Source organism: Aphelocoma coerulescens, chromosome 20 (genome assembly GCF_041296385.1).
Source record: "Aphelocoma coerulescens isolate FSJ_1873_10779 chromosome 20, UR_Acoe_1.0, whole genome shotgun sequence".
Classification (NCBI taxonomy): domain Eukaryota; kingdom Metazoa; phylum Chordata; class Aves; order Passeriformes; family Corvidae; genus Aphelocoma; species Aphelocoma coerulescens.
The window spans coordinates 1,395,037-1,510,965 of NC_091033.1; the positions used below are offsets into that span (position 1 = coordinate 1,395,037).

General features: G+C 49.0%; 4 protein-coding genes across 9 annotated transcripts; 2 read left to right on the forward strand and 2 right to left on the reverse strand.

The window, feature by feature from the left end:
* The first annotated feature begins 1,137 nt into the window (after positions 1–1,137).
* Positions 1,138–26,402, forward strand: RBL1 (RB transcriptional corepressor like 1). Of its 5 annotated transcripts, none has more exons than XM_069034072.1 (22): positions 1,138–1,289; positions 1,413–1,546; positions 2,455–2,655; positions 3,992–4,056; positions 4,148–4,276; positions 4,368–4,528; positions 5,251–5,300; positions 6,927–7,110; positions 8,498–8,664; positions 10,541–10,653; positions 11,197–11,300; positions 11,488–11,625; positions 13,201–13,365; positions 13,532–13,667; positions 15,313–15,579; positions 17,651–17,829; positions 19,625–19,801; positions 21,202–21,273; positions 21,459–21,540; positions 23,257–23,423; positions 23,833–23,997; positions 24,237–26,402. In XM_069034072.1, the coding sequence occupies exons 1-22, from the start codon at positions 1,158–1,160 to the stop codon at positions 24,405–24,407; spliced, it is 3,159 nt and encodes a 1,052-aa protein (XP_068890173.1). In that variant the 5' UTR covers positions 1,138–1,157; the 3' UTR covers positions 24,408–26,402. The 5 variants fall into 5 exon arrangements, with proteins under 5 accessions (XP_068890173.1, XP_068890174.1, XP_068890175.1 ...); XM_069034073.1 differs by having other exon boundaries at positions 17,705–17,829; XM_069034075.1 differs by lacking the exon at positions 1,138–1,289 and adding an exon at positions 1,700–1,926 and having other exon boundaries at positions 1,459–1,546.
* Positions 26,403–31,828: 5,426 nt separating this feature from the next.
* On the forward strand, positions 31,829–61,604 carry SAMHD1 (SAM and HD domain containing deoxynucleoside triphosphate triphosphohydrolase 1). The gene is given in 17 exon segments (XM_069034077.1): positions 31,829–33,503; positions 33,505–33,893; positions 33,968–34,034; positions 39,424–39,496; positions 40,836–40,996; positions 42,643–42,758; positions 44,691–44,761; positions 45,531–45,686; positions 48,184–48,284; positions 48,383–48,491; positions 49,046–49,137; positions 50,457–50,572; positions 53,967–54,106; positions 56,767–56,856; positions 58,011–58,115; positions 58,432–58,569; positions 59,707–61,604. Coding segments are annotated over 17 exon segments (2,142 nt in total). The 5' UTR covers positions 31,829–33,408; the 3' UTR covers positions 59,830–61,604.
* Positions 61,605–64,644: 3,040 nt separating this feature from the next.
* TLDC2 (TBC/LysM-associated domain containing 2) lies at positions 64,645–68,538 on the reverse strand. Its single transcript, XM_069034458.1, is given in 7 exon segments — positions 64,645–65,303; positions 65,871–65,944; positions 66,517–66,612; positions 66,759–66,911; positions 67,369–67,524; positions 68,306–68,386; positions 68,388–68,538. Coding segments are annotated over 7 exon segments (732 nt in total). The 5' UTR covers positions 68,424–68,538; the 3' UTR covers positions 64,645–65,167.
* A 2,189-nt stretch (positions 68,539–70,727) lies between these two features.
* Positions 70,728–90,017, reverse strand: PIGU (phosphatidylinositol glycan anchor biosynthesis class U). Of its 2 annotated transcripts, XM_069034247.1 has the most exons (12): positions 89,660–90,017; positions 87,919–87,983; positions 86,580–86,639; positions 85,575–85,637; positions 84,207–84,316; positions 82,491–82,591; positions 80,441–80,538; positions 78,465–78,619; positions 77,816–77,959; positions 76,917–77,041; positions 75,001–75,143; positions 70,728–72,274 (listed from the first exon to the last, which is right to left on the reverse strand). In XM_069034247.1, exons 1-12 carry the CDS (start codon positions 89,787–89,789, stop codon positions 72,161–72,163), a joined length of 1,308 nt encoding a protein of 435 aa, XP_068890348.1. In that variant the 5' UTR covers positions 89,790–90,017; the 3' UTR covers positions 70,728–72,160. The 2 variants fall into 2 exon arrangements, with proteins under 2 accessions (XP_068890348.1, XP_068890349.1); XM_069034248.1 differs by lacking the exon at positions 87,919–87,983 and having other exon boundaries at positions 89,660–89,736.
* Between the last annotated feature and the right edge of the window lie 25,912 nt (positions 90,018–115,929).

Below are 115,929 nucleotides of genomic sequence, written 5' to 3' on the forward strand. Positions count from 1 at the left end.
TTGGCTCACCCAGAGGAAGGAACACCTCTGGTCTGGAAGGAATAAATAAGCCTGTGGGACTCATAGCCTCATTACCCCAAATGAAACACATTTCCAGGCTGCTCATGACAGGCAGTTTTCAATGCTCTTATGGCAAATCTTTTTTTCCAAATAGATTTAGATGTTGGAATAAGGCTGGTTTTTATGGAAAGCAACATTTTGGAAAGCACAGAGCTGATTAGATTCTCGGTGAGGGACCGCTCCACCAGCCTGTGGATCCCGCGAACTGATCCCTGCGCTTTGCAAAAGGGCATTTTCAAGAAGACCAACCCCGGGATCTGTGAGTGGCGCCGGAGCTCGGGGCAGGGCAGGGTCTGCCGAGCGAGTGGGTGCGCCGGGGCTGGGTCCCTACGGCGGCTCCTGAACGCGCCCTGAGCATCCTCGCATCGCCGCGGGTACCGGGGAGCGGGATCCGCCGCGCCCGCTCCGGGCGTGCTCCGTGTGCTCTCCGTCCAACGCCCCCCCAGCAGCAGGGAGGCGGTTCAAGTATCCTCCAGTGATGGGCGGGTTCAGGGCCCTGTTACCTATCCCCGAACCAGCGCTGCGGACGCTGCGTGACTCGAGCCCCTTCCAGAGGTGCAGGAGCCGCTCCCCTGCCCACGGGGGCGGGCGGTGTCCCCATGGCCACGGCTCTCGACGGACACACAGTGCTCCCGAGGGGCGCCGTCCGTCGGTGCTGGTTCCTGCCAGCGCGCCCGGCCGGGCCCAGTGGAACCGGCACCTGGAAACGCCCTGAGCGCCCGCCACGACCGGATCGAGTGACGGGGAGCGCGGCCGCGGCCCGGAGCGGGGGCGGCTCCCCCGGCCCTGCAGGGGAGCGGTGCGCGGGGCCCGGAGGCCGCCGAGAAGACGCTGCACCCACGCGTGTCCCAGAGCACTGCGGGACGGCGGCCGAGGAAAAGCCGCTCCTGCCGTGACCTACCGCAGCCGTGCGCTGGGATCGGCCGCGAGCACCCGCCAGCACCGAGCGCCCGCCGGCAGACGGGAGACCCCGAGCGACCCCGGTGCCACCGCCCGGCCGCGACCGCCGCCCCCCGCGCGCGGCCCCGCCGCTGTCCCCGCCCCCGCACCGGAAGCGGCTCCGCCCTTCCGGCGGTTTTGGCGGGCGCTCCGCCGCCATGTCCCGCCCGGGGGCCGCCGATCCCGGCGCCGCCGTGGAGCGGCTCTGCCGGGAGCTCAACCTGGACGCGGCGAGCGCGGCCGAGGCGCTGCGGGACTTCACGGCGCTGCGGGGTACCTACAGCCTGGAGGTGAGCGGGGCCGGGCGGGCGGGGGCGGAGGCGGGCGCGGTCCCGCCCGGTCGAGCCCGCGGGGCGCGGGGCTGCCCGGTGACCGCGGCCCCCCCCCGGTGACCGGCGCGCCCGTGCCCGCAGGGCGAAGCGCTGCACTGGTTGGCCTGCGCGCTGTACGTCGCCTGCCGCCGGAGCCGCGTGCCCACCGTGGGGAGCAGCCCGATGGAGGGGAACGGCGTCTCCCTGACCCGCATCCTGCGCTCCGCACGCCTCAGGTGAGCGCCCCGCCCGCCGGGCCGGCTCCTGCCGGGGCCGAGCGCTCCGCGCCGGGAATGCTCTGCCAGAGCCGCTAACCCGGGTGCCGCTCCTTCGCTCGCAGCGCTGCCAGCCGCGGCGGGGTAAAAGCAGTAAATCCGCTGTTATTACAGATGGAAATTAGATGCAAATACGTAATTTCCAACTTCAAGCCTTTGGGAAAGCACCTATGTCGGACCAGCAGCTGTTCCACCCACGCCAGTTGTTTCTTCCTGTAGTTAATTTGACCACAAACACCTCGGCGCGTGCCATCCCGGTACAACGTGTGTCCGACTCAGGATTCAGGCCAAATCCCGCCGGAGTGCTGGCAGCTGCTGGTTTTTCTGGGAACACAGCACTGGTGAGCACAGAACTCACCTTCTGCACGGCCCCGGCAGCAGCTCCGTGTCGCTGTGGCTCTGACCTGGGAACACGGAGCTCGGAATGTTGCTCATTCCATTTAAAGATCCGCTCCCCGCTGAGCTGACAGAGGAGTTGTCAGTTATTCACACCTCCAGCTGACAGGTTTTTGTGCAGGTAACTTTGACAGGCATTGACTCTTGGCTTGTTTTATTGCCTGTCCTGCCACCACACTCAGAGCTGCGCCTGCACTTTACTTTCCACTGCTGCCCTGCTCTACACAGCCATGCTGGCAGCCTCCACATCAAATTAGTTTTCTCATGCCTTAAAGAGGGTCGAGAAACCCCAGAGTAATAAAAGGCAAGAGGCTTATCAAAGTAAGTTTGGGAGTCTTATCAAAATAAATTGTAAACCTATGTAGTAATCATGTCAGTCATTAATGGAGTAAATATGTTGCATTTTGGCTTTTAAAAAATTTAGAATGTAAGTTGGTTAAAGTTCAAAGCAGATTTTTCTTTTTTCTTTTAAGTTTAATTCAGTTTTTTAGCAAAATGAAGAAGTGGATGGACATGTCAAACCTACCCCAGGAATTCCGAGAGCGAGTTGAGAGGCTGGAGAGAAATTTTGAAGTGTCAACTGTGATTTTCAAAAAGTTTGAACCAATATTTTTTGATATATTTCAAAACCCTTATGAAGAAACTTCCAAACCACATCGAAGCAGGAAGCAGAGGTATTTTTTAGATTTGATGTGACTTTTCCCTGGAAAAAGTTATACCCCATATAAGTTTATGAAAATTAATTGCCAAAGGGCTGTGGTCTCTTTGATTCTGAAATACAGCCAATGCAGAGCCACCCCTGGCCCCGGTGGGTGCAGCTCAGGTCAGCTGGGCTTCACATCCAGCTCCTGTAACACAGGAACTGTCTCACAGTGAGAATGTCAGGGTGTGGTGGGGAGAGGTACCATGAGGTGGGTTAGCTCCAAGGTATGGGGAGATCAACACTTTAAACGTTTGGCAGAAATAACTCAAGTAGCACAGGAGTGTTTTGTCTTGGCACAGTGCTGGCAGGGGGTTGGTATCATGCCATGATCCCTCTGCTCAGGGGCTGTCACATCCCCGCGACCTCCGCACTGCCAGGTGTTTGCCGTGGTGGCCAGATGAGTGGAAACACCAAATGGGAGGAAGTTACAGATGATGTGCTCATTTTTATGGCAAATTTGGGAGTGGGTGGTGTCATCTTCCACGCACACATGGAACGTCTGCCTTTCTGAAAGGAGCTTGTCCGTGTTCCCTGCAGAATATGTGGCTGTGACAGCTTTGTAGTGAGAATGTAACCTTGAGGATGAGGGAGCCGAGCTGTGGCTGTGCAAGGTGTTTTTGTCAGTTCATGTGGGTTCTCTGGATGTGAGGGGGGGATAGTTGTTGTGGTACAATGCTCCAGTGTAGCTCCACATCTAGAGGCAGAATGCAGTGGGAGGTGTTCTGTCTGGTGCTCTGTTCATGTTCCTTTCTCCAGGCGGTGGTGGTTGGTGCCACTGCAGCTTTGGCTGCTCTGTGGGCTGTCACGTCTTCCTTGTTCTTCCATGTCCATGGGCTTGGATAGTTCTGCTCCAAACAGGAGTCAGCAGCTGATCTGTAGTACGAGCTATAATTGCCTGTTCTGAAGGGATGGCTGATGCTTTAGTAAAATATTTAGGAGAAACCATCACTGGAATATGTGGTGGTGGAATATATGGAGCCCTTGTCACCTCCCCACCTGTGGCTGCAGGAGGGTTCTGTGGGAGGTGACACCAGCAGAATAGCGTGGCAGGGTCAGAGGCAGCCTTTGGCTTGGGAGCAGGGTCGAGAAGTTGTGGATGTGTGCAGGACACTCTTGGAGCCAGGTCGGGCACTGTCTGTTGGGCAGTGAAAGCTGAACTCAGGACATGTAGCTTAGACTGGGCCTTAGTGTGGAATTAAGACAGCAGCTCCAGCTGTTGCTTTGAGCTGGGAAATTTGTACTGTAGAACAAAGTTTGGCTTCTTGGAACTGAAGAGTAATTTCTCCCCCCATTTTTCTCGTTGACAGGCGGGTGCCATGCAGCGTCAAAGATCTCTTCAACTTCTGCTGGACTCTCTTTGTGTACACTAAGGGTAGGCTGGTTGCTTTGCCTGCATGGTTTGTATACATTCCCAGCTGTGAACTTCTGTTGTGTTGCTTGACGTGATGTGCTGTCTCTTAAAGGTAATTTCCGTATGATTGGAGATGATTTAGTAAATTCCTATCATTTACTTCTGTGCTGCTTGGACCTGATTTTTGCCAATGCCCTTCTGTGTCCAAACAGAAGAGATTTGCTAAATCCGTCATTTAAAGGTATGGTGGGGACAGATTATTTACAATCAACTGTGCTTTGTTCTCTTGGCTCATTTGAAATGAGGTTGAACGTTGGTTGTCTTGTTCCCAGGCTTACCAGTGGAATTCCACACTCTGGAGATCAAAGCCTCCGAGGACCCTCCCTGCATCATTGCCATGCTCTGCGAGCTGCACGACGGGCTCCTCGTGGAAGCCAAAGGCATAAAGGAGCACTACTTCAAGCCATACATTGCAAAGCTGTTTGATAGGAAGGTACAGCTCATGAGTTTTATGAGCACGTGGTGGTGCTCCGTGATGGTCTCGAGACTGTTTAAGTCCTGCAGGTTCCACAGGGGAGAGCAAAGGAAATGAGCAAAGGAACTCAGGCTGGCTCAGGTTTTCTTTGTATTTTAGCAGGAGCAGAATTCCCTCATGGTTGTAATGCTGGGTGCTGTAAGGCCTCCTCTGTTTCGGCTTTTTATGTTGGTGAAGAATCTTTGCTTTCCTGTCTTGGCAATGTGAAACTGAATCATGAAGGATGGTGTTTTCTTCAGGCAAAATAAGTGATCTCCTTGTGAAATAATTGTATGGGATGTCTGTCATGGGAGTGTGGGTCCTGCTGCTGGTCTTGAAGTTGAGCAAAGTGCTTTGGAAGGAGAGACTGAGGTTGCAGACCTGTCTAGTTCTGACCCTGGAAATGTTTTCCATGCTCTGTGGAAGCTTCTTTGTAGTTGCCCATCGAGCCAGTCCCTAACCCAGCAGTGAACAGATGTTACACTGCAGGGCTGGCTCTGAGCAGTGGATTTGTCTGGAACTTGGATCCAGTTGGGCTTTGTACTCTGTCTTGGTAATGGCACTGTAGCCCTTTGGTCTAGGCAAAAAAGAGTCCAGTTATGCACCTAAATCTCATTTCTTTTTGACTGAAACCATCATGCCCTCACACTTGGAACAGTTTTTATTTTATTATCTAAGATATTTCTGCTTTTTATTCTTAGATCTTAAAAGGAGATTGTCTGTTGAATCTTTGCAATTTTATAGAAAATAGGTAAGTTACAACTTTTGTCTTAATCATAGGGCTTGGTTCATGTCAAAGCACAGGCCTTTGTGTACTAAAGCTCAGTTTTCCTGTTCTTTTGTCTTGCCATACCTAATGGGTTTTGATTATTTGACCATCAGAGTTTCCCTCTGGCTGAAGCACTTTCTGGATCTGAGGTGTGGCCGATGTCAGGGGTTCAGCCTGCAGAGATTCTTTCTTGATGTCACTTTTTTTGGTGCTTGCTCTGATTTTCTGGAACTGTAACCTTTGAATAATGTAATGCAAATCAAAACCTTGGCTCTGAAGGTCACAGATGTGTTTCTGTACACATGCCCAAGTAGGGAAATGTCTCAATTTATTTATCAATCTCTATTTGAGTGTGTAAATCTGGATGCAGCAGATGGGCTCAAAAGAAAAGGAAGCAACAATTGCAAAAAAGAGGTGAACAATTTCTGTCAGAGGCAAGTGTAGTTGTTTCAGAAATTTTTTGAATTCACCTCTGAAAGCTACTTTAAAGGCAACCTATAAAAAATCCTTGTGGGGTTTTTTTTTGCCTTTTGCAAAAATACGTATTAATTTGTTTTTGCCTTTTGTTTGTGAGCTTTTAACTTACTGGTTTGCTTTGAGAATTTTGAGCAAAGACTCAATTTATTTTAACAATGCAGATAGCACCTCGATTTAGTTATAAACTCATGTTTCTTTGATCACTGAACATTGAATTTCTCTTAGTATTTCTTCTACTTAAAAATTAATAGTATTGCTTCAGTAAGAGTGTCATAGGGAATGATACAGTAGTCCCTGTTCTTTTGCAAGTAGTCTGACATCTAAAAGATACTTGTAAGCATCTCTGGGGTTTTTTTTTGTCCAACTTCCCACTGACCTTTACTTTTTCCTAAAAGACATGGGGAAGCTGAACCTGATCCAGTCAGGTTTCCTGTGGGATCACAGAGTTGCTTGTGTCATGAATTCATTGTTATATTCCATTATTTTATGTACTGGAACTGCATTCCTGGCCTAACTGCAGGCAGGATTTATTGACACAAGCCATTTCTGATTTTCATCCAGAAGTTACATTCTACTTCCCAAGTACATGTTTAAAGCTTTGCAGCCTTGGTGGGATTAAGCATCCCTTTTTTCCAGTGGGGTTTGCTGGAATAAAGGAAATGAAGGATTTGTTTGGTCTCATGTGCCAGTGGTGATTTTAGAAATGGAACCCAGGCAGGTAACTCCTCTGTTTCCCCTCCTCTGCACAGAAAATTATGTGCTACAGTGGCAAACCTGGAAATCCAGCAGAGTGAGCTGGGTGCAGTTCTCATTGGTTGCTCCATGTGTGCACAGATTTAACCTCTGACCAGCTGAGCACTTCCAGACTGGTTTATTCACAACTGGTGTGAAAACAAAGTTGTTTTTTCCCTCTTCTTACTGAGATCCAAATGCTGGTGGAAGTGTGATCCCTGCAGTGATCCTGGAGAGGTTTTGGGTCCAAGGGCAGGCAGGGATGACCAGGGGCAGGTTGCTCAGGGAGGTGGAAACAGCACTGCTGTCCAGAGCATGGAACTCTGACCCTGTGTTGCTTTGGGGTTTTACCTGCACTCCTCGGGCACCTTTGGTATCAAACCTGGGTTTCTCTTTTAGCAAAGCACTGAATAAAGAGTATGAAGAGTATGTTCTGACAGTGGGTGACTTTGATGAGAGAGTTTTCCTGGGAGCTGATGCTGAAGAAGAAATTGGCACTCGAAAATTCCCTGCAGATGTACCAGGAGAGAAAACGGCAGCAAGAGCTCACGTGGAATGTCATCTGCAGCAGCATTTTGAAAAGGTGATTTATTTAACATGGCAAGCTCACTTGAAGTTCTCCTTCAAGTTTTCCCATCCTTATACACTCTTTGAATCCTCGAGGTTACTTGGAAGATGGTGGATATGGTGCTGTCTTGCTAAGGTATCTGCTTTACTGTAGAATTTATAAAATAACTCTTCCTTAAACAGAATGAGAGCACTTTCATGTGTATAGTCTGGTTTTGTCCAAGAAAAATCAGTATGTAGTTAACACCCAAATATGTAGGTCTTAGTTTTTTTCAAGCTTCATTTATACCCCATAATCATAGCACTGAACCTTGACACTGAATTCATTTGTTCTCCCACTGTTTCCTTTCTTAGGAAAGGAAAAGTCAACTTTCCTACTCTTCTATGGAAAAAAAGATTCATGCATAAATCTCAACAAAGTCTCTCTTCATTACAAAAAGTAGCCTATAAACAGAGTTAATGTTTCACTGTGTTTAAAAATGAAAAATGTATTTAATGAAGTTGGCATGCAGGAAAACAGTTCCTTGATTACTTTTTAATCTTGGATAAGGGGAAAAATAATACTGGCTGTGTGAAAGAACCATATGCTGTTTGATTTATATGTCAATTAAAAAATAATTCTTACTCTAAGATGCTGGTGCTAGTGTAAATGAATCATATGTCTTAGCTTTTTCTCCTAAGTATTGGTGTATTTCATATTCAGGCAAATTAAGGACAGGGGTTTGGCATGGGTTTTATTAATTCTGAGCTTCAGTTTCTGTAGTATAATAATATTACTGTTTATGCATAATGACTGCAGGCTTAACCTTTTCTCATTATTTGCCTTGTATCTTCAGAATGTTGTCAGTTCAGATAATTAAATCCAAAAACTTTATTATGTCACTTCCAGAGAGCAGGATACAAATAGGTAAGTGCAGTCTGCTCAGTGCCACGTCATCCTTTGGATGAAGGGAGGCCCATTTCCCAAGGAATATTTCCTGTGAACCTCTCCTGTGCAGCTGTGCCACCCACTCCTTGTGTCACCCAGCTAATGCAGTCAGGGACTGAGAATGGAAGTGTGTACTTCCTCTTCCTTACCCTTTATTTTCAATGTTCAAATGAGCTTAAAAATCTACAGGTTTTAGGATTTTAGCTCTTAATTTACTGTATTTTAGTTGTAAAAACCCTTTGAGTTAGTTTTTGGCTGCTTGAAGATTTGTTATATTTTATATTTATGGAGTCCTGGGAGAACTTTGGCTCATTTTCAATCACTTTTGAGCTCACAGGTTTGATGAAGCTTTCACGTGGTTGTACTAGTGGTCATTTTAATCTTTGAAGGAATTTTGCAGGAGATGCTCATTTGGAAGGTTATTGAATCAGTTTTGTTGGCTGATTTCTCTTTATTATTTTTCTCTGTCTGACAGAAAAGGTCATTTGCACCTTCAACTCCACTGACTGGCAGAAGATACCTGCGAGAAAAGGAAGCAGTCATCACTCCCGTGGCTTCAGCCACACAGAGCGTGAGCCGTTTGCAGAGCATGGTGGCTGGGTTGAAAAATGCACCAAGTGAACAACTTACAGCTATTTTTGAGTGAGTATGACCACTTCAGCTGCTCTCATTGACACAGAAACTCATCTTTTGGCTTTTTTTTCCTTCGGAGCAGAATAATTTGGTCTGTGTTTCTGTATTATTGTTGAAGGATCTTCTGTTTTCTCAATGATCTCATCTAGAGAAGGATGGCTGTACACACACCCCCATCTGACTTGTCATCACCATTGTATTAATGGAGCTTCAGCTTTTGCTGATGTTAATTTGTCTGTTTGTCTGCTTGCAAGCCAAATGCCTTTTTTGTTTGTTTACATTTTAAACAAGTACTTCTCAATTAAAAGATGTGGTAACCACGTTGGCAGGGGTTTTGGAGGAGGGTGGAAATGTTCAGGTGAACAAGCTGCAGTCTTCACTCCCAGCTGGGAAGTTAAAACTAAAAGCAGCCTACAGGCTCCACATTTCTCCTTCACACTACTTCAGGGTGTGTTGGTGTAACCCCGTGGCACAAGGATGAGCCTCACAGTGACCCTGGTCACTGTCAGTGCTGACCTTGAATAGCAGCAGCTGTGTTTCCCACTGGGGATGTTCTGGTGGCTGTTCCCTGAGCATAGCTCATAAAAAACAGCAGTTGAATAGTAAATACCTGTAAAGATGCTGGGTGTTTTCCTAATATCTTTCCAAGTTAAGGTCCTGCTGTGTTATCGTGTAAGGTCTCCAGGTGTATTTTTATAAATCAGAATGGACATTTAATGTTAGCACTTAGTATTTCAAGTGCAGAAGCAATGTTTTTTTAAAGTAACCATCATAAACAAGTGAAAAATACTACTTGCAGTTCTCATCTTTGGAGTGATGTATATTTGAGTTTTCCTAGCACTAATTCTTAAAAGTTTACAACTGCTCAGCAGGATTTGTTTTGAATATTTCTTTGATTGTTTTTGTAAGGACTGATACTATTTATGCTATACAGTTAGGACATTAATGTGTCTGTAATCTCTAATAAAACATGTGTTTGTTCCAAATAGTAAACCAGTCTGTCAAGAGAGAGGTAAATATTAAATTGGGAACAAGAATTGAGTAAGCCTTTGGTAAGAGCTGTGATGAGTACTTTGCTCATCTTGGATACAAGCTGAGCAAGCACTGGGGTATATATAGTGTGTCCCTGGAAGAAGTGGAGGAGCTGTAGTTTGGTCTGTGTAATATTCTATGCTTTTCAGTATTTTCTTTTTCAAATTAAAATTCTGTGGAAAAAGCTTTGAAGTTAATTAGAAGGCTTTGTTCAAATTGTTCAAAGAGAAACCTTAGCTGATTTTAGTTCTGGCTTTTCGGAGTAGTTTAGTGTCTTAATTTGACACCAGCTACAGGCCACTGTCCTCTAAAACAGAGTTGCTGGAAAATTCAGAAGCATTCAGAAAGAGCATCTCCAGCCAGAGATACTCTGGCCCTTTTTTATGACAGGGACAATGTGGAGTTCATCAGTTCTCTCAGTCTTGGTAGGAAATGGGAAGATGCTGCTGCCTCTTCCCTCTAAGCTTTTCTGCACTCCCTCAAACTGAGCCTGGCCTGCGTGGTCTCATGGGTGCCTTTGGTTGGTTGGGTGCCTATTGTGGCATCCTTACCACTGCCTTGCTCCTGGCAGGTTCATCTTTCTCCTCACTGTGCTGCTGTCATTGTTGCTTTCTCCCGTGTTTGTTCCAAGATCTGCATATCCTCCCTGGCCCTGTTAGGAAGAGAGGACACAATACTTGTGTATGTTTTATATTTTCCTCTGTCTGTGTAATACAGGTTATTGCTGATGAGGAATGCTCAGTATAATTGGCTTTTCATTTTATTTTGGTTTTATGGTTGTTGTTGTTTCTTCATATTTATTTTTTTTAACTGGATATTAATTTATACAAACAAGGCTTTCTTTGCCTTTCAGGTCTTGTGCCCGCAGCCCCATGGAAAGCATCATGAGCAGAGTGAAGGAAATTGGTGAGACCTTTTGTTGCAGGTACACTCAGTCAACAGATGAACAGCCAGGATCTCATATAGGTATGGAGTGAAAGGCATGGGGTGTTTCAAAAGGCTAAACCAGGGCAAACAGAATGCATACCTCTACTGTTCTCTGTATTTAATGTAGTGGAGCTGGTTTTATCCCAGGATACACCCAAACAGAAAACTGCTGCTGTCAAACAGTACACTGTAAAGAATAAAAATTTACGGAAGAGTAAACCCAAGGCTGCAGTTCAAACTGGGATAACCAAGAAGTCATGGAAAAGCAACTCTTAACAAGTGTAAACTTGCGTTCTCGTTAGCTTTAAAATTTAAAGGAAAATGAAAGCAAATAGGTAAATTATTATGGCAAAATTACATCACAAGAAATATTACAATAAATAATCCTTTAAAATATTTATGGAATTTCATGCTGTGCTTCAGACTAGTGGATTTCTGAACTTTTTTTTTTGTTTGTTTGCAAAGTCTGTACATACACAGATGCACTATTATTTTGTATGAGGACAGGTGCTGGTCAGTTTAGTCTTAACACCTTTTGTACCAGTGGCATTGGACTTCATCTCCATTGGTTTTAAATTTCAGATTTTGCTGTAAACAGATTAAAACTGGCAGAGATCTTGTACTATAAAATCTTGGAGACCATAATGGTGCAAGAAACACGGAGACTGCATGGGAAGGATCTGACTGTAAGTAAAGAACCAGTGAAAGAGTACTCTACTTCTGGTCTCCTCAACTTCCCTGTAAAAAAGAGGTTGTGGATGGGAGAAGAAGCCAACTTCTTTCCAACAATAAGCTGTGTAGTGTTAGTGCCACAAAGTTCCAGCTGCTGTTTCCCAAACCTGAGGCCAGTGCCATTTGCTGTGATCTCTCCAGGCTCTCCTGGAACAGGATCTCTTTCACCGCTCCCTCCTGGCATGCTGCTTGGAGATTGTGCTCTTCGCTTACAGCTCCCCTCGCACCTTTCCCTGGATCATTGAAGTTCTTGACCTCAGGCCATTCTATTTCTATAAGGTAAATAAACATTGGCTCAGGATAGGATCTGTATTAAAAATGGCACATTACTGCATGGAGAGTCGTAGAGGATGATGCTCTTCCTCCCTAGGGAAAGAGGTAAAACAAGGACTGATATTAACTGTGCATTAGACCTATTCTAAATTCTGGCTGTCCTGAAATGTATTACTTGGAAGGTGTAATGCCACAGCTGAAGCTGAAATATAAAGCAAGAAACCCCATTTTGTAAACGGTACTGATCTGTAACATACTGCTGATGGACTTTTACTAGGCTAGAGCATTCAAGCATATATTTTGTTGATATTTGTATTTATTGACTGCAATGTAGTCCTGAAATAGCAGATACAGCTCTGAAATGTTGCCTTTGGCTGCTACTACTTATCACAGGCTTGCTTTTGCTAAGTTTGGGGGTTTTTCTTTATGTAACAGAACGCAGAGTATCTTTTCCAGGGTGTTCTCTGGTTTTGCTCTTTATTTAACCACATTTCCCCCACCTCCAGTGTAACTTATTTTTTGACTACTTCAATCCTTTTATCCCCTATCCATATGCCTCCAGTTTTTGCTGGAGTCCTAGCAGCTTACTGGGTTTAGTCCTGAGTAAATCTGTTTAGATGACAGCAACCAAAAAATGGAAGCCTTTGGAAAAGCTGGTTCATAGTCTGTCCTTCCTTTTTCCTTTAGTCCTCAGCTGTAGGGCAGTACTGGAGCTGTAACAAATCTGTCAATATTGCTGTGGCTGTTGGTAGCCTCCATCAAAACTGGTGCACATGCAACTTTGTGCAGCAGATTTATGTTTGATTTGAATTTTCTCAGCTGTTCAGTATCTATTCTTGCAGCACGGTTACTTGGACAAAAGTTGCCCTCTCAAAGGCCTCACACAAGAGAGACTTGTGATATTTGTAACTTTGTTCTCTGGGTGTAGTTTCTGTAGCAGGAATAACTAAATGTATCAGTAGATCTTCCAGGGAAGTTTTATGGCATTTCCATCTCTGAAGCTTTAGAAAAACAGGCTGAATGCTCCTCTGGTAGGAATAACCCAGAGTGGCTCTTGTGCTGGAGTGTGATACTGCAGGGGATCGGTCAACTCTGTTCAACCCCCATTTGTCCATGTTTAAGGGTTCTGAGTGCTTCTTAAATTAAACTTTAAGCAGTGGTTTTCAGCTCCTCATGTTATGAGCTGCTTGTTTGAGAGGAAGGAGAGCTGGAATGCTGGGGCTGGCACGTTCCCTGCTGAGCAGCTGTACCTGTTCACATCTCCCAGGTCAGTGCTGCGTGTGCCCAGTGCTTTCACTTGTGCGCAGTTAGCAGTGGTGAGAGAGGGGCCTAAAAACCCCTGGAGTGGATTGTTCTGCACTGATGGCATATCTGCTGTCCTCTTCCAGCTCCTGGGTTGCTTTGGGAAAGGGGGTTAAAAAAATGAGGGACCAGAAGAGGGTTGGGGAAGATGAAGATGTGAGGAGGAGGCTGGAGCACTCTGTGTTGATATTTTGAACAGGAGCCTGAAATAAATAACAGCTGGATGGTGTTAAACATGAGTGATGTGACATTGCTCTGTGTGTGTGTCATTGCCATCAGGTTATTGAAGTGCTGATTCGGTCTGAGGAAGGACTTTCCAGAGACATGGTGAAGCACCTCAATAGCATTGAGGAACAGATTCTGGAGAGTCTGGCCTGGACTCGGAACTCGGCACTCTGGAATGCACTTGAGGCCTCAGAAAACAAAGTCCCAACCTGTGAAGAAGTATGTGAGCTGTATTCCTGTTACTAGGAAATTCATGTTCTTTTTCTCACTTGTTGTTTTATACAGAAAACTGTTGAAATGAGCCCATTACTGCAGAAAATCTTCTATTAATTGTCACAAAGAAGGGAAACTAATTTATCTTACACTGACATTTCTTATTTCCCAGGTAATATTTCCCTGTAATTTTGAAGCCAGCAATGGAGGAAGTGGGCTTGGGCACTTGCCTATGATGCCATTATCTCCCATAATTCATCCTCGAGTGAAAGAGGTTCGAACAGATCTTGGTGGGAGTTTAAGACGAGGTAAGTTCAAGGCTTCTGATACTACTTGAATCTGTGAATTTGGGGAGAGGGGTTTTAAACTTCTTTGTAATTGCAAAAAGCAACCTTGAATCTGAATCGAGTGTTCGGAATTGTGAAGTCTCTTATTTGATCATGGGAAGGTCTAGATGCACCCAGTCAAACCAGTGCTGTGACTCACTGGCAGCAAACAGTGGTGATGGTGCTTCCCTTCTGGACTGGAGCAGATTTTGCTGCTGGTTTGATGCCAGGGTGACCTTACTCTGAGGTGGGTTGTCATCTAATCACTTACTGTCCATTGATGTTTGGATTTTTCCAGGCTTTTTTTTTTTTTTTTTTTTTTGCTTTCTGTTTGTTTATTCTCAGTGGGTTTGACTAGATTTTAGGTGACTTTTTTTTTTAATGGAATGATAAAACTACATTTATTCCTGCTTCCTACAGAACTGTTTTTGTGCAGGGGTGGAGGACAATGCTTTGCCTGCAGTGTTCTGTCCTCTGAAGAACTGCTCTTTGCAGATTCCTGGATCTCACACAGAACTGTCTCCTGACAGTGGGGGTGCAGAAGCAGTGCCAGCTCTGCTGTTTCCTTTGCATGCTTCTCTAGTTAGGACTTGCTGCTTTCATTGTATCCCAGGCACTGGTCTGTATGTTCTTGCAGGTGCACCATGGACTGATGGGTTGTGCAATGTTGTCTCTTTTGGTGTTTTTCTGGCAACAAACAAGACTGTTTGGTGTTTTTTAAAGTACTTCTTAGGAAGGAGATGTACAAACAGTTGCTGTAAGTGTTAGGGTTCCCTGTTTGATGGAAAAGGAACCAGACTGGTGATGGTGAAGGCTGTGTGAGACACAGCCTTGTATATGAGGATCTGGTACTAGAGGCTTCTCCTAAGTTCAGTTGGAGAGTGGTGGGGATAGGAAATGTTTATTTGTCTTTGGTACCAAGAGAACCATCTTGGCAGAGTTAGAAGTAAGGCCTCCAATCAGTCTTACCTGGCCAGTTATCCAGACAGTTTCTGATTCATGGGAAATAGGAAACTGTTGTCTCTGGTATTGTCACAGACTGCAGCAGAAATGCAAAAAGCCTATGAACAGAAGCCTGTACATTAGTGCTCTGTACTTCAGGCTTACTACTGGAGTAAATGTTTGAAACCAACAGAAAAGCCTGAGAGGAACTGAGGGTGTGTGAGGGTGGGGTCAACTGACTGAGGTCGGTTTAGAGAGAGTTTGAAAGCCAGAGCACAGGGAAGACATCATGTCCAAGGGATGTGGGCAGGGGTCCTGTAGAGAAAAGTGTCCACAGGAGTAACGCTTGCAAATATTACTAATTGCTAAGCTGACTGGAGTGAGTACCTGTGATCCTGCGTGTTCCTCAGTTCCTGTGGATCAGAGTGGCTGCTCAGCTTCCATGTGATACTTGATGGCAGAACTGCGCCGTGTGGGGTGACCCCAAAATAAAAGGAGTCAGTCAGACTGTAGAGCTTGTTCTTATCACTTCAGAACAGTAAACTCTGAGAGCAGCCCTGAGCAACAAGTGATCTCTGGTGGTGTAGTTGGAAGGTATCCTTTCTCCTTCTCTGCAGAAGTATTCCCATTAAGCTGCTGTTGTTAAGGTTTTGTTGGATTTATTTTTTCTTCCTTGACATGCCAGATATGCAGCCATTGTCTCCAATCTCCGTTCACGAGCGCTACAGTTCTCCTACAGCTGGAAGTGCTAAGAGAAGGCTCTTTGGAGATGACAGCCCCAAAGAAATGCAGATGGAAAAAATCGTAACGAAAGGAACTAAGCTGACAATTGCTCCAGCATCAAGCATTGGTACTGAAAACACATCAGCGTCTCCTGGCCAGACAGTGTTGACCATAACAACTGCTACAGGACCAGGAAAAGCAGGACAGAAGGTCACTATCCCACTGCATGGTAAGAATTACTGGTGTTTTTCTTCCCTACTAGATGTTTTCCTTGCTCTTAAGATATGCTTAGACCAACCATGCATCTTGAACATGTATTGCTTTTTCTTTTTAAAAAAACAGTTACTTTGTCAACAACAACTATCTTGGTTTGAAGGACAGGTGTCTGCCAAGGAAGGTGGGAACCTCCCTTGGAATGGAAAATGTGACCCCCTTCCCTCTGAATTATTATCACCTTGAAATTAAGGGGCTTTCAGGCAGAGCTACGGCAAAAGGAATAACAGCTCTTTACTGGTGTGTGTGTGGGTGCCAAGGCACACAAACAGCAGCGCCGGCAGCACCAACGAGCAGCAGCAGAGCCCAGGGCCGGCCTCTCCCGGCCGCGGGCCCTTTCCCCTCGGTGCAGCTCCGCTCGCGGCCGCCAGGGGCGCTGGTGGCTCCCGGCCGGGCAGGGCGGCTGCGGGGATTCCCCCGCGCCTGCAGGGGGCGCTGTGGCGCCAGCTCGGCCGCCTCTGCACGCGGCAATGGCGGCCGGGCCGGCGGGAGGGATGGAAAAGGGGCTTCCTTGGCAAAGCCCCAGGGGCAGCCGGGCCCCTCGGGTGCCGCTCGGGAGCCGGAATGGAGCGCAGCAGGAACCTCGGAGCGGCGGCTGCCACAGCAGAGGTGGGCGCACCCGGAGTAATGAACGAGATGTATCGGAAGCTCCGCAGCTGTAGCAGGAGCCGCGGGGCTCCCGGCGGGCAGGGGGTGCGTGGCTACAGTGTAACAAAAAACCATCCTGGAGCAGCAGCAGAGATGCAGCGGGGCCGGGCAGCGGCAGCCGGGCTCCCCCTCCGCAGCTGCCGTACGCAGGCAGGGAGATGTGCTCTCCAGGAATGGGGAGGGGGTCGAGGTCGGGGTCTTTTCCCCTGAGGCACCCGAACAGATGGCAAGGGTCCTTTCTGGTGAGGCAGGGTGCCAGTAAGGGGACAGTTCAATGGCTGCTCTCACGAACAGAGGCTCACCCAATGGCAGGAGAAGCAGTACAGGGCTGGGCTCTGGCGGCGGCAGTGAATTCTCCCCCAGTACACAGCAGCTCGACCGTCTTCCTCCGAAGCCAGCAGCAAGAGAGGGCAAGGAGCTGAGCTTAGCCCCTCACCACCCAGCCAAAATCTCACGGTACCTTTCCCCCAATCTTCGCAACTTCTTTTCTCTCTCTTAAGTATTGGTCATTATTTTCTCTTCATATGGGAGAAAATTCCCTGAGAGAAAGAAAACAAAAGGAGCAATCCTAACCTCCAGCAACAACAAAAAAGCTTACGTTTATATTGATGTCATCTCCTTGGAGACATCTGATCCCTGGCAAGCACACTGAGGATTTCTCCTCTTGAAGAAAAGTTAATGGAGTTTGTGCTCCTTCCAGTTATACCTCACACATTAAGCAGTATTTTGGTTCTCAGCTCCAATAATGATTTACTGCAATTTGTCTTAATTTGGTCTGTTATAATCTCAAAAGGCTCTGGAACTTCTGGATAAGGGTTACATGTTAACATTAGCAAAATACTTTGTGACTTCTGTTTTGTTGAAGTTGAGTGATGCTTGAATATTTCTGAAAAGGATGCATGAGCAATGAGTTTATAGCCATTTCTTAATTTAACAATCTGGTCTACAGTTAAAGATGAAAAGAAATCTCTGCACGTCTCATGTTTAAGGAGATTTTCAGCCAGGGAATTTGATTACTGAGGAAACTAATGAGGACTGTGTAGGATATACTGTCAGGTTTGCAGAAGAAGAAGAAGAATGCCTACCTTCCCCCAAAAGAGTGGAAAACCAAGTACAGAAATTGTGATTTCTTGTAAACTTTGTGCTTTCAGATGACCTTTAGAAAGACCATTCACATTCAGAGTCACCTTTAAAACCTTACCAGAAATGTAATTTTTACCATTTCTGAAGACTCTGAGGGACAGAGTCTTTTTAGACTGTAATATAGAGGATGAAATGTCTTTAGTATCAGATGTTCATAAATGAGTTTGATTTGCTGTTTGGCTCTGCAGCATGAGGAGAGCAACCAGTTTATTTCTGGGTGTGTGTGTCCTCTCCAGGTATTGCAAATGACATGGGTGGGATCACCTTGATCCCCATTTCCATTAATTTAGGCCAGCCATGTAAAGTGGATGCCCAGGCTCCCTGCCACCCTCCTGGGAACCAAGCACAAGAAGTACAGCTGCCAGCAGCCAGCAAACCGAAGAGAACAGGCTCCTTGGCACTGTTCTACAGGAAGGTGAGTGTCCTTACTCAGAAGTGGTGCTGTACTTCTGCCTTCCCTGTCCAGCTCCCATTACCTTTCAGTCTTCATGTGCCTTTCCCTTGGCACTTGTAGTTCTTATATACCTTGAAGAAGAAGGGAAAAGATGTTGAGTGTTGCAGAGAGTCCAGTTTTCCTCTTTCCACCCATGAGATTTTTTTTTCTTTTTAATTAGGAGCTTCTATAAATAAATATCAATGGCATACTGGTAGATTTTACTTTTCTTGGCTGTTTTCATGTCCCCCCATTTGCATGGGTTAGACATACCTCACATGAGATGATTCTCCTGTGTCTTGCTCATTCAAAGCTGCATTGCTGTGGATCTGGCATCTGGAGATTCTCTTTTGCCACTTTTAAGTCTGCCCAGCAGTGCTGGTCTTGCTGGGCTGGGGGCTTAGAAAGCAGTGATGAATAACACAGTAGCTAAAGGTTTCTAGAAAGAATGAGTTTGAAGTATTGCAGGATTTAAAGGTTGAGAACTGGGTGTGCTTCAGAGAAGCTTCAGATGACTTCTAGTTGCTTTTGTTTTCAGTGTGAATTGTGTGAGGGGTCTTTGGAGGAGGCGGGATAACTTGGTCTGGATGACTGCAAAGAATAGATCCCTAAACTAATCTCTCTCAAAAATATTAGATTTTTTTTGCTGTTATTTTCTTACTAGAGAAGTCATTTCCAGAGGTTTTCCCCTTTGAGGGTATCTGTATTACAATACTACTTAGGAAATTCTACAATGAACAATCTTTAAGGTACCTCTTAATACAAAAAATAATTTCTGGAAACGCTTGTAAGTCACCTCCTTTGTCTGAACTACTGGTTCTTTAGTTTTGCCAGTACAGGCTGTTTCTCTGAGAAAGGATTAAGAACTGATCAGCCACCTGCCAGTAGAGAACGTTGTATTTTGGAAGTTTTACTCTCAGCTGGGGAGTACTTCAGGTGTAGCCATGTCTTTGACTAACCATGTCATAGGTAGCATATTCCTCTTAGTTATGAGGTAGAACTAAAACCTTGACTTTTTAAATTTTGACCTTCCATTTACAGTGATCATCATACTCACAATTACAGTTCTTCCCTACTCTCTTTACTTGCTTCTGTTGAGTCGAGAAAGTGAAAATGACACTACCCCTTCCTGCTTTCCAGCATAAAGAAAGTGCCTAAATAGTTAGTGAGGGATATGGTATAGAAGCTACAGGAATAATGTTTTTTGGTGGATTTTCTGTAAGGATTAGAGATTCAACAACTGGAAAAGTGGACAATGTAGTCCTTGAATCCCAGAATTCCAGAATGGTTTTGGTTGGAAGGGACCTGAAAGATCAAATTATTCCACCCCCTGCCATGGTCTGGGACACCTTCCATTAGACCAAGCCCCATCCAGTTTAGCCTTGGACACTTGCAGGCATGGGGCAGCCACAGCTTCTCTGGGTACCCTGTGCCAGGGCCTTACTGCCTTCACAGGGAAGGATTGCCTCCCAATGTCCCATCTAACCCTGCCCTCTGGCAGTGGGAAGCCATTGGCACTCCAAGTCCTTGTTCCAAGTCCCTCTCCAGCTCTTCTAGAGCCCCTTTAGGCGGTGGAAGAGGCTCTAAGGCCTCTCTGGAGCCTTCTCCAGGCTGAACAACCCCCACTCTCCCAGACCTCTTTCGTGGGAGAGGTGTTCCTTTCCTCTAATTATCTTTGTGACCCTTAGAGGACAGTTCTGCTTTGAGGTCTTTTATTTCTGCAGGCCTGGATAAGCTTGTTTGGCTTCACTCTTTCCTGTGTGTCCTTTCCTTCCAGGTGTATCATCTGGCAAGTGTGCGCTTGCGCGATCTGTGCTTAAAGCTGGATGTTTCCAATGACTTGCGCAGGAAGATATGGACGTGCTTTGAGTTCACGTTGGTTCATTGTGCTGATCTTATGAAAGACAGACATTTGGACCAGCTCCTCCTCTGTGCTTTTTATATCATGGCGAAGGTAACACGCAGTTTTAAGAAATTAATGGAATTTTATGTTCAATTGAAAGCATCAGGTGTGTTCAGCATTTACAGTCTGACTGATTCATTCATGTTATATTACTGGAGGGAAGGGGAAAGTCCTTCAAAGAAGTGGATGAAGTATGGTTTTTCCCTTGTTTTGCATATCTTAGCTCACTGGCTTGTTGATGGAAATTCTTGACAGAGTTTTTCTTCTCTTCTCGAGTGCATTCACAGTAAGCACTGGTTGACACAGGCAAAGCACTGTGTGGTCCTATTGCCCTGTATTTGTTTTCTGTCCCATTTGTCATCTTGACAATCTGTATAACCTGAACTAAAAACTCCATTACAGTTAAAGAATTAGGCAGGTGCAGAAATTTGCAGGAGTAACTGGATTTAGGAAGGTTTCTATTCCCCAAAAATTCTCTTAGCTTTTGATGATTCAGGCTGAGGAATTGAGGTGGTTGCCTGTTACTTGTACTTAATTTCTTATTCCATTTGCCAGCTTTAATTTAAGGTGGTGTTAAACTGGACTATGAAACTGGACTATTGGTTTGACTCAAATTTGAGCTGATGATTACAGTGTCCATCAAGCCTAATTCAGACACAAAGGTTTTGAGGGTGAAATTAATCCATTGAGGCTGGATTACTTTTTCTTGAGGGCAGACAAATGAAGAGGAGCACTATGTGTAGAGGGACACTGATGTTTAAATTGTGACTACCTGTGCTCTTAACTGCAGCACGGGTTAGGCTCACCTGATGTCAATGCTGATAGCAAAGCACTGAATAGTCAGTGCTCTGTATTTTATCATGTAATTTGTCATTTTTTTGAGGTTTTTTATAACACAGGCTTTTGAATGCTGTCTCCAGTGCAGTGTGAGACCTGACAGCTTAGCCAGAGACATTGATGCATTGTCTTCTGGCTCCTACTACAAAATTTGTTGTTTGTCTCCTCTTAAAATTACAAATGTATGGCTGGAAACAAAGCGCTTTAACAAATGAGCTATTTTGAAATAAAAAAGCAAGGTGAAATTGCATGTGTGTACGTACCTGCCTAATGTCTGGTTCAGGATTTCCCCACTTTCTGTTTAGAAAAGTTAAGGGACCCAGTTTCCAAATTCACAAAACACATTTTTGACTTTATAATATTTCCTTTCTTTAATTTTAAGTGTCACTGGAGGAAGGGTCTGGAAAGCATCATAAGCAACAAAAGGCTTTAGTAGCTAAGAAACAAGGAATTCCTGAACAAGAAAAATCCTTGTTGTTTTCATACTATCATCACCAGAGATAAATTTTAAAATTATGTATTCATAGTAACATTCATCAAAAAGCTGCATACTGGACCTGAGCAGCCCAGCCTTCATGCTGGTGCTTGGTCTTCAACAGCCTTTTGTTTTCCAGGTAACCAAAGAGGAAAGAACTTTTCAGGACATAATGAAAAGTTACAGAAATCAGCCACAAGCACACAGCCATGTAAGTCAAGAGCATTGCATTTACTTTCTGTAAAGCTCATGGGTGGCTTTTGAAGTGTTTGTGCTCACAAGAGGAAAGTCAAATCCTCTGCAGTGTAATACTCGTTCCTATTCAGTTTGATTTCATCTAGTCTCCTGACTTCCTTGCTTTCCTTGACAAGAGTGTTTTTCCCTGATGTCTTGTAGGTTTATAGGAGTGTCTTGTTGAGAAATACTTCTGGTGATGTCCCATTGGACAAAAATGGAAACCCAGATATGGAGATGACAGGTGAGTACAGCAAAGGAATCTGCTCTTTTCAATAACATACTTGGGGGCTTTTAAAGAACTGAACTGTCAAGTATTAAGAAATTGAGCAAGTTCTACAGTTTTAAGTATATTAAACAAAAATAAATGTATTATTGAAAAAGAAGCCATCTTGTCAGTTGCTCTCCTCTGTATTAGATATGGAAAATACACTTCCTAGTTGGAAAGAATGTTTAATTTCATTTACTTAGATTTGGTTGCTCAGGGTTGAAGTATTTTCTTAGTATGTCAGTGATACTGTAGTTCTTCCTGGAGAGCAACACTTAAAACAAAGAAGAATGAAGATAAACAGTACCTGGAATATTATGGTGGGATTTTTTTAATATCACCTATTCTGAAGACTTAGGGAGAACTTGTTTCAGAAAATAAAAATGCTAACTCTCCAGGACCACCATTTTCTTATATTCATGTTTCTTTTAAATAGGTAATGTTTTCTTTGCTTTGGGTTAGAGAAGAAAAGGGATGAGAGTAGTATTTGAGAAAAATGTGAGAACTGTGCCATGGCTGTTTTGAGTGACAAGTCAGGAAAGTGAGAGATCACGAGCCCGTGTATGAACCCATGAGCAGAGCAGATCATACATGAACCCATGAGCAGATCTGCAGCCAGGACACACGTGGAATTTAGTTCATTCTTTGTGGTAAATTCCCAGTGGGTGGGATTCATCTGCCTTAATGAGTATTAGAGCCATTTTAAAGGCCTGTTGAGGATTCTGCCAGGGTCCAGGAAAGTGCTGATCTCATCTGAATTCTGTCTAACACCTCTACGGTTACTGGATGTCTTGGAGTATCTGAAGTGACACTGGGCTCTGGTATTTTGTCAGACAAATGTACTTGGTTACAAAGTTCTTCAGTGGCTTTTCCTACCAGACTTTCTTCAGTTTATGGACTCGTGTCTCCTTTATTAACTCCTGCTCTTTTGACACCAGTTCACAGGAGCTGTGCTTGTGTTGTGAGAGAAGGAAGGCAAACGGACAAAAGAGTCACTTATGGGTGTCAGCTAGAGCTTTTGATGTTTGTCTCAGTGCACTGATGGCCAGAGACTTTATTGTGTGCTGCTCTGTTTTACTTGGCAGACAGCAAGTTTGGAGGAGACATAGAAGGTTGTATGCAGTAGCACTTCAGCTTAATTAGGGGAGAGCAAACATGAACAGAAATACACTTGCTGTGTGGCTGCAGCTTTTCCCACTTAACAGAATATTCCTGAACAAATGGTGTCATGACTTCCTTGGTGCAGATCTGAGTTGAGCACCAAATTGTTCTTTGCTAGCTGATCAGTAGAGACTTTCACAGAAGCCAAAAGCTGGGAGCTGTCAGACTGCTTAAAACTTAGTATTAAGAGCAAGTAATGGCTTTATACCACTTCCCAAAATAAGCATGGAAAAAGGGGTCAGCTGTGCTACAGTTTCTTGCTACAGCTATTTCTGAATTTGGAATAAAGGTTGATACTGGCCTTTTTAGCCATAACCCACAAGCCTGCTCACAGTGATTGGTAGCTCCTCCTGATGTTCATAACCACCTGCAGCACACTCTGCTCCTGGCTCAAGCACATTTCTTGAATTCCTCTCATTGACTGGTCAATTTATGGACAAGTTCTTGCCAGCTGGACATCGTAAGTTCAACTCTGAAGTGCCCGGTTTGCCAATGCTGTAGTTTTGAAATCTGAAGCTCTCTTATTGTTAGACTCACCTGTGAAAGCTGGCAGCTCCTCGGGACGATCCGCAGCAGAGAACTCGAGTGAGTCAGAAACAGAGGAGAGAGGAGATCTTATTAAATTCTATAATGCAGTCTACGTAGGAAGAGTAAAGTCATTTGCACTGAAGTATGATACCACAAACCAGGATCATGTGGTAAGTATTTTGGAATTAATAACTCACAGAGTCGTCTTTCCTGACAGTTAAACGTATGTCAATAACTTTGTCTTGTCACTTGGTGTGGGTCATGTCAGATAGCTGCAGGTAAGGGTATGAACATTTGCTTTAACAGCCTTTCAAGAGGACAAATGCAGATGCTGCTCAGTTTGCAAACCCAGTTCCAGCTTCTTTACATTGATGCAACACCTATTTGCTCAAATGCCTGTGGACTGTGTGTGTAAGGCGTCTGGAAAATCACTTCTGTTGTTTGATCGATACTTGATCTGTTGTTTCACTGTAACAAGACAAAATATTCTAAAGAAGATCTGGAAGTGTATTAATCTTTTCTGTGAAGTTCCTGCTCTCAGGTGTGTTCAGTTGAGCTGCTGTGCGTCCTCTCTTGCAGATGGAAGCGCCGCCGCTGTCGCCGTTCCCCAGCATCCGGCAGCAGCCGGTGTCTCCCCGGCGCATCTCCCAGCAGCACTCTGTGTACGTGTCGCCTCACAAGAACGGCGCCTGCCTCACACCTCGAACTGCTCTGCTCTACAAATTCAATGGCAGCCCTTCCAAGGTAGACTGAAAAACAAGGCTGAAACCAGTCAGTTTGAGAAAGGGTTAGTCTTCTAATTAGGATGTGGTCTAATGCAGTTCTGATGTGTTACAATGAATAGTCTCTCACTTTGAGGTGAAAGGTAGAATTCTGTATGTAGACTCCATCACTCAGAGGTGCGGGATAACCTGTTGTTCTCTGATATTTCAGACATAGAGCAAGTTTGAAATAGAATAACTGTATTTTTGTATTGATCGCAGAGTTTGAAGGACATCAACAATATGATAAAACAAGGTGAACACAGGAGTAAGAAGCGAGCAATAACAATTGACAGTGACACTGAATCCCCCACGAAGCGACTCTGCCAGGACAACGATGATGTTCTACTAAAACGTCTGCAGGATGTTGTCAGTGAAAGAGCAAATCACTAAAAAACTTCTGTTTTCTGTGAGATCTCTAAGTTATGGAGATGGATACAGCTGTTGTGCTATTTATTTCTTGGTTTTGTATATAGACTGCTGCCAAGTTCCTTTAACACTGAACTTTCACCTGACTTCCACAGGATGCAAAAAGTAAGAGTTATGCAGGAAATGCCAGTGATCTTCATTCCCAAAGGCCACACTGAGCTGTTTTAGCAAGAGTGTTCTGTGAAAGCCGTATTGGATGTTCTCAAGCCTCACTTGGAGCATTGTGAGTTCTGAGTGTAACTCAGCTTCTAATACTGGTTTTATGGTTGGAGTAAGAGCAATAACAAAATTAATGAAATGAGTAATGTTTCCTCAGGCTTTTGGTATTTGGAGAAGAAACTTTCAAAGTGCCTTATTTGAAAATAATATGGAATTTTATGCATTATTTTACTGTGGATTAACTGGAGGGAGAAGAAATTAATTATTTAGCTTCAGGAAGTTTCAGAGCAGTTTTGAACTGTCAGAACTTCTGTTAAAGTGTAGATTGTGACATGAATCTGGCAGCTTTTGCAGTAACAAAGGCAATAATCTAAAAATACGAATAGTGGTGACTTAGGTTGGACTCTGGTAAAGCACTGAGATGCAGTTCTGTGAGCCTGAATTCCCTTTCTCTTGAGCCAGTGGGTGTTCCATGTTGGAAGCCACAGAGCAGCCTGCCCTAAATGCTGTTCATATGCATGGCAGCTCACTCATGAGGAAATACAGTTACAGCTGAAATCAGCAGCTGGGGCTTGGCCATCTCAAAGCTGTTCAAATGCACAAATTCATTAAACAAATTGTATCTCTGTTTTATATTTTCCTGAAGACCTTTAGCCTCTTGTGTAGTATCTACACTGAATGTAAGCCCATCACATAAGGAGATGTGTATGTATGAGGGTTTATAGCTGTTGAAGGCTTGGATTCACTGGAAAAGTGTAAATTCCAGCATCCAATTCTTGTGACTGAGTTTTTAACGCTGAGGATTTGGTAGGGTCTATTTTACCAAAATGGAGAAAAGTCAAGGTTTACTCATTACTGTAAATCAGTAGTTTGATCTTATTTTGTAATTGTATTTAAAGTTAGAGCAATAGAGAAACTTCTCAGCACTGTAATTTTTGGTTTCTGTGTAACTGAACAGAAAAAAAACCAACAACAATTACATAGGACTTGTTTGAGGGGCTCTGTTCCCTCCATTGGCTGGATGGGTTAGTACGTGCTGTGAGATCCACATCTCCAGGGGAGAACACTGCCATGATTTTGGGCAGCCTCAGCTAATGAATCTAGCCAGCAGTGGTGAAGGAGAAATTGATTACTAAGTGTAGGTGTGCAGGGACACTACTCAGCAAGGAGTAGAAAGTTTACAGACTTGTTTTTGTTTCATTAACTACTTGAATATTTGATTTTTTTAAAAACATTTTTACTTTCAAAAAAAGGTGCTTTCCCTTGGAGAGCTGCAGTATGAGGAAATGGCCATGCATTGGAGGAGGTTTAATGTAGATTCTTAATTTCCTTTAATTTTATTCAAGTTTTAATGTTTGTCTTCAGATTTTGAGATAAAAAGTGAAGGATTGCAGTGTTTCTGGATAGGAAATGCATGGTCAGGCATGATGGCATCAGTCTTTCCATAGAATTTTATGATGAGAGTTGAATTGACATGGTTTTGGTTTTAATTCAGTATCATGTGCAGACCTCCTGGCATCTCTGCTCCTCACACTGTCACTGCCTTCTCTGATGGTAGACAACTGATGGAGCCAAAATCCTGATTAACTGTTGTTAGGTATAGTGTTTCTTCATTAGCAAAATGAATGTACTACAACTGGATGCAGTTCAGGATTTTTCACCTTTTTAGGTGATCTAAATACTATTTTGGGCTTCTTTGAACAGCTACAACAATAGCTTACACGGAAATTTTGTAACGGTTTCAAAGTGCCTTCACATGTAAATCTGTATTTTATAATAAACAACTGAAAAGTATTTTAACCTGTGTTGCTGTATCTCCTGTTGTTTTGCTGTGCTAATTTATTAAACAATGCCTTCTTATCTGCATTTTCTGTAATGTCAAAGACCATCATTTTTATGCTCCCTCAGATTTCTTTGGGGTTTTTTTCTGTTTAAATTCATGATATTTCATGTGTTTTGTCTGAAGTTTCCTCCAGAGGTTTCTTTACTGTTTGTACTTCAGTGTGGTGTGGATTCTGGGAGAAGGTGAGTAATATATTACATGAAGTCACCAAAAAAACACTGAAAGGGAGAGAACCCTGCAGTGACAGGTGATGTGCCCCCAGAGGCAGGCGTGACTCCAGCAGAGCTGAGCTATGGGCTCCTAGTTAATTCCTGAGCACTGCGGGTGTGAACTCCAGGTGCTGCTTCTGGCTGGTTTTGTCACTCCATGTAAGCATAAAGCTGGCATGAACTCAGCTTTTTAAATAACTCTTGTTCATCTGCTCTATGAGGAAAAAAAAGGCCAATTTGTGCAGATTCTGCTGTAATGACTTCTTTATTGCCAGAGCTTTTGTTTTAAAAGACTAATCTGTAGTTTGTAGAATCATGGAATATCCTAAGTTGGGAGGAACCCACAAGAATCATCGAAGTCCAACTCCTTGCCCTGCACAGGACACCCCAACAGTCATAGCATCATAGAATGGCTTGGTTTGGAGAGGACCTTTAATATCATCTAGTTCCCCACCCTGTCCCTGGGAGCATTGTCCAAGTGCTCATGGAGCTCTGGCAGCCTTGGGCTCATAGCCATTCTCTGAGGAGCCTGTTCAGTGCCCAGCCACCCTCTGGGGGAAGAACCTTTCCCTGACACCCAGCCTGACCCTCCCCTGGCACAGCTCTGTTCCCTCAGGTCCTGTCCTTGGTCACAGGGAGCAGAGGTCAGAGCTGCCCCTCAGGAGGAAGCTGCAGACCTGATGAGGTCTGACCTTAGTCTCCTTCAGGCTGAGCAAACCAAGGGACCTCATGGCCCCTCTGTGCCCTTCACCATCTTTGTAGCCCTCCTCCACACGTGCTCTTTTAATAGCTTTATATCCACACCTGGCAGCACCCCAAACTGTCCCCAGGACTTGGGGTGAGGCCACCCCAGTGCAGAGCAGAGCAGGACAGTCACCCCCTCGCTCAGCCGGCAATGCTGGGCCTGATGTCCCCCAGGACAGGGCTGGCCCTTGGGGCTGCCAGGGCACTGCTGGCTCCTGTTCCACTTGCCCTCAGCCCAAACTCCCAGGTCCCTTTTCATGGTGCTGCTCTCCAGCCTCTTGTTCCCCAGTCTGTCTGGACATCCAGGGTTGTCCAGTCCCAGGCATAGAAGCCAGCACTATTCTTTGTTAAACTTCACGTGATCAGTGATTGCCCATTTCTCTGTGTTCCTCCCTGATGTACTTAGGCCTGAGCAGCAGGCCTCAGCCAGAATTGACTTACAAGATGAATTTTGGGCATTATGTGACCAACACCATCAGTATTATTTAGCTAAATATAGATGACTGAGATGCTTACGCTAGCTCTGTATAACCTTGTGTAGTTGCCTGCAAGAAATGTATCATTTTAAGAAATTTTCCCAACTGACATGAAGAGAGGCTTGTTGGTAGAATATTTTAGGATAAACCCTCCCAGCTGAGGCCTGGGCTCTAGTCAAGCCCTGGCCCCTGCTGATCAGGACGTGTGCCATCAGATCCAGGTGTTTCTGCGCTAAAAATATAATCAGGTCACTTGGACTTGCTGATTTGGGCCTATAAAAGCTGGACCCACTTTCAAGGTGAATTTGGAGACCTCACCTGGGAGTGGACACACCGTGTAGGATTTCCCCAATTGCCAGGAAGGGTTCTCCAGGTCCTTGCTGCAAACGGGGCTCCCCAGTCACTGTGGATCTGGATGATAGTGAAGTATTCAGGCAGTTGGTGATGTATCTTTCTCAACTGCTATCCTATCTCTCATATAGCAATTATTAGGTGCATTACCTTGCTTACTTTTGCTTGTTGCAAAAGCCAAACATAAGCCAAGCATGTAGTTTTATTGAATGTATTATTTTACTTTTGTGTTACCTTAATATTCATAGTAAAATAAGACCATTCTTTCCACTGGTGTCTGTGTCCTTTAAATAGCCCCTGCCAATTGGCAGAACACTCCCATGCCACAGACCTTGCTCACTCTGACCATACTTTCTTGTTTTGCCTTAGCTCCAGAGGAAGATCCCTGCTTGGCCAAGCTGGCCTCCCACCTCACCTCTTGACTTCCAGTATGTGGGAATTGCCTGTTCCTGTGCCCTTAGCACATGGTGCTTAAAAAATGACCAGCACTGATGGACCCCAGCACCTTCAAAAACATTTCCCCAGGGAACCCTACTGACTTAATTCCCTGAGCGGCCTGAACTCTGCTCTCCTCATGGCCAGGGTAGAAATTTTGCTGACACTTCTCCTCCTGTCATCAGAGATTTTAAACTTGATTGCTTTGTGGTCACTGTGGCCAAGATGGCCACCAATTGCCACTCCCCTTATGAGACCCTCTCTGGTAACAACAAATCACAGGGGGCACCTTTCTTGGTTGGCTCCCTTGGTACCTCTACCATGAAGTTGTTACCCAAGTGTTTTAGGAATTTTCTGGACTGGTTTGTAGCAGCTGTGTGGTGTTCCCAGTTAAACTTGCCAGATGTTAAGTCAGACAAGGATAAGGGTGATTGATTTACAAATGTTCCTTAGTGTTATGGTCCTGGCTAGGTGGCCCATGGTAGACACCAGCTTTGTCCCTTAATCTTACCCAAGGATTAGCTACCAGGCAAGAGGATGTTGAGGGTTGTAGCTGTGAAAACCTGCCTGGCTTTTGGATTTTATCTTTGTAAACTTCCTTCTGAAGGTAAGCCTCCCAGCAAGGGGGCAGCATTGTGGGCAACCTGAACTCAAATTAGGCTCTTGTATTCCAGACTTGCAAACCATCCTGACTTCTGGCGGGGAGGGGTTTCACCAGTTCTTCAAATGAAAATATCACCTTCTTAATGCTCCTTGAAGTGGATTCAGAGCTTCCATGTTTACTACAGTTCAGCTAGAGAGCCAAAGTTAAAAGGTTATTAACCCCCTTGCAGAGAATACCATAAAGTTGCTAGCTCTTTACATACAAGCACTATGTTAATAATAGGCTGCCACATCCCAAATGTTGTACTAAGATGTGGCCTCAAGAAAAATTTGTGGTTAGACTGCAATTAAACAACTCAGGGAATCGAAACTGATTTTCTCCTTGGTTTCCCGTTAGGAATCACTCTTCTTGTGTTGCTGGTTTGTGACTCATAGGGGGTTTTTGTTGTTATTTGATGCCTGGGAAGTGGTAGGAATTGAAACCGGGGACACAATACAAAGCCAAGCAGAAACTCTAAGTGTGTAAGCAGTGCTGGAATCTCAGATGTGAGAAGCTGAATGTGTCTTAAGGCCAAAGACGCTGAGTAAATAGAGATTACTCAGTTTGATTGCTTTGATTACAGTAATCAAAGTTTGCAATAAGCACATAACTCATCTCCCAAGTAGTAGTTCTTGAAAAACTGGTGTCAGATGAACACAATGCCAGACTCCTAAAACTTTTTAACTTCCTTGAGTGACCAGAAGTACACTGGAGGACAGATGCATCAGATGCAGGTTACACTTGTAGTTCCCAGCCTGCCTGCAGCCTGGGCTCATGCTGCCCTGCTCCATCTGAGCCACAAGGCCGGGCAGAGCTGATGGGGCACAGGGCTCATGTGGTGCCTCATCCTGAAGGTTTGTACACCCAAGCAATGGGGAACATTTGGTTTAAGGGAGCCCAGTTTCCCCTGCACGTGTACATGACTGCAGTGCTCCTGTGACCCGATGCCGCCTCTCACAAGGCACCAGGAACTTGGGCTGCAGCAGCTTTACTGCAAGCACCTTCTCTGCCTTCACTTACATATCATCCATCATGGTTCCCAGCCATAGCAAAACAGCTCTGAAAGGGTTTAGTCACACAAATTTCAGCTAGTTAATGTGTAAATATGGGGCTCAAGCAGCTGAGGTTGTGGAACAAACTGGGGCTGAGTCACAGCTGGCATTGCTGTGAACTTTTCAGTTCCTTGGTAGCAAGTTTGTAGCACTGCTTCACGGAGTCCACCAACAGGGAGTCCAGTGGTAGGTGCCCCATCCCTGGAAGTGTTCAAGACCAGGTTGGATGGGGCTTTGAGCAACCTGGTCTGGAGGAGGGCTCTCCTACCCATGGCAAGGGCAGTTGGAACAAGATGAAGTTTTAAGTCCCTTCCAATCTTAGCCATAAACACTAGGAAAGTGCTACAAGAAACATGTAAAGTGAAAAAAATAGAGCCCCTACAAAGGAATAATTCCTCTTCAGCCTGAATTTGACCATGTGCCTTGAGTTTTGTTTGCCATTGCAAGGGGACTCGCATAACTTTGGGTTTATGCGCCACATTGCTTCAGCAGAGATAACTGGGTTTCCTGTGTGTGCAGCAGCAGGCAGGGATGGGGGGGCACTCAGGCCACCTCTATTGCACACAAACAAGTGCAAAAATAACTTTTTCCTCCTTTCCCCTTTTTCATGTGTTTTGTTTGATTATGAGGGAATTTGTGCCACTCAGAACAACACCCTAGTGCAGTAATTTTCTTTCTTTTACTTCCTGCTACCCAAGAGTGAAATTAGTAATCCCTGTTCTCTTGCTGTGCCATGTGTTCATCTCATGCTACAAAATCAGCAGGTTTTTGATTGCATCCAAGACAGATGTACTGTTCCTTCAGGATATTCCTCCCCTGCTGTTTTATTTAGGCCACAAATGCAATGAGCTCCTTCTTAAATTTTTTTTATAAGCTCTCCAGATGTATTGGGCCTGTGGATGAAGGATGTGTGTCCTTCAACTCCTTCCCCTCCTCAAAAAGCTTCTTTAGGTAGAGCTATATATAGGGCAGTTTTTGACTCTGCTAGAAGTAAAAAATGGACCAGTGATCAATTATTCCTTAAAAGGCCAAGCACCAGTGACATTTGTGTGTCACTTGTGTACAACAAAGCAAAAGGAGAAGATGGAAGATTATTTTGTATGGTTGCATTCCTTAATGGATCTGGCCTGGTTTTGCCTCCTCACATTTCTTCCGAGAATAAAGTTTCCTCTAAAAGGGTGGGGCTCAGCCAGTTTCGTTTCAGTGCTAATGGATATCTCCAAGACACCCAGAGGGGATGGAGAGAGACTCTCAGCAAGAGAAAATCAGACAGCAAGCATTACGTGTACTTTGCTAACAAAAGCAAAGAAGTGAGAAAGCAGAATGTTTGTTTACAAGAGGAAATTACTGTAGCATGACAGTAGAACATGTGATCTTTGCCCCTCAGAAACAGAGACATCAAGAAAAAAATACAGGACTTCTTATTATTAAGATGATGGGAGGTTTTTTGGGTTATTTTTTTCTTCCCTCTACACATCTGAAGGGGAGAAGAAAGTGGGGAGGAGGATGCAGCAATTCCAGACATGCATTGCGTTGTCTTGTGGCTGGCTGCCAGGTCACTCAGCCACACTCTCACGTCCCCTCCTCAGCAGAGTGGGGAGAAAATACCACAAAACAGCTTTGAGATAAATACAGGGAGATCACTCACCAGCCATGGGCAAAAGACAGGAATTGAGGAAGATAAATTGATGTCCAATTGAAAATTGAGTAGGATAATGAGACACAAAACCAAAACTAAAACCACCTTCTCCCCACTCAGCCCTTCTGTCTAGGCTCAACTTCATGCTTGACTATCCTCCCTCCTCTCTCTTCAAGAGTTGCTGGGGAATGAGGAGGGAGGTTGGTGTCAGTTTGCAATGCTCTGTCCCTGCTGCCCCTTCCATCTCATGCTCTGCCCCTGCTCCAGCATGGGATCTCCCCATGGGTGAAGTTCCTGCTGAGAGCCTGCTCCAGTGTGGGCTCTCCATGGGCCGCAGCTTCCTCAAGGGCATGTCCAATTGCTCCAGTGTGGGGTCCTCCATGGGCTGCAGGGTGGCTCTGCCTCATCGTGGCCTACACCATGGGCTGCAGGGGAATCTCTGCCTGGAGCACCTCCTGCCCCTCCTTCTTCCCTGGCCTTGGTGCCTGCAGGGCTGTGGCTTGCACATCTTCTGGCTCCTGCCTCCCAGCTACAGCTGTGCTACAGTGATTTGGCTTGGAGGCCCCCCTGGAGCCAGCTCTGCCCAACACAGGAAAAGCTTCTGGTGTCGACATACAGAGGCCACCACTGCCCCCCTTGTTCCCCAAACCTGGCTTTGTAAAACCAGCATACGTGTGCATCCTGCTGAGGGATAATGTGTAACCTTCCCCCTGGGAGCCCATGCAGCATTGCAGTGAGCCCAGCATGTGCTGGGCATAACTGCTGGGTCATGCAGGGAGCTTGGAGGTGTCCAGGGATCTGGATCTCTGGGGTGTCCCTGTTGGTGCTTGTGATGGCAGTGCAGCAACAGGCTTATCCTAAGGAGGAGTGCCTGGCACAGCCTCAGTCCATGAGGTTGCTGGGAGCAGTGAGTGGGCTCTCCCAGAAGCTGGTGAGAGTATCTCATCCATCGGGCACTGTGTGCAGCTGCACGTGGGGCAGGCACAGCTCTGAGAAGGCTGTCGGGGTGGATCAAGGCAGGGGGGATTTTGCCAGACTTGGTCTGTGAGGTCTGTAATGGGGAGCCAGTTTTAGGCCCCTTCCAGTGCCTTTGTGGCACTCAGAGGCCTTGGGCAGCTGAGCTGTTTTCATGGGTATTGGGATGTTACATGCGAACGAGGTATGTAAAAACCAGCCCATGTGTCTCTGCCTGGGATGACTGTGGTGTCCATCACCATGGCTGGGAGCAACGGGGCACCTGGCAGCTGTGGTGTGGCTGTTCCCATGGCCCGTGATGTCTTGGGAAGGAGGTCTTGAACGAGTTCCGATTTCGGTGCATTCAGCAGTGTCGTTTGAAGGCAGCAGTGCTGTGGCGTCACTTCTTGTGGAAGCACCATGTGGCAGCTCGTGTTTGTGATGATGGCTGGGATTTGGGATGATGACCGGGCAGTGCCGGTGCAGGGTTCCAGGTATCTCACGTGAATCCCCCAGAGCAGGGCCGCCGCCAGCCCAACCGGGTCGCCGCGGCGAACAGCCACCGGCGGGCCCCAGACGCGACCCTGCCGCCCTGCGGGGTGAGGCGGGCTCTGGGGGCGAGCTGGGGCTTCTCCCCGGGGCCGGGGCTCCTCCCCGGGCCCCTCTGCGGGCCGGCCGCGGTGCCGAGGGGCGGCTGAGGGGCCGCGCGGGGCGGTGACGTCACTGCGCGCCGGACCCCCCGGCCGGTGGCGCCTGCGCGGTGGCCGTGCGGCATGGGGAGCCCGGCGGGCGTTCCCGCCAAGCGCGCGCGGTGCGAGGGGCCCCGCGGCCCCGCCGCCCCGGGCAGCGACCGCAGCGACCCGCGGCTGTGGGACACGGAGCGGCTCTGCCAGCACCTCTCCCGCTGCGGCGTGGGCGATCCCAGCCTGCTGCGCCGCTTCCGAGGTACGGCGGGCCGGGGCCGGGGCCGGGGCCATGCGGCCTCGCCGCTGGCTCTGACACTTCTCTTGCTCCCGCAGAGAGCGGGATCACCGGGAGGATGCTGCTGGACCTGCCGGCCTGCGCCCCCGAGGTCACCCGTGTCTGGTGAGCGCCGCCCGCGGGAAAAGGGGGGAGGCCGTGCCGGGGGCCGAGGCCCGGGAGCTGCGGCGGGCGGGCCGTGCCCGCAGGGAGCGGCTGCACACACACGTGGCCCGGCTCAGCGCGGCTGCGGCCCGGGGCCGCCCCAAACGCGTCGAGCGGAGGTTGTGCGGGGGCGAACGCGAGGGAACGGGCTCGGTGGGGCTGATCCCGGACCCTCGGAGCAGTTCCCGTTCCCTGCTGATCCCAGCACATCCACGGCGCAGACGCTCGCTTCTCAAGTAACCATGAGAAGCAAAAAAACTCGATCCATTAGAAAAGGTTTAATGAAAATACCCTGGGTAGCCCAGTGAGCTTTTGAGTATTGCTGGGAACACAAGAGTGAACTCCAGGCGTTCTGACGAGAACTTACTTTTCTGCCTGAAGTTGCTGCTGCTCCAGCTCCAGGAACGACAGCGGCCCCGATGTTTTACAGAGCAGGAGGTGCTGCTCAGGAGAGGCCGGGTGTCACCCATCTCCCTGGGAGAAATCCTGGGCGTTGACGGGTCAGCCTTGCAGCAGCTGCTGGGACTTGGCTTTCTGTTGTGCCTACAGCAGCGTGGGCTGCTGTGGAAAAAGAAGTGTTGTTGTGTGTCCTGGCAGAATAGGGGCCTGTGGGTGAGTAGCCGAGTCCTTGCTGCAGTGAGCCCCCACTGCCCTGGTCAGTCCAGAGCAGGCAGTCCGGCTGTTAGTGGTCACCTGCCGCAAACACAGGGATGCTGGATGCTGTTCTAAAGTGTGTAAAAGATTGTTCCCAGCAGTGAGGGAATGACTGATCCCAAAACCCTTGTAATCTTTCTGGTGGTGAATATGCTTTCTTGCTCTTCTGTAACAGCAAAGGGTATGAATCTGTCCAGCTATCCTGTTTGTTGGAAAGGCCCCCATGCCCCTTCTGTGCCCCGCTGGGGAGCCTCTCTTGCTCCCCTCTACTGGGATGTCAGCCCGCTGTCTCACTGCATACTTCCTGGTGGTTTTTAATCTTTTGATGTCTTTTCTTTATTCCTTTGTTAACCTTGTTTATACTGCTTCCTCCAAATTTGTCTCAAAACCCACCTGTTGGCTCCAGCTGATGTTGTGGTTGGAGGCCCTGAGGTAGGCTGGGGTGTGTAATCTGGCAGGTGCACACAAGTGCGGAGCTGTGCTTTCTGCTGGGGGCTAGAGTGCTTTGGTGTTGGCTCCTTGGGTGAAAACTCATCAGCGCTCATGCCGTGCTGGGGGTGAAGGGTGCTTTCCCTGCTTTATTGAGACAGCATGCAAAAGAGGAGTGGGAAGGGGCGGGTGTCTGGGTGTGGATATCAGAAGAGGATGAAGAGCTGGTGTGACGCAGCAGGACGAGGCAGAAGTGCTCGGCTTTGGACGAGGTAAGACGTGTGCAGGAGTCATTAAGGTATTTTTGGTTTTCTCTTTTTGTAGAAGAGGGGTTTAACTGCAGCTGTTTGAAGTGTGCAGATAGAAAATGCTGTGATGTCGTGGAAGGCAGCTGAAGGCTTTGTTTATTGCTGAAGTACCAGGTAATTGCCTGACTGAAATGACGAGCTGGTGTCTAGTTTTATTTAGGACTTGCCAGGAGGCTGGTTGCTTCTAGCAGGGAAGGAGCATCAGGTATCCAGGCCACGCTGGACATGTGCAGCCGGTCTGAGGAGTCAGAGACTGTCGGTGCTGAACATGGGCAGCAGGATGGGGTGGCCAGGAGTCCCTCAGCATGGGGGACAGGGCTGTGGAGAGCTCTTAGTGTAGAGAGCAGATGGTGCTGGGTTTACAGGCTTGTGGGTTTTCTTATACAAAGTTTCCTTCTGTGAGATCTGACATCTTGTTTCTATTAAGCTGAAACTGTTGAGAGTTGGATGAGAAATTGCTCAAGCATTCTGCTTTTTGTAAACATCTCAACTTTGCCCTAAGAACAATTCTTTTGCTGTCCACTGCACACTGTGTCCTGCAGTAACTGATAATTTCTCTGTGACAGGCCACTAATGAATGCATGTCTTTAGTTCCCTGGGTTCCTGGATGTACAGAGGGGAGACCTTGGGCCAGTGGGGTCTGGAGGCAGTGCTGTGGGTTTCCCAGGTGTTCTCATGTTGGTGGCAATGGATGTTTCATGTGGTGTGCAGTGTGCTGCATGCTGAACACAGATGATGAGTGGGGCTTTCCGGCTGACCTCTTTGGGCACAGGGAAGGGATTTTCTCATCCTTGTCACCTGTGGCATGAAGGAGGGTGTGGACAAAGCAAGGAGGAGAATGGATGAGGAAGTGCCAGTTGTCACATTTCCAAGCAGCCAGCAGTATTGCTACTTTGGCTGTTGGAGCAAATCTGCCTGCAGAGCCCTGGAAAACCAGAGTTTCCTGTGTTAACAGGATTTGTCTTGGTTAGGAGGGTCTGACCTTGTAGACTTCTGGTGAAAAATGCCCTGCTGTTTTTTTCTGTCTGAAGGAGGACAAAGAGCAGGGAAGGTGGGACATCCAGGCAACTGGTCATACCAGGATCACACCGACAGCATGCAGTGTCTTACCTTTTCCTGATTCTCCTCCCCATCCCACCAGAGCAGCAAGTGACTGCGTGGGACTGAGTTCCTGGCTGGGGTTAATCTACTACACTCCTTCTTGGTGCTTCCAAGAGGTGCTCCAGCACTGCCTTGTGACAGTCTGAGCAGCAGCTGCAGCCCGAGAGCTCCATGTTAGGGAAAGGAATACCAAGTGGTTGAGAAAAACACTGCTCACCAAGTGTGGGGTGCAGAGGGTTGAGATTACGACAGATCTGAACAGAGCATATTAAAATATGAATAATGTGGCCAGCAGAACTAGGGAAGTGATTCTTTCCCTGTACTGGTTGGGCCACTGGTTGTGCCACACCCTGAGTGTTGTGTCCAGTTCTGGGCCCCCCCAGTTTAGGAAGAATCTTGAAGTGCTGGAACGTGTCCAGAGAAGGGCAACAAGGGGTCTGGAACTCAAGCCTTATGAGGAGTGGCTGAGGGAGCTGGCGTTGTTTAGCCTGGAGAAGAGGAGGCTCAGGGGAGACCTTACCACTCTCTACAGCTACCTGAAAGGAGGATGCAGCCAGGTGAGGGTTGGTCTCTTGCCCCAGGCAACAAGTGACAGGACAAGAGGACACAACCTTAAGCTGTATCTGGGTAAGTTTAGGCTATACATTAGGAAAAAATCCTTAACAGAAAGAGTGATTGGGCATTGGGATGGCCCAGGGAGGTGGTGGAGTCACCATCCATGGAGGTGTTGAAAAAAAGATTGGATGTGGCACTTAGTGCCATGGTTCAGTTGATAAGGTGATGTTAGGTCATAGGTTGGACTTGATGATCTCAAAGGTCTTTTCCAACCTAGTTAATTCCATGATTCTGTGTGAAAAATAAGTCATTAGAAGCGTTCATTATATTAGTTCAATAATTGCTGGTCACAATGTTGATTTATTTGCTCTCAGAGTTGTGTCATTGAATACACGCTGGTCTGGGCATCACCAAGGGTGCTTTTCATCTTAGAATCGTGGAGAGCTTGGGTTGAAACCAACCTTAAAGGTCATCTCATTTCACCCCCTCCTATGGCCGAGGACACCTTCCACTGTCCCAGGCTGCTCCAAGCCCTGTCCAACCTGGCCTTGAACACTTCCAGCTTCTCTGGCCAACCTGTGTCAGGGCTCACCACCCTCACAGGGAAGAATTTTTTCCTACTACCCAATCTAACACTGCCCTCTGTCAGTTTAAAACCATTGCCCCTTGTCCTGACGGTATCTGCTCTTATAAAAAGTTTCTCTCCTTCCTTTTTATAAGTCCCCTTAAGGTATTGGAAGGCTTCAATGAGGTCTCCCCACAGACTTCCCTTCTCCAGGCTGAGCACCTGCAGCTCTCTCAGCCTGTCTCCATAGCAGAGGTGCTCCAGCACTGCTTGTCTGAGCAGCAGCTGCAGCCCAAGAGCTCCGTGTTAGGGAAAGGAATACCAAGTGGTTGAGAGAAACACTGCTCACCAGCAGCTCAAACACCACATGCCTTTAATATTTTATAGATTATGAATTATTAAATGATTCAGATGAGAATATGTAGTGCATCAAGCGGGGCTTTATAGCCTTGTTTTCTGTTCAATTTTATGTTGAAAGGCTAATATAAAACTGATCTCAGAGTGATTAACTGCTGAAGAAAAAGTATTTTCTCATGATAATGTTTGCTGTTGCTGTTGTACCGGGGATGGTGAGAAAAATGACATAGACCTCAGTCCAGCAAGGAAATGGAATTATTTATTAATTTCCAAACTCATTTATATAACCTGGTTCACTTGAATGGCATAAGGTTATTGGTCCTTTGACCATCAACCTCTTGGAATGATTGGTTAAACCCTACAACACCCATTTCAGAATATTTCTCCAGTCAGTAACACAACAATACTGCATAACAATCTTGCACCTGCAAGAGAAAGGATTGGTTTATAAAAACCTCACACTGTTTACAGCTAGCATGTGTGTGAAAGTAAGACTTTCACATGGATACTGGCAGAAAGCTGGAAAATTTCTCTGCATCAAGCTTTCAGCATCCACAGTTTGCTGTCATAGCGAGGCTGAAACCATTTAGCTCAAGGGCAAGGCTTGCAGACAGAGTTAGTAAAAGTAGGTATGATAGAGCATATTATCTCTCTCTCTCTCTTCAGACTTGTCCTGCCTGTGCTCTTAGACTGCTGTGGCTACTGCAGAGTACCTGCACTGGAAGCTTAGCTGTGTGTTGTGAAGGGGACTTTTAATAATTTATTAAAAATGACAGCAAAATGTCTTTGCAAAATAGAAGAATCAGTCTCAACAAAATTAAAACATGTTTTAAACTGCAGTGATTTTGCTGTTGGAGTTGAAATTAATTTGTGTAAAATTCAAGTTAGTTTGACAAAATTAAACTTCTAATACAGAGTTGACTAACTGCCAGAAATTTTTATAAAAATTGTTTGCTGTGACTCTGACATTTTAGTTTAAGGAAGTTTTTCATCCTTAAAAAATGTCAGTTATTCAGATGCTGCATGTTGTCTTTTCCATAAGTTTAAAGGACTTATCTCCAGGTGTGGCTTATAAAATTTTTTTCATCAGTTTTGTGGTGGTTTTATTTCTCAGTTCTGTGTAAGTGGGAGCAGCACTTACGCTGCTCTACAGTAGCACTTATGCTGCTCTACATGTTCTGTAGCTATTTGTTCCCTTCCTTCCATACTTGATTTTAGAAGGATAAATACTTTCAATATTTTTCTGAAAAAATTGCAGTCTTCTTCCGTCAGTGAATATCAAAGTAATGTGAACTTTGCACAAGTAATTCCATATGTACTGCAAATTGTGAAGGGAAGTGCATTGCAGGCTTTGCTCTCAGTGTCTCTTTTTCCTTCCTAGCTGCCCAGCTGAGCGACTGGAAGTGCTGGCGTGCCTGACACAGCTGCGACAGCAGCACATGGAGGTGATGAAGGTAATCCATGCTATGGGGACACCGTGGCCAGGTCCTGCCCCAAGTCCTGCACAGGGCCCTGCTCCCCCTCTCTTCCTCCCCCCTCTTGGCTGGGTGCTGCCCACCCAAGCAGCACAGCAGCAAACTCTGGGCCCTTGGTAGTGGTGGTCTGTGAAAAAGCACATTAACTAGAAGAAATACTAGAATCATCATGTGGAAGCTTTTGGTGGGCACCTGCAGGTTGTGAGGGATTGAATGAACAGAAGAGCCATTTTACATGTGTTGGAGAAGCTTTCCTTTCACATCCCTCTGTGTAGAGCCTCCCCTTGGTTTATTTTATTAGTTTTTCCCCAGGCCTGGGTTAACAGACTCCTCCTTGCTTTCACTGTTTGCCATGTCCAGCTGTTTCTCCCAGTGGTGTGTGTTGGTTTAACTGGGGCCAGGGCTGCACACATTCTTTAGTAGTCTGCATATCTGCTAGAGCCCTCCCAGCTCAGTGACCAAGGGTAGAGAGCACAGGACAACCTTATTTGCCTCAGTATTTTACCAAGATATGTGTGTGATGGAATGGTTTTGCCTGCAGTTTGATGGCAAGGATTAAATGTGTTTACGTTCTCTACCGAGTCCCTGTAGTTATTGAGATCTCTCTAAAAATATGTGGTAATCAGGAAGTACTTCTTTCATATTTTAGTTATCTTGGGGGTTTGCATTTTGTTTTATGAAAAAAGTAACAATCATATCTTCCACCCAGCAAAATTGCATTTAATTTTAAAAGCATGAGCAATATCCAGCCAAACACTTTTATTGGGTATCTCAGACATGTATTGCAGTATCCTGCTTTAATTGGAGTAACAGATTAATAAAGGCAGCAGTTTTCACACGTGTTAAGTTTTGGAATTGCACATGTGGAGATAACATTTTTATGGATTTTGACTTTACTTCCCTTGCTATGAGAAATAGGCAGCTTTATCTTTTTGGTGTCAAGCTTTAGTAGTTCTCCAAGATAAATTTGGTTGTGCAGAGAAGTTGAGGATGCCCCGTGCCTGGAAGTGTTCAAGACCAGATTGGACAGGGCTTGGAGCAACCTGGTCTAGTGGAAGATGTCCCTGCCCATGGCATGGGGTTGGAACAAGGTGATCTTTAAGGTCCCTTCCAACCCCAGCCATCCTATGATGTTGTGATAGATCTTGATATGGGGTTGGCAGGATTGTGTCTATTTTACAGAAGATGAACATTCTCTGCCACCAAATGCCTGACCATTCTAGATGTCCTTTACATTTTTATATGCCTCTTTCTTTTCAAAGTCAAATTTTTAATGTTAATTACACCTTTTTTTTTTTTTTTTCTTTTTCTTCTGTAGGTTTTTAACGATCCTATTCATGGGCACATTGAAATGCATCCCCTGCTTGTTCAGATCATTGACACCCCTCAATTCCAGCGCCTCCGGTACATCAAGCAGCTGGGTGGCACTTACTTTGTTTTTCCAGGAGCCTCTCACAACCGCTTTGAGCACTCCCTAGGGTAAGGTGGTGGTTCTCGCCCATGCATCTCTGGCATCTGGATATCCCTGAGCTTGCTTCCACTGCAGTGGAGTGCCAGTCAAGGGGCATTGCTATCTGAGCATTGGTGAAAACTGCTGGGGGGCGATATCCCATGTGATTGTGGGCTGTTCCCTTGAACGTCTTTTAATAAAGACAGATAAAGAAACCTACAAGATGGATCAATGTTATATTTCCTCCCCACCCTTTATTATTCTAAGAATAATGTTAGCTAAAAACTGTAAGTGCTTTATGTTCCCCCAGTCAAAATACAAGTTTTAAAGCATAAACTTAGTAAGGGTACCAGGGCTGCTCTGTATGATCTGCCAGACAGTTGTAATCCCCACACATCATCCAGCACAGCTAAAATCCATTTGATCTGTAATGTTTGCATTTGTAGATGGATGTGCTTCATGCAACCAATGGCAGGTTGTCAGCCTGATAGCTGTAATTCAGTTAAGCAGAAATATGATGGACACAAGGTTATGTAGAGTGTTGCTGGGTCATTCACACTCCTCAGGGAAGGTAATGAGTGACAAATTTGAGCTTGTTTTAAGGGTATATCCCAAGGTGCAGTGAAATTAAGCTAGTAAGTGGTTTTTATTCAGCTGATCTGGCCAGCCTAAAGTTGCTTTTGTTGGTGCTGAAATGTTGTGGAGTAAGTCTGGCTTACTTATAATGAGATTCAAATGACTGTTTGCAAAAGGGTCAGATAAATGAGGCAGCCTGGATTGACTGCATCTGGTAAACCAAAAGGACAGAAATGTCTTCACAACAGAAGTCTGAAAACTCCAGTTTTATCAGCAACTTTTCTTTTGAACAGTTCTGTTGATCTATAGAGTTAAATTTAGGACAGATGTTCTCCACCTATACAATTTCAAAGATTTCTACAGTGTTACAAATAGAAGAAGTGAGCTTTGTGTGCTTATTGGTCTAGTGAAAAACCATCGAACAGTGAAATTTGGACTAATGGAAGGTATTACTTCATCACAGAAAGCCTTGTCACAATGCTTTAAGCTGTTCTGCAAGGGGAACTCTTGAGGCAAGTAGAAGAAGAGGTTTGTGTAGAGGTTATAAACAGTTTATGGGAGTATGTGCCATATATTTGCTCCTGCTGGTTTTGTGTCATGAGAACAGAGGGTCCCATTCAATTAAATAAAATTTCAAATCTAAAATGAATGAGAAGATGAGAAATAATTGTCATGAGCTATTGTTAGAGCAGCAGTTTGAAAAAAGAAGCAAATGTTTTGGTGACTATTGTGGACCTCTGCACTTTGCCCTGACTGGAAGTCAAGGATTCTGTGTAAGGTGAGGTGCTTCAAGATTCTCACTGTCAGTGGTGCACTGCTGTTCCCTTACACAGCTACTGTTTGTGTGTTATGAAATACTGCAGGATGCTTTAGAGTCTCTGTTTTTTGGGCATGGTATTCCATGGTTTTTTTGCTTTCAGAGGACTAAAACTCTACTACAGGAAGTAGCTTGTCATTCTTCGCAGGTCAGGGTTTGGGTATTTGTTGTATGCTGCCTCTCAGACAAGGGCTGTGACTTAATGGAGCAAAACAGAATAGGGGAACTTCTCTTTTTCTGTTCATCCTAAACCACTGCTATATTCCTTTCCTCTTGCAATAGGGTTGGCTACCTTGCAGGATATCTGGTTCGTACACTGAAGGAGAGACAACCAGAACTGGATATAACCCAGCGAGACATCCTCTGTGTAGAAATTGCCGGGCTTTGTCATGATTTGGGTAAGGAACACCTGAGATGGGTTGTTGCTCTTGGAAATCTAACCAGGATGAAAAGCTGGCTGTGAGGTCAGAACATGTGAGCTGTTTTGAGCTGCTCATTGCATGGCCATATTCCAAGACAGGTTTTATCTGTTTTGTTGGTTCTGGAGTATGTCTGTGGAGACAGTTCCACTTCGTGAATCTGCAGCCACTCTTAGCTAGTGTTTTGTCTTGTTTCCAAATGGTGCTTAGAGTTCTGCTCTCAGTGGCTGAAGCATCCACTTCCTTCTGTGATTTCTCCAGTCTCTTAAAACATTTCAGAATGAAAATTAGTGTTCCTTTCAAAAATTGTAACGTTTATTTCATAACTACTTCTTTTCTTCAGAGCTGACACAGAGTAAATAGTATGTTCAGTGTTGCTGCAGTACTCGCCTGTGGTGTAGGTGCTGGAACTGGCTATTAAGTGCAGCAGTACTTAAGGTATCTTAGGAAAGTGTACTTTTTATATCTGAGTCTTCCTCATAGATGATGAATAAGGAATTATCTGGATGGTTGCACTCAGAGAGTTGTAGTTACGGGCTCGATGTCCAGGTGGAGCCCAGTGATGAGGGACCTGTGTGGGGACTGGCACTGTTGGATATCTCTGTCAGTGATGTGGACAGTGGGATCGATGCACCCTTGGGCAGTTTGCCAACACCACTGAGCTGTGTGGTGGGGTCACATGCTGGAGGGAAGGGATGGGGCATCCAGAGGGACCTGGACAGGCTGGAGGGGCAGAGAGTAGATGAGAGCAGCCCTCAGGAGAAGAACTTGGGGGCATTGGTGGGTAAGAACTGGACAGGCCCAGAGGCAGCCCAGAACCCTGATGTGCCAGGCTGATCCCCAGCATGGGCAGAGGTGAGGGGGGAAATCTGCCCCATTGCCTTGCTCAGGTGAGACCCCACCTGCAGAGCTGCTCCAGCCCTGGGGCCAACATAAGGATGTGGTGCTGCTGGATCAAGGCTGTCATGGCAGAGACGGACACACACACACGACACACACTTATTGTTATCCAAAGCCATAAGAAGCAAAAGGTTTTAATTATTCTCAGCTATTATTCTTACTTCACAATTACTGTGGCTTATTGTGATTGGCTGCTTAACAAACAATGACAGGGCTGTCTAAAGAACAATCACCATTCAAACAGCAATACAGTTAGCTAGACAAGCAATTAGTTACATATTATATGCAAGTTTCTTCTTGTACACTCTTGATGTTCCATAGCAAGAACATCTTCTTTCACTGATTATCTTCTTAGCTATCACGGTGGTTTTCACTGTGACTGCAGTTTCTCACAGGTAGATTTTGACTGTTTTTAAGTCAAACTCTGTGAGGCCTTCAGACCAGCTGTCAGCCTCATCAGGTCCCACACGGGGCCTTGGAGATGCACCAAGGGCTGGAGCTCCTCTGCTCTGGACCCAGGCTGGGAGAGCTGGGGGTGTTCAGCCTGGAGGAGAAAAGGCTCCAGAGAGGCCTTAGGACCACCTGAGAGGGGTTCCAGGAGAGCTAAGAGGGACTTTGGACAAGGGCTTGGAATGACAGGACACAGGGAATGGCTTCCCAGTGCCAGAGGGCAGGGATAGATGGGACATTGGGAAGAAATGTTCCCTGTGAGGGTGGGGAGGCCCTGGCACAGGGTGCCCAGAGCAGCTGTGGCTGCCCCTTGATCCTTGGAAGTGTCCAAGGTCAGGCTTGACAGGGCTTGGAGCAACCTGGGACAGTAGAAGGTGTCCTTGCCCATGGCAGGGGGCTGAATGAGATGGTCTTTAAGGTCTGTTCCAACCCAAACCAGTCTAAGACTCATGATATGTCAAGAAAAGTCAAATACAAGAGAATTCAGATCCTAAGCTTGATAAAGAAATTTTTGCTGGCAACTGTGTCTCAGACTAAACCCGTGTCATCTTTATATTTAAGGTCATGGGCCATTTTCACACATGTTTGATGGAAGATTTATTCCACTCACTCGTCCATATTTGAAGTGGAAGGTAGGCTTTTCATTATTAAAGTAAAAATACAAACCTGAAATTTTTAGAGGCAGAATAATTAATCTTTAAAGAGTTCCAGTGCTTGTGAGGCTATAGTGGTCATTTGGCCTTACCTTATTGCATCATTTTGATGGCTTAATTGACAACCAGAAGATTGTTTTCTAGTCTTGTGATGATATCCTTGTTAGGGCTGCACTGATCATTTCTGGCCAGCATTGTGCCTTAAAATGCATATTGAGAGCTTTCTGCAGACTATATTGTACAGATGCAAAATACCAACTGGCAGCTTCCTTTCCAGTATAATGTTTTAGTCCAAGTCCAGGATATTCAATAGTGTTTAGAATTCAAACTTTGCAAAATTCTGAACAGAGTTTCAATGGCTGTTTGCTGTGAATGAAATGCAACACAGTCCTTTCAAGCCTCTCTCTGCTTGTAATTTCTAAGCAAAATCATCTGAGTAAACTGGTTAATCTTCTACACAGCAAAACTGATTATTTTGTCTTTTAGCATTGTAACTGCCTTGCTACTGTTTGTCAACACACAGAATTAACAGCTCTCTGCTGAAGAGTGTGTTTCTGTACTCTGTAGACCAGGTGATTTGCTGTTCTGTTTAATGTAAAATTACTAGGAAAGCACCCAGCTGCTGCACTTCACACCAGGCTGCCCATGTGCCTGGCTAGGAAGTGCTGCTGACTTGGAGTAAAGCTGTGGCACTGCACGAAATATGCTTAAACTATGTAATACAACATTTGGATTGTTTTTTTCACAGCATGAAACTGCTTCTGTTCAAATGTTTGAGCATTTGATCACTTCCAATAAACTAGAAGAAGTCATGAAGTCATATGGTCTTGTCCTGGAAGAAGATATGCTCTTCATCAAGGAACAAATAGGAGGGCCTATAGATGAAACTTCCTGTGTGACATCAGTGAGTCAGTGTACTGCTCCTGTGATTATGGCAAGAAATGTCTTTATTTTGCTGAAAGAGTAGCTAATTTTGGCTTCTGCTGTATGTTACTTCTAGCCCCATGATGTTCTGAGAATCTTGTCACAATTGATGCTGGAGGAGTGTAGTGTTTATTTCTTACAGTGCTGGCAGATGTGTTAATGTCCTTACAGCTCCCTGAGAATTCTTACTCAAAAGCCTTCAGATCAGAGGAAAGCTGTAGAAAGTTACCTGTATTTAGGGAACCTAACTGGTGACTGGGATCTGCTCAAGGGTACTGAAGGAGTTGGAAGAAGTGCTCACCAAGGTACTTTCCATCATTTACCTGCAGTCCTGGGTGGTCCCAGTTGGCTGGAAATCAGCAAATATGACTCCATGTACAAGGGTCAGAAGGATGATCCGGGGAACTACAGGGCTGTCTGACCTGGTGCTAGGGAAGGTCATGGAGCAGATCATCGTGAGTGCCATCCTGCAGCATGTACAGGACAACCAGGGAACCAGGCCCAGCCAGCCTGGGTCTAGGAAATGCAGGTCATGCTCAACTGAAGGGCAGGAAGACTCTACAGAGGGATCTGGACAGGTTGGATCAATGTGCCCAGGCCAATTGTGTGAGGTTCCACAATACCAAGTGCTGAGTCCTGCAACAGGCTGGGGGCAGGGCAGCTGGAAAGCGGCTAGGCAGAAAACAGATGCTGTTTGGTTGACAATGGCTGAAAATGAGCCAGATGTGTCCAGATGGGCAAGAAGTCAATGGTACATGGCCTGTACCAGCCATAGCATGGCCAGCAGGACCAGGACAGTGACAGTCCCTCTGTGCTGGGCACTACTGAGGCCACAAGTCAAATTCTGGGTTCAGTTTTGGGCCCCTCACTTGAAGAAAGACACTGAGGTGTGATGGAGAAGGGCAGTAGAGCTGGGAAAGGGCCTGGAGCACAAGTGTGATGAGGAGCAGCTGAGGGAGCTAGGGGGGCTTGGCCTGGAGTAAAGGAAGCCTCCCTCAGTCTGGATAACAAAACTGGGCACTGGTAGAGATGAGGCAGTGAGCAATCCAAGCCTGGTCCAAGCCACATCAGCCTTGATGACAGCAGCAAAATGCTTGGATTTATTGCAGCAGCAAACATAGAGGCCGGAGTAAAACTTGAAGAAATCAGTTGCTTCAAGAGGCAAGCAAGAAGAGATGGTGGTTGTTAATCATTGTAACTGTAAAAGTTCTCTCTCCTCATTTTACGCTTTACAGCCTTTGTCATCTCTTCAAGGACACTCATTCCGTTAGCACCAGAATAAAGAACTGGTAGCAGCTGAAGTCAGTGGAAGGTCTGTCAGGACAATCTGGTCCTAATCAGAATTTATATGTAGTCCCAAACAAGTAACCCACAAATGTTCACACTTGCCCATTATTTTCTGCTGCAGGAGTGGGTAGCAATCCCACAGCAAATACAAGGAACTTGGCATAGTGAAATCCAGTCTGAGATCCTATAGGAAGAGGACATTCATTTACAAAATCTGCAAACTGATTTTTATCCTGTTGGGCTTGTTTGCACATAAATCTTTGTACCTGCCACTAGCATTGATCTTGTGCCAGGTTCTTTCCCCGTGTCTGGTTTGCATTGTTTGGATTCTGTGCCTGTTTTCCAGCAGGATAGCAGGAAGAGGAGTGCCACACATGATACATGGCAGCACCCTCCTGGTGTTAGGCAGCAGATTGCACTGGCAGGCTGTGCACTGTGGTGCAGGCCTCTGTCGTGATACGGACAACGGGTGTTCAGGCACCAGACATAAACAGTGTCCTGAACATGTGCCAGTAGCAGAGCTCTTTGTGATCATGGTATTTTTATCCATGATGTGCTTCCTTCCTGCTGCTTGCACATTTCTGTTACTATTCACATCAGTGCAGGTAACATGGAAGCTGTGTTTGCCTGCAGTGTTTTCCACTTCCAGAATTTCAAGGTCACTTTATGGCATTTTTTTAGCTGAAGGATCTTTAAATTTTCAAGAAAATGTGCAACTTGTGTCTTATTATTTTGGTGTTCATTTCCTGCTTGCCTTATGGCTGAATTGTCCCTTGTGAGGTAGAAGTTTAAGTAGCTGACTGTTTGTGTGTTTAATTCCCTGAGAATTAAATAATTCCAAATTTTCCCCTCTTTGTTGCTATGCTCTTTTTTTTTTTTTTTTTTCATTTCAAAGCTGCAGGCTTTCTTTTAGTAGAATAATGGGCAATGAATACTTGTGTTCGTGGGTTTTATTCTTCCTGAGATTCTGAGAAGACCGCTGCTTAGGCCCTGTTCTGGATTTCCAATGCCTGATAACTTCTGGAAGTTCTTTCTTTGTCTTTTGTGTTCTTTGCTACCTCAGGGTTGGATGTTTATCACAGGCAAAGTCAAAGTGTATTCCCACTGTCTTTAAAAAGCCGTTTTGACATTGTTGGCACAGTTTAATTTCTTATTGTTTCTGATGTTTTTCTTCCCACCTCCCCTGTCAGTGGCCCTACCGTGGTCGACCAAAGGAGAAAAGTTTCCTCTATGAGATAGTAGCTAACAAAAAAAATGGCATTGACGTTGACAAGTGGGATTATTTTGCAAGGTACAAATCTTACATTTTATTATGAATTCCTATTGACACACTGCTACTGTATGTACAAATATGATCATATTGTTAAACCCTCTGTGGAATATTTTTAGGGACTGCCATCACCTGGGAATCCCAAATAATTTTGACTATAAGCGATTGCTTATCTTCACTCGGGTCTGTGAAGTGGAAAACCAGAAGCACATCTGTACCCGTGACAAGGTGAGCAGTGTGTGGAGCCCAGGGGGGTCAGAGCACCAGGGGGCACATGGGGGAGCTGCACCCCATGGCTGGGGTTCCTGGCGGTCCTGCCCCATGCTCCCTTAGCCCAAGAGGGGGAGAAGTAGTTGCTGCTCTGAAAGCTTTTCTCAGAAGCTGCTGTTTGGGGGAGGGACAGAGAAAGCCACTGTTTGAAAGGGTTTATGGCAGGTGATTGAAAGGATTTGTGGCAGGTCCTGCCAGGGGAGACTCTACAGACCTGTCAGATCTGCATGATCCTGCTCCAGATCTGGGCAGGAAGTGAATGTGGCTGTGGTGAGGGGCTGCTAAAGGGGTGAGGAGTCTTCTTTGCTGCCAGGCTGCCTGGGGTCACTCTCAGCACTCTGCTCTCCCATGGTGGCCTGAGTCAGGTTCAAAATTTGGAAATTGTGAATAATCATTCTGCTTTCTGCTGTGAATGGGGGGAGACAACTAATTTGATTAATTGATTTATTGCCTTAATTTTCCTAGTAAGACAGTGGCAAAAGTAAATGCTGATAGGGGTTTTTTTGATTCAGGAAGTTGGAAATTTGTACGAGATGTTTCACACCCGGTATTGCCTGCACCGGAGAGCATACCAGCATAAGACTGGCAACATCATTGAAATAATGCAAGTATATTTTCCTTTCCTTCCTTTTCAATTTATTTTTAAATTATTGAAACAATCCAAATCCATTTGGAATATTCAGATAATCTATAAGGTGTGACATAGAATAAAAGCCACTTCTGATTCTTGTGGAAAGACTTAGTACTTAGAGTATCATAGAGGCTGTGGTTAAGAAAGCAAGCAAAACAGAGAGAGGAGGACAAAAACATCCTCCCATGTGAAATTAAATTAGAGGAAAATTACCAAAGGCCTGAAGGAGCACAGAACCAGGGTGTGCTTAAACCATTTAAACTGCTGACAGCTGAAGTCAAATCCTTATCTGCAAGTTAGAGACCACTTAGCTCAAACTGGCTGGTTACTAGAGGAAGGTTACTAACAGAGTAAAGTCAGGAATGGGCTCATGTAGCTCAGCTGAGGCCTGGCTTTGTGTTTATATAGTGCAAGATTTGTTCAGGACCAACTCATCTGGCTACCTGCTGTTTTACCTCTCTTGTTGGTGTCTATAGAGTTTTCCCTATAATGTTATTGGTTTTACTTTTCTTGAAAATCAGAAATACTCCAAATATTTTTTCCTTAGGGTCTTGTCTGCTGGGTAACTGTTGAGTTTGGAAAAAAGGAATGTGAAGGATTACACGTTACAAGAGTGATCTGGATTGCTTTCATTTCATAAATTTCAGCTCCTGATTTAGGGATCCTCTAAAATTCAGACTAAAAATGCTCAGGTTTGACAGTACCTACCTACATATGAGGAGTAAAACATGTTTTTTAGTTTAGAAAAACTCAGATCTTGGATTCCCACAATTATAGCAGCCTTTCCAAAAGAGTGTCCAAGCTGGAAATGACAGCAAGACATCTTTAGAACATAATATTTTCCCATCTGAAAATACTACATGTTTGTGACACTTCCCCTTTACAATGCTTTTTACCCTCTCAGCTAACTCGGGAAACAAGGAGTCTGTAAAAGGGTGTGGTTATCTGTGAGGCAGCCTCGCCGCAGCTGAGGAACCATGTCACTGTTTGCAGGGTTTTGCAGTTGACTCAGCAGCGTTAAACACAGTCTGAAGCAGAACAAAGTGAACTTGCTCATTCATTTGAAGGTTACATTCTCATCTGAACCTGTCTGCAGTAAATCTCTGCTGAAATGTGCAGTGGCAGCATGGAGATAAGATGTTGCAGCGATCAGTGTCTGCTGTGTGCTGGGGATACAGTTTCATCTGGTGTCTTCTGTTTATAACATACTAATTTGTTTCTTTTTTGCCTGTTGACCAGTGAGGTGTTTCAAAATGATATTATCATAAAGTCGTAATTTTGTCTCAAACTAGGATTACAGAAGCCTTTCAAAAAGCAGACAAATTTTTTGAAGTAAGAGGCTCTGGAGGGAAAGTGTATCATATTTCTACAGCAATGGAGGACATGGAAGCCTACGCTAAACTAACTGGTAAGAGGTCTCAGAATCATTTTTTTAAGTAAAAGAGCAGGAATACCTGTTAAAATGCTGGTTTTACAGCATTTTGTGCACAAAAGGTGGGGCAGGCCTGGGCTGTCTAATCCTGGGAGAGCAAGATCTTCTAGTTTAAATTACTTTTATGTTAAGAGAGAGAAAGAAGCACCAACTTTATGTTCCACATACGTTCAGATTCAGCAGTGTTAGAAGATCCTGCCCGTGCCCTGGGTTTGTTGCACTTGTCACGAGTGGGATGTAAGTGAGCTCTAAGTGATACTGCAGGTGGCTCTCTCAGGTGGCTCTCTCATCTCACACTGGATGTGTGTTGTGGTGTGAAGCTATTCCCAAAGCAGGTTCCAAACGGCTCTTGCAGGCTCTCAGGGTTGCTGCCTCCTGGTCTGTGCTGTGGGGCCCCAGGTTGTGTTCAGAGCTGCAGTGTGGGCCAGGCAAGCCTGCTGCTCCGAGGCTCTGTGCTTGGCTCTGTGCGTGCAGGGCAGGGGTGCTGCAGGCCCTGCTCAGGGCTGCTCCTGATTACTGGCAGCTCTTGCAGCGCCTGTCACCTACAACTCACCAGGACTTTCAAGTTAACTTTCCTGAGTTTCCATCACCAAGCCTTAGCTGACCAACAGAGTCAGCTAAGAACTTCTATCTTTGCTCCATGGATGAGGTGACAGGGCCTGAGGGCGCTGTTGCAGAGAATCCTGTGTGCATTAGCCTTTGTGATGCTAAAGGCCTTCTGCTGGCAGTCCTTCATATACCACAGCTGTCTGCAGTCTGACCACACACCTTCTGCTGAGGTGAGGAGCTGTGTGTCCCCTCTGTCATTGTGAGCTTCTGCTCAGGGCAGGACAAGGCAGGGCAGTAGCTGTTGGAGAATGTGAATTGCAGTGCTCAGCAAAGGAAGGCTGGGCAGAAAGCAAAGAACTGAGGTGAAGTTGTTCCTGGGCTGGGCCTGTTCCTGGGGGCTGGCTGGCCTGGTGGGTCCTGCTGTGACTGCCTGCTTACCTGTGGTACCTGCTGAGGAGCACAGCTCAGGGCAAGGACAGCAGGCTGTGCCCAGCCTCTCACAGTCTGCCACAGTAAGGAGCTGCTTGCTGGGACCATCTGTTCAGCAAGGAGGGCTGAACAGCAGGGAGAGTGATGTGAGGAATGTACCAGCATCAGATGTACAGTGGAGCATGAATGACGAGTATGTTCTCCTCTTAAACCTCCTTCCTGCCTCTAGTGCTGTCAGAGGTTAGGCAGATACTTAAGAGAGACGTAGGCAAGGATACTTAAGACGTAGCCAAGGAGGAGAGGGAAGGGTGCAGTTTGCTGTCCTCTCTGAGCTGGGGGGCTTTCTCTTGGGAAGGGCAGAGATTTTGGCTGGGGGGTGAGGGGCCAGGCTCAGCTCCTCGCCCTTGGGACCAGAGGTGAAATGGCCGGGCTGCTGCTGTGGGGAGAATTTGCTGCCACCGCGGAGTTCTGTCCTGCACTGCTTTCTCCTTACTGGGGGTGAGCTTCTGCTCTCAAGTGCAGCTGTTGAACTGGGACCTTTCCAACGCCCGACCTCACTGGGAAGAGGATCCCGTTCCCGGAGGGAGCATCTCCCGGCTGCGTGTGGCAGCTGCTTTGGGAGCCCCCCTGCCACTGCCCGGCCCCGCTGCTTTCTGCCGCTGCTCCGGCTCTTTCACTGCACTTTAACCCGACCCCCCGTGCCCACCGGGACACCCCGCGGCTCCTGCTACAGCTGTGGAATTTTCTGCTACGCTTTGTGTCTGCCACCCGGGCGCCCCCGCCTCTGCTGTGGCAGCCGCCGCTCCGAGGTTCCTGCTGCGCTCCATTCCGGCTCCCGAGCGGCACCCGAGGGGCCCGGCTGCCCCTGGGGCTTTGCCAAGGAAGCCCCTTTTCCATCCCTCCCGCCGGCCCGGCCGCCATTGCCGCGTGCAGAGGCGGCCGAGCTGGCGCCACAGCGCCCCCTGCAGGCGCGGGGGAATCCCCGCAGCCGCCCTGCCCGGCCGGGAGCCACCAGCGCCCCTGGCGGCCGCGAGCGGAGCTGCACCGAGGGGAAAGGGCCCGCGGCCGGGAGAGGCCGGCCCTGGGCTCTGCTGCTGCTCGTTGGTGCTGCCGGCGCTGCTGTTTGTGTGCCTTGGCACCCACACACACACCAGTAAAGAGCTGTTATTCCTTTTGCCGTAGCTCTGCCTGAAAGCCCCTTAATTTCAAAGTGATAATAATTCAGAGGGAAGGGGGTCACATTTTCCATTCCAAGGGAGGCTCCCGCCTTCTTTGACAGACACCTGTCCTTCAAACCAGGACGAGTGCTTGCAACCTGCATGCTCCTGAGGCTTGTTTCAGCAGTCCCTGGTGAGTGATGCTTCTGTGAAATTGTCCAGTTATGGACCTCTACAAATTATGATCCTCTGTGAGGTCCTGCAGCAGAAGGTTCTCTAGCTTTCTTCCATGGTGGGTGAAGAACCACTGTTGTTTTTCAATGTGTTCCCTTCTGATTTGGCAACAAGTCCTAGTTTTAGTAGAGGCTGAGACAGCAAAACATTCCTTGTCACCGCTGCTTTTGTACAGGGAAGATGTTCTTATTTTCCCAGCATTATCTGTTCTTTGTCTGAAGAGACCTGGTCTGTGGTTCCTCATGGAGAAGTTCCTGGCTTTGGTTGGCCTTGTCCATAAAACCAGTTGAAGGTGTTTTGGTACATGGCTCAGAGGTTGCTTCTGGAGCGTGTTGGGAGCTCCTCAGGCTAGTTGCAGCTCCGGGTGGACTCTTGCAGGGCTCTGCTTGCAGCATGTGTTGAAGGTGCCCAGGTGTTCCTGGTCAGGGATTGCAGCTGTGGGGTGCAGATCAGGCCAGCAGCAACCTGGCAGCAGCAGTCTCTTGAACAGCCAAAAATAACCTTTCTGCTCTGAAGCCACATCAAAAGAAACCTCTGTCTTGCTCCAACTGATGGTGGGAATCTTGCTCCATGTGTCACAGGAGGGGGTATTTTGATGCTGGCATTCAAAGTCTGAGAAAGCCTGAAGGCTTAATGGCCATTCTTTATTTTTTTTACAAGACAGAGTGTCCATGTCCTGAGCCAGTTAGTGCTGGAGTTCAGGATAGTCTGCTAAACAAAACTGGCTAAATAACAGGAGAAAGTAACTTCCAGTGAATAGCAAAATATGTTGCCAGGGTGAGAATTGAGATAGTTTTTCTGCCAACAACCATTGTGAATCTAATGATAATTAAGATTATATTGTGACATCTAGTTGTCAGACTTAGTTCAGTCATTCCCTGAAAGTGTCTTTCCTGAACCAGCAGTTTTTTCTTGTTGCTTTAACCTTTGGTCCTGCTTGTGCATTTTACTGCGACATTGGGTTGTGACATACCTAACAAAAATCAATGCAACTTTGGCAGACTGTATCTACCAGGAAATTCTGCACTCAAGTCATCCAGAACTGGAGGAGGCACGAGAAATTTTGCGTAAAGTAGAACGACGTGAATTATACAGGTTTTTAGGAGAGACTCGACCTGAATCGAAGAAGGAAATTTTAAAGGTAATGTCCTTTAGTGGAAGGTTCTGAATTCTGTCCCCATAAAAATGTTCTTGAAGTTGCTGACCATCTATTTATCGCTATCTCCATGTGTGCTTTGTTTGGTTTGAGGGGTTTTTTTTTTATTTGCTGTTCAAAAAATGGAGTCAAAAGTTGTCCTCCCATCTTTAAGTAGCTGAGCCATAAAACGTATAAGAAATTGGGAAAAGTTTTATCTACAAACAGTCAGAAGAATGGCAACAGGTGGAAATTCAGAGGCTGATTATTGCAGAAATATTTTCAGGGAAAACTTTTCTGAAAAATACAAAATTTTATTGAAGACTGTTACAGTCCAGTAATTGAGAAGGTTATTACATCGTTTGATGTTCATGAAAATTTCAAAATAATAAGGAACACATTTGTGTTCTTTGCTTTGAGAATAGACATCAAATTGAGTAATAGCTGCTGAATTTCTTGGTGTTAAATTCTATACTAAGCAGGAGCATGCGTGTACTTTTTCCAGTCTTTTTCATGAGTGCTTTTCGAAGCAGATCACAGTTTAATTCCTGTTGTCTTATTTGAAAATAATGATATATTAGAGCTCACTTCAGCTGGCTCAGCTCTTTTAATGTGCTGTGCTGTGTTGTCAAATCATCAGTTATTTATGCCCCAACTTCAGCCATAACGGTGAAAGTTTTTTATTCCGGATTTCCAGAAGTGGATGTCTGTATCTAGAAAGCCTTCATAAGAATAATTCAGCTCTTTTAAAGAATGAGGCTAGAAAAGGACTACTAGATGTTGCTGTTCATCTTTCTGTTTGAAGAGAAGGTTTGCTTGTGTTCTTTGTCTAAGAAAAAGTAGTGTTAAGAGATTCTGTATTATAAAAACAGGAGGAAATAGGTGAAAACAAACATGAAATGGTTGTACATCAATTGTCAAATTTCTGCCCTTCTGAGGAGAAGGTTGGGGTAGGTGGCCCAGCAAATAAAGGAGACAGGTGTGAGAGCAAATGGTATGAGTTCCACCTTTAAACAGTTCCTTTTAGAAGCTTGGTTGATGAAAGGAAAAACTCTAGTTTTGAAAGTCCAGCCAAAGGCATTGAATCTTGGGGTATCCAGGCTGTTGTTTTGAAGGGAGAGTGGGTCCCTGTTGGTGCTGTAATTATATCCAGCCAGTGCTTTGCAGCTCTGGGTACACAGCTGAGGGGTGGAGGGAGGATGTTTCCTCCTGTGGTGCCCATGGCAGGAGTGTCAGAGGCTCAACCTCCTCCCAGGTGCTGGAGGGGAGCAGTGGCTGCAGGAGACAGAGCTGTGTCTGCTCTGCTCCTTCACACACCACAATGCTATGTTTGGAATCACAGAATGGTTTGGGTTGGAAAGGACCTTTAAAGGCATCTAGTCCAACCTTCTGCCATGGACAGGGACACCTTCCACTAGACCAGGTTGTTCCAGCCCTGTGCAATTCTGTGATCCTCAAGCTGGCCAGAGCCAGGGGAACATCCCAAACAGCTTCAGAGTTCTTAAATTCAGGCTGAGTTTCCAGTTAATGCAAACTGGAGAGATAACTTCAAAACAATGCAAGCAAAGAAAGGAAGTGAGTTAACATACATTCTGATACAGGGTAGAAATAGTTACAGACAGGCTGCCTCCAGCCAGGTCCCTCCTGGCAAGGTTTTCCTCCAAGCTTGCTCTCAGTCTAAATAAACCTTTCCTTGGCTTCTTGAGTCACTACAAACCACACACATGCCTCACCTTGGCAATGTGTGTGATTTTCTGCTTGTCAGTCTCCCCATCTCTGCAGTGAACAAGTCAGCAGCAAAAAAAAACCCAGCTGCTCCTAGCTGAATTCCTTCCCTCCTGGACAGTCCTGACTGCTCTGTGCTGCCTTCCCATGAGTCTCAGTTGCTCCCAGGAAATCTTGCTGCTTCAAATCTTGCATCTTCCCCAGAACACAGCAGCCCTGAATAAAGGTCACAGCCTTTGAATGAGGACTCAGGCATTTCAGTGGTCAACTGTTCTCCATCAAACCATGTTCCCCTGCTTTGCTTTAGCCTAAGTGTCAGCACAGAATATTCCCTTGGGGCCAAAAGCAAACAAAACCCCTTTGTGGGTTTCAGCTTTTGTGGAGTACTTCAGTGGAGTACTTTTTGTGGGGTTTTTTTTTTGTGATTGTCTGCTTCTTGTGGTTTTTTATATGTTTTGCTGTATAGATATACAAGCTTTATTAGAGGGTAAGATTCTGCAGGTCTTCATTTAAAAAGTTCAGTGAAAATGTCTAGTATTCAGCTTTGGGAACTTATTGCAAAACATTTGTATTGGTAAAGTAGTTGGTTGAATGTACTTATTTTCTGTTTTCATGCTTCAGCATTCTGGATGATACACTCCTACTCTCCCCCTGCCCCATCATCAGGTGTAAAACTTTTCCTCCACAGACTGGCAGATTTTAGGTCTTCTCAATTGCATAAGCTTAGTTTGTTTCTAAAAACTGCATTTTGTACTAATGGCTATGGTGTACAGTAATTCAAACAACCAGATTGCTGCAAGAGTCTTGTCAAGCTGTGAAGAATTGAAAGCTTTAGTTTAATCACATATTGTGTCACGTGTTGTGTTGCCTTGACCTAGACCTGAGAGGGCATAAAAGTAATCTGAGTTACTGAGTTAATCTTTTGGTTTGGTTTCTTTCAGAGTAATAGCCTGGCAGAAAGCATTGCTAATTCCAAGCCAGAGAAGGACCCTCCAGATGTGGAGCTAAAGGCTGAGAATTTCATAGTTGATGTAAACACCTCTCAGAGCGGGTTCCAGTAAAAACTTCTCGATCGCAGAGGGCCTTGTGTACCCTGGTGAAAGAGCAAACCCACAGGGTGTCTGTAGCTGCAGTCCTGGTTCAGCCTGAGGGTCTGAGGGCTACGAGCTTCCCGTGGGAGGTTTGCTGTGGTGGGAGGGTGTCGAGCAGGCAGTGGGCAGCCTCACTGGGCTGTCATCTGTGACACTGCTCCTGGTGACAAATGGGCTTTCCTGTCACTGTCCTCCCTCCAACAAGGAGCAGTGGAGAAACCTGTGGGGTTTGGGACGTGGGTGTCAATGGCAGCAGCCTGGGGACCACTGGATGGGTCAGGAAGGCAGAAAACCTGCAGGCCCAGTGGGAGTAAAAGAGGCACAGTGACGTCCAGGCTCCTGGTGTTGCACACCTGATGCCCAGCAGGCACTGCTGGGGTTTGTCTGCTGCACAAAGCACCTGCTGGCACAGCTCAGTCTGCAGCCAGCACTGGTGGGAGCCTGAGACAGAGGAGGGAGCTGGTGCAGTCTGCAGGTATCACACAGCTTAATCCCTGTTCTCAGTTCATTCTGGGAAGAGTGAGTGGCTTTCCATAGAGTGTATCACGAACCACTCCTAAAGCACCCTTGTGTTGAAGGTTTACTTCACTGGGCAAGACTGTAGCAGTTCACTGAGCTTTAAAAAATTTGCCTGGGCTTTTCCCGTCCCACAAACTGAAATCGTAGAGAAGTGGGTCCCTGCTGAGCACAGAAATGTTGGGGTACCAGGCCGATGTAAATAATGTTGTCTAAACCTCATGTTTATAATTGTAAGCTCTGCTGCAGCCTCTGTGGGTTGTGTGTTTTGGGGAGGCCTAGGCTGGCAAGGGACCAGTACACTTCCAGTCCTGGAAACTGGAATGTTTCCAAGTACAACTGGGAGCTGGACACTGTAAATGTGAATATCCACCTGGCAGCATCAGAGCAAGAGGGGGTGGAAGAAAAAACGCAAAATACAAATATCAGATTGGTTTTTTTAAGTAATAATTTGTTAATTACTGTTCATTTGATTACTGTAACTTTCAGGAGTAGAGTGTGTGTGGCCTTTTGTATTTGCCTTTAGTTTTCTCACAATAAACATTAACAAATGCCATTTTCTTTGTTTTACATGGAAGATTATCAACATGGATTATGGAATGAAAGAACAGAATCCAATTGATAAGGTTCATTTCTATTGCAAGGCTGATCCTTCCAAGGCAGTCAATATCAGTAAAGAACAGGTAGGTTTCTACTTTCCTTCTGAAAAGCATTTTCACCACCTGTGATGGAGGTGATCACAGTCCTGCGTGGTTGTTCTTGCAGAAGTTGTGGAGACGTGGTGGGATCCATGGCCTTGCAGGTCTTCAGGGTGTGTTGTACTATGACAATCTGGAACCCTGACAGCCTTTGCATATGAACAGTATTTAATTGGAATACACTGGGAGTTGGAATATCACAATTGCTTTGGATTAAACTCATGGATTGTAGTGGGGCTTCTTACTGCTTTCCTTTTGTATTCCAAGAAATATTAAAGCTTTTTTCTGTTTTATTCCAAAGGTTTCAAAGTTTTTACCCATAATATTTATGGAGCAGGTTGTCCGGGTTTATTACAAAAGTCAGGATCCAGATGTTATTTCAGCTGCAAAACAGTACTTTATTCAGTGGTGTATGGAGAATGATTTCACCAAACCACAGGTAACAAATTCACTTATTATATTTCTTATTTAGAACTCTTCATCTTCGTCCATAAGTTTGCTTTTTCATTAAAGAGTTTGACATTCAGGCCTTGCCTTTGTGGCAGAGGCACTCACTCACCTAACCCCTGGTTTTATCACGGCTCTCACCTGGGGGTGCTTTGGTTTCAGTGAAGTAGTGCTGGAGACCTGAAAGTACCTATAGGATTCTATAGGATCATAGAATCATGGAATGGTTTGGGTTGGAAGGGGACCTTGAAGATCACCTTGTTCAAAACCCCTGCCATGGGCAGGGACACCTTCCACTAGACCAGGCTGGGGAAAGAGCTGCATCCCCAAACACGAGAGGCCACCCAGGAGATGAGTGTTCTTAGGTGGGGATACAGGCATGGAAAACTGTGTAAGGCCCATTCTTAGGTCATTCTGGCATCTGTCTTTTAGAGCAGTTAATTTTAGAAGGGTCTTTATACCAATGGATCAAGCAACAGCTCTCCCTCGTTGTAGAGTGTGGTTGTGTCCTGTAAGCACATTGTTCTGGCTCAGGCACATCCACCCTGCGGGGCCTGGCGTGCTGCAGAGCACAGCAATGTGCATCTCACCAGCTGATTTCTGAGCTTAGGCAGCTGATGGTCTGTGTTGGCGATGCCTGAGCACAGATTAACACCTGTATCTGACTGGGATGAGCCCCACTGCCTCAGTCCAGCTGCTGTACCAACCTTGCTTGTTTTAGACAGTGCACGGCACATCCCAGCACCAAGGGTAGCTCAACTGCAGCAGTGTTAATGAGGTGCTGTGGTGAAGTCAGAGGACACACTCTAACATTTCTGTTTGTAGGCCAGTGGCCAGGATACAGCCAGTTGACTTTCCAGGTTTTCTGGTAATAATTTAGGAAGGACTGGACTGCCAATGGTGATGCCTCCTTAGGTAGGCAGGGCACTTTTGTCTCCCCACCACTGACTGCAGCCAGTTTCCACCCCTGGGATATACAGTCACAAGTGTTTATTGATTTACAAAGATTCTGGGACCTTGGATTGACTTTTTCCTGTTAAACCTGAGAGTGAGCCGCTTTTCCTCTGCTTTAGAATGGAAAACAAAAGTGAATGTACCATCATTAGTGTTTCCTGACTTCTGATACTAGGATAGTGATGTTGTTGCCCCTCATCTAACTCCACTGAAGAAAACCTGGAATAACATGACAGATGATGAACACACGAGAGCCTCAGAACCCAGCTGCAGACAAAGGCTTCCTTTTGATGAGTAACACGTTTCTTTTTGGCACTATTCATTCAGTCTGCTTCCTCAGAAGATGAGTAAATTTGAGCATCAACTCTTCTAAAAGCTGGTTGGATGGACTGGAAGAATTCACAGACCAATGCAGAATGCATTTTACAATACAGAATGTTTTAATGTAGATACCTAAAGTGCATAGTCCAGATGGACTTCTAAGAAACAACTTATTACAAGAGAATAAACTCAGTTCTCATTTGTTTTTGAATGTATTGGCACTGTGTAGCAAGAGTAACTTTAAAAATTGCAATTCATTGTTATTACAAGATTTTATTGCTCCGTCTTGTCCTGATCCCTTCCTTAGCTGTGCTGTTGCATGATTTAGCAGAAAAAATCCCTGCCCAGGTTTGATGCAGTTTTTTGGGGGGTTGGGGTTTTCTTAGTGTCTGAGGAAGAGGGGGATAAGTACACTTCTGAAAATAACAGTGGGGTGAAGAAGAAATTACCAAAGGTGGCATCATCAAAATCAGCAAAATTAATTTCATGGAAAAAAAAAAGGAAGGGAGAGGGGAATCTCTTGATAATCAAAGCTTATTTTTCTGGTATTCAAAAAGCTGATGCAGGCCTCTTGCTACAAGTGACCACAATTTTTATTGAAGTAACAATGCATTGCAGTGCCATGCAGCCTTTTATTGTTTTATTGTGTATTTTTGATACATAGAATGTTATATTTTTTACTGTCTGTCCTGCAAAGACTGCTCAGGAGGCCTGTGGTGTGAGTGGTTGCAGGACAGCCTAGCTGCCCAGGTGTTTGCCAGGGCACAGGTGTGCAGAGGGGGCAGTGCCAACAGGGTTCTGCCTTGGCTCTGCTTTACACTGTACTGGGCAGACAGGCTCATCAGAAATCCCTCCATTCTTGTATCCCTGCCCTGTTCTCCTGGGTCTCCTGGCCGTCCCTGTGTCATTTTTCTGTCTCTTGTAGATCTGCGAGGGTTCTAATGGTTTTCCTGTACTGGCAGTACTGGTTTGAGTGTTCTGAATGTCTGTCCTGTTGAACACGTGACTGAGGAAGACAATTTTCCTCTCATCTTTTACTCAGGTCTAAGAGGAAGGCTGCTTTCAGTACATGAAACCTCAAAGCTTGAAAGAGTCTGACCACAAAACTAAAAACGCAAAGTAAAAGGTTCAGTAATGCTCAGGAATTGGAGCGATCTGTGGCCTTTATATGTGGAGTGGAGAGAGAGGTGTTGAGCATCTGGCTCAGGCAGTCAGGTGTGGGTGGCCAGGGCAGGTCCTGAAAAATAACCCAGTGGGAAGGTGCTGTGAGAGAACTCCAGAACTCCTGTCATGTCTCTTTCGCCCTTTTTATCCTGGGAACTGATGCTGTTAGACAGAGGGAGGGAGAATGGGTATCCATGTACTTCTGCTGCTGCTTATGTATCTGTGCTCATGTGTCTGAAGGTGTAACCTCTGGTGTTCCTGTCTAACAGTATTTCAGACCTGCAGGTGAACCAGGTAACTGTTACAAGGGCTTGTGACCTCTTTAAAAGCTTTTAAAAAATTTCAAGAAACAGTATCTTAGACTGAAGACATTTATATCCCTTGTCTGCTTAATATAATTTTGATATACTTTTGTTATTGTTGATTTGGTTTGTTTTTAATCTGTTACTAACTGTGCACTTTATACTTGGGAAAGATCTTTTGCTTATGTTAAATCAAAAGTTTATACTTAACATTAGGTTCTGAGAGCATTTCTTTTCTCAACATGTTCATCTGAGCCTCTCTGAAGAATAAATTTATAAACTATGATTTTACAATTCTTTTAAAGAATTGCAGTGTGTGGCCTTTACTAAAAACGGTCAAGGTGTTCCTACCTGCTGCTGGTGGAAGAGCTTCCCTCTGGAAGAGGTTCTGGGTTCACATCTCCTCGTGGGCAGTGGGGTGGGCACAGCGGGGCCGGGGCTCAGGGAGGATCCCACCTGGCCCTGCCATGCCCTGGAGAGCGGCCACCTCCAGGGGCCAGGGAAGCTTGAGATGCTGCTGCAGCTGCTGGGGAGGGGAAGGGAAGGGGAGGTCATGCCTGACCAACCTGGTCACCTCCTCTGCTGAGATGGCTGTGCTGGGGGCTGAGGGGAGAGCAGTGGTGTTGGCAGCCTCAGTGAGCTGCCCAGCGGGGTTTGGGTGAGCAGGCAGGGTTGGACTAAAGCCTGGCTGCAGGGCTGGGTTCTGAGTGTGGTTATCAGCAGCACAAGTCTTGTGCCAGGGGTGGTGCCGGGGCCAGTTCCAGAGGTCCTTTACTGGTGGATAGGGTCCACCCTCAGCACATTTGCAGATGGGGGGCCGTGGCTGGTACTCCAGAGGGATGTGCTGCATCCAGAGGGTTCTTACCAGGCTGCAGAAAGGGTCTGACAGGAACCTCCTGACGATCACCAAGAGGAAGTCCAATGTCCTGCATCTGGGAAGGGTAATTTCCTGCACCAGGTTGTGTTGAGGCCACCCATCGTGAGCCAACAAATGGACAACAACTGCTCTTTCAGCCAAGTGTTCCAGTGGTGTCCTGGGCTGCCTTAGACTGAGTATTGTCAGCAGGTACAGAACCCTTCTGCTCTGCTCCACACCAGTGAGGCCAGCCCTGGAGTGCTGGGCCCAGAGCTGGGCTGCCCAGTACAGGAGACAGGGACAGACTGGAGAGAGTCCAGCACAGGGCCATCAAGGTGATGGAGGGACTGGAGCATCTCTGCCATGAGGAGAGGCTGAGAGAGCTGCGACTGCCCAGCCTGGAGCAGAGCAGGCTCAGGGCATCTCCTCCCTGTGGACAAACACCCGGGGGGAGGCTGCAGAGGGGATGGGGCCAGGGACAGCCCCAGGGGCCACGGGCACAAACTGACACACAGGAGGGGCCCTCCGAGCTCAGGACACATTTCTGCACTGGGAGGGTGGCCGAGCACTGGTGCAGGTGCCCAGGGAGGTGGTGGAGTCTCCATCCCTGGAGAGACTCAAAAGCCACCTGGACACATCCTGGGCAGCCGGCTCTGGGTGGCCCTGATGGAGCAGGGGGCTGGGCAAGGTGACCTCCAGAGGTGCCTCCAGCCTCACCCAGCTGGAGATCCTACCCCAGTGCTGCTGGCAGAAATATGAAATGGGCCTGAAGTCAGGGGCGAGGGGTGAGGCAGTGCTGGGAATAGGAAAGGGTCCTGACAGACACGAGGGTGAGATTCGCAAGGGGATGGTGCTGTGCAGCCACTTTGGGCAGGGAGCATTGAGTGGCACCAGGGCACAGAGGCCAGGTGCCCTGAGTTGGGTGCCCTGAAGGGCTGCAGTGGGCTCCAGGCATGTGCCACTGGGAGTGTCCAGGGCCGTGTATGGGCACTGGGCTGGGGAGGGCTCTGTGCCCCTAAAGGCACCTGGTCAGAGGATCTGTGAACAGTGAGCCAGCAAGCCAAGCCCCCAGTCATGGGATAAGGGAGGTGAAGAGGTTGGACCTCATCAGTGGCACCTTGCCTTGAGGAGAGTGTGGGGAGCAGGAGAAAGGTCTTTTTTTTTGTCTGAGAGGACTCAGAAAAGGAGGAAGACAAACCTCCTTGGCCCAGCTAACTGGTGGACTGTCAAGAGGCTACAGGCAACCAGAACTTTGCTGTTGGTCAGACTGTAACCCTGGGGGTCTGGGATAGTGGAAGGGGTCAGTGGCACTCTGCAGGTGGAGGAGGAGGGAGATGTGAAGGGGTAGAGAGAAAAGGGATATGAGAGGACTGTGTTGAAAATAGGGCTGGTCAGTGTAGTGTCTGCCTGAGCCCTGCACCGTCCTCTCTGTCTTCTTAAATCCATTCTTACCTATTTCTCCGTGCATGTCCCAGCCTGTGTGGATGTGTGCTGCAAGGAGTAAGTGCCAGCTGGTGGAGAGATGGGCCACGGGAGATGGCATCAGCAGGGAAATGATGGGTGAGGTTCAGCACAGGAACTCTTGGGCTGGGAGGGTGGGTGGGTGTGTGTCGGGGTCCCTTCCCCGCCATGTAGCCCCGGGAGCCCTGAGGGAGGCACGGGGTTTCCCTGCCCCTGCTCAGCCTCGTTCCCCATGGGTTGGTTTGTGTTCCCCTGCGCGGGAAAAAGGCGCTCGGGTGCTGACTGTAAGAGTCTCTCGGCAGAGCCCGGCCATGCGGCTGGGGAAATAAACATCTCTGAAACATCTAGCAAGAATCTGTCTATATATATTTGTTTTCCACAGGACTCCTGGTTTGATATAGGTGTTACAGTATCCCCACTGTAACAGGTGTGTACAGCACTGCAGGCTGGGGCTCCATGGGATCCAGGCCTCACAGAATTGCAGGTTTAGGCACAGGAGCCAACATCAGGTGAGGTCATGGGGTGATACTTCAGCTGGATGTCCAGGTGTGCTCCCACAATAAATACATCAAATGTGGTCAAACCAGACAGGCCCTTGCTGTCCTGTGGAACCCCATGAACCAGCCCTGCCTGGAATCCCCCTGTGGGGCTGGTTCTGCTGCTTGGACAAGGGGTGGTGGACGCGGAGGAGGAGACCTGGCTCGGCCACCAGGACTGAGAGGCTAAACCCTGTCAGCTGGGCAAGAGGCAACAGGTGGCAGGGCTCTGGTGGGAAGGGCTCTTGTCATCCCCTCCTGAGGAGGAAGCCCTGGTCCTCACAGGGTGATGGACAGAGGGTGTGGACCCTGCCAGAGCGGGGATGGGTCCCTGAAGCAGAGCCCCGAGCTGACCCTCCACTCTTGCTGTGGCCATGCAGCCCGGGCTGTGACAGGACATGGCCGGCACTGTCACAGCTGCCGGCCTGCTCCCCACCACGGGTTCTGCACACCTTCACAGAGCCATCCAACGCTTCCAGGGCAAGGATGAGGCCAGGAGCCCGTTTATTGAGGAGTGGTGACTGTGCTGTCTCCAGCGCTGCCAGAGCTGGGCCCGGGGGCAGAGGCTGCCTGGGCTTGCTCAGTCCGACCAGCGTCACTGCTCTTGGAGCTTCCTTCTCCATGTGGGGTCCTGCTGTGTCTGGTTCTGCCGCCTGCCTTCCTCCTGGGGCAGCAAGGTGGGTTGGGGCTGGGCTTGGGGTTACGGTTAGAGCTAGGTTTAGGGTTAGGATTGCTTTGCCACTGTGGGCCCATGCAAACACTCCCGTGGCTCCCCAGCCACGTGGCAGCAGCACTGCAGACCCCACTGCTGTTTTCCCCAATCACGCTGTTCTTTCCTCGTGAAATGGGGATATTATTGGGAACGGGTGAAAGGAGGAGAGGGTAAGGCTGGTACCATCCTGCAGGCTCTGCGGGTGCTGTCAGGGAACAGCTGGGCACGAGACATCAGTCCAAAGCATCCCCTCTCTACCACCTTTTTCCTTGGGTGTCTTTGGGTCAGGCCAGACCCCACAATTCCAGATCCTGGATACAGAACTCCTCCCGATGTGAGAGGGTCTCGTTGTCGAATGTCTCGCAGGGTTGGCTGCCCCCGTGGTGCAGGTCCCCGTCCAGCCACAGCCCAAACCTACCGCTGGGAACGTGCCGACAGCACGGTCAGCTGGGACCTGCCTCCTTCATGGCTGGAGACCTCCCCTGCCACCTCCTGGGCGACCAGCCACCTCCCGTCTTCACTTTCTGTCCCCCAAAATGGGCATGAGACAGGACAAGCAGCTGGCCCAGGTCTGCCCACCGTGCCTACAGGCAGGGAGCGGGCAGGGAGCGGGGCAGGGAGCGGGCAGAGAGCAGGACAGGGAGTGGGCAGAGAGCAGGGCAGGGAGCGGGACAGGGAGCGGGCAGAGAGCGGGGCAGGGAGCGGGCAGGGAGCAGGACAGGGAGCGGACAGGGAGCGAGCAGGGAGCGGGGCAGGGAGCGGGAGCAGGGAGCGGGGGCAGGGAGCGGCAGCCCTGCTAGCAGGCAGTAGGGTTAAGGAATGAAAGGGCCAGTGCCGCTGGACAACCGGTGCCGGTGTTTTGGGGTTCAGACCATCACCACGTGCCTGGACCCAGCTCCACGGGGCAGCCTGGGTTCCCGTGATGGCTCTGATGGCCATCGGGGCTGGTGGCCCTCTGAGCGGCTGAAGTTGCCGGCGCAGTCCTACCTGCCCCCACCGACCATCAGCAGATTCACATCTCCTTTCACGAAGAGGTCGTTCTTGCCCGTCCACCTGAACACCTGCGTGGGGACAGCACTCAGTCGGGACCGTGAGCTGGGGCACAGCGTCCCCATCCCCATTCCTGTCCCTGTCCTGCGAGGGCCAGCTGGGGGCTGCTGAGCCAAGCTGGCTCTGCTCGGGCACCTCCGTGTTCCACGTCTCCAGAAGACCTGGCCGAGTCCGTGGTTCTGATCCATCCCTGCCAACAGCCCTGTGGACCCTGCCAGGGGAAAGCTGCCACCACGTGCTGCCAGAGAAGTGGCTGCCTCCACGCTCCGCCAGCCCAGCGCTGGGCTGCGACCGCCCTGCCATGTGGAGGGAACCCGGGGACACCCAGACTGGCAGGGTCCCCCTCCCGGAGCCTCCCTCCCCGCACGCTGCCTGGGATTTGCCTTCCCCCCCGGCCCTGGACAAACCTGGGGGGCTGCTGCCAACAGGGTCCTCCGGCTGCTGTCCCCACGTCCGGCCAAGAGCAGCCCCGTCACCCCAGACCCCCCCAGCATCACGGGGACCCCCAGGCGTGGCCGGGTACTCGGGACATGGCCAGCCCCCACCCCGGGGTGCCCCACGGCTGGCAGTCTGCAGCCCCCACCTTCAGTTCGGGGCAGAAGGAGAAGAGGAAGGTCTCCCCCGTGCCGTAGAAGCCGCTGCTGCTGCGAATGGCGCTGGCGGAGAAGGCACCGAAGGCCTGGGGAGGCAGAAGGGGGAGACTCACGGCGCTATGTTCGGGGGGGCTCCCAGCGCCAGGACGTGTCCCCTCCTGCCGGCGGAGCGAGGAGGTGCCCAGGCCCCGTGAGACACCGGGCAGCCGGGCCGGGGAGGGCACGGCCGTACCTGCGCCTCCGTGTCCCTGATGAGCAGCAGGGCCGGGGAATCCGGCCGGGCCCCGCTCCGGTAGAGCGTCCGCAGGCTGAAGCCGTCCCGCCCGGTGGAGTAGAGCAGGTGCCAGGGCTGCTGCGTCAGCCGGGGGGGCAGCTGGGGGCCCAGCTGGGGCACAGTGGCTTCAGTCGGTGCTGACCGGCTGAGCATCCTCCCCTGCCCCTCAGCACAAACCTGAGAGATCTCATCCAGACTCCTCCCGAGAGGTGGTCCCACACATCATTCCTCCAAGCATGCTCCCAAGAGACCCACCTGAGCATCCTTCCGAGAGGTGGTCCCAAGCACCCTCCCCCTCAACATGCTCCCGAAGGGGTCTCCTCCAGCCCCCGCCCCTCCCAGCAGCGTCCTCGGATACTTCCCTCAAGCGTCCTCACCCTGCAAACCCTTCTGAGATGGCTCCCCAAGCATCCTTCCCCCCAAAGGGTGCTGCTGAGGTGACTGTCCCCAGGCACAGGGGGATGTCACCCATTTGGCCTCACACTGGACCAGTTCCTGGTAGGACGGTGGTCATGGCTGTGGGTATGGGGCAGATGAGCAGGAGGGTGCAGGCCGGAGGGTGCCTCACCTCGTCGATCTCCCTGTCCCGCAGGATGCTGCTGGGTGTGCTCAGCACCAGCCTGCAGGGCTCCTCCTCGGCTGCTGCTGGGGCTCCCTCCCAGCCCCGCTGCCCCTCTCCAGCTGGGTCCTCGCATCCCACGGGCAGGTCTTCGTCCTGGTCGGGCTGCGGGCAGCGGCAGGTGAGCATCCCTGCGGGCCAGAGGGAGCAGCAGCTCCCGAACCCCAGCGTGGGGCGTCTCCCATCCTCTGTCCAGGGGTTGGGAGAAGGGGCCCGAAGTCCGCGGGAACGGGCGCGAGGCTGAGCCTACAGCCCAGCTCCTGAGCACAGCCCAGGCGCCGTGCCATGCCGTGCCATGCCCTGGCACCCCGCCAGGCCGTGCCACCGCTGCACACGGAACTTCAAGGATGTATGGCCACCCGACGGGGAGGAAGGGGTGGAGGAGGAGGAGGAAGAGAAGGCAGGGAAGGCTTCTACAACTGCGGCCCCGGAAGAAGGGGTGAAGCCTTGCGCTCTCCCTCTTTGCCCACGGCCAGGCTGACGAAGCGTGGAAGGGGTCAGGGAGGTGCCGCGGTCCTGGTGGCCGCTGGTGACAAGTGTCTCAGCCAGCCACGTGCTCAGGATGGCTGTGGGTGCAGCCCCTGCCCAAGGGCGGGTGGGCAGCAATTCCCGGCCCACCACCCTGAGGGGGCAAGAGGGATGAGCGAGTGCAGCCCCGGATGGCAGGAGATCCGCTCCGGGGTGCCTGGATCCTCGGGAGGCAGCGGGCTGCAGGGGCAGGTCCCACGCGTGCCCGTCGCCCTCCGCACCTCCCCAGCACCTCACCCTCCCCAGGTCAGCCCCCCTCTGTCTGTCCAGCCCCGTGTCCAGCCAAGCTGGTGCCTCCCAGCGCTGCCCCAGAGCTCATTCCCCGCTGCCATGTGGGACCCTGCCACCCCGGACCTACCAGGAGCTGGTAGCGGGCTCGGAGCCCCCTCATTGCAGGTGCTGGGACCGCGCCGCCGGCGAGCCCTGGCCACCGCCCCGGGGTTAATGTTCAGCCGCGCCGGCCCCTCCCTGGCCATCGGTGCGTGACAGGGTGGGTGTGGATACCAGCAGCCTGTCCCGGCTCGTGGGGGTCCAGGACGTGCCCCCCCTGTGCTGGGATGCGTGGACAGGCATCCCCCTCCAGCCAAGTGATTGGTGGCCGATGGCTGTCACCTCTTCTGCTCCCCGGCTATCGCCTGGAACCAAGCGGAGAGCCCCGAGGCCACGAGGTGCCCTTGTTTTGGCATCACCAGGGCAGGTCGTGCCGAGTTGCTCTTTGCAACACAACTGTTGCAATGGTTGTAGCAACTGCCAACACCTCTGTGGTGGGGTGACCCTGGCTGGACACCAGGCACCCACCAAAGCCTCTCTCACTGCCCTCCACAGCTGGGCAGGGCAGAGAAAATACAGCAAAATGTTCATGAGCTGCGATGAGGACCAGGTGAGATCCCTCATCAAATACTGTCAGGGCAAAACAGACTCGAATTAGAGATATTAACTGAATTTATTGCTAACAAAATCAGAGCAGGATAATGACAAGTAAAATAAGACCTTAAAAACACCTTCCCCACACCTCCGTCTTTCCCAGCCCTGCCGCCTCCCTCCAGCAGTGCAGGGTGATGTGGAATGGGGGTTATCACCTGTCGTTTCTGCTGCTGCTCAGGGAGAAGAGTTGGAGTCCTCCCCCTGCTCTGGCTTGGGCTCCTCCAGGACTGCAGGTGGATCTCTGCACCCCCATGCCCTCCATGGGCTGCAGGGCCACAGCTGCCTCCCCATGGGCTTCCCCACAGAATCCCAAGGGAATCTCAGCTCCAGCTCCTGGAGCAGCTCCAGCCCCTCCTCCTGCCCTGCCCTGGGTGTGTGCAGGACTGTTCCTCTCGCCTACTCTCACTCTGCTCTTCTCTGAGTGCAATTACATCTGCACAGTAACTTTTCTCTTTCGTTCTGCTTAAATCCCCCATCCCCGAGGCATCACCACCATCTGTGCTGGGCTGGGCCTTGGCCAGCTGTGGGTCCATCCTGGAGCTCTCTGGAGTTGGTTTTGCCCGACACAGGGGAAGCTTCCAGCAGCTTCTCACAGAAGCTGCCCCTGTAGCCACCCCACTACCAAAACCTGGCCACACAAACCCAGTACAGGAGGCCCTGGTGGCACTTCCCTCGCTCCCAGAGAGCCAATTTGGGACTGGCAGCTGAGGGAGGGAATCCCTGGCTGAGGAGCCCACCAGCCTCAGGTGCCTCTGGAGAAGTCCCTGCAGATCAGGGAAGAGGGGCAGTGCCCAGTGTGGCTCCTTCTCACTGATGTCACCCCCAAACCACCCAGCCTGTGGGTCCAAGTGCAACAATGCTCCCTTTATGCCAGCCCAGGACTTCCTGCGCGCCTTGCGTGGCGGCACGATGGCCTTGATGCCTAGCCCAGGCCCTGGGCCCACTGCAGGCATTTTTGGGCTGTTCCTCATCTCCATAGCAGGGCCCACTGCAGCCCTGTCAGTCCTGGTGGGTGTCAGCTCTGTTGTGCCCACCAGCCTTTGATGGCAGTCGGAGTTTGGGGGTTCCTGGTGCCTGGCACAGGTGGCATTTGGTCACTGGCAACACTTGGTGGGGACCAGGTGGTTCTGGTGGCCCCAAAAACTTCCTCTGGGACCCAGGTCAGTCCCAGCCTGAGCTGCCTTAGCATGGCAAGCCCTGCCCCTGCCCTGTCCATACCCCGACCCTGATTCTGTCTGTGTCCTTGACACTGGGCCTGCCTCTGCCCTGCCCCTTTATCCCTTCATTCTCCCTGCCCTTGCCCCTGGCCCTCTACTGGCCCTGTCCCTGCTCATGCCTCTGCCCTTGCTCCTCCCCTGCCCCAGTGCTCACCCCACTACCTTCCTGAGGACTGCTTGAGTCCAAATTTGGGACTCACTCCTTCAGGAGACCCAGGCAGACCCAGCCCAGGGGGCTGGGAGTGGGCATAGCTCCAGGAACAAACCCAGCGGTTGCAGAGGACAGGGACAGCAGCCCTCAGCTCAGTCCCGCCACCCCCCATCGCCATCCCCCTCCTCACGGTGAATTATTGTTGGCTTTGTGGAAAGAGGGGCTGTAAAATGAGCAGCCCCCATAGCCCCTCTCAGTTAGTCACCCTCTCACCTTCTTACACCGCTGCCTGGTTACCTGCACAGACCCGGCCTCCCCTAAAGCCGGGCTGTTTCAGCCTGCCCCAAACCCTGGTTTCCTTTTTGGTCCTTGTTTCTGCCCCCAACCCGTGTTTGCTTTCAAGTCCCCTCCTACCCCCTCCCTGTGACTCTCAGTGCCTCCCACACCTCCCTCACCCTCCAGCCCCCACAGCCACAGAGCACACGGTCTCCAAAACTTGCACAGTTTATTATGCTCCTGGCCTGCCCCACCGGCCCCTGGGCCCCACGGGGCTGCCCCGGGCCGGGGCTGGGCTGGGCGCGCCTCCACCCGCAAAGCGCTGACAGCGGTGCAGTAAGGCAAACGTTTGAGTTGTCCGCAAAGAAAGATCCGCTTACACACCTGCCTGGGCACATCTATCTCTCGGCTGCTCGGTACCAGGTGCAGTTTGGTTTCCATGTCATGCTCCCAACCCTTCGGATGTCCCTTGGGAGCAGTGGTGATGCTGGAGGCGGCTGTCACGCTGCAGTCACCGTGTCTCAGTGCCACCACGCAGCCAGCAGAGCTGGTGGCTTCACCCCAGAGTGTCACATTCAGGGGCGAGCAGCAGCAGCTCCAAGGTGAGCAGGTCTGAGCACACAGAGCAGTGGGGGGGAGCAGGGGAGCTGATTTAAGGGAGCGCCCGTGCACAGCCACGAGCCCAGCACTGACCGGCTCAGGGGTGACAGAGACAAGTGCACATCCAGTAGTGATAAGCAGCTGTGGAACAACTCCGTAACAGCAGTGGCTGAGGCTCCTCCTGGATTTGGTCTGGAGCCTTACAGGGAGATTGTGACACCTCCTGGTCCCGGCTGCTGCCTCAAGTGAACACAGCAGCACAGCGTGAGCCCAGCACTGCCAGGCTTTGTCACCCAACAGAAAGTGGGAGCAGTGGGAGTCCATCTCCTCAGCAGTATTCCTTCTGAGACCTGCAATGCCTCTGTGCAGCTCCTGGCATGGCTGTGTTGCTCCAATGGGACAGAGCAGTTACCTGGTACCCACCCTGCTCCTGATCCCATCCCAATTCCGGTTCTTGTGTTTGAGTGCTGAGGTTACCACATGTGGCAGCAGCTCCAGCAGTCCTCTAAGGTCATCATCCTTGGTCACCCAACTCTTTCACGGCACCCACTGTGACCGAGCACATGGGATTCTTCCAGATCCCTTAACAGCAGAACCACCAAGAAATGGAATCTGCAGCCAGGGCTGGGGCACCAGGTACCCAGAGATTGCCTCGTGCCAAGCAGTGTTACTGGTCAAAGCAGTGAAGGGGAAGATCTCAGGAGAAGCAAACATCCCCAAGAAGCAGTGGTGGAAAACAGTTCATGGTCTGAGCTCCAGCCCTGGGTTTAGCTCAGAGACTCTTGCTCCTGCTGGACTGCCAAGAGCTGATGGCTGAGGTCAAAGTGAAAAGCACAGCTGAGGGGGGAGGGACTGCAGCTCTGACAGTCTCTGTGCTGAGCCTGCAGCTCAGGGGGGTATTCCCAGAACCTCAGCCCTTTCTTTCAGTAGGTATCACTCCCAAAGTCAGACCTCATTCAGGGAACCTTCCCCACCCACCCCATGTACCCCAAGTTTTGCACGTTCCTCAGAGTGGCCCATGTCCCAGGAAATGGTGGTACAATCCTTATTTCAAGACCAGCATGGCCTCTGTCCCATCCTGCCTTGTCAAGTGGAGTCCGTGAGTGAGGTAGTATTCCCGCCGGAGGAAGGCATAGAAATAATCCGAGATGAGCAGGATCTGTGGAGTGAGATGTTCAGACACATCAGTGGTGCTTCAGAGCCAGGAATAAAGAGAGACACGTGTTGGTGACAGACCCTGTCGGGGGTTAAGCAGTTCCTGGCCTGTTCAGCACATGCTGCTGAAGGAGCCACTGTGACCTTGGGAACACCTCCACCCCCTCGCTGTGTTAAGCCAAGGGAGGCTCACATACAGCAGCTCCATGAACTGGCCAAAATGTGTGACAGTGGCAGCTCCAGCTGTGCCACAGCTGCACACACCATCTCAGCTGCACCCATAGGACTCCTGTCCAAGGGCTGTCCCAGAATCACAGGGTCATTTCAGTTGGAAAAGACCTCTGAGACCACCGAGTCCGACCTTTGACTGATCCGCACCTTGTCATCCACGTGAGTGCCATGTCCAGGCATTCCCTGGACACCTCTAAGAATGGGACTCTGCCACCTCCCTGGGCAGCCCCTTCCAAGGCCTGACCACCCTTTCCAGAAGGAAATTCCTCCTGGTGTCCAACCTGAGCCTCCCCTGGCCCACCTTGAGGCCATTTCCCCTTGTCCTGTCCCTGTTCCCTGGGAGCAGAGCCCGACCCCCCTGGCTGCCCCCTCCTGTCAGGGAGTTGTACAGAGCCACAAGGTCCCCCCTGAGCCTCCTCTTCTCCAGGCTGAGTCCCCCAGCTCCTTCAGCTGCTCCTGCTGCTCTGTTCCCTTCTCTGGACATGCTCCAGCCCTCAATGGCCCTCCTGAATGGAGGCACCCAGAACTGGACACAGCACCTGAGGTGCCTCACCAGTGCCTGGCACAGGGGACAGTCACTGCCCTGGTGCTGCTGCCGCACCACGGCTGGTACAGGCCAGGTGCCCTTGGCCTCTTGCCCACCTGGCCACAGCAGACTCTTGTTCAGCTGCTGTACATCAGCACCCCCAGGGCCTTTCCTACTGGGCACTTTCCAGCCACTCAGCTCCCAGCCAGGACAACTTTGGTTGTACTGAGGCACACAGTAGGACTGTTCCCACACCTGGGGGCCTTGAAACTGCAGGAATGGGTGACAGTGGATTCTCTAAAGCTGCCACCTTGGGAAACTGCCTCGGCTGGGGCAGGCTGGGCTGTGGCAAGGACTTGCTGGCTCAGTAGTGTCATCTGTCCCTTAGCCTCTTGCAATGTGACCTTCCCCCAGGGCTGCTGCTTTCCTCCTTTTGGAAACAGAGGCACTAACTGGAGTAGAAAACTGTTTCAGTGCCAGCCTGAGCTGGTAGGCATTGTCCTCATGTCCTAGTGTGCAGATGCCACTTAAAGCATCGCTTTGGCACTATAGCACCTGAAGTACGTGGCAGTGCTAAGCGCACAGAGGGAGGACAGTCAAAGCCTGCCTGGGTTACTGTGCAATACAGCACAGAAAAACACAGCAGCTGCTGCAGAGGCTCAGTGGCAGGACAGGAGGGGATGAGGGCCAGGTGGAGACCGGGGCCAAGAGAAACAGGGCTGCAGACTGCTGAGGTTAAGGGAGAAAGCATGAAGGAGAACAGACCCAGGGAAAGGGAAACAGCCAGGATCTGCTTGCTTTGCTGAACTGCTGACAGGCTCTGTCAGTGCAGGTGACTTTACCTTGAACTAACTTCTCTGCAGATAGAAAAGAAAGAGCTGAGGTGCATGGGGATGAGGGCTAGGTCTTTCTCACAAGGAAATCAGACAAGAAAGTTTTGCTGTCTGCATTTACACAGAGCACAAGACCTTGCAGGATCTGCTATGACTTTCTCAGGTAGGAAATAAAATCCTCTTGGAATATCAACACCTGCCATGTCTAATTAAAGTTTTACTATTCCTTTCATTCCATAGCAGGACATGTAATGAACCACTCCCAGTTTCCTATCAGCTTCTCTTAGCAGAATCTCTATTCTCCCTCTCATCCTGTGCAGTCTCTTTTGGTTTTACCAAATGAGTATTTTCCCCATTAATCAAGGGTAAGAGTAGGTGATTTTATGCCCCTGGTCAAAGTGTTCCCCTGGCTTTAGGAGAAGCAGACAAGCATAAATGGCTCAGGCACATTCAAAATAAAGGCAACTTTAACATAAACATTCTGCTCACCCCCATGTTAAACTGCCCCAGGGCTCAGGTACGTGACAAGCAGCACAGAGAAGAGGAAGGACTTACAAAAGGTTGTAGCACCTGTGTACACTGAGTTCCACCCTTCAAGGGTGCTAAGCTCTGCTTTCCCTAAGGCCACTGGAAGTCATGTATCCAGAATGGCCTCAGGCAAGGCAGGGAGAGCAAGTCCTGGCATCACTGGCACCCTGCACGTGCCACCACATCTCAGAAAAAGAGTGATGGTGCCATGTCCCTGTGCATAGGCAGGTCTCATTTGTCTGTTTTCTGGCCCCACTGCTACTGCCCTGAGGTTTTTCCGTTCCCCCTCTTAGCTCCCCTTCTCCATTCACTTGTGCTTGGTCCTGCCACACTGAGATGCTTTTCCTCAGCTATCAGCAACAGAGCACAGAACCTGCAGTCAGCCGGCTTGGATTGTTAAGCCACAGCTCAAACACCACAAGAACTCTTTCCCATTAGTGTGCCAGGGGCTGAGGAACAGGCAGAATCCAGGAGGAGAGCCAGGAAGCTGCAATGCAGGACCGCACAGGATGCAGAGAGCCAGCCCCATCCTGCAGAATTCACTGCTGCTGACAGGCTGCCCCATCCAGCAGCCAGCCCACAGTGCAGCTTCATTTGCCTCACTCTACTGACCTGTCCTACGTTGAAAGTCAATGTGATGGCATAATAAAAATTGGAGTTGGCACTTCCTGCATAAATCCACAGATGCCACAGAACAGGGAACAGGAAGGAGCAGAAAATGAGCACACATGACAGGATGAAGATGTTCCGGAGGACTGCAAAAGAAAACCAGCTGTTAAAATGATGTATTACTGAGCAGTCATGGTCACACAACCAGCAACGGTACTTAGGGTGTGTGCAGGGGGTCAGAGGCACTTGCCAAGACACACTTCCCTCCAACAACCTTTCACAGGTTGCTTTAGTAACTTCCTGGATAGTGGTTATAAGAAATCCACTATATCTCCCCTTCAAAATAAATACTTCTGCCTTTGCTGCAGTGTGAAATCCCCACTTTTAGCTCTTTCCTTCTAGGCCCTGCTTCCAAACATTCTTTCTTGGATGACTTTGGCTCTTTGGTACCTACACTACAGCAACCAGCAGCCTGCAAAGGGGCCTTTCCAGCAGCATCCCAGTTTGGAGAGCAGAGGACTTTAATCCCTTGCCTCATCAAGCTAATGACAAATGAAAAAATGAATCTGTGGGTTATAGGAAAAGATATTTGGGAGGTGGCAAGGAAATGAAAGCACCACAAAAGGAAGAAACTCATACAGGCCAAATGCACTGACAGACACATGACCTCAGGAAGTGCAAGAATCCAGCAGTCTGCCTGAGTGTGTGCCAGGTGGACAAAAACCAAGCATAACTTTGTCTAAAAGAGCTGGGAACTACCAGGGCAGGAGAGGTTTCCTTTTCTGTGAAGTGCTTTTGCCTGTCCTTTGGTAGCGGTGCCATAATCCATCCTGGCACTTGTGCTGCTGTGCTTGGCTGCAGCTCAGCCTATGCCCATCACTCTGCAGCTGAGGGCAGCTGATGTTTTAAGAGCATTGTCACATCCAAACCTCTTCCCACCTATTGTTCAGTAGGTCTGTTCACACACTTCGGGGTGGGAGCATGTGACAGATGACTGCCCTCTCACTGCATGCTTGGAATGTGCCACTGATCTACACTGAGCTAGGACTTCTGAGAAGTTCATCACCTGCTACAGCTGTGATGTGCTCAGGGCCAGCCTGGGGATTCCTGACCTGTTTGATCACAGCTGCCTTGGCCTCAGCTCCCCTGAGTCTGAAACCCACAGAGCAGTTGGTCTCCAGGTCTCCTGACTAAGTCTCCTACAACAGGCAGGTGAGCTGTCCATGAACACACTTGGCCTGGCCTGGAGAAGGCTGCAGTGAAGGGCCTGGACAACCTGGCAGCGCTGGTCAAAGCAGTTGGTTTAAGCAAGAAATGCCAGGAAAAACACAACACTTCCAAACCTCCCTATGGAAGCAGGTTCTATAGACTGAGCCTAAGAATCCACAGGAAGCTCTCTGTGATTTCAGGAGCTAAAGAGGGTCTTTTTGAAGCATTTAAGAAAGATTGGACTATTGCTTGGAGTAATTCAGTTACTTTCACTCTAAGCAAACAAGCAGATTCAAAACAAAGCACAACTGCAAGGTCCAGCATTTTAAGGCTGGGGGACTGACAACTGCAGGAGCACTGTTCAAATTACCCAGCCTTAAATGGGAGTGAAGCATCTGGAGGATGCAGGACTGTAAAAAGTTCTTATTAAAAAGTTAATCTTCAGACCAAGATGGAGAGAGGGGGAACATAATGTACCAGTGAAAATTCCCTCCTTGACCAATTTCAATCCTAGTCCTAAAGACATGTTAGGGACTGTATTGGCAGAGGAAAAAAACCCTCAAAAACCCAACCTCCTCCTAGGCACCCCATGGAGGTCATGAGAGCCTATGAACTTGGGTCTGGTTTGGTTTAGTGGTGACCATTTAATTTAATTATTTGACAGGCCTTTCCCATTGCAGATAAAGAATTATCAAGCACAAAGAACTTACATCTGTAAAGGTGGCTCCAGACGGGAAGGAAGGCCATGTACAGTGCAACGTCTCCCACGGTGGGATAGGACTTGAAGATAGAAATGATGGCGAGCTGGACAAACATGAAGAACACAGGGTGCTCCCTGGAAGGGAAAACAAACAAAGGCTAAGAGCATGCAGAAGGGCCTCTGGAAACTGCAAATAAGTATCAGCAAGGGCACAGATGTGCTGCAGGACAGGCTCAAAGAGGCTCCTCCAGCCCTGTTCTCTCCAGACTAAGCTCCGAATGCTGGGTGGGGTGGACAGAGCAGCAGCGTCGGGGGAGGCACATCTGCCACAGCCCTCGGGCCTCCCTCAGCACACATTTACACACTGCACAATGGTCATCTGCACTGTGCCTCCCCAGCTCTGCCTCAACCCCCAGAAGCAATTAGCACCTGCCCTCTGATGGCAATTTGGAGAAGCCCAAAGCCCATAGTTATCCCTCTGGGACACCTGATCTATCCAGTGCAAGCCAAAAGACAAGCTCACTGAGAATGCAGGTGTGTTAACGGGTGTTTTTATCAGAAAGAAGTCAGTGAAGTCAGCTAGCAAAGTCCCCAAGTTCCCACTTTTTTTCTGACAATGAAGAGCTTGAAGTTCCAGCTTTCTGACTACAGTGGCTTATGCTGGCAGGGAGCAGGCACTTCTACAGCCTCCATTTCTGCTGCCTCTCCTGATGCTTGCAACACAGAGTTCCACTGCAGAGCCCAAGTCACTCTACTTAAGAGGAACAGGGCTGAAACGATGGGAAATGAAGACACCAGGCCCTGTTAAAAATCTTTTTCAAGCTTGTAGATCAAGACATCTGACTTCAGCTGTAGAAGCTTCCACTAGAAAACTTAAAAGAAGTAGCAAAGAAACACACTCATACTTACTTTAACTTTATTGCCAAGGGAATGGTGTAGAAGAACACATTGATTTGAAACACACATACGAAGAAAAGACTGAAGTGTTCAAACATCTCTGCAAAGAAGTACCAGAAAAGTCCAATATTGGGTGTCAGGTCTGGAACAGAAAGGCTGAAATTTGAAAAGAAAGTCATGGTAAATTTTTTAATGGTTGTTTTTCACTGCCCTGCTTCTGTTGCATTAATTACCATTGTGTGCTACTGCATGGAGGACCTAAATTGTAAATCCATGAAAGAGAAACCAAATGGATGAAAAGGTGGAGAGCAGGTTTAAATCCTGCTGAGGAATCCTTCCTGATGTCCCAGCAGGATTTAAACCATTCTCGAGCAGACATTTCTCCAGAGAGGAGTATTTCACAGCCACAGTAGCTCAACAATCAAATCCATTTCCAGTCACTCAGTGGCAAACTGCTCCTGTCTTTAATTTTTGCTGTTATTTAACAGAAGTTGGAGTTGGCTAACGGCTGCTTTCCTCCACATATTCTTTCTTTTCTTGCATTGCCAGTAAATCACAGACCCCACACTTCCTGGGTCAAGCACACACCTGTGTGTGATGGGCAAGAAACAACCTGGCTGGGGCCAGACAGAAAACCATCAGTAAGAATCCTTATACTTACATAAACCCATAAACAGATGGGATAAAATCCCAGGAGTTGAGCAGGAAGAAGGAGAGGCAGATGATCACCACGAGGCTGCACAGGTACAGGGATGCATACTGCATGGTGTAGAGCCAGAAACTTTTGCTTTTCAGTTTGATAGGTATGAACTGACGCTGAAAGAGAAACAGAAGCACCTTGTCAGGTAGAGAGCCACAAGAAAGCTTGAGTGTTCAGAACATCATTTTAAATTGATGAAAGAAAGCATCAAACATTGGCACTATGGCACTTGAAGGAGCAGCTTTCAAGCACAATTTGCTTGTTGTTCTTCACTCTGGCCAATTAAGTCATACACATTGCATGTATTCCCAGAACTGTGTTTGAAGCTGGTCATTTCTGCTTGCAGTGAGTTACTCCTGTGAGCACATACACAGGTGTAAGATTTACACACCCCTCTGCACAGCTACACTGGTACCTCAGACGTTTGCAGTACTGCACTCGTGCCCGTCTTCTCCTGCACAAACCCACTGCCCGGGGGACTGAAAGCCCTGCTCCAGAACCCCCACCCTGTGGTGCCACCACTCAGCCTGGCACTCCTGATCTGCTGCTGTCAGGGAGAGAGGACATCCACTGAGCTCCTAAGCACAAAAGAGTCCCTCTGAAAGCTGGCTTCCTCAGACAAAGTCCTGCCACATGTCCTTGTCACAAGTCAGCCTCAAGCCCTTGTCATGTAACATAACGGGTATCTCACTCCATCAGGTCCCCTCTGCCTGTGTACAGACAAATATACACAGGGGCCAACACCTCTGGGAATAATTCAGCATTCTGCAGCTCCAGGTCAGTGATGTGGTTTTTCCATTTGGCCCTGGGGTTTGCAGTGGTAGGAGATGTGCAGAGAACCTGCCCTGACTGCTATGTAAAGCTCACTGGGTTTTCTCAGTCAGAGCGGGTTTAGTGTCACTTACTGGGACAATGTAAGAAACATCACCAAAAATTTTTGTCAGGACAGATTGAAAAGAGCAGGAGAAAAGTGATGTAAAAACAAAGAATGCAGGAAAATTCATTTACAAATTTAGATAAAAGGACACATACTCACATGACTGCCTTTAAAGGTTGCAAACTAGGCAATCACATATCAAAGCACTTATTGTTTGTGAATGTGAAGTACAATGCTTGCACTTTACTCCCAGCTTACTAAAGTTAAAAGAGAACAACCAAGTCCAAAATATTAAAGATATAAATGTTCCTAAAAATCATCAAATGAAAAAGCAACACCAACTCTGCAGTTCTTCTCTTTAGTCTTTACTACTAATAATAAAATTCCTGAAAAAAAAGTAAGAGACATTCATGTCAGACAGTCAGAGAAAGAAAATGAATTACAACTGACTCCCATTCTGTCTGGAAGCTCAGAGATTTGAGAATAGGCTAGTTAAGTAGTTAAGCTATGAAAATCACCACCAGAAGCAACCAAAAAAGACTGGTGAAACGCACAACAGCAGCATTTCAGAATCATAATAATTTCAAATACCAAAAATTATCACAAAGTGATCTGTGAAGTGAGCTGAGCCTCTGTTGGCATCACAGCCTCACCTTGCTGCCATAGCAGGATAAAATTAGCAAGGTCAGCCCTGGTGGGATTCAGGGTCTTGTTAATGGAGAGGGAGAAAGGACAACCAGCCTCTTTCCAGAACATGCCTTTTGCCATTAAACCCCAAACCAGCATTTTCAAACTTCTCTGGGTCTAAGCCCCTTATTGCTGCTCACACCACACAAAGAACAGCACTTATTTTGGGCAAGCTATACACCACCCAGTTCTGTAGGTGACCTCCTGCCCCCTTCTCTCCACACACAGGCATTCCCATTCAGGGTTCAAATCTGCCACGGCTTGAGGAGAGCCACTTTTTCTGAAACTCTGCACTTGTCTGACTCCCGTCGCCAGGACTGTCCCTGCACAGCTACAAGAAGACAACAGGTACCAAGAGTTAGAAATCACCTACCTGTAGAAGGTAAAGCAGTGCTGGAGCAAACAGTGTGAGAGGGTAGAGAGACTGGTATGTTGCTAAGGCCAGAAACACAGCACTGAGGAAGGCACTACCTGCAAAGAAAAAAAATGTTCATTTATAAGGAACTTTTGCTATAAACAGCCATACAGACAGGAAGCACAAATGGGAAGAAACTCATAACCCTCTGCAGGGGATTCCCAAATATCAGGACACCACTTAAAGCAGTTTTTAGCAGAACATATCCTGGAGGCTGTCCTCTTGTTAATGACTTTTTGAATGGAGAATGACTCATTCCATAAGAAAGAACCACTGGCTGGTTTATATTTCCTGTCACTCACACACAGAAAGAGATTAATATAATTCAGTCTATATAAAGCCCATGCTGGCTGCTGTTAATGCATGGGAATGCATTCACTTAAGTCATACCTGTATGTAAGAACTGCCATACTGGGCATGCTGGATAACCTCATCACCAGAATGTGTTGTGGCCTCAGCAAAGCTCTGTGCAAGAGAGCATGCAAAGTCTGCAGCTGAAGGAATGGAGTGGCATTAGCTCTGCTTTACTGATACCAAAACTGAGGCACAGAAAGGATTGGCACAGCTTTTCCAAGTGATCTTATAAATATGAATGCCTTCAGTGAGGCAGCTTTATTTGAGGTGTCTCAGTGTTGGGTACTCACATTTCTCAACTACCAGTAACACAAATAACATCCAAAAGATGTCAGGTTAAACAGTAAAAATACAAGCACCCGGTGCAGTAGCCTGGTTATAGCTATAGACTTGATGGAAGTCTTCTGTAAAAATAGACCTCAGACAAGACAAGCTCTCAGCAAGAGCCCTGACTCAGTGCATTGAACCACCTGTCACTGCTGACAGCAAACACTCAGAGAGCTCCTCTCTGCTTCCTCCTCTGAAAGGGAAAATACAGGGTTACCTGGTGATGAGCCTCTCCTCAGCTGCACTCTCCTGACAGAAACCTCCCTATCCTGTATTTTATCCAGTGTTCAATTCAGCACAGATCTAAAGAAGTGATTCCCAGAAAACACAGACATAACCTGATATCCTCTTTGCCCACTTAAACCCCAGACTGCCACACTCCCAGTCAGGGAGAAACCACGAGACAGCCTTTGCCTATGACCAAACTATTGGTCTTAGGGTATCAGTGAACAGTTAAAAACCAGTTTAACTGAACAGACCCCACTTGTTTGCTATTGCAAATGCTGTTAAATGAAAACACCTCCTGACCCAATTAGCCAATAATTATAGGAAAACTTTCTTTTGGAAATACTAATAAAAGCTACCTATATCAGCATTTTTTTGCAGTGGTCTGGGTCTGGGCCCTGTTGGACACAAGAGATCAGACTGACCTTTCCTCTGATCCAGCAGAGAACTCCTTAAAACATAGGTGACTAGTACAAATCATATCGGCTAAAAGCTTTTAGCACTGGGGAGTCATAAAAGAAACAGAAAGCTGGCATTATGCACAAAATTATCGAAACAGTGACAGATTCTGACATAATCTACTCCACTGGGCTAGTCTGAGTCTTTGGTTACTGCTTCTGCTTCCCCAAAGCTCAATTAGTTCATTTCAAACCATGTTTACAACTGTGAGTGAAAGCCAAATAATGGCTGCAGGCAAATGCTTGCTTTTGAATAAAAGTTCAAGGATAAGCTTTGAAAATAAATTGTTTATGACGCTTAAGTGCATATTCACATACAAAAGAAGAGCAACAGAACTCTTATGTCCTGCAACACACAGACTCATTTCTTCCTGAACAGAAGGCTACTTGAAGCCAACCAGGAAAAGGAGTCAGTTTTTAGATGAAACTCCCAGGTACACTGAGGTGAAAGTAAGTTTTTACTTGACCATAAAGTCTCTTAATCTCACAAATTCATTCAGGACTTGTTCCAGTCCTGTTTCTGCTGCGTTTCACTGAGATCTTCAGAGTAATCGTATCTGTAAATCTTCCCCTGGATTTAATTTTTGCTACATTTCTAATCTTTCTAGAAAGTCATAAAGAACTCTTTTTCTTCACTGTGTTACCTTTTATTGTAGCTAAAATGAAGAATGCAATGACAGAGTTGTTGATGGCGCAGGTGGACTTTGCCACACAAGACATCACAGTGTAGGGGTTTAACAGGTAGCTGAAAAAGAGCAAAGCTCAGGTTACATTCCAAGGAGCATCTAATTAAAGAGAAGTTCAAAGAAAAAGAAGATGCACTTTGCCTTTTCTTTTTGCTTATTTACATTTGATGGGATCCTCTCATCAGCAAATTAATTCAGCTGCACAGGTTCTTCAATCTGAAGCAAAAACCAGACCTTTGGATTGCAGACTTGGACACAGGGGCCACTACAGAAATGAGACATTGGGAAGATGTCCAAAATGCAAGTTCTGGCCTAGAAAATGACTACCAAAATGGTTTCTTGCTTTGCAGAAGCATTGTACATTTATTCAGTCAGATCCAGGATTCCTGGGTCCAAAGGAAACTTTTTCTGCTACTCACACCTACTACTTCTGAAGAAGAATAAAAAGACAATGTGGTGGAAACAAATCTGAGACATAAGCAGAGTTTCCCACAACCCAACCAGTCTCCTGCTGTGGCAGACCAAGACTTTATGTTCACCATGGCACGATCTGAGCACAAAACCTGCCAGCTATGCAAGACTGGCACACTTTAATTGGAATTATAGAAAAACTCAGAATGACTTTACATTCCAGGATGCAGCCACACTTTAGTTAGCAAGGATGCCAGCTCTTCTTGGAAATAAGAATTACAATAATCTCATTTAAGTAAGTTCAGAGCAAAGAAAAAGGTTTGGAGGACTACCAAAACAATAAGTATGATAATGTACTGATCAGCCTTGCCAATAACTAATTTACTCATCAGAGTCAGTAGACAGGGCTGATGATTTCCTAATTCTCTCTTTATATTTTCCTATGTCTCAGAGTCCCAGTCTGTCTTTTTCAATGTTTCCAGAAGGCAGCCTACAGGTAGAATTTAATGGCAACTTTTCTGTGGCAATGTGTAAAACAGTCTGCAATTTACCCACTTTACCCTTCTGGCCACAGGAAATGTGCCATTTAAAAAAGTCATATGAAAACAAGAAAAAATGGAAACTTATCTAATGGAGAATTCTCTCTGATACAGAACAATTTGGATCATTTCTTTGTGTCAAAATATCAATTAAAAAATTCTGTAACAGCAGGTACCTTGCTTGTATATTAGTTATTTTAGTTGAAGCCTTGTGAAATAAAACAATGTTTAGTATACAGAGGAACACCAAGACATGAAATTAATAAAACAACATGAAAACATCTTTTAACTGTTATAAGCAATTGTGGATATTCAAGTTGTGATATTCAGCAAGCATTTTGTCCAGCGGCTCAAAAATTCTCCTAACTTTTCAGAAAAGACACCATTTGGAAGGCATAGAATCAATTTTGATAACATTATCATAAAAATAAATAGGAATGTGATCTGTGCTGACACAACACTCTTGTTACCCAATTAATGACTTTACGCTGCTGAGCCCACCTCAAAGGGCCTGAGTGAATTCACTCATTGGCAACAAACACATGGAAATGCATCTGCTTTTCACTTTCAAACTGAGTATTCAGGGCTAATAGGAAATTCAGAATTTCTGTGGGAAAGAAACCAAACTTTTGACAGTTTTTGAAGGCCCAAATGAGACAAATAAACCCCAAAGGGAGCTGAGGAACCAAAGCAGCCCACTGCAGCCTACAAGTGCAATACTTACAATAGTGCTACTTTGAGGGGGATGTAGTGCATCTCCATGGGTGTCTGGATGAGTTCAGCCACATCTGGTGCATATTTATCCAGTTCTATTAGGAGCTTCTGCTTTTTGAACTGAACAAGGGAGAATGATCAAAGACTGTCAGAAGAGGAAAGTCATTATTCTGTACTACTTGTGTAATCCTATTTCATATTACTCAGCCAGTTACCTGAGGTTTCTATTTCTGTGGAGCATATTCAAGCCCCTGGCATGAGCTAAAACTTATGTTATGTGAGGAATTGTAGAGAACAAAAAAAACCCTATCTTCTCCCAAATACTTAACAACTGAATTGAGAGTCAGGAGGAAGCAGATAATCTCTACTTCCTTAATTACCTGTGTCTATGTCTTGACACAGCTACCAGTGAATTCACCACACTAGAGTTCAATACTCAATCTTCCTAACACCTCTCTGGATCCCTAACGAAAAGCTAACTTTATAAATTCACTGTTCAACACACAAGCCCCTGAAAACCCAAACTCCACTAGTATGCAGTCTTTGTTGTTTTAAAGATGGATACTTCTATGACAAATCCCTCTTTAATCTCTTGTTCTACGAGGCTCTCTATGGAGACAAAAGAGAAATCTGAAATATGAACTGACTGAATAATGTTATGGTGAGACAGGACAGAGATGCTAGCAGTAAATTCTCAACAACCAAAGTAATTCACATGTGGAATTCTTACATGCTTGCAGATCTATCCTGAGTTATTTCCTTAATCTGAAAGTCAGGACAAGGAACAAGCACACAGCTGGGTGGGAGACCACCGAGATGCTGTAGAAAATGTAGTCTCCCTGCTGATGTTGATACCTAATCCTCACCCCCATGGAACTACAGAGAGCATAGCACTGCTTACACAAAATGTTCTTTGAGAGCTGGGAGGAGTCACTCACCTCCAAATACACATCCTTATAATTTGAAGGGGCATTGGAAGTAGTATTTGATGTCAGACTTTCACCACACTCACTAGAATGATTTATGTCACCTTAGAACTGTTGGAAGGTTTCACTCCTTCTTTTACACATTTCTAGTCTGTGTATTACCTCATGCTGTGTGCAAAGAAACCCTCTCCAAGGTATAACACCCAGGCTGTAGAAGATTGTACACTGCTGTGATCACCACTCAGTGCATAGCTAGACACTGGAATAGTGCCACAACAAAATTTAAAACGCCTCAGTTGTTTACCACATTCGGTCCTGTTTATCATTAAAATATGACCAGATTTACTGCAACAAGGACTTGACACCAGCTCCTCTAGCACATCTTTTCTTTGGCCCAAGATAATTATATTTGCTGGGAGAAGAGGACCAACAACACTGGGAAGTCAGCTTACCACAACTTTGTTGAAGTCCTGGATTGCCAAGTAAAGGGCAACAGCAGTTAGCACATCAGTTATCTAAAAAAATCAAGGGATAGACTGATTGTAAGCAAAATGAACAAATGGAGAAAAATATATTGGTCAGCATTTAACAGCAGCTCTGATCTGACTCAGCTCAGGGGAACAAAACACAAGCTTTAAAAATCCTGAAAGGCTGATTTGTACAGTGCCCTCACACACCACCACTTTGCCTTGAAGGCATGAGCTGTATCAAAAATATGTATATTCACAAAACAAGAGAATGGGGAATTAAGAGGAAGTAAATTGTTCATGGAGAGCAGCACGTGAGGGTAATAGAGAGAATCACTGGTGTAGTGAGAACACAGCAACACTGGGGCAGTGCCCAGCTGGTTAAACCCACCTGGCCACCAGTGCAGCATGAGAGTGCCTTGAGCTGCCCCAGACTGCCCAGGCAGCAGTACAGGGCAGATGCCTGCTGGCTCTGCACAAGCCCTGCCTGGCAGAGACCTGGGGACAGAGGCTCCACCGGGTGCTATGTGCAGGAAGCTACAGGACTTCTGTTCTTCTGAATTATGCAGAAGAACTCGCAGGACAATTTACAAGAGACATTTGGGGCATTTGTGCTCCTTGCAGGTCTGGTGTTTGGCAGACAGAAACAGCAGAGTAGGGATTGGTGAAAAACAGCAGTGTAGGGATTAGGCTGGGGAGACAAAGTATTTTGTTACCTATAAGAGATAATGTTTGAAATTTGAAACAAAATGACATCTTCCTATCCCTCTGTGGGGATACTTATCTAAGCAAGAACTCACAAAAAAGAAGGAACATGTACAAGAGGGGAAAAGCCTGAATGTGGGTTTGTGCAGGCAAAGCTGTCTTTCTAATTAACTGTGAGCTCAGCAGGAATTTGAGCTACAGGGAAGGTGAAGGACTGAAAAGAAAGTCATACTCAGCATTTCCCTGAATGGGACCTTTCAGGAGAAGCTTTCCAGGAGCACTTACCATGAACACCAGTTCAGCATATTCAATCAGGAAGTGAAAGAGATAGATTATCAGTGGGGTCTGAAAGAGAGCAGAAAGGAAATCCACATCAATACTGTCCAGATAAAATACCAGTGATTTGATGAGACAAACTACAAGAGTTGAGCAGTTCTACAAGACACTGCCAAACGTAATTTTCTTTGGCCTCTTCTCCAACACTGGTATTTCAGAGCAAAGTGATTAATCAAAGCACACCTACTGGTCTTTTTCCTTGCAAAGTCCTCAATGCACTTTATAAAAGACACCATCAACTCTGAAAATTGTATTCTATTCCAACTTTTCAATTCTATACAATAGTGGTAGACTTACAACAGAAAGCATACAAAGATCAGCTTTAGAAAGTAATTTTTTTTCTAGAAAATCTATTTTTTCAGGCTGTCTGCAGGTACTTTTGAAATATTTCCTACATAGTTGGTTCCCCTGTTGTTTAGATGAGTCTTTTATAATGTAAAAAGAAGAAAGCATGTTAAAAACATAAAGCAGTGGGGTTACAATCCTATCACCCTCTTACTCCTAGAGCTTTTCCCTTCTAATGTAAGAGGAAAAGCACGTTTCTGAATTATTCCCATCACACAGAAGCTTAGTCTGGAAGGACTATATTTACATGCTGCAAATTCAGCCTTTACTGTAAGAAAATAAATTTATTTTTAAATACTTTAAAAATAATGTGAAGGTCTATATAAGCATGGAGAAATATTTCAGTCTGGGAGAAATTCCGTCTAAAGAAGTAGAATTTAATGAAAAATAACCAGTTTTCAGAGGATACCAAGTACCTGCTTCACGCCAGGTGACACTATGTATGAGTGTACCTTCATATCAGTAAGACCACCCCAGGGCACAAAACCCCACAGGTGCTGAAGTGCTTTTGTTGGAATGAGGTGTTTTCAAGATGAGGAATAAATAAACTGCGTGCTTGTGCTAGTATTAGAACTTCCAGGTGCTGATACCCAGTAAATCCTATCAGACTCACAGTGACACTGCCCCTGCTCCAGCTTGTGCTGACAGAAACAGCTGGATGTGAACAGAGTATTTCACTTATTACAGAGTTGCCCTGTCTCAGAGTTTCTTTATGCAGTAACAAATATGGCACTGTCTGCCCCTGCACAGGGAATGCACTGGGATTACCTGGATTTCCTCGTGCTGGTCACTGCACAACCATTGCTCAGACAAACCACACAAATGTGGGTTCTCTGCAGTCTTTGGGACAAGACAGGTCCTCAGCCTTCTCCAGGCCCTGAGCAGTCAAACTAAGACCCCTGCGCCTGGAATATCACATTTAAAACCAAGCATGCAAACCAACCTCGTGAAAAATAGCTCCAGAGTATGGCGAGACCCCTAAATCCAGCAGAGCTAATCCTTCGACCACTGAAACAGACAAAACACCTGCATTAGAGCCCTGTAAGGTGGGAGGTGAGAGACCTCATGATGGCAAAACTGCAGTTTTTTAAACACTGACACTCTAAGAATCTCACACTGAATGAGTGACACCAAACCTCCCAGAGCCAACAGCCAGCCAGAACTGATTTGCCCCCAGCTCTGCCATGCACGTTCCTGCATCGGCACTCACCACCTATTTATTTGTTTCAGGTACAAATGTTCTAGATGAATTATTTTGCACTTAACTCCATTTAAATCACATGCATGGTACCTCCTCCTTTTGAGTCACCTGTTAGGTGATATACGGCATGTGTGCTGGAGAAATACTCAATTCTAAGAGGACAACCACAACATAATATAGAATTTGAACTGTTTTGCCTCATTAGATGTAGAGAGGCCTCAAATGTCCAAAATCACAAAGGGAAGAACAGAAAAGAACCACATATTGCCAGGCAAAGCTAAAAGCTTTATTTCTTGTTGAAACTTCCTGACATTTTATAGCCTTAATTCAGCTCCTTTGTGCTCATGGAGTGACAGCTTGCCCTGCAATGCGTGTGTGTGCCTTTCCACAGAATCCCCACCCTCCTGAGCACAGAGATTCCCTGGGACTGAGCAGAATGCAGTGAAAGAGGCTAAGGGAAATGGGCCCATTTGTTCAGAGAGAAACAGGCAGGACGCTGCAGGAAAACACAAGAGCTGCTCAGTTCAGTGACATGCTGGAGAAATAGATTCTGGCTGCCACCAACTTCCTGTATGGTGACAACCCAAGCTTTTCAAGATGATCCTACTTTTCCTTACTATCTAGATACCTACCTTGATGCTCTAGGGTGGTATTTAGAAAGATTCAATTGCACAGGGAAGTGTGAAGTGCTACATACTGTGGAGCAAAGACCTCAGGCTATCACATGTACTTGTACTTTTGACCTTTATTACTTCTGGGCCACTCTTTTCCACCCCAAAACTGCAAATAATTTTACCTGCATAATAACTGGATACCAAAGGGACGTCTTTAAAATAAATTAAGGTTCCTGACAGACTCAGATGATACACAAATTAACATCACTGAAAAGCCGCGATTACACTGTACCTCACTCAGCCTTCAGAAGAGAATTTGAATCACTGGTAACGTGTGGGGACACCAAGTGAACAAGGGCAATGAGCTGGGGGCCGTGCAGTGGCATTCTCACCACGACGCGGTGCGTGTGCAGGGACAGCGGAACGGAACGGGACGGGCGCGGTCGAGGCTGATGGAGCCACACGCTCCGTGCCGGCTCGGTCACACGCCCGTTTGTGAACATGTGTGACACCACCTGTGTCCCCGGCCAGCTGTGAACCGCGACGTCCTGGCTCCGGCCCTGTCCTCTGCCTCCAGCCCCGCGGCCCTCCCGCCCCCCGAAGCCGCCGAGCACCGGCTCCCACCGGCTCCTTGCGGGCACAGCTGCTCAGGGCCCTTGAGTGCAGCCCTGGTTCCGGCCTGGGCGAGCACGGCCCGGCCCTGCCCGGGGCGCAGCCGGGTGCCCTCCCCGCGGGGCCGCTCCCAGCCCGGCCGGGATCCGGCCCTGCCCGCCCGGCTCGGGGGGTCCCGCCGCCCTGGCCCCTTCTCGCTGCCCCCGCGGGGCTCGGCCGGGCCAGCGGCACCCTGGCCCCGGCTCGCCAGGCCTCACCTCGCTTCCAGGCGTTCAGCGGGGACGCCACCTCGACCCGCTCGGCGATGAAGAGGGCGAGGCTGGAGCGGTAGAGCGCGGCGCGCACCGTCACGGCCGCCAGCACCACCAACACCAAGGGGGCCGCCATCCCGGCGCGCGCTCCGCCGCTGCCGCCGCCTGTAGTTCCCGGGCGGCGGCGGGGAGCACGCCGCCAATGAACCGGACCGCCCAGGCAGACTACATGTCCCAGCAGCCCTCGCGCCGCCGCCTCCCGGCACAGCTCGGAACTACGGCGGCCGCGAGTGGGGCCAACTTAGCAGGAGCGCGAAGGCTCCGGGCGCTTGGAGCGGCCAGGCGGGGGTCCCACTCCCGTCCCCCGAGCTGCCCTGTCCCGGCCGCCCTTGCCCAAGGCGACCACACGGACCAGCCCCTCCTCAGCCGGAGGAGGGAGTGGGACCCCCGCGGGGAGACGGGGAGGGTCTGTCCTCGAGCGGCATCGCGCTCCTCCCACCTATGGATCCGAGGTGCCTCTGGATGGCAGCTCTGCCCAGCTGGGGCAGGGCCTGGCGGGCTGGGCCCAGCTCGGGCGAGGAGCGTCGGTGGCTTCTGAACTGTTTGGAAATTCCCTCAGATAGTTCTTTATTTTTCAGATATTTCACAGACCCCCATGGTGTCTGCCCACGTGTTTGCTGTGGCTGTGGTGAGAGTCACGGCTGTCGTGAGGGCACTGAGTGCTCGTGGTCGTGTTTGGTTTCAGAAGACTCTTGGCAGACTCAGGTTCTCAGGCTATGTGGTTGCAACAGCTCCAGAGCTTTAGAGTTCTGGGGAGACTTTTCACCCACCTACCTTCCCAGCTTGGACTTTCCTGCTGTTCTCCAACAGCTGTTCCTCCATCCCCAACCCTGGGCATGTGCACAGCCTGTTCACTCAATCTTGCACAAAAATAACCTTTACAGCACGTCATCTGAATGGAGGCAAGTGGAAGGAAGACATGGTAATCTCCTAAAAAATTGAGCGACAGTGAAAACACATTTCTTGTGGTATGTGAAGACAGTGATTTTTCATGTGATTAAAACTAGGATTTGCTGAGTGTACTGGGGTTGCCATTGAAACGAGCTGGATAATGTCCAAGTCAACATTTACGTTGGATTTATGCAGCTTCAGAGCTGTAGAGTAGAGTTGCACCCACCTGCAGAAATGGAGAAAGGCTGAATTCCTCTGGGACGTGGTCCCTAAAGGCCCACGTGACCACATACTGTCCCAGTGCTGGAGAGACTGGTTGGGTTGGGTGGTCAGTCACATGCACTTTCTGGACCATGGCTGCTTAGAACATGAATCCCTTCATGCTACGAAACCAACTTCAGATGGTCCCAGGACTCTTTCCTGCTGTGCTCGCTCCCTCGACGGGGTTCAGCTGTTGCCTTCGCAGGGCTTCCCTAAAGTGTGGTCTCATCCACTGCCATGGGACAACAGATCTGGTCCTGAGGCCATAAGGGGAGCTTCAGTGCTCAGCCTGTCGTGTGGCAGCTCCTCTGCTCTCAGGCTCTCTGGCACGAAGGTGTGGGTTGTGCTGGTAAAGCTGCTCTGTGAGTGTGGCTCTGGCTGGCCTTGGGACTTGATGGCCCCAGGACTGACCAAGCCTGGCATATCCTGTCATAAATCAGGGTGAATTCATTCAAGTTAATTTATTTCTGCAAGCATCTCTAAATAGGAAGTCAGAAATGCTGATTCTTGTTTGCAGCTGTTCACAACGATCTCTTGAGTTTTCTGATCAGAAATGCTCTTTTTCGTGTGCTGGTTCTCTCCAAATGACAGTTCTGATCCAAAGTACTTGACAGCCGTTGCCTGTGACTGCTGCTTTGCTGAGTGACTGGAACACAGCTGTGTGGTTAAAACTGCATTGCTCTGGGATACTGATTTCGCCAGTCTGAGCTGTGCCGTGTGCTGTCCAGCACTGTCTGATGCAGCCCTGGGAAGATTCGAATAATCTCCAAGGGCAGCAGGAATCAGATGTGGAATCATGCCACTACAGTTGTTCTGTGTTTAATTGGTGTGCAAAGACAGCTAAAAAGAAAGGTCAAAGAATAATTCATGACAAATGCAGCAATTCTTTCTGGAGCATGAGTTTGCTCCAGCCTTTCTCCAGGAGGAGATCCTGGGGCTAGCAATGGAGGGAAGTTCCTAAACTAATTGACCTATTCAGCCCCCTCAAAGCATCAAATATGTAAGGCAAATACAAGAGGGCTGAGTATCAGTTTCTATCTGATGGCCACTAATTTGGGGGGTTAGAGCTGCCATTAAGGAGTTGCAGTAAACACACACACGCTGTGGTGCTGTGTCGCTGTTGTCCCAAGAACGACACAGATCCAGGATCAGGTTCAAAGGCCAGAAAAGGCTGTATTTAATTAAGGCTGTATTTATTTAATTAATAAATCAGCTTATATAGCTTTGTTCTCAGGAGTGGCATCACACCACTGGGTGCTTGACCATCCGCCTCCCAGAGGGATTGGCTGAATGGTGTAACACCTATTTCCAAAATATTTTTCCCAGTGTGGAAAACAAAGACACAAACAGTTTGCACCTGTGAGATAGTTTACAAAACCTCAAACCATTTTCCCAGCTGGTTAGAGTGAGAAAGGAGACTTTCACAGGCGGCTGTAAAAATAGGAAAATTTCTCTGTCACCTCTCTTAGCATCTACAGTGCTGCCTTTTGAACTTCTGAAGCCACTTTCAGCCAAATGAGACAGAGGAGTAGACCTTTAAAACCCTTGGGGTTCCTACAGGCTTTGTGAAAATCAAGGGGAGTTTCAGGAGACCCAGGCTGGGGTGGGTTTTGCATAGGCAGTAGTTTGGGATCTGGCAGTGTTGCTGTGCTGCTCCAAGTCAGCCAGCACAGCCAGCTGCTTCCCCAGCAGCAGTGAAGGGGCAGAGAGGGATGACAGCAGAACAGAGGAGAGATCTTGGAGCTGTCAGAGATTCATACTGAGCTGAATGGTCACTTCCAGCAAGGAGCTGAAAGGATGCAAACCAGAGAACTCTGAGAAAACTCTGGTTTGCTTAGTTAGTGACGTAATTTGGGTTTTTTTTCCGGAGGCATAAACCTGATCTCCTGTGTCCTGGTGTTTACCCCAAACTGATGGTAGCTTTTGCACCATTGGGGCATTTACTGGCTATCCTTTCCTCCCGAAATTCCTTGGCTCTGCAAGTGATTTGGTAGGAACATGCACAGAGGGCTTGGTGTGCTGAGGCCTGGGAGCAGTTTAAGGAGCTGAAGTTTGGGGATCTCCTGCCGTGGTGCCACCAGCAGTCCAACAGTGGGGCTGTGGAGTGGTTGTTGGTCCACACAGAGAGCAGCAAATGCAGCTCTCAGGGACCTTCACACTGCCTGCCCTACAGCCTCCAGCTTTTGATGCCTTACACAAAGGAGCAGAGCTAAAGGAGCCAAACACACAAGTGAGAGCTGCTGCTGCTGGAAGATCTGGGCTCCCTTGATCGCGCTGCCTACGTGAGGCACCCACGCGGAGCGCTCAGGGGATGGATTCAACCTGGGGATGTTGCATTACAGAACTTTCATAAAACACTGTTTAGGACTGAGCCAATTCAGGGATGATTCATCTTTGTTCCTGCAAACAGATGCTGGTTTGGGCACTTCTTGTGTGCCCTGCTGGAATTATGCAATGGTGACATTTTTCGGGGTAAACAAACCACTCCTTTTCTAGTCTCATTGTACAAATTAGGTGTTCTGACTCCTGAGGCACCCTCCAGTCCTCCCTGGCAGCTCTTCCAGTCGAATGCAGTTTTTTTTGCATTTGGGAGACCACAGCTTTGTTGTTATTCTGAGATTTTATCAGGGCCCTGTGCAATGACTTTTACATATCTCAGGGATGCTTCCTGTTCCTGTGGGATCTATCCCACCCTATCCCATGTCCCAGAGGGGTAATTTTCACCCACCATTTATTTTGGCCAAGCTGTCATGTTTTATTTCCATAGTCAGCCACTTCAGTGTTACACTATGTTTCCTTCTGCCTTTCCCACCACAGACCTTGCACAGCAGTAGTTGCATTGCAGTCATTAATGGCCCTCAGTGGCTTTGGTTTTCCTGAGAAATTCACATTTACATACTTTATCTCACTACACTGGGGTCCTTTACTGATAAACATTTGAGTTGCTTTTGCCTCTCATTTTTAAGTTGTCCTCTGTTGGAGTTTATTGGCTAGAACTCCTGCCAGCTTTTGGGTTTGTCAGTGAAAAAATACCCATAAATTCATAGGCCTTTAATTTTTGTGGGCTACATGACTTCTCATTATTGCTTTTTTTTTTTGTGTTCATGGGTTAAAAATGCTGTTAAATTGAAAGGTATTGCTGTTTTTAGAAATTGCTGGGACAAAGGTGCTTGCCTTTTGTTTATTAGCTTGGAAAACAACAGATTTTCCTAGCAGTCTGGAATAGCATCTTCCAGTCTTTCTGCTACTGACTGACAGAAGACAGCATGAAGTTTGTGGTCTTTTATAGAGGTTAGTAGTGGTCTGGATCAAAAATGGAGCCTGAGTGATCAGCTTTTCTTCTTTGGGTTCAGAGACAGGAGAAAATAAACTGCACTTCAGATTTCTCTGAGTGGCTTCATGTGCCAGGAACTTCCTTTCCATGAAAGACAGATCTCTTTGTAAGAAAGCAAGTCAACTTTTCTCAGCCCTCAAAAAGATTGTATTTCTTTTTTGAATATTTTCCAGAGTGAGTTTTAAAATAAGTTTTAAAAAAAAATCCTGAAGAAGAAAGCTCTAATTCCTGCCAGCTAACTTAAGCCTATTAATCATCTAGTGGAAGCCTGTCATCTACACGAGGGAGAGATGGGCTTGTCCAGAGAGCTACAAACTCACCTCAGATAGCTCTCCTGGGTGGGGAAGGAATGAGCTGATGACGTGAGCTGAACACCGAAACTCTGGACACCTGAAGTTAGGCAAGAGGAATCAAAGGGGTCTGATAAATAGCACTGTTCAGCTTTTGGGCTGAACTACTCACCTTGACAGCAGCTTCTTTAGAAATGGGCTGTCCCTTCAGCTGGCATTGCTTTGCCACCATTCTGCTTGGCTGCACTACCTGGGCGTATGATCAGCTCCCACAAATAACATCATGATGCACCTGGCACCCTTCTGCTAGTCAAAATTCCTTGCTGGGTTGCACTGATGGTTGTTTGTATCAGATTTGTGAAGGTTTATGGGTTTGGTTGTTGGTTTCACCTCTCACCCTGGTGTCTGCCTTGACAGAATGATCTGCTTTGCACCTTTCTTGGCAGTGTAAAGACTAGAGGGTCTTGCAGACCAGTGGTCTTTTTTTAATATGATGAGAAGCACTTCAGGTGAGTTGAGTTCATAGGTCCCTGGTTTAACAGGTCAGTATTTAGAAGGGCTTTATTTTTCTTAAGAGTTGCTCAATTGGAGGGTTTGAGTACAATCTTACTGATTGTACTCAATACTGGCTGAGCAGCCAAGGGCTATGTACAGTCTGTAACCTGTGTTGTGATCTGTTGCATGGACTGTGCTTTTCAGGGCCACGTATCCATGTGCAGACACCCCTCTGCCGTGGCAGCATGTCCAACTGGGCTGGAGGGAAGGACAAGCAGAAGGGAGGGACAGAGGGAACGTATGGGATGTGTGCGCTGCCAAGCTGACAATGCAGATTTCCAAATCAACAGGATTTTCTTCATTTGTGAGGGACTTGGTGAAAGAATTGAAGCCAGCAGGGTATGATGGATGGAAAAGCAATTGTTAAAACTAGATGTGCTTTTTCCTTTGCCTCTTTCACTTGACATGAGGAATGGGAACAGGCAGAGTAGAGAACTCAGAGAACACACTGTGCACCTGGAAGCTTGTCAGCTTTTCCCAGTCAGAGTGTTTACCTCCATCAGGGATCTGCCATGCAATCGGGTGGGAAAGAAGTTAAATGGGATCTATCTGTGCATTACCAAGACTTTGCAAACTAGCCCTTGCCAAGGTTGCTCCCCTCCACCTTCCTCTATATTTCTGTTTTCTTCTCACATGATCATTTTCAGGTGCACTGCAAGCTGCAGGAGCAGGGTCTTTTCCCTGCCAGACCAGCCATGGTATTTAGTTCACCTTTTCCAACTGCAGTAATGTGGAGCACAAACATCCCCACTGCAGTGGGGAATCACAGGTAGCATGGTTGCTGCTGGCACCAAGGTTTGGATGAACTATTTGTAGTTGTTCTGTCTCCTTTCAGCTCTGGGAACAGTCCAGCCAGAAGGAAATCATTAAGTGTTGGGAAAGAGAATGCAAGTGTCTGAGTTTGGCTATTGCAGGGGCTCGCTCACCAGTGAGCTCATGCCAGTGACACTGGAGCTCTGCCTTCCTAGAGCAGTGTTTCCGTGGGAATCTGCCTGAGAAGCAGGCACTCCAGCAGTGCTCTGTCCCAGCACAGGGACAGCGTGTGAGCCCTTGCAGCCTGTGCTGGAGCGAGTCCAGAGCCGCTGCTTCCCTGCTCCCGGACCGTGCGTCTGGAGCAGCGTCACACGCGCTGCTCTGTGCAGAGCCACCCGAGGCTGTGAGCAGTAGGGGTCTGCTCGAGATGCAGTCTGTGTGACTGCTGCTCCAGAGGCTGTGTGATGGTGAAGAGCAGGCATTCAAACAGTTACATTTGCACAGAAATTCCAGAAATCAAGGTTTGCTTTTAAACAACCAGTGTAAAAATTCTCACCCCACCAACCTCACCTTTTTGGTCTCCCTCAGCTAGGAAAGGTCTCACCATGCAGGGGCCCATTTTACATAGAACCTCTCAAATCTGTCACAGCCTCCCTCCTGAAGCCTGGAGGCAGGGAACAGGCAAATCAGAGCTCCTAAACCAGCACTGCTCCTAAAGCACCACTGAACCTGGTGCTTCAGGAAAAAGATGGATACTTCTCAAGTGGGGAATTTCAGTGGGCAAAGGTATCACATTATCATGACATTCACACTGTCCAGGCTGGGGAGGAGGGCCAGCAGGGAGAAACCCAGCTGTGTGACAGAAAAGTTAATAAAGGTGGTGTGAAGCTTTTCCACCTCCAGCTGCCCACTGCTTACTGGTGTCACTCCAGGTCATACAGATCAGAACCGCACAACCACCTTCACTGACAGTCCTTCAAAGACTGAAGAGGCTCAGGTTCTGCAAATTTGCAGACTGCAGACAAAAGTAAAAGCAACTTAAATGTTGTGATCCAGTCTTGACAAAGCTGTAATTGGAACAAGGCTTTGTTAATGTTGTTGCCATAATAACCACCTGGAGCTGAGACCAACTGCAGCACTTGATACAAAGGGATTAGTGCAAATACAACTGCAAGGACCTTGGATTTCAGAGTGAATTTGGCCAAGGACAGCTCAAACCTATTCTTTCAAGATTTAAGACAGATTCTGGCTAGAATGGTGCATTCAGAGAGGAGCAAGGAGCTGAGCTGCAGCAAGATACACATCGTGTTGTCATTAAAAAATACATATATTTAAAAAGGAATGAAAGGAGTGTGATGGCTGTGGATGCAGGTGACTGTGGGAGCAGCACTGAGGCTGTTGGAAAGGTGAAGGAGAGGGGCAGTGCAATCCCTGCCGCTTTCCAGCACCAGAGTCCCTCACTCCTGGAGCCGGAAGCACTGCAGCGACTGAGCTTGATTAGAAAGTGACGCCTCGAGAACTCTCTAGGGATCACAAATTTCATTATGAATTGCCACTTCAGCCTTTTTTTAGGTTGCTGCTGCATTTGTTGTATCTAGATAAGCCCTGAAGCCATTAATGCTTTCCCAGACAATGGGATGGTGTATTTGGGCACGACATTGGTTACATCCTGGTGGCAGATTAACATGGCTAATGAAACAGTAATCAAGCATGTTGCTATCGATTCCCTTCCCTCCCCTGTTGAGGGCAAATGCTTTGTCTTTGCTCTGCTGAGAACATTCAGCACTTTGATTCCTGCATATCTGTGATTTTAATACATCAAGGAGCCTAATAGCCATTCTGATGTGGCAGCAAAACTACAGCCAGATCTGCAGTATTCTGGATGGTGGTTTTGCAACTGAATAACTTTGCACATCTTCTAGATTCAGTAATTTATAATAAACACATGGGTTTTTTCTGATCAAGTAGAATATTGGCTTTTAAGACTTTTACACCAAAAGGTTGGGTCAGATCCAGTATCCTGAGGACACTGGCTGAGCATTCACAGCCAGCAGCCCCATTTCCTTCCTCCTTTTCAAGTGAAAGAAAACCAGGCAGGTGTGTAACAGCTGGAGCAAAGAGAGACTGGAAAGGCAAAGCGGGTTATGAACAGCAGCTCTATGTATCACACTGTTTCCTTGCCGTGTTTTCCTCTACGGGAAGCCAGTAGGAACCAGATCTGTGAATCCTGCTTGGGTCTGCCCCTGAGCTCTGCACTGTCCCAGCTGAGGAGGAGCTGCTGGTGACAGCCAGCCAGGGAAAGTGGGGAAGGACAAAGCACATGCTTCCTCAGGCAGGTTTCTTCCAGCTGCCCAGGCACTGCTGGTCACTCAGTGCCTCTGGGAGCAGGAGCTGCTGCTGGGTTCACCCTCCTGGGGACCTCCCACATCCCAGTCCTGGTGCCACTCTCACTCTGTTGTTCTGACATACGTGGCTCGTTCCTTCTGCCTCAGCCTTTGCTGACAGCAGTTTGAGGCTACAGATCGTATGATGGATGTCCCTCTCCCTGTGTGGTTACACAGGAGTGTCAGTGTGTTTTAAGAACAAGAAGCCAGGTTTTGGCTGGCAGCTGCTGAACTGCACTGTGCCTTTGTGTGCTGCAGGGACTGCAAGTGCAGAGTGTTTTCTCAAACACTTCATTAGATTTCTTTGTCTTCAAGGCAAGTGTGTGTTTTCAGGCAAGAGCCAGATGCAGAGAAGCCCTATGGGCATTTCTGAGCAATGAATCCCCTCCCTGTGCCCCTTCCCTGCTTCCCTTCCCTGCTCATTGTTTTGCCATTTGATGGAGGCAATAGAATGGACACAGACACCAATAGGAAGAATGATCTTGTTTTACTATTAATATTGAGGCAAAACAGAGGTAAAAGGATACATTTGGTAAAACAACAAGCTTGTTACTCACGTGGCTTTAGCAATGAGTAAAAAGAAGCAAGGGAATGCATCTAATCACTACTATAGGAGAGAGAGAGAGAGAATAGTGATTGAGAAAGATACACCACCAATCACCTAAACACTCCACCATCATCCAGATCCGCAGTCACTGGGGAGCCCCGTTTGCAGCGAGGACCTGGAGAACCCTTCCCAGCAATTGGGGAAATCCTATGCAGTGCATCCACCCAGAGCCAAGGCCTCCAGTTCACCCACAAAAGGGCTCCAGCTTTATAGGCCCAAACTGACAAATCCAAATGACTTGTTTACCTTTTTGTGCAGAAAACACCTGGATCTGATGGTCCACTCCCTGACCAGCTGGGGACAGGGCTTGGCCAGAGCCCAGGCCACGGCTGGGAGGGTTTTGCCTAAAATATTCTACTAACAAGTCTCTAGGGATATCTGTTGGGAGGATACCCTACACAAGGTTATACAAACATCTCTACAACAGCCAGTTTGGCATTAAGAACAACTAACATAAATGTTTTAATCATCTATTTTTAACTGGAGAACCTTGATGGTATTAATAGCATCATGTTCAAGATTCATCTTGTAAGTCGACTCAGGCTTAGGCCTGCTGTTCAGGCTTTAGCATATCACTCATGCACTGTTGCTGGGCTGAACTCCCCCCTGCTCAGGGACCAGCTTGCACACCCAAGTGTCCAGTGGAGGGGTGAAAAAACAACCTGTGCCCTTCCAGCCAGCTGGGCCTTCAGCTGCAGGAGGGGTTTGTGCAGGGGGTGTGTATTGGTCCTGTAGGGCACCGGAGCAGCCCTTCCCAGCTGCTGAGCATTCCTGGAGCACCAGGTCTTCCCCCCGACCTGTCCTCTCATGCCTGATCCAGCCCCAGAGCACTGCAGTGGAGGTGCCTGAGGGTTTGTCCTGTCTTTTGCCTTATTTTCCATTAGGAATGTGGAAAAAAGGCACAGTGGTGTTCTACAGTGCTGTACTCTGTGGATGGCACAGAGGTTTCCTGTTGTGTGGGCTCTGGCAGCTGCTGGAGGTGGCTGCAGAGCCATGGGAAATGAGTGCCAGGGCCTGTGGGCACCTGTGAGTCAAATATTTTTGCCCTGTAAAAGCTTGGTGTTGTTTTAAACCACTGAAGTACAAATTTTGATTGTCTGTTTGGAAATAAAGGCATCAGGAATACAGAGCCCACCTCCTTGTGTGCAGCTTTAGTAACAGTGAACATATTTCTTGGTTTAAAGTAATGGAATTTCAGATTCATCCTGTGACAAGTTTTCTGTCCATCCCTGCTTAGTTCCATAAGGCAGCAGTGCTGTCCTTAGAGTGGGAAGCAGCCCTGCCTTGGAAAGCCACTGCTAAGCTGAAACCACTATCTTGATCAATATTTTTCCAGTTAATCCTCAGAAGGGATGGGAGAGAATGGGCTAAATGTTAAAATAAAAGTCAGGTGAGTGGCAGGCTCCTCCCCAAAACATCAGTCAAACTTGTGGAAAGTTTGATCCTGGTCCAAACCAATGCAGCAAAGTCAACATCAGCCCCAGGAAGTGACTTTCACCATTTGGTGACCCTGGGTGACATCTAGAAGTACTTCTCTTCCTAATCTTTCAATTCTGTGGGTATTGATTTGTATTACAGAGATACTGGTTAGTTCCTGGGAATTCCCCACAGAAAGTCCATGTAAGGACCAGTTGCTGGAAGGGTTCGCGTTGCCACCTCGGATTCAGCTGCAATAGCTGGGATTAAGTCCAGTCTGAGGGGCAAAGAGGGGGTGTGCAAGAGCAAATTAAAGGAAAATGGAGGCATGGGTTGCCCTGAAGTTGTCTTTCCACATTCTCACTGGTTTGAACTGTTGAGGGCTGCCAGACTGTGACAGAGGGGACAGGGCAGGGACTGCTCCTCTGTGAGATGGAGCTGGGATAGACACGGGAATCCCACCTGTGGATGGGAAGGGCCCACGTGCCCCTGTGCCTCACCTGCACTGCACAGGGAGCAAGGGCTGTACTGTCCCCCTGCCCTGGCTCCTCTGGCAGCTCTGCAGGGGAGAGGACACCTCCTGCATGCAGAGAGATGCCTGCAGGGAAGAGACTTCTGTTGCAAAGAGGATTTTGTTATCTTGAGCATGGTGAGGCCCTGGCACTGGCTGCCCAGAGCTGCTGTGGCTGCCCCACCCCTGGAAGTGTTCAAGGCCAGGTTGGACAGGGCTTGGAGCAGCTTGGTCTGGTAGAAGGTGTCCCTGCCCATGGCAGGAGGTGGAATGGGATGGGATTGAAAGTCCAACCCAAACCATGCTGCGAGTTCATGATTTTCTCTGGAACGAACCAGTGAGGAATGCCCTTATTAGTCAAATCTTACAACTGAAGTTAACCCAAATGTCCTGTTCATGGCATTTAGTGGGCACTATGGGGTCTGAGCGAACATTTTGTACAGTTTTTGTGACATTACAAGTATGGTCATTTTTAGCACTGCTGGAGATTGCGCTGACAGAGGCAAGAGGAAGGATCTGTTTTCTTTTCCAAAAGGAAAACAAAAGTAGGGAGAGTTAAAGGTGCTTGCTTTAAGTCAAATGTGAATGAGTCTTCAGATCATGAGCCCAGCTCCAGTCCTAATCCCCTGTTTCCCTCTGCTTGGGACTGGTAATTAAAATCAAGGATCATTTTCCAGGAGAGACGAGTAGAGGACAGTCATAGAAAAGGAAAGGCCACCAAGTCAAGCAGGGTGACTGAGTCATGCTTTTTACTGGAAAATGAGAGTCCTGAGGCCTGGCAACAGCTCTTGGTGCACCCAGCATGGAGGAACCCACAGATTGCAATGGTCTGGCCTGGAGAAAGAGGAAAAATGTGTGGACTGCAGGGACAGCAAATGTCCTCCCTGCACGGTACTATCCCCTCCTCAGCCCCAGGGCTCTGGCCACAGCAGCTCCGCACAGCACAACTTTCCCCCACAGCGTGAAGGGGAGGACATGTCCAGAGCACAGGGTGTCTTGAACCCTGCACGAAAGCACTGGGGTGCTCAGGGTGTCCAACACAGAGTCATGGAATCATTAAGGTTGGAAAAGACCTCTTAAGATTATCCAGTTCAGCTGTTAACCCAGGTCCACCATTAAGCTGTGTCCCCAAGTGCCACATCTACATGTTTTTTTAACACTTCCAGGGATGGTGACTCCACCACTGCCCTGGGAAGCCTGTTCTAATTCCTGACCATCCTTTCCATGAAGAAATTTTTCCTAATATCCAACCTAAACATCTTACTCTGCCATTGGCTGGAGCACTACATGGACACATGAGCCCCTGAGCTCTTTGAAAGTCCCCTGGCACGGCCATCCTGCTGTGAACCTGCACAAAAGCACTGCTGCTCACCCCACAGCCAGCCCCACTCTCTGCCCTGTTTCTGACCCCCTGGGAATGAGGAGCAAGGGAAGCTCTCCAAAACCACATTCCCCCATAAATGGTCCTTCACTCGAGACTTCTCCCTTGTCCACTCTTCCCACCTGGAGGACAGGCGGCTTCCAGATTGGAAATATGTTGAATTTCTTAATTAGAAAACTTTTCAGCTCAGGGTCTGGCTGGTTCCTCCCTGGGATGGTCCCTCCCTCCATCCACACCACCCTGACCTGTCAGAGCCGTGGTGGGTGGGTGATCCTGGGGGCATTGGGACCATGGTCTGTGTGGTGCTCCTGGGCTGTGAGGAGCTCCGTTCCCTCTGCTGTGGGGTGCACAAGCCAGGCTTTTCCAGCCGGGCTTCCCCAGCCCACAGCAAAACCTCCAAGGTAGCAAACGTCTGTCTCATGTAACAAACCCCCCAGGACCCCGTGGGCAGGGACAGAGCCATGTGTTTTCTTCCCTGGCAGCAAATGTAGCTCAGGACGTTCCTGCCTCACCCCAAGGCCTCATCCAGATGCTCCCAGGCTTTTAAGGTTATTAAAAAAATCTCTGCCCTCCTCAAGCCCTGGTGCAAGGTGCTGGCCATGAGCAAACCAGCTGGGAGTGTCCAGCTCAGCACAGCCTGGACTGCTGGCTGAGCTGGGAAGGAGGTGCTGGCACTGCTGTGTCTGTGCCAGGTTGCCTGGGACAGAGGTGTGTCATCAGAGCAGAGGACTCCCAGCTCCGTCTCCTGGTGCTGGACGAGCTCTGAGGTCTGGCTCCTGTCAGAGCTGAGGGTGACCCTGCCTGGACACAGGTCCCCCCAACCCTGAGTGCTCCTGGTGGTCTCCTCCTGGCACCAGTTTGGTGGGGATGAACCTCCTGGCACAGGTGGGGGTGTCAGGAGAAAAAGAACGGGAAGAGGCATTCTCAGGGAGAGGGCAGAAGTTCAGCCAAGGTGCGACAGTGGGAAGGAGGTGCCGGGCAGTGCTTTGGGGAGTGGGGCTGGAGGGGAGCCTGTGGCTGGAGCTGGGGACTGTGGTGCTCAGACCTGCCAGTGACTCAGCCGGTGACCTCGGGTCCTTCCTTCCTCCCGTGCCTGAACCTGGGGCCATTTGTGGTCATGCCCGAAGCCTCCATGAGGCATGACCTGCCTGGCTGTGACTGTCACTGCTCCGGATGCTCAGCATGGCTGCTGGGTGCTCAGCCCTCAGACCGGCTCTACCAGAGGAGTCACTCCCCACCTGTTTTGTCCCGTGGGACCGGGCTCTTTGAAGTCCCCACCCTGCCCGTCCTATGGTGCATGACTCGGCTGTCAGCTGCCCCAGGGACCCTTCCCTTGTGCTTGTCACGCATTGCCTGAGCTGCCAACCACATCCCCATGCTCTCCCCATCCCGTGGCCAGGAGTGTTGGGGGTCTCTGAGCTATGAGCTCTGGGAAAGCAATGAGATGTTTATAGCCAACATCTGGAAAACCATGTCCTCCCAGGTGCCACCACAACAGAGCATCCCTGCAGCCAGAGCTCCTGTGCTGCAGCCCTGCCCTGGCCAAACCCTCTCCCTGTGTCCTGCCTCGGAAAGGACGAGAGCACTGGGGTTCACCCTATGCTGTTGGGGTGCACCCTGGCTCTCTGGGATGGACCCTGTCCCATTGGGATGCACCCACTGCCTGCCTCTACCCATGATGGCCATTCCTTTTCTCACAGGGAGGGACTGTGGGGCACAGGGAGGGGAATGGAACCCCGCAGCCCTCCTCAGGGGGAAGGTAGTTCCAGACTGTGTGGGTGCCACCCCAGCACCTCTGCTACCACAGTGCCGTGCTCCAGAGACCATTCACACCTGCCACGGTAACCACGGTGGTCTGAGGCCCCCTGGGCACTGCCCCCTCCATCCCGGCACCCGGACCCACCCGCCTGCTCCGACAGCGGGTCAGGGCTGTGCTGGCGGGTGGCAGGAGGCAGGACAGACAGACAGACCCTGGGGGTGCCCTGCTCTTGCCTCCCACCCACCGCACCTCTGGTGTTGCTGCTTTCCCCGGGCAGCCACGGGGGGTTCGATGGCCACTACACGGACTCACGTCCAGGCAATCTGGCTGTGGAAGGACCGGTCCAGGCCGCACAGGCTGTTTGGAGGAAGCTCTGAGGAGGTGCTGTCCTCCCAAACCTGTCTCTCCTGCTCTTTGCCACCCTGACTCTACTGGCCCGGCCAGATTGCTCAGGCCAGCCTTCCCCAGCTTTTGTCCCCAGGGTGTCTTTGCCAGTGCCCGCCCCGGCTCCGCTGCCTGCACGGCACTGGGAAGGTCTGCTGGACACGGTCCTCGCTGCCACATGAACCCAGCACAGCCCCAGCCGTGCCAGTGCCACCCACTGGTCCTGCTGGGGGTGGGCATGGAGGGAACCCTGGGCCGGGCGCTGACCTGGTCACTCTCCTCCACTGCTGCCTGACCACAGGGCAGCAGGGCGGGGATGCACTGCCCTCCGTGGGATGGTCAAATTGATTCACCTTTGTATTTCTTCAGATTTCTGTCAGATAGAGCTGGCGATGGAAACACCACCTTTAGGTTCCTGGTTATAGGGCGGCACAGGAGCAGTTGGAGTCCCGCTGCCTTCAGAAGGATCTTCCTAAAGAGAAGCATGTCTGTGAGCATTCCTCTATAATGGCCACCCCTTGAACCAGCCCCACTGATGCCAGCTCCAGCAGTGGGGGACAACATTCTGGCTCCATCCCATTTGCAGGGTTTGGGATGCTGAATTAGGCACATCTAAAAGACTTTTTGGTAACCAAAAGAATGGTTTCTATCCTCTCTGTTGCTTTTCCACATCTCCCCCACCTCCCAACCTCTCTCTCCAGCTGTACTTTCACACCAGCTCAGTAAATCCCCCCTTGCACAACACCCTGTGTACCGGGGCAGGAGAGCAGGGACGGTGCTGGTGCCACCCAGCTGCAATCACAGCTGTCTCTTGCATCACCTTGACAGCGGCCTCCGGGTGCAGAAGAGCAGGAAGTAAAAAGGGGTATTTTAATGACCCAAGTTATACACACACACCCCCCAATTATCCAACTGGGGCAAAATGGGGTTCACAGGAGAAGCAGTTCTGCAGGAGCCTTTTATCCAGGTGTGTGATGGTTCCCAGGTGAGAGGTTTGTAGCCAGAAAAGCAGCAGTGCTCCTGGACATACTCTTTCTGCTGCTGCTCTCCTCTCATTGCTTTAATTTGGACAAGACCAGGAAAGAGGTTTATTGAAAAAAATTCACAGGAATTTTATTTCCTGGGAGTAATGCCTGCCCAGGAAGGCATGCAGCAGAGCTGCCTAGGAGGGTGCTGCAGGGACGTGGGGTTTTTAATGCAGAGACAGGAGCTGGGTGAAGTATATGGGGGTGATTTCCCCATTGGATCCATGCTTTGATTCCCCTCATTTTGGGTCAGGCCATAACAACCTCCCTGGTGTCCTTGCTCAGGGAAGTTTCCCTGAGGTCAAACCCCACCCTGGGCACACAGGCACAATCCCACACTACTGCTGGAGCTGCTGCCCAGGTGGTGGTGCAGGAGAGGAGTGGTGTGTGAGGAGTTATTCCCAGTGCTGCCTGGCTTCATCCCAGCTGGCTCTGACCACCAGCCATGCACATGCTTTGCTGGATGAGGGTCATGGTGCCCTCATCCAGGCAAAGTCCAGCCCTGTAACTTTGAGAAGTGGATGGCGCACAGAGGAGGCTCTGCCCCTGTCCCTCTGCCTACCCAGGTCATGGGCGGGTGGGCACAGCGACCCACGCCTGCTGGAGCACTCTCAGCTCTGAGTGCCACAAAGTGCTGTTTGTCCTCTGTCTCCAATGCCCCTCCCACAGTGGTGACCCTGCTCCTGGGAGGAGAAGGGAGAAGCCTCGAAGGAGCCTTGAGCCCCCAGGGTTACCAACAGCAGCACTTCCCCATCCCATTCCTCCTCCATGTTACGGGTTCTCCTCATCCACCAGCCAGCACCCTGCCCTGCACACCCATGGGCAATTCCTGTGCTGGCCTCACCTACCAGCCCCTTCCTGGTCTCAACTCTAATGATGGGGTGTCACGGTCCCATGAAGGACAGGTGAGGACAGGAATGCCTGGTGCTGTTTGTCAGAGCTTATCTGCACCCTGCCATGACACTGTTTTTATGAAAGAAGCTATTCAGAAAGTGTGGGGCATCAGGGGAGATCTGGGCACAGGTCCTGGAGGCTGTTTGTGTTTCTGGTGTTGCAAAACCAGCTCCTTCGGTGGCTGAAACTGGGTGGCTGCAGCTGGAGGTCAGGAAGGGCTGATGCGGGCTGGGAGCAGAAATGCTGGGGAAGCACCTTGGCTCCTGAGGGCAGTGCCCTGCGGAGCAGCAGCAATTCCCGTGCTCCATGCTGAGCTGCCTGCATCAGACCTGCCTGGCAAAGTGTGCATTTACCTAAAAATCCACAAATAAAGCGCATCTGGGAGCAGGGGAGGAAGGCAGCCTCGTGCTCCAGGCATGGCTTTGTTCCCAAAAGAGACCCCACTGCTGAAGGTGAGGCTGTTCCCTGGATCTGCTGCCAGCACCAGCAGAGGAGGATGCCAGGCTGACAGCGCTCACTCGGGCTGCAGGCAACGAGCCATGAGAACTTCAAAGGATCTTGGACCTTTTTCAAGGAAACTTTCCAATCTCATTTCAAAAATATAGCAAGGCTTGGCCCTATAAGACACATTTTATGTGCTTTTTTCCACCTTTGTCAGTCCTTACAGTCAGGGCAGGGTTTTTTAACCCCAGGAGCTGGTGACCAAAAGGTGCCAGAGCTGATAGATCCATTTTGTTGCTCACCCAGAGCTCTGGAGATCTCCTGGGAGAGAAGTCCTCCAGTGCCTGGGGATCACATGGGCAGAGCTGATAGATCCATTTTGGTGCTCACCCAGAGCTCTGGAGATCTCCTGGGAGAAAAGTCCTGCAGTGCCTGGGGATCACATGGGCAAAATTCCCTTCCTTCCCTCCTGCTGCCCTCTCCTCCCCCGGACCATGCTTGTCCTTGGAACATGTGTGTCAGGATGGTATGGTCACTCCCACACCTTGATGGGCAGGATATGGAAAGGAGGTGGATCTATCAGGTCAAGGGGTCTGGCAGGCTGCAGGCAGAAAAATCCCCCCCTGGACCTGGTTTTAGTGCCCCAGCCTGGGCAAGGAGAGATTCACTGGGGATATCCCCTCTGCATGGTGCCAGAGGCAGCAACGTTGCATGGGCTGATGGATGCTGGAGGGCTCAGGGCCGCCTGGACCCCCCTTCCTGAAAGCTTCTGCAGCAGGTCGCCGTTCCACTTTGGGCGGGGCAGAAGGAAGGGCCAGGCTTTCACAGGGCTGTGAAGTGCCAGAAAACTGGAAGTTTTCCCACTGTGCTGTAAATGGAGCTGAATGACCTGACTCAGATGAAAGAAGCCCTTGCCTGTGCCTTCCCCTCTGGCTTAAACCAACAGCAAAGTCAGTTGTGAACTTCTGAGTGATTTGAGAGGTCTGGTGGCTGTGGGATTCTGGTTGGTGGCTGTGGGATTCACTCCCAGCAGGATCACCTGTGCCTGTGCCCTCCAAAAGCCGGTGCAGACCTGCTATGGAGGTTCCGTGTGTCTGGGGTTGTAGAGAGATGGGTTGCTGCCTCCTCCTCACCCTGGGAGCACCCCCGGGGATGGGAATCTTGGGCACTCACTTTGGGTGCCCTGAGAGCCGAGGCACAGCGAGGTGGGGCTGTAACCGACCAAGGTATGACAGGAACCTGCTCTGAGCATGTCAGCTGGGACTGCAGGCCTTTAAAATCCTGTCTGTCTGCAAGTGACACTGAGCCCTGTGCTGGGCTGGCCTGGCTGCAGCTGGGGCTGAAACACTTTTGTCTATATTTAGTGCATTTTTCAGATAACCCTCGTTCTATTTTTGGGCTATGTGCTGACTTAGGGCCCCTTCTTGCTCTTGTGCTCAACTGTATCACAGGTCAAAGCCTCTCCATTTTTGGGATCCTCAGGTACTCAAATATTTGGAAGGGGGTTAAGGAGAAGTCAGGCAAATAAGCTTTTTGGCTTCTTCCTTAATATTCCAAAAAAGGTGAGAAAATTGTTTTTTAAGGCATTTTGGTGGAGCAGCTAATCCTGGAAACCATGAAAGGTCTTTGCTAACTCTCTTTCAGAGAGAAGGAGACTTTCAGAGAAGCAGAAGCCTGGGCTTCATGTGGGAGATAATGGGAGAAGGTGCAGGGGCATCTTCTGCCTGGAGTGGTTCGGTGGTTCTTGATGGTTTCATCTCCACGTGCAAGATGGAGAGAGCAGAGAGATCCAAGGGTGATTTCAGTGAAGGGTCCTTATAAGGCAGCAGCGGCTGGGCTCGGTGACAGCCACTCTCCTGGTGGGAGAGCTTGGCTGGCAGGGCCAGGGTGCCTGCCAAGACCCGATGGAAATGCCTGAGAGCAGGACCCTTCAAAGCAGCCTGTGTTTTGCTCTTTTTAAGGTCAGCTCCTTGGAAAGAGCCATGCTTGGGCAGGCCACCATCCAAGGAGCAAAGTGACAGGCACATGTGTCCCCAGCATCCCTGTGCCAGGGAACAGATCTTGCTGCTGTGATGGGACAGAGCAGCGTGGTGACACAGGGCCAGGGGCACTTCACCCGCCTAGGGAGGTCCTGGGCAGTGGAGCCACGATGCCCTGGAGTGGAGCTGGGCACAGCCAGTGCAGTGCTCCTGCAAGTCACACTAGACCAGTGCCACCACCAAGCTTGATCCAGGCAGGGTGAGCGCTGCAGAGCTGCGGCTGGCTGTGGCTGCCACCACACTCACACTCGGCCTGCACCCAGGACCCAGATGACGTAACCCAGAGGCACGGAGTTACCAGGGATTGTGTGTATTTTAATACTTCTCTGTGTATCAAAGGTCTTGGGATGGTGCCCGAAGAGCAAAGGAAAAACTTTCCCCTTGTCCTCTCCTCAAATTTAGAGTCCCATCTCCAATGTAACTGTGATCCTAATTCCTCTCCTGGCTCCAGGGGAGGGTGACATGATCCTTCAGCAAGGTGCCAAGGTATACACAGCGGGACTCTGCCTCTCATAGTGTCTGGGGGAGGATGTTTGAAATGCCACAGAGTCCTTGAGGGCTCTCAGTCCTGTCACCGAGCTCTGCAGTGTTTACCTCCACCCCAGCCTGGCATGGTGAGACCGGATACACCCAGCTGAGGTCAGCTTAGGGCTCATGGAAGGACAGAGGTGCTGTCTCCCATCTGCCTTGGGGGTGACCTCGGCCCCAGTCTGCAGTTCCTGACCAGCACTGGCAGAGCCTGGCTCACCTAGCACCCCACCACAGCAGGACCCCTCTCCCTGCCTCTGTCCTGGGCTGCTGGAGGGTGCCCTGCCAGCACAAGCAGGTGCTTGGCAACACCCAGAGCAAACACGACCATTGACACTGCCCATCCATGACTACCAGCACGTCAAGGTGGCTCGTGCTCAGGTTTTTAGGAGCCGGCTGCACACGAGACACAGCTCCGTATGGAGGGGCTCGCTCCTGGGCATGCCCAAGGCAGCACAGCTGCAAGGTGGTCTGGTCTGCTTTTGTGCCTGTGGGAGAAGGGCAGCAGGAGGAGGACCAGAGCCAGGATGAGACCAGGACTCTGCTGGCCTGATTCATCTGAGACCTGCAGGCACTGAAGTCCGATGTCCACCAGCTCATCTCCTGTCAGGCACCAGATGTGCACTGGTGGGCTGTGAATCTTCTCCACCATGGCCCTAATGTGGCTGTGCACTGCAGTGCTGCCTCCCCAGGCCTGTGCATGTGGCTGTGGCTCAGCCTGAGGGAATAACTACAAACCCCAAACATCTCTGGGGTGTAGAAAACAGAGCCTGGCCATTTGCAGCCAAGTTGCAGCCCCTCTCTCCAGATCCCCACCCCATGCCTGGCTGGCTCTAGCCATGGTCCCACATCTTACACTGTTCTGGTGTGGCAGCTGCACTCCTTCTCCAGCCAGGGCCATGACATATTCAGCCATGCCACTGGTATTGCCCCCAAGCAGAGTTGCTGGCCTGACTGGAAATAGCCCCAGGCTAATTTTACTCTGGGTGGTGGTGTATTTTTCAGGTCATTGGGGTGGGTGGTGGGCAGGGCTTGGAGGGTTGTCCTGGGGCCATGCCGCGTGCAGGGATGGGCACACACCGGCTCTGTACAGACACTGGGACTCGGGGGAGGCACCCTGGGCGCAGTCACAGGGGATCTGTTCCCTTCGTCTCAGCACAAAACCAGACTGCGGATTAAGAGGAGACTTTAGTGTTCCCTTCGTCCCCTCAATATAGCGAAACTTACACAGGACAGGACATTTATAGCTGCCCTCCCTTATCGGGAACTCTCTTGGGTTTCACTCTGGGGTGACACCTGGGAGCAAACTCTGGTGCTCCTGGAGGCAGCTGAGAGGAGGTTGCAGAGTCCTCCTCCCCTGCACAGGCCCAGGTTCCTGCAGGCTGGGGCCAGCATTGGGCAAGGTGGGGGCACAGTGGTGGTGCCAGGCACTTGTAGCACCTGCCTCATGTCCCTCAGAGCCATCCCACTTCTCTGTGAGCATCAGGCACGGGAGGTCTCTTGGTCTGGCATCACACCACTCCTGTGCCACCTGTGCCATGAGACTCCAAAGACTCTGCCAGGTGCTGCCATAGTCCTTACCACAGCCACGGGAGCTCAACAAGGAAGAAGATCCCTTCTTTGGAAACTGGTGAACTCGCTCCAGGCTCTCCATCAGCTCCTCAGTTCCCTCATCTCCTTATTTCACACCTGGCTTTACAATCTTGTCCCACAAAGGATATAAAGTGATTCTCAACAGGGTACTGAGAGCAAGGGTCTCTCCAGGGAGAGACTGAGCCAAAGAACCAAATGGGCAGGGAGATCCCAGGGGGGCAGGAATCCTCCCAGCATGGTGGACCAGGGAAGCACGTAGGGAAAGCTAGTCCCTGTCCCCAGGGAGACCCAGGCAAGGCTGAGGCTCGGGGCTGCAGGAGCAGTGAGGTCCCTGTTCAGCCAGGGCAGCTGCAGAGTGCAGGCTCCCTCCTGGCTGCCTCTCACCGCTGGGACAGGGAGCTCAGACACCGTGGTGGGAGCTGGCCTCTCTCCTGGGTGACATGTCATGGTCTGAGGACAAAAGAAGAGTCAAGGTGACTCAGCACAAGGACAACCATCAGCCCAGCTGGAACAGATCCTCCAAGGCTGAGGATACCACTGTGTGCTGGATAAGCCTGTCCTTGTCCCGGGGACTCTACTCCAGCATGAACAACTTAGATTGTCGAAAATTCACCCATTAGAAAAGGGAAGGCAGAGCAGAGCTGGTGCTGGTGACCTGGCCAGGGCAGCTGAGCACAGCGTGGCCATCCGAAGGCTGCTCCGCCAGCTCCTGACAGCACAAGGTTCCCAGCCCCTTCCTGGGATGCTCTGGGGAGCTCTGCCCCTCCACATCAGGACAAAACCAAACTGCAGGACAGAGAACTCCTCAGCAGAGGGTGATGGGTTCGTTGCTCCCCACTTTACTCAAACCTTCTTGGATGAGGATGCTAATGGTGAGGCCATGCAGTTTGGGTGGGAGCATAGGCGACCAGAGGAAAGCCTGATGGAGCAGCCTTGTCTCCACACCAGAACTGGGCTGTGCCATGTCACCATGTCAGCGTGGTCCCCTGCGGACACCGGCTGCTGGGGAAGGTGTGGTCTGACCCTGTATCATGAGGTACAAAGACCAAAGGGAAGGAGCATATATGGATGGCACCAGCAAAGTGCAGGAAAACTGGTCCACCTGGGACACACCACCTTGACCAATCTGCAGCAAGCCTTAGCTGAACAATCAAGGCTGGGCAGCTACAGAAGAATAATTTTCTACCCTGTAGTTTTCCCATCCCCTGAAACAGAAGACCCAGGTTTCATTTTATTTTATAGTGATTGTCCTGGCTTGAATTTGAGTGTAGGGAATTCCTGCCTCTGTCCGAGGGAGGGATTTAAAATAAAATTGGAACAAATACATGGGACTATGAGCAGATGAAGATGAGGATGAAGTCCTCCATGTTCAGCACTGCCTTGTGCCTCATCCCAGACGGGGTCACAGTTCAGAGTGTGCACTCCTGGGGCTCAAACAAATCCGCACTGAACTGTGGGAGGCCTGGCCAGGTGATTGTGTTGTTGCTCTTTTATTCAGCTTCAACCCAGCCTCTTTTTCCACTCCTGCCATAGAGGGCTGAGCCACCCCATCCTGGGTGGATCCCAGGGCTCAGCACTGCTCTGCAGCAGGACCGACCGCCAAGACCTCACCTTGCACAAGACAAATATGTGGCAGGAGTCAAAAGAGCCAGAAATGTTCTCGTGTGGGAGGTGGCAGCTTCCAGGTTGAATCACCCAACCCAGACACACACAGGGCCCCAGCAGCATCATGGCATGACCTGCCCTGACCCAGTGGGCTGCAGCACCTTCGGTGACAAAGGCATGGCCAGGCTTGCACTTCTACTGGCCTGGGGTTGGCTTAGGCAGGATTTAACCCTGACCTTAAGGAGGCCCTGAATGCTGATTCAAATGCTCATCTTACTTTTGGGACACACAGACTTGAGGGCAACTTGGGAACACACTAGAATAAAGCACCACTGACTGGGCAGAGCATGACACCTGTCTGGAGGGGGTCACTTAAACCCAGGAGCAGACAGAAGAGCCAGAGACATGTGATCCAAACCCTGGGAAATCCAACTGTCCTGATTTATAGAAGCCACAAAGACATGCCATCACTGAAGCCCCTCAAGAGTGTCAGAGTCTTGGGGGACTCTGGAGTGCCAAGGCTCCCAAGGGCTCCAGGGTCCTTGTCTAGCCTGCTTGGAGTCAGAAGGACTGCAGGAAGAGCAAGCCTTGAGCCAGGGTCCATTTCTTGCCTCCACAGCATGATGTGTCCTCTAGGCCAAGGCACACTCAATGGAGCTCAAGCTTCCCCCTGTGGAGAACAACTCCCCCATGGAGAACACCCTCCCCACGGAGACCACACTACCCTATGGAGCACATCCCACCCCCGTGGAGCACGCACCACCCCTGTGGAGAGCACCCCAGCACTGTGGAGCACACCCTACTCCCACGGAGCACAGCCCACTCCTATGGAGCACATCCCCCCACTACGGCTTATGGCATGAGCTCTTTTGGGGTGAGGCTGGGGGACTCTGGAGGCAACAGCTGCCTCTGGGATTCAGGGAGGCGGGGAATGACGAGCCCCGGGGGATGCGAAGGGTGCCCAGACCGGGGAGCAGGAAGGAGCGGCCGTTCCCGGCAGCGGAGGGCGAGGGGCTGGAGGGTGGGCAGGCTCCTTCTCCTGGCAAGGTGCGGAAGGTGGAAGCTGGATATCAGTCACTTTTGAGGAGACCCATCAGGAGCTAAGGGTGAGATGCTCCGTGGCCGGTGGCTGTTAATGGGGCAGCAGCTGCGTTCTCCACTCCCTCCCGCAGCGCAGGCAGGGAGAGTGCAAACCTTTCCCTGCTCTCCTTGTCTGTGCCAGCTGCTTGCTCCCACCGCCGGACTCCGGCGGAGGTGCCGGGGGCGGGTGGCAGTGGCAGGGGGTGACAGGGAGCTGCCGTGTCCAGTCCCACGCCACGCTCTCGCCTCACAGGCAGTGACCCCGGCTGCGGCACCCCGGACCGCAGGGCTGCTCCATGCTGAGACACACACCCCAAAAATCGCCTCGGGTCGAATTACTGGGCTCATCTCAGCAGCTGCTATTTCCTTCTGTCCCCGAGCCAAGCGAGGAGCTTGTGGAAAAGAAGGAGGCGTCAGTCCGGGGTGCCCTGAGTCAGAGCGCCGCCGGGCCGGGATCCCGGGGCTGCTGGCGGAGGGGCTCAGCAGCGTCCCCAGCCAGGAGGGACACCCCGCCCCGCCGGCCGCTGCTGCGAGAGGCGGCCGACCTCTCCTCTGGTCACTCCCCCCGATATCGGCCTCCCTGGGCAGCCTTCCCGACCGGACACTGCTGCCTGGCCCAAAGCCAGTTTGCAGCCCTGTTTTTCAAAGTTGTTTTGGTGTCTCCTGGCAGAAAGCTGCCGGTGACCCAAATTCTAAATATAGAAGCAAGCCCATTTTTTATACGACAAATGCAAAACCTCCGTTCATCTTTGGGAAATAGGTCTTTTTGTCAGAGAAGTGCAAATAGAACACCCGGATTTCTTTCCAGTTAGGTCACCTCCTGGCTGTGGTCATTCCCAGAGGGCACTCACTGTATTTGTTCTAGGTAAACTCCTCCGTGCTCCTCCACTGCTGGAAAGCCACACTCAGAGCCTCAGGCAAATCCCAGGCTCTTCATGGAGCGTCCCCATCCCAGGTGCTGGGCAGTTTCTCTGGGATGAAAGTGCGTCATGAGGCCGGCCTGCTGCCCTCTCCCATGGCAGAGCAGCTGGGGATCCAGGCCCCGTCTCTTCCCCTCACCCTTGGGTGCCATGTGGGCTGTGGGTGTCTGTGAGTGGCACAAGGAGGCTTTATGGGGCTGGAGGGTGGTGGTTGCCCCGTAGGTATGATCATCAACCACCTGCTCTGCTCCTCGCTCAGGTTACTGTCTCTTGTCCAGGCCATGCAGCACAGAGCAGCTCCTCTCCACTGCAGACAGTCCTGGTCCCACACATGTACCAGGGGAGGAACTGTCCCCAGCCTTGAAACAGCCACAGGTTCCCTGAGTGCCTCACAGCTCTTCTCCAGTGCAGGCCAGGGAGCGGGGCAGAGGTCTCTGTGTCCACTGGGGGCCGAGGCAAAGCCCTGTGCTGGGAGCAGAGGGGTGCTGGGAGCAGTGGGGTCCTGGCCACCAGGCAGCAAGTGACCAAAGTTGGTAACAACCCCCATTTACCACTCACCTGAGCCGCACCGCATCCACCGCCTCCGACAGGGCCTAAACCAAACCTTTCACCTGGCTGTGAGACTGGCCAGACACAACTGTGTGTCCCTGCCAGCATCCCTTTGATGCCAGCAGAGAGGAGAAGGAAGAGGGAGGAGACACTGCTGTGGAGCCCTGTGGACCTGGGATGGAGACCACCTGAGCCAGCCAGGTCTCAGGCATCTCTGTGAAGGGCAAGGCATTGGGGGAGAAGCCGCTCTGAGCCTGTGGCTCATGGACCTTACTCTGGCCACCAAACCCCAGCAAGACCACTGAGGCTTCTCAAGGACTGGTAGTATTTCCCAGTTTAAGTAAGGAGCACACCTCCTGTCCCCAGTGCCACCACTCAAGGGGCCAGGAGGGCTCCCAAGGAGATCAATGAGGATTGTTAATGATGTGAAACAGTGCACGTTGCATTTTCTTGATCTACAAAACACAAACAACTTCAGGCAGGAGCTTCCAGGCAAATACATCCCAAAGGACAAGCAGCATGAAAACAGCCACCTGAGGAGCTGGTGTGGCACATACAGACACCAGAGGTGTGTGTGTGGGTGATTGGTGGCACCTTCCAGTCCCCTTCACTGGGGCTGGGTGGGTGTCTGGGCATATCCCTGGGGCCCTGGAGCAGGTGCCCCAAGGGCTCTCAGCAGGATGGGGGAGGCTGGGACAGGGTGGCTAGGGGAAGGAGAATGAGCAGCTTCTGCTCATTCATAAAGACCCTGAGATTAGCTCAGTTGGTCAGAGCATGGTGCCAATAATGCCAAGGTGAGGTCTCAATCCCCGTATGGGCCATTCACTTCGGAGCTGGACTCGTCGGTCCTTTTGGGTCCCTTTCAGCTCAGTATATTCCGAGATTCATTTCCCTGTTTTCTGCTGTTTGGCACAGAGCCTGTGTTGAAGGACTGTCTCTGTACACTGCACATGTACTTCCTCATTAACTGCTCTTCCCAGCCCCAGCTAACGAGCACCCAGCTCACGGTGTGGCAG

Excerpts from the sequence above, each read along its gene's own strand:
- RBL1 (XM_069034072.1), top strand. The coding sequence starts at position 1,158 with ATGTCCCGCCCGGGGGCCGCCGATCCCGGCGCCGCCGTGGAGCGGCTC. Across the intron at positions 2,656-3,991 it reads CATCGAAGCAGGAAGCAGAG|GCGGGTGCCATGCAGCGTCA; the intron begins GTATTTTTTAGA and ends TCTCGTTGACAG. Across the intron at positions 13,668-15,312 it reads TGGTGGGAGTTTAAGACGAG|ATATGCAGCCATTGTCTCCA; the intron begins GTAAGTTCAAGG and ends TTGACATGCCAG.
- PIGU (XM_069034247.1), bottom strand. The coding sequence starts at position 89,789 with ATGGCGGCCCCCTTGGTGTTGGTGGTGCTGGCGGCCGTGACGGTGCGC. Across the intron at positions 82,592-84,206 it reads CCCCTCAAAGTAGCACTATT|CTACCTGTTAAACCCCTACA; the intron begins GTAAGTATTGCA and ends GCTCTTTTTCAG. Across the intron at positions 78,620-80,440 it reads CACTGCTTTACCTTCTACAG|CGTCAGTTCATACCTATCAA; the intron begins GTAGGTGATTTC and ends TTTCTCTTTCAG.